Source organism: Macaca fascicularis, chromosome 2 (genome assembly GCF_037993035.2).
Source record: "Macaca fascicularis isolate 582-1 chromosome 2, T2T-MFA8v1.1".
In the NCBI taxonomy this organism is placed as follows: domain Eukaryota; kingdom Metazoa; phylum Chordata; class Mammalia; order Primates; family Cercopithecidae; genus Macaca; species Macaca fascicularis.
Window position 1 is genome coordinate 2960590 of NC_088376.1, and position 137705 is coordinate 3098294.

The following is a 137705-nucleotide window of genomic DNA, read 5'->3' on the forward strand; positions in this document are numbered from 1 at the left end:
GCACCGTGTGTGTGCACGCACACGCCCGCGCATGTGTAAGCACCATGTGAGGCAAGCAGGGACCCCAAATCCACTGCTAGGGGAGAAGATGACACAGTGCCCTGCCATGGCACCACTGCTCCTGCCAAGCCTGCCCCATTGACACTGGCCCCAGCCAAGGCAAAACCAAGCAGACCCAAACCAGTAACAACCTATCCTGTCAGCCAGAGAGCACCTCCACACAAGTCTATCCTGAGTCCTAAAAGAGGATGTTAAAATCTCAAGTAAAAATCTCCAGGGCCAGAAGTGGTGGCTCACACCTGTAATCCCAGCACTTTGGGAGGCCAAGGCAGGCAGATCACTTGAAGTCAGGAGTTCGACACCAGCCTACCCAACATGGTGAAACCCCGTTTCTACTAAATATATAAAAATTAGCCAGGTGTGGTGGTGGGTGCCTATAACCACAGCTACTCGGGAGGCTGAGGCAGGAGAATTGCTTGAACTAGGGAGGCGGAGGCTGCAGTGAGCCGAGATGGTGCCATTGCACTCCAGCCTGGGAGACTAAGCAAGAGTCTGAAAATAATAATAATAATAATAATAAACAAATAAAAAATCTCCATAAACATTCCCAACCCCTCCATACAGCCAGCTCTGAGTCACTGGCTGCTGGCTGGCCAGTCACACAGCACCATGGACATGCAGAGGTACCAGTGGGCACTTGGTATGTGTGGCTCAGATGAGGACACAGAGTTAGTCAGAAGATTCTTGGGCAAATGTATCCAAAACAGTCCTGGAATGCAAAATGTGAAGTGTTTCCACAGCAGTGGCAGGAACACATGACTGGCACTATTTATAAGCGATAAAAGGGTTATTTCATGCATCCTCTTTAAGCTGCAAATGCTTCATGTACAAAAGAAAAAAATCTGTCCTTTTTATTCATGAGACTGGCTTAAGGATCAAATGAGATAGTTTTTTAAAGTGATAATTTGGCTTGAAGATATGAAGGAGTTTTGATTCCATTCTATAATAAATCTGTTTTTAATATAAAGATCTTTTCTCAAAATCGCTGTATGAAATGATCTCCAGAGAGACAAATTCACCGTGTTTGCCCTGAGATTGAGAGGCCCCTGCCTGCCACTCCACACCCTGCTTGTGGAGGCCCAAGTCACTCACTATGCAAACAAGTCAGGTTGGGTTATTCCCTTTGGTTAATGTTAAAACCAGTCATGGGTCTTCCTGGAATGGTGGATAATCCACACGTGGATAATCAAGAGTTGACTATATGGGTTCCTCCCTCCCCTCCCCTTCCACCAGGGATCCCCGACAGAGGCCACAGAGAGACCCTTCAGCGGATGTAGATCATGTCAGAGATGGCTCCAGGCAAGTGGGTAATGATCTGCATTCGCAGCCACCAGTAGTAGTCCATGGGGTGGTAGCGGGTGTAGGGGGTGGTGGCGGTCAGGGCGTGTGTGACAGCATCGATGACAGGGGACGTGTCTGTGGAGCCACTGCTGCAGTAGGTCTCCATCTTGGCGATCTTTTCATCAAAGTACTTCTTGCCGTAGTCCTTGCGCACGACCTCAGGCAGCTCGTCCCACATCTTCTTGGCGATGGCCTGAATGCTCTCGGGGCTGTAGAGGCTGGTGGCAGCGATGAAGTTGCCGGGCTCCACCACACTGACCTTCACGCCCAGGGAGTGCATCTCATAGCGCAGGCAGTCTGAGAAAGCCTCTACCCCAAACTTGGTGATGCAGTAGGGCGAGCGGGCCGGGTTGGCCATGCGGCCCAGCATGCTGCTGATATTGACCACGCGGCCTACAGAGGGTGACAGAGATACCTGCTAAGGCGGCACTGCCCTATGACATGGAGGGCAGAAGTCAGGCGTGTCTCCAGAGGCTTGGCTGGAACCACTTCTGACCCACCCAGGAGCCTTCTCATTCAGGAGGCAAGCCCAGCTCAGACCCACGCATCAGCATCGGCACCTCTGATCTTCCCTGGGAACCTGGCTGTGCCAGGCCGGACAGGGGAGGACAAGTGAGTGAGAAGCAGGAGGGCACAGTGTGATGGGCAACACATAACTGTGTACCAGGAGGGCACAGTGTGATGGGCAACACACAACTGACTCAAAAACCAGATCAAGCCCGATGCGGTGATAATTTGGGTTGAAAACACAAGGGGAGAAGTGAGAAGCGAGACAGCTGTCTGTGTGGATCTGAGCTTTCACTATAGGCAAGGTCTGGTGCTGGTTAGGGAGAAACACAGCCTAAAAGCTTCCCCTTCCCCTTATGGAGCTTCAAATCCAGCTCCAGTAGTATGATGTGCCAAGTGTCTATCCACTGATCGCAACACTGGCGATGGGGGTTGGAGCGCAGAGGAGGAAGTACCTGGGGCTGCAGCTGGGAGGGAGCCCTCAGATGGCCCTGAAAGAGGACAGGGCCTGTGCTGTTAGAATCAACTCCCAACTCCATTCCACCCAGGTAGGGTGGAGCCTGGCTGGAGCCCAGGACAGCCTGGAAAACAGAGCAGCAGGCGGGGGCAGGGGCAGGGTTTCTGAACCTGACTTCAGGGCTAGGACATGAGGAGAGAGTCCTGGGCATTGGGAGAGTGTGGTGACCCCCCTACTCCTCTTCCTCCAAAGGCCCTCAGCCACAGGCCCAACCTGGGGACATCAGGGGCCTCCTGCAGCTCCTCTTGGCCCTGGGAACAGAGGGGTTGGAAGTGGATTGCATTTGGCCCAGCCGGGGAAGCCCAGGCGGATCTGGGACCAGTTTTCCCTATAGGTGTGTACCCGGGAAGGAACTCAGGCCATCCAGGTGTGTACCCGGGAAGGAACTCAGTCCATCTAGGTGTGTACCCGGGAAGGAACTCAGCCCATCTAGGTGTGTACCCGGGAAGGAACTCAGCCCATCTAGGTGTGTACCCGGGAAGGAACTCAGCCCATCTAGGTGTGTACCCGGGAAGGAACTCAGCCCATCCAGGTGTGTACCCGGGAAGGAACTCAGCCCATCCAGGTGTGTACCGGGAAGGAACTCAGCCCATCCAGGTGTGTACCGGGAAGGAACTCAGCCCATCTAGGTGTGTACCCGGGAAGGAACTCGGCCCATCCTGGGTGGAGGCACCTTTCAGAAAACTCTTTGAAGTCACTGAAGGGTTGGGGTTTTCATCTAAAATCCTACAGCTGCCCTCTGTGTTCATGCCGACTGTTGCTAGGACTTCACCGTAGATATATGGATCTTACCCTTTTTGCCACAGTTGTTTGCTATGTCAGGGAAAAAATCCAAGTCAATGACTTCTGAAGAGGTTTGCTCACATTTGGCCACCCACATGGTTTGGGTGTTTTCTTGGTTTTCCAAATTTCTAATCTTGATTATTACTATTGTTTCCTAATAGCACAATGATCTCATTTTTTAAACTACAGTATAAATAACCATAGAATGAATATGCCAAATTTTACTTAACCACACCCGATTGATACAAAGATGTATATACACAGCTTTGTGCAAAGGGTGATTCTCTCTATAGATTAGGTTCCCAGAGTGGGTGGCTGCTAAAATCTTGAAGCTTTTGCTGCATAGACCACTGACCTCTTACCTGCTCTACTTCCTGAAAGCCGCACACCTCTCTCCCCCTCCCTGGCCACAGCCCCTCTGCCCACCTTCACCCAGGCCCAGCACAGCCCCTGGGGCCACCCTTGCTGTGTTGTGGACATTGGAGCTGCTGGGACAGGTATGTCCATTCTAAGCAAAGATGAACATGTGGGGCCGATTCAGGGGCAGGAGGGAGCTCCCTTTCCCACTCACCTTTGGCCCTTCGGATAAGGGGGAGAAAGGACTTCGTCGTCCGCACTGTGCCCCAAAGGTTCACTTCTGCCACCTCCTTGTAGGTCTCCATGCTGGTGAACTCCACCTCCCCGAACGTGGAGATGCCGGCGTTGTTAACGAGGCCCCACATCCCTGGACAGGAGAGGGACAGGTGCGCGGTGACCACAGGGGCTTGGCCCCAGGCATTGCCCATCAGCCTGCAGGCCAGCCTCCTTTCCACTCCTTTCCTGTGACTTCCCCGCCTCTTGCCCAGTGCTCTCCAGACACTTTCTAGAGTCACTCAGGAATGACGGGAGGTAAAGAGGCCTAACGTGCTAACTGCCACCCTCCCTTACGTCTAGAATGTCCAGTGCTCAAGTCACATCTGCCTGGCTCGATTCTCTGGGCCCACCATGACCCAGCCTGCCGTGTCCCCTAGCCTTGAATCTCACCTCACCTCAAATTCCCACTGCCACTCCACTCCACCCCATCCTATCCCCACAGCCTGAGTTTCACACCCCGTTCCTGTTTACTCATCTCTGCCTCTGAGCTTTCGCTCACATCTTCTCTTCTCTTGCCAGAAGCCAGGGAAATCACAGGGGAGGCGGGCACGCGGAGGCAGCTGTGTTTTGCAGGGACCTCTCTGAGTTCAGTTTTTTGGGGGGCAAAGGCTGGATGGGTCAGAGCCTCAGGACAGAGCTGGGCCCTGCCTCTTTGTTGTGGAAACCCTCAGGGCTCATTCTCCCGTGGCCAAAGCCCCGTGCTCCTTCCCAAGGCACAGCCTCAGAGCAGAGCTCCTGTCCTGGGACCATCCCTGCTTGTGGGAACTCGGTGCTGCTTCATTTTCCAAGTTAATCATGGAAATGAGTTTGTGTAAATGACAGAGTAATTGGTCTCTAGCTGCTTTCCTTCCGTGTTACCCAAATTAAAGCTTCATTCACTGCCCTCTGGTGCCTTCTCCTTCAATTACGGAGAATTAAGGGCATTTATTAGAGAAAGGAAATTGCTGGTTAACACAGTGTCCATGAAGAGCTCACACTCCCACTCTCCACCAAACCCTGTGGGTGTCTCCCTGCTCTAGGTCTCACCTGTGACCTCACTCAGATGCTAATGACAGGATCAGCGTCATCCACAACGACCCCAGAGCTCCCACTGTCTCCCTGCAGACGTGCCCTGAGTCTTCACCCTCTTCTCTTCCCAGGAGGAGCAGCCGGCCGCTCCCCACCTCTCATGGCTGATACTTCCACATTGTCTTCGAGACCATAGACACCGATCCTTCCCTCTCTTTTACGCAACTTCAGCTTTTCCATTGCCCATGACTCCAGCCCTTCAGTTCGATACACACAAATGTGTGTTAGATTAATGTCTACAAATGCCACATTTCCATATCCCGAAGATCCTTCTGTAACTGTGCTACCTGATCTCCCTCCCTCCACGCCAGGCTTCCAAGAACACACTCTATCCTGTAATACAAAGATTAGCCGGGCGTGGTGGCGGGCGCCTGTAATCCCAGCTACTCTGGAGGCTGAGGCAGGAGAATCGCTTGAACCCAGGAGACAGAGGTTGCAATGAGCCGGGATCATGCCACGGCACTCCAGCCTGGGTGACAGAGCAAGACTCCATCACACACACACACATACACACACACACACACACAATCCTCTCCATCTCCCTTCCATACCACACTGGGTCCCAGCCCTGAGCTGTCCTCACTCTGCACTCTCCACAGTCTCCAGGGTGGTACGCCAAGACCTCACCCCCAGTCTTCACTCTCCTCAGGCTCGCTACAATATCAGTACTGCCAGGACTCCTCGAGGCTCACTTCCCCCTCGGCATTAGTGATCCCCAGGCATCTCCTGCATCCACCCTGACACCTTTCTTTCACCTGCCCCCAGACACAAGTGGCCCCCCATTTCCTGGCCTAATCCTGTTCCTCTCAAAGTTGTTTCAACTCTTAGGTGTCTTCATCTTCTTCATGTTTGTGAATTTTCCGGCTGTTTTGTGTTTGATTCATAAGGGACAATATCCCATGACTTAAAATGCAGACAGCCCTTTTTCTACCCAAAAATAAAACAATGACATTTGACACTACTATCCAAAAAACTTTAATGAAACATGACCCGTGAAGACACACAGCCCCTGGATTACAGCTTTGATGAGTGTTGAGAGGTGGTGGACCTAGGTGCCACCTGGAGTCCTCAGCCAGTGTTCTGAATAAACTCACGGAGGCATTCCCGCTGGTTGGGCAACAGCAATTTTCCTGCAACAACCCCAAGATGGCCTCCACACCAGTGGCCTCCCAGTTCTCCTCGGGAGTCACAGCTCTCTCCTCGTCCCATCTCCTGTCTCATTTCCACCTGAATGTCCCACAGGTCCCTGACTCACCCTAACCACCACCCTCGCATCAAGTTTCCAAGCTGCCCAAGCCTGCTCCTCCTCTTCGTTAATGATTTTACTTTCGTCTGAGTCCTCCAGCTCCTCCACCCCTCCCCCATCGAATGAGTCATCAGGTACTGCTAATATTACAGATCAAGATCAACATGACAGCTGGCAGGCCCCTAATTAAGCCCTTTACATTCATTAACTTCCCTGATCCTCACAACCAGCCTGTAAAATAGATCCTAAATTGTCTCATATCCGGTTGAGGCAAGTGAAGCTCAGAGCGGTTAAGCACTTTGGTCAGTGTCACCCAGCTGACAGGTGGGGAGGGTGGGATTTGGACCCAGATCTGTCTGAGGACAAAGCCCCCACGCCCCAGGCTGTCGCTGGCTTCCTCTGCTGGGTCGGTTATTCCTTCCTGTTTCCACTGGCATTCGCTTGGGTCCTCTCTCCTGCGCTGCTGGAGAAGCCTCCTCCTGGGTCTCCTTGTCTCACTCACTCCTCCACCTCCGTCTTCACCCCACCCCTCAGGCCGACCCCACCATCAGTCACTTTCTGCTCTATGGTCTCCATCTCCCCCTCAGGCCGACCCCACCATCAGTCACTTTCTGCTCTATGGTCTCCATCCCCTCCTCAGGCTGACCCCCTCATCAGTCACTTCCTGCTCTATGGTCTCCATCCCCCCTCAGGCCAACCCCACCATCAGTCACTTCCTGCTCTATGGTCTCCATTCCCCTCTCAGGCTGACCTCCCCCATCAGTCACTTCCTGCTCTATGGTCTCCATCCCCCCTCAGGCCGACCCCCTCATCAGTCACTTCCTGCTCTATGGTCTCCATCCCCGCTCAGGCAGACCCCCCCATCCCCCCCTCAGCCTGACACCCCCCCATCAGTCACTTCCTGCTCTATGATCTCCATACCCCCTCAGGCCGACCCCCTCATCAGTCACTTCCTGCTCTATGGTCTCCATCCCCCCTTAGGCAGACCCTCCCATCCTCCCTCAGGCTGACCCCCCCCATCAGTCACTTCCTGCTCTATGGTCTCCATCCCCCCTCAGGCTGACCCCCCCCCAGCCTGACACCCCCCCATCAGTCACTTCCTGCTCTATGATCTCTATCCCCCCTCAGCCTGACACCCCCCTATCAGTCACTTCCTGCTCTATGGTCTCCATCCCCCCTCAGGCCGACCCCCCATCAGTCACTTCCTGCTCTATGGTCTCCATCCCCCCTCAGGCTGACCCCCCATCAGTCACTTCCTGCTCAATGGTCTCTATCCCGAAGCATGGTAGGCCAGGCCTTTCCCAGGCTTCTCCCTTACTCCCCTGCGTGTGTTTTGCTGCCCCGTCAGCCTGACAGCAACTTGTGTTGAAATTCTTCCCATGTTCTTATAGTGGTCTGATCCAGGCATGAGTGCTGGACAGCTCTCAGATCACTCTCCCACTTCACAGATGAGCAAGCTGAGGCCCACACAGGGGGCAGGTGCAAGCCCAAGGTCACCTTTCTAATAAGAAGTGAAGCCCAGGTCGGGCATGGTGGCTCACGCCTGTAATCCCAGCACTTTGGGAGGCCAAGGCAGGTGGATCACCTGAGGTCAGGAGTTTGAGACCAGCCTGGCCAACCTCGTGAAACCCCTTCTCTACTTAAAAAAAAAAAAAAAAAGTAGCTGGGTGTGGTGACAGGCGCCTGTAATCCCAGCTCCTTGAGAGGCTGAGGCAGGAGAATCGCTTGAACCTGGGATGCAGAAGTTGCAGTGAGCCGAGCTCACGCCATTGCACTCCAGCCTGGGCGGCAGAGCAAGATTCTGTCTCAAAAACATAAACTAATTAATTAACTAAACAAATGTTGACTGACTGGTAAGTGATGTGCCAAGATCAGGCCGTGCCCACAGCCAGCTCTCGGGCCCACTGGCTCGGTGTCCCCTGGGGTGGGGACAGGGAGGGCTGGTCCCAGACTCCAGATGTCCCGTCCCTCAGCGTCCTGCGGGCGTGGGGACCGGTGGCAGATGGCTCTGCGGCTCTCACCAGACAATCTTCTTCATCTCGCCCCCCACCGTGCCTGGCTCCCTGGGCTTTAGCAGCAACTGTTCCACAGAGCCAGGCTGCAGGGCATCAAACTCGCCATTCAAATGTGCCCCCTCGGCGGGGCAAGGGGGAGAGGGCCCTTCTGACAGGTCCTGCGTGGGGTGTGGGTCGGTGGCGGCCACAGTGGGTGGGAACGCTCCGGGAGGGCGCCACCTGGAGTTCACAGCCGGCATTGCCTGAGGGGGGATTGCAGAGGCGAGGCCAGGAGCCAGAGTTCAGAGGGGAAGCAGGGAGAGGGAGGAGAGGGAGAGGGAGGAGAGGGAGACGGGGAAGAAAGAGAGAGCGGGAGATGGGGGACACACCACTGCATATCTGACAGATGTGCTGTTTTTTCAGACCTAAACGTCTTCAAATCATTTTCCCAAAAAAATGCAATATTGGTTAAGGAAGTTCATGGTGAGTGGTTTACTCACCCTCCGGAATGCACCGCGTGGAAAAAGCAGCAGGGGAAGGTCTGTGCATCAGGCTGGGGCTGGGGTTTGAGCTCAGATCCCCGGGCAGGGGGTGAACGCCTCCCCTCTGTGTGGGCCGGGCCCGCCCTGCCTTGCAGGTTAGGCTACCTGGCCAGTCCAGTACACAGAGTGGAAGTGGTTCTGCCCCAGAGGCAGGGGGCAGGGGTAGGGGACAAGGACCGCCAGCCTGAGCAGCCCCGCCTGGTGCATTCTCTGCTCGGGTCTCCGGTGATGATGCCTTTCCCTGGGCATTTTAAATCACCACAAAACCCACACTATAATCAATGGCTTTATGACGCTGATGCAGCTGTTTTCCTGCCCAGTAGTTTATGAAGGCAATACAGCAGCTGCCCAGGGAAGGTGGGAGGGAGAATTTACCGCCAGGGAGGGGCGAAGCAGGCTGCAGGTTCTGAGCTGGTAATCATCCCAGCGGGACCCATCCTGCCTTTTCTTAACGGGACAGGAGCGCTGGCTCTGCCTGTTAATTCTTAAACAGATGTTCCGTGAGAACAGAGAACAGAGGGGCCTGTGAATGGCCTGTTGGGAGGATGGGAGGGACGGTGGGCTGATGAGGCGGCACATCACTGACAGGCAGAGCAGCAGCGTCACCGATAGCCACATGCGTAGCCTCTGAGGCAGCTGCTCTGAGAGACAGCACATCTGTCTGGCTGATACAGGCTCAGCAGAGCTCCCAGCATGGGATCTGGTCACTCCTGCCCTTTCCTCCTCCTTCCTCAGCTCCTGAGAGCTGCCCCACCCCATTCTGAGGGAAAGCAGAGGCCTGAATGAGGCATCCCTTTTCTGCCTGGGCTGTCAGGGAGCTCAAAGGTAAACGTCATAGATTCGCTTCTCCAGATGCTGCTAGGCGGCCGGCTCCAGGGAGCTCCATCCCCCATTGCTGTATTCTAGGTGAATGGCACTCCCGAGGTTGGAGGCAGAGCTCCTCCCACGAAGGCCCTCCACTGGCTGAACTGGAAGGATATTTAGTCCTTATGCCACTGAAACTTTCTGTAGCTTTTGACCCTGTTGGCTACTGGTACTGCCCCCTCCCCCAAACTTTCTGTTGTTTAGCTTCTGGAGCACTGTATCCAACCTCTCTGACAGCTGTCTCTCCCCATCCTCTAATCCCCAAACACTCACATTCCCAGGGGTCCCTCTGTGCATCTGCCCGACTCCCAGTGTCACCTCCTGCCGTGGGCACCGGCTCTTCCAGCCCGGACATTCCCTGAGGGTGGGCGCTTCGGTATCTCCCCATCTCCCAACCTGCTCCTGCAGTGCGGGGCACCAGGTGTCCAGGACAGGGACTTCACGTCTCACCTCATCCCCACATCCAAGTCACCAAGTCCGGCCAGCTTCGCCTTCTCAATACTCCTCACACCTGACCCTTCCTGTTTCCCATCACCTAGCACCCTAGCTCCGGACCCTCGAACCCACGCTTAACTCCCCCTTTCAATCCAGCTGCACATTGCCACTGCCGTCCTCAGAGGGAGCCTCACAAGTCTCACAACGACCAGGCCACTCCCTCAGGACGACCCCTTCAGTGGCTCCCCAGTGCTGTCGCGAGACCGGCCAAGCCCCCTCGCCTGGGATCCAAGACCTCCCTCCCCACCCTCCTTTGCCGCCACCCCCTCCAGGTGACCTGACCCGTGGCTCATGTTGAGGTGCTGGGCTAATACCACTGCCTGACAAACAGCCCCCACCACCCTCCCTGCGCTGCTCCCAGCTGTGGTTCCTGCTGTCCCCTCCTCTTGGAACGACCATCTCTGCTCTCTGCCACAATCTGCCTTAGCCGGCCTGTTTCCACTGCACCCCCACGGCTGGACAGACCCCTCTTTCCTGTGCTGCTCTGCCTCTCTCAATGCATGGCTCCCTGATTTTGAACTCAGTCCCTCGGCTGAACTATGAGGTCCTGGGGACATACCGTGCCTTGACCAGCTTTGTGTCCCCGGCACCCAACCCAGCTCCTGGGCCAGAGAGGGCATCACTGGGCGTTGGCTGAACTGACCTGAATCACTGCGTAGCCACCTAGCACTCCATGAACTCTGAAATCACCTCCTGCCTGTATTTTTCCATTGCCCTATTGCACGGGTGTGTTTAGTGTCATCCCCTTCCTCCTATCGTGCAGGAGGAAGATTCTAAACAATAAGGAAAGGAGTGCGGTGGCAGGGTGCCAGCCAATGGAAGGTGGTGTTTAGCAAGCGCCCCTTGGAATGGCCGCATACACAACCCCTGCCGCCCGAAGGGGCGCCCGACCTTTCTCAGGGTCCTTCAGGCTCGATCGGACGATCTCCACCACTTTCTCCACCTCTTCACTGCTGCAGACGTTGAGCTGGACAGTTCTCAATCGGTCACTGTTTAGGCTGTCCAGCTCCTTGACCCCATCATGGCCTTTGTCCTGGGGAGGAGAGAAGAGCTGTTTCTACCTCCTTCCTTCCCACCCTGAGGCAGACCCTGGGGACCCCTGCCAAGGCAGGAGCTGGCCTCAAGTCCCGGCCAACGCCTCAGGCATGTTGGCAACTGCCCACGGGATTCTCTGGAGGCCTGGCCAGGCCTGGCCCACCAGCGTGCCGTCCTTTTTAATCTGAGCACTGATGACCTATCAAGCACCGAGCTATATGCCACAGACACACCATGAACAGGATGGAGAGCCGGCCCCCAAGGCCTCACGACAGGATTCTTTCTCCAAGCAGGGGTTGCAAACTTATGTGGGGCAGGTGGGGGCCCTGGCGAGTACAGGACATGTCAGGAATTACCCATGTGGGGATGCAAGCCCAGGGTTGCCAGATGCTTACATTTTTAAGCTAGTAATTGGGAAATCTCTTAATTCTTTTAAGTGTCGGCAACTTACGCACATTAAAAACAAAAACAAAAACAAAACAAAACACTGTGTGGGCCAAAGCACGTCCACAGGCCACATAGGACCAGCAGGCTGCCAGTTTGTCACCTCTGTTCTAAGCCAAGGGCCCATCAACTCCAAACTGGTAAGAGGCCAGAGCCAGCCTCTAATCCCAGCTCAGTCACTGAGCAGGCTCTGTGCACTCAGGGGTGTCCCCTAACCGGTGTCCATTTTTTCTGGCTGTAAAACAGGAACATCACCACCTGTCCTGACCTGCTCAGACTAATAGAGTAAGGAAATGGATTTGTAAGAAGCCTGTCAGAGTCTAAAGCACCACACAAATTCAGGTACTGCTAAACACGAGAAAGGCGTCACTCGCTCGGCAAACATTTCTTGGGCCTCTATCGTGCTCCGGCACCGTGCTAGGAACTGGAGGTCAAGATCGATAATTCAGCCCGTTCCCAGAGTCATGTTCTAGGGAAGGAGACAGGTGAAGAGTACATAAGCAACACGGTGACTGTGTGCTGTATGGAAACTTGCGGGAGGTGGGAGGGACACAGGAGGGATGGGCAGGGGAGAACTTCCAAAGGCAGTGACAGCTGAGGACATTCGCAAGAGGGGACCGATGGGGATGGGGCACTGGGGGAAGAGATGAGAGGATACCACCATAAGCCATCGGTAGCAGGCAGTGCAGACACATAAGGAAGTGGTGGACACAGGGCTGGAGAGGTGAGGTGGGCAGGGGTCTGCCTGTGGGCATTGCCGAGCTGCCAGGGGGCTTTCATCTAAGCAGACGGCATTTCCTGAGTGTCCACTGTCCTGAGCACGGTGCTAAGTACGAGGCAGGTTGTATTGTCATATTTCATCCTATTCGATGAAACACGGTTTCTTTCACGACAGGCATGAGCTACACTTGATGTGAAAATTAAACAGAGTTGGTCATCAGTGACTTAATTGGCAGTGATTTTCCTGAGTGGTGCATGGCATTAGTGATGCCTCTTGTAAGAGGACTGGACTAGCTGCCAAGAATAAAGGGGTAGAGAAATGCCCACTCTCCAGCCAAGGGCTTGCCCATGGCACACATAGCCGCTACCGAAGCAAACATCCCAGGCGCAGGCAAGGATGGAAAGCCCAGGACGGTCAGCGCATGTCAGGGCTGAGCCTTCTGAATGCTTTCAACCAGAAGAACCCTAACCCCAGGACAGGAGAAATCGCATCATGCAATTTCAGAGGGCAGAGGAGGAAATGGTGAAGGGACTGCCCAGTGGGGCCGGAGGTGCTGGACATAGTCACCCCGGAGAGAAGACTTGAGTGGAACATGACTGAGGGAGCCAACTTGTTCCATGCAGCCACGGAGAACAGAGCCAGGACCAAGAAGTCAAGTTCAGCTCAAAATGAGGTGTGATCTTCAGTCTGGAGATGGCATGGGCTGCCTGGGGGTGTTTAGGCAATGAGTGTGGGTGGGGGGTTGTTTGGGGGTAGGAGGGATGTTTGGGGGTTAGGGGCATGCTTGAGGATGGGGTGTGGGAAATGTGGTACAGAGACAATCCAGGCATTGGACAGGAGGTTGCGCTGATCTCCCCTAACACCCCTTCCTTTCCTCGACTGTCATCTGCACAGCCTGGTTTTCCATTGAAAGGAGCCTCCCCAGTGGCCCTTCGGAAAAGCAATGTGACGTGACCCACGGAGTCTCTGCAGGGGCCTGGCACCAGGGAGGCCTTCGGACAGGGCAGCCAGGCTGGAGGCTCGGTGGGTCTAAAGTTTGGCTCTGAAAGCCCCTAGATGTGCCGAGCTTCCCAAACAAGACACAGGCATGAGACGCACAGGACAGATGGGCCTGGAGCTCATGCTGTCATTCCCACAGAGGACCCCACCAAGAAAGAACTAATGCCATCTTCAAGTCTAGGGTGCCACGATGTGGTGCCTGCAGACCCCTCTCTTCCACAGGCGGCACACAGGTGCCAGGAAAACACGTGTCTTGCTTTAATACAGTCTTCCATCTGGTGGCTCTTCAAATGCCCCTTGGAGTGGAGCTCACGTGGACTGAACCTCGGGAAGGGGGATTCTAGCTGAAATGCACAAGAGGCGTCTAAATGTCCTTCCTCTTGGGACTTGGTTAACCCTGTTGCTATCATTCAGCTCTTCTCAGACCCCTATACAAGACCTCTCCAGTGATCCAGACAGCATCACAAGGTCCCTGCAGTCCTCAGGGGAACCCCCCCGACTCCAAGTCAGGTTGCCCATGTAAACTCTTAATTTGGCAGTTTGACAGTGAAGAGTCTTCTTTCAGAGGAAACTAGGGGATTACTCTCACTGCCCATGGCTTCAGGCTTTAGCGTTCACGCTCCGCAGGAGAGCAACGCCACCCTCCTGTCTTCACCTGACAGGCCCCCAGGAACCCTCATTTGCCTTTGGGCAGCCTCCACACCCCGCTCCTGACAACCACGCCAACAGGGAGAGAAACTACCAGTGTGTCCCCAGTTATTCAGGGAAACCTTCCCAACCACCCTCAGCCTGCTGGCTGCAGACTCTGTTGGCCCGTCGCCTTCAGGGTCTACGTGTCCTCAGACCAAGACTGCCCCTTGGGCCATACCACCTCCCTGGCCCCAGAGTTTCTGTGCTCCCTCTGCAGGTCTCTGTGCTCCCTCTGCAGGTCTCTGGAGTCTCTGTCCACCTCTGTCCGGCTGCTCAGGGACAAGCTTTTGTTTCCACTGTGTTGGTGCCTGTGTTGGTGCCTGTGCAACTGGCTTATTGATAAACCCACTTCTTTAATCTTACTGTCCCTTTCAACCTCACCTGTAAGCTATTTTTTTCCAGCCCTGGATGAAATTTCAGGCAAGTCTTACAGCTTTTCCACTCATTCTCAGACAGTGGACAGACAGCCTCTTTGTTTTGGCATGAAGAATCCTGTTCAGTCTCTTAAGCCAATAATTCCAGCCCAGCCCAGTTTGAAAACCTAAACTCCCAAACTTGTATGCAAGGTAAAGCTTTCCCCTGCCCAGCCCTGAGGGCTGCGGGAAGTAGGTGCTGGTGGAGGTTGTCTTTCTCACCGTTTTCTAGCTCCTCCTCCCCTCCTATTATTTCTGATCCTTCCAAGGTTGGATCCGGGGCAGCAAATTAGGGGCAAGACTGTAGTCATCTGAGGCTGGCTGTTGTCTGTTGTTGCTGCCCCAAGACGGCAGGTGCACAAAAGCCAGCTATTCCTTCTTGGGGTGCTTCTGCAGAGTCCACAAATATTCTGCCCTGGAGACCTCCAACCGCCGCTCCAGAGGCAGGGCAGCGTGCCTCCCCGAGCCAGGCATCTGCTCCCTCAGCCCCTGGCCTCAGTGATATACCCGCTTCTGGCTGGGGCCACGTGGATCCTCCTAGCCAGCTCACTGGATGGTTGCCCTTAAGGTGACTCCAAGCAGCTCTCTCTATTGTCCACACAGGGCCAGGCAACTGTTACCTGCCCGGGTAGAAGGACAGCCCTCTCCCCACCAGCTCTCTGTGCTCTGCTCCCAGACCAGCCACTCCTACCTCAATCTCGGGCCTTTAGACTTCTTCTGGTAGACATTAGCATCACATTCTGTGGCCTCCAGACTCCAGGGCACACGTGGTAAGCCAAGAAGCTCTCCGGGGAGTTCCAGAACTTGGAGAAGTCCAGAAGCTCTCCAAGGTATTCATGTGAAGCCCACCTCGTTTTACTCGCCATCAGAGGGAAAATATCAGCACACTAGTCCAGAAGCTCTCCAAGGCATTCATATGAAGCCCACCTCATTTTACTTGCCATCAGAGGGAAAATATCAGCACACTAACAACTCTTTCCAGTCACTCAACCTCTTCTACCTCCATTTCTTATAATACTGAGGCAGCCAATGAGCTGATTCTGGCAAAAAGTTTTAGTCTCTAGCATACATGTTAAGGTGGTTTAGCACCTCAGGGAAGAACATGAGGATGCTCAACCCATGTTATATGTCAGCATCTTATCACACGTGTTAGAAACACTTCAGAGGGGAGCAAGCCTGGGCACCGTAATGTTCACAGGATGGGCAGGAGGAGGAGCTAGCAAGCAGACGGGAAGAACCCTGAGAGCATGGAGTCAAGAAACAAAGTGTTACGGGCAAGGGTGGTTTATTTGGTCAAAAGCTGCTGCTGGGTGGAGCACGATGTGGTCTGGGAAGTGGCCAATGGATTTGGGAAAATGGGGGCTGTTGGTATCCTTGACAAAAGCTGGGTCAGAGGCACTCAGGGACCTTCCTGGTCTGGTCCTGCCTTCTTTTCCCAGCTCACCAGGGCACTGGGCTTTGGCCACCTCAAACTACTAGCAGTGCCTCATATGCCACCTGCCCCCGTTTCACAGGGAGCTCCCGTTCATCCTTCCAGATGGTGGTGAGACGCCACCTCTCATTAAGCCTTCCCTGTGCTGATACAAGATCTGCTCCCGCGCCCCTCACTTCACGCTACTCCCCGCTCATTCTGCTTCAGCCACAGGCGTTTTGTGCTGTTTCTCAGGCACACCCTGCACACTCCCTCCTGGGGCTTTGCACTGGGCTGTCCCTCTTCCCCTGGATTTCTGTGACACTCACTCCCACACCTCCTTTGGATGAGGGGGCTCCAATTTTTACCTTCTTGGTGTGATCTTTCCTCCCTCTTGAAAATCTGACACCCCATCTACCACATTCATGCTGCATCTTCTTTTCCTGCTTTATTTTTCTCTACTGCTTTTACCAGCCCTCGGAAAAGCAATTTACTTATCTTATTCCTTGTCTATCATCTCCCCCTTGGAATCTAAGCTCCACAAGGGCAGGAACTTTTCACTGAGTTGTTACATGCTGTATCTCCAACAGGGAACACTGGCAGCTTATCGTAGGTGCTCAGTAAACATCTGCTGAATAAATAAGTACATAAACAGCGTGATGGGGCAAAGCCTGATCCAGGTGTGTTGCACCCCCTCTGGGGGTGCTTTTCTGCAACAAGGAGCAGAGATGTGGGGAGGTAATGTGCACAGGATGTGGTGGTGTAGGTCTGTGTGTATGAGTGAGTGTGTGTGTGTGTGTGTGCGCGCGCGTATGTGCTGAAATGACCCAGGAGAGAGCGTGGAGCCAGTGACGTAGGAGGTGGCAGACATCTGCTGGAGCTAAGTCCTTGAGTTGGCCCAAGGCAATGAGATATGAGACAGAAGAGGAACACTAATTCTGAACAAGAGCAGACCGAGTGTTTACGTACAGATGTGGCCAGAATCCGTTGTGGGGCTAACACTACAGAATCAGGCTAGAAACAAATTCCCCCTTTCAACTCCCATGGTGCCTTATCCAAAGTCTTTGGTGGTGCTAACTGCTTTCTGACTTGCCTGACTGGTCTGAGATAGCAGATGGAATAGGTCAAGAGGTAGATACCAACAGACATAACCTGCCAATGAACTTGTCTGGTACTTTCTTCAAAATACCAGTCAACCTATTCTAGAATCACTGTTGCAGGAGTGGAAGGACCTAAAACCGCCAGTCCAATCCTATTGGTGTAAGTAAGAGGAAACCGAGGCCCAGGGAGGAGACATGTTTGCCCCCTTCCGGGGTTAGTGGTCAATCTGGGACTAGAACCCAAGGCCCTTTTGAAGAGTCTTCTGCAGCACTGAGCAGCCTCTGCCCTGTGCTGTGGAATGTGAATGTAGCTCCCTGTGTCACTGGCCAAGCCAGCACAATGGCACAGAAGCCTAACATCGGACAAGGGACTTTAAAACATTTTTATGGCATCATGGTTCTTGCTGGGACCTGCTGAGGCAGGTCCACATTCTGCAGAAGAACCCAGCCACCAGGGATGCCACACCCATTCCCCAGAACCCTCCCCAGACGGGTTCTCTCAAGCACTGTCAGGAGTGCGACAGCCTTTCAAGGGAGCAGTTTGGGGATCTGAACAAAACCTAAAACCTGCACGCCTTTGCAACTTGCACTTTCACATCTACACAGTGTTCCCAAGAACCGCCAGTGGAAGGAGGCAAAGACATACGTGCAACGTGACTCACCAAGGCTTTGTTAATACAGGTTGAGCATCTCTAATCCAATAATCCCAAATCTGAAATGTTCCAAAATCTGAAACTTTTTGAGTGCTGACATGATGCTCCAGGGAAATACTCATTGGAGCACTTTGGATTTTGGATTTTCAGATCACAGATGCTGAGCGAGTATAATGCAAATATTCCGAAATCTGGAAAAATCCAAAATCCAAAACACATCTGGTCCCAAGCATTTCAGATAAGAGATACTCAACCTGTAATAGCGAAAGTCACAAATAATGTATACACCTGCGTTTAAGCTGCCTTGGAACAAGAGACTGAGAAGACTTCACTTTGTTCCATAATATACTTCTGTATTATTTGAAGTTATTATGAATATGTTTTACCGCTTTCACAATTCAAAAGAAGTAAAGATGAAAAGAACAAAAAACCTTCTCTGATCCAGATGGAAGGATGTTCAGAGCGTGTCAATATAAATGATTTCTTGTACTTGTTTATATTATTGAAATTTTACATTGAATAGGTATCAAATATTACAAAGATATCAAACATAGTATGGAAAATTCCTCCCCTGGGTTCCTACGGCCTTGAAATAAAGACAAACGTCTCACCCACTGAACAGAGAAAGCAAGTTGTCCTGAATGCCCACACTTCCCTCCATCCTTCTTCTGCAGCAGTAGAATGCCTGACGTTTTAGGCCAGGTACATATTGTCTCAGAATACTCACTACATCTTCCAGCCTTCCTTGCAGCCAGGTAAGGCCATGGGACTAAGTTCTGGCCCAGAGAATGAGAGCACAGCTGATATCTGGGAAGCTTCTGGGTCATGTCCTTAAAGAACAGGGGTACGCGCTCGGAAGAGAAACACAATAAAAACAACACTGAGGTACATTTCCCACCTCTAAGAGCGACAAAAACCAACAGCTTGATGCATACTCTGTTGGTGAAATTGTGTGGAAATAGGCACTCAAACACTCCGGGAGGGAATGTAAAATTACATGACCCCTATGATGGAAAATTTGGGAACATCTTTAAAATGACAATATATTTTATTTACCCTCTGATAAGAGCAATCTCACTCCCAGGAATTTACTCTAAAGGTCGCCCCCCAATGGCTGGACGCAATGGCTCACGCCTGTAATCCCAACACTCTGGGGGGCCGAGGCGGGCGGATTGCCTGAAGTCAGGAGTTCGAGACCAGCCTGACCAACATGGTGAAGCCCCCTCTCTACTAAAAATACAAGAATTAGCCAGGGGTGGTGGTGGACACCTGTAATCCCAGCTACTTGGGAGGCTGAGACAGGAGAATAGTTTGAACCCGGGAGGTGGAGGTTGCAGTGAGCCCACACTGGGCCATTGCACTCTAGCCTGGGCAACGAGAGTGAAACTCCATCTCAAAAAAAAGTAAAAAAAGGGATAACCCCCCAATAATAATGAAACTACAAGGTTATTCATTGTGGCATTATTTGTAATTGCAAAATATTGAAAGCACCTAAATGCTTATCTACAGGAGATTTTGGTGAAGTAAATTATGACCCACCCACTCAGTAGGGTGCTTCAAAGCCGTTATCAAAGTGAGAAAGATCTCTGTGGGGCCATACGGACTCTGTGAGGTCATACGGACTCTGTGAGGTCATACAAACTCTGCGAAGTCATACGGACTCTGCGGGGCCATACGGACTCTGTGAGGTCATACGGACTCTGCGGGGCCATACGGACTCTGTGAGGTCATACGGACTCTGCGGGACCATACGGACTCTGCGGGGTCACGCGGACTCTGCGGGGTCACGCGGACTCTGTGGGGTTATGTGGACTCTGCGGGTCCATACGGACTGTTTGAGGCCATACAGACTCTGTGAGGACATACAAACTGATTTCCAAGATACATTGTTAATGTTTTAAAAAACCAAAGAGTGTATGCAATATGCAAACACTTGTGTAACATGAGGGAAAATGAAAGAATGGAGTGGAACAGATAGGAGGTGAAGGAATCACGCTACTTTGATTTTACCTGTTTGTATAATTTTTGACTTTACAGGCTTGTTAATGGTTTACATATTCAGAAATTAAATTATATCAACAAGAATCAACAACAAGGAAAATAGATCACAAATAAATGGCATTATATTTCAAATAAATAATATAGTGATAAAGAAAAAACAAAAATTAATACAAGTAACTTTTAAAAATAGTGCTTTGGGCCAGGAGTGGTGGCTCATGCCTGTAATCCCAGCACTTCAGGCGGCCAAGGTGAGTGGATCTCCTGAGGACAGGAGTTTGAGACCAGCCTGGCCAACATGGTGAAACCCTGTCTCTATTAAAAATACAAAAATTAGCTGGGCGTGATGGTGGGCACTTGTAATCCCAGCTACTCGGGAGGCTGAGACGAGAGAATTGCTTGAGCCCGGGAGGCAGAGGTTGCAGTGAGCCGAGATAGTACCACTACACTCCAGCTCCTGCTGGGCGACAGAGCAAGACTCCGTCTTAGAAAAAGTAATAATAATGCTTTGTATACCTTCAGTCATACCTTTAAAGTCAAAAACCACTTTAACTAAATCCTAAATAAGCTCTACTGTGGCAACTACGGAGGTGCCCCACTGAGACCTCCCTTCAGGGAAGTCCGCTGCAGGACCAGTTGACAGCTACACCATCGCAACCCCTGCAACTTCACAGCCATGGCGTGAACGCCGCGACCACACGTGCCTGGCCTGCCCTCAGCCAATGGCCGCACACGGAGGGATCGCAGGACCATTCCTGGCCAACACTGGTCTCCTCTAACAAACAACCTTTCCTTGGGGCTTCCCCAGGGTCCCAGCCAAGACTCTCAGACGACAAACACGGCAGTCTGAAGCTCTGCCTCCCTAATCTTCCTTCCTTGCGATTTCTTTTTTTTTTTTTTTTTTTTTTTTTTGAGACGGAGTCTCCCTCTGTCCCCCAGGCTGGAGTGCGCTGGCCGGATCTCAGCTCACTGCAAGCTCTGCCTCCCGGGTTCCCGCCATTCTCCTGCCTCAGCCTCCCGAGTAGCTGGGACTACAGGCGCCGCCACCTCGCCCGGCTAGTTTTTTGTATTTTTTAGTAGAGACGGGGTTTCACCGTGTTAGCCAGGATGGTCTCGATCTCCTGACCTCGTGATCCACCCGTCTCGGCCTCCCAAAGTGCTGGGATTACAGGCTTGAGCCACCGCGCCCGGCTTTTTTTTTTTTTTTTTTTTGAGACGGAGTCTCGCTCTGTCGCCCAGGCTGGGGTGCAGTGGCCGGATCTCAGCTCACTGCAAGCTCTGCCTCCCGAGTTCCCGCCATTCTCCTGCCTCAGCCTCCCGAGTAGCTGGGACTACAGGTGCCGCCACCGCGCCCGGCCTCCTTGCGATTTCTTACCACACTCTGTATTGCAATCAAAAGCTTTCCCCGCCTTTTTCTGCCCCTTCCCCCTTGAAACATTCTAGGCATTTCCCTAATCAATCTCTTGCACATCTACCCCTATTCTGGCATTGACTTCTCGGAGGATCCAAGCCGACACATCTACTTAGTAAGTTTTGCCGTCTGTAATGGTATGAATGTAGCAATTCTGAAACTATGTTGTGTGTATTGTAGGACTAATCAATTGAGTAAATATATTGAGATGGGAATTAGGGTCTAACTGCAGGAGAAGGAGGAAACAAATTTGGAATGAGATAAGCAAGGAAGAATGCTTTGTGTTGAATTGGAGTAGATCAACATAACCTCATGATTTTATGAATAAATAAATAAAATCACAAGGTTACACTGACTTTATATGTATGCCATAGATAGAGTGTGTGCATGTGTGTGCTTTTGTGTGATGATATGATATATACATCTTGTAGCTCTGTCCACTGACGGGGGCAGGATGAACAATGCCCCGAGCCCCACTGGGGATGAGCTCACCTGATGCCCAGATCTTGGCTTCTAAATTTCATTAAAAGGAGCTAGGTAGAAAACACACATTTACAGAGAGACCCGTATGTGAAAGTTCATAGCATCATTATTCACAATCACCCAAAATCCAAACATTTTTATCCAGACATCCATTAACTAGTGAATGGATGTTTTAAAAATATAGTATAGCTGGGCACGGTGGCTCACGCCTGTGATCCCAGCACTTTGGGAGGCCAAGGCAGGCGGATCACGAGGTCAGGAGATTGAGACCATCCTGGCTAACACGGTGAAACCCCGTCTCTACTAAAAATACAAAAAATTAGCCGGGCGTATGTTGGTGGGCGCCTGTAGTCCCAGCTACTTGGGAGGCTGAGGCAGGAAAATGGTGTGAACCTGGGAGGCAGAGCTTGCAGTGAGCCAAGATCACTCCACTCCACTCCAGCCTGGGCAACAGAGTGAGACTGTGTCTCAAAAAAGAAAAAAAAAAAAAAAAAAAAAATATATATATATATATATATATAGTATAGGTGGCTGGGTGCGGTGGCTCACGCCTGAAACCCCAGCACTTTGGGAGGCCGAGGCAAGTGGATCACCTGATGTCGGGAGTTTCAGACTAGCCGGCCAAGATGGTGAAACCCCATCTCTAATAAAAATACAAAAATTAGGTGAGCCTGGTGGCTCATGCCTGTAGTCCCAGCTACTCGGGAGGCTGAGGCAGGGGAATCACTTGAACCTAGGAGGCAGAGGTAGAAGTGAGCCGAGATTGCACCCACTGCACTCCAGCCTGGGTGACAAAGTGAAACTCTGTCTCAAAAAAAAAAAAAAATTAAATTAAAAAAAAATATATATATATATAGTATAGGCACACAATAGAATACCATTCAGCAATACAAAGGAATGAACTACTCATGCATTCTGCAACATGGATGACTCTCAAAAACATTACACTAAGTGTTCAAGAAGCCTGGCACAAAAGGCCACGGATTGTATGATTCCATGTAGATGAAAAGTCCAGGAAACGCAAACCTACAGAAATAGAAATCAGTGGCCGCTCGGGGCTAGAGGTGTTCGTGGAGACTAACTCCCAGTGGTGGAGAGAGAGAATTCCGAGTGACGGAGTATTCTGAAAGTGGACGGTGGTGGTGGGCGCACAACTCTCTAACTGGAGACCTGCCCACTGTTTGCTTTTGCAGTCTCAGGTCCCAGTGCTTCCCTTCATGCCCCTTAAATTCTCCTCAACGTGTCCCAAAGGAGCCTCATGCTTTCAAGCCTCTGCTCAGGATAGTCCTCCTGTCCAGCAGGTAACTCCTCCCAGTCCCCACCTATGGCAGCGTTACTTACTTGCCATGGCCCAGAACAAATGTCACTTCCTCTGGCCTGCCATCGTCTATCCCTGCCTTCTATATAGTCTCACCGAACATTCTCGCACACCCCTGAGAATCTTCTTCACTCTAATTCTTCGGCTGTGTCTACGCTTGGCTGTCTCCTCACCACTTGACAGGGAGCAACTTCAGGGCAGGGACAAGATCTCATTCTTCTACGCACCTAGCAAAGTGTCAAGTACATCATAGCATTTGACAAATGATGGATGGATGAGAGGATGGATGGATGGGTGCATGGATGATGGATGGACAAAGCTATGAAGAACAAGTGGGACTGAAGCCAGTGGAAAATGGACAGGCTGGTTTAAGCAAAGGTGAGCCGGTTGTTAGGAAAGGAATTTTTAAAAGACTATAAAACAATGACTTTGTGTAAAAGACCATGGTGAAGAAGATAACTGTCTCTTACCTTCATCAAGCAGCCAGCAAACACAAGGAAGCCTTTTGAATGTAGATGCTTGGCCAACGAGAACCCAAATCCAGAGTCACAGCCTGTGACCAGGACAGCTTTGCTGCCAACCTGTTTTACAAGGTCAGATTCCATGTTAGGAACCAGGAGTACAGGGGCAAAGTGACCAGGCCTCGCCACCCTCTGTGCAGTGAGAGCTAGTGCTTCCTGAGTGGCCCCAGCCTGGCCCTCCCTACCTTGTTCTTGCTGTCTGGAGAAGCACCAAGGTATAGTGGAAAGGCCAGGTTCTAACCCAGACTCTGCCACCAACCAGCAACGTTGCTTGGGAAAATTACTTCTGCCTTTAGAATCTCATCTACAACCCCCCATGCTATATGTGAGAAACAGTGGTCTTTGTTTAAATGCTCAGTGTAGTTAGTGATAGAGCTGGAACTGAAACCAGGGTTAAGAGATTCCAGAGTCTAAACTCTTCTTTCTTTCTTTCTTTTTTTTTTTTTTTTGACATGGAGTTTCGCTGCTGTTGCCCAGGCTGGAGTACAGTGGCGCGATCTCGGCTCACCGCAAAACCTCCACCTCCCGGGTTCAGGTGATTCTCCTGCCTCAGCCTCCCGGGTAGCTGGGATTATAGGTATGCACCACCACGCCCAGCTAATTTTGTGTTTTTAGTAGAGATGGGGTTTCTCCATGTTGGTCAGGCTGGTCTCGAACTCCCTATCTCAGATGATCCACGCACCTCAACTTCCCAAAGTGCTGGGATTACAGGCGTGAGCCACTGCGCCAGACCTCCAGAGTCTAAACTCTTAACCCCTAACTTGCTGGGTGGGGCTGGGAGTTCTGGCTCCACACTAGGCCTCCACCGATACCTTCCTGGCTGGGAGGGGCTGGAGTGCCTCATTACTGCTTCCTTCCCACATGGAAGGATGGGGGTATGTGAGCTCATTACTGATGAGGGGCTTTGGGGGAGGTTTACGTGAGAAAGTGGCTCCGAGTGTCCTGGAAACACTAAAGCCCCACTGTGAGGGTAGCTCAGGGCCCAGGGGCCCAGAGGCAAGGGTTCTGACCATCCAACTGGCTCCCAGGTAGCTGGGCTTCCACTCACCGGCTCCACTGCACCGGCATAAGTCCGACGGCCAGTCGGGATAAAGGAAGTAGAACCAAGCAATAGTGGGCGTCTGCAAGAGAAAAGGAAGCCGTGAGTACAAGGACAGACCTTGTTCCTGGGCAGAAGCAGCTAGACAGACCCTCAGCCACACTGGCTGTGTCTGCAGCCCCGGCTCCTGGAGACAGCTTGCTGTACAACTGAGTGAGAGGCCCTCTTCCACCAAGGCTGCTGGCTGACAGGAAGTGAGCCAGCATTTGCTATGGCTATGTTTGCCACTGTCCACGAAGAGCCTTCCTGAGAATAAAGTCAATTTCGAAGCTATTTTTGTTGGGCAGGCTCTGCCAAACCCTGGCCATCCAGTGTCCACTCCAACGAAGGTCCATTTTCTGCTTTCTAAGGTGACATAGATAGGTAATGTTTCAAGCTAATTCAAGTGTGAACTATCCTTGCAGTAGTATAGCTTTGCTAAAGCCTTCTGCAATTTCGATGCCTTAATCCCCAGTAGGCTAAGCTTCCTGATAGTTATTTCAATCATACTTTTTATTTCAAAATAATTGTAGATTCGCATGCAATTAAGAAATAATACAGAGAGATGCCAGATCTTACCTAATTTCCTCTAAGGGTAGCATCTTGCAAAACTGTATTACCGTATCACAACCAGGATATTGACACGGATACAATAAAAATACAGAAATTTCCATCACCATGAGAATCCTTCATGGTACCCTTTTATAGCCACACCTACTTTCTTCCCACCCCACACCATCTTTAACCACCACAAATCTGTTCCCCATCTCTATAATTTTAGCATTTCAAGAATGTTATGTAAATGGAATCATACAGTATGTATCCTTCAGGGGCTGACTTTTTTCATTCAACATAATCCTCTGGAGATTCACCCAGATTGTTATGTATCAATAATTTGCTCCTTTTTCATTGCTAGGTAGTGCTCCATGACACACGGGTATCACAATTTGCTTAACTATTTACCCACTGAAGGACGGCTGAGTTGTTTCCCATTTGGGCATATTATGAATAAAGCTGATTGAACGTTCCTACACAGGTTTTTGTGCAAACGTTAAGTTTTCATTTCTTTCGGATAGATGATCGGGGTGCAATTGCTGGGTCATATGGTAGTTGTAGGTTTAGTTTTTTAAGAAACTGACAAACTGTTTATGAAAGTGGCTGTAGCATTCTACACTCCCAGTAGCAATGTCTGAGCGACCCAGTTTCCCCATATCCTTGTCAGCATTTGGTGGTGTCACTATTTCTAGTTTAGCCATGCTGAAAATGGTATCATGATATTTCGCTGTGGTTTCAATCAGCATTTCCCTAGAGGCTAATAGTGTTGAACATCTTTTCATGTTTATGTGTCACCTGTCTTAGTCTGTCTGGGCTGCTATAACAAAATACCATAGACTGGGTGGCTTATAAACAACAGAATTGTGTTCCTTACAGTTCTGGAAGCTGGGGAGTTGAAGAGCTAAGTGCCAGCAGACTGTATTTGGTGAAGGCCCACTTTCTTCATAGACAGATGTTTTCTCACTGTAACCTCACACATGGCAAAGGTCTCTTTTATAAAGACACTAATTCCATTCATGAGGGCTCCACCTTCATGACCTAATCACGTCCCAGAGCCCCTACCTCCTAGTACCAATACCTTGGGGGTTAGGACTTCAACACAGGAATTTGAGGAGAACACAAATATTCAGATCATAGCACCATATGTTTGGTAAAATGCCTCTTCATGTCTTTCACCCATATTCTATTGAATTGTTTGTTCTACCCCGTTGAACGTTGAGAATTCTTCAGATGTCCTACCTGCTAGTCCTTTGTTACATATGTGGCAGGCAAAATTTTTCTCCTAGTCTGTAACGTGCCTTTTTATCCTCTGTAACAGGGTGGACTGCAGGGGAAAGTGTCTCACCTGGACTCAGAATCAGGAGACCAGGGGTTGTAACCCAGACTCTGCTACCAACCAACTACTTCTGCCTCCAGGATGTGTGTCCTCATCTACAATCACCCATGCACCACGTGGGACAACAGAGGAGTTTTAAATGCCCAACGTAGTCAGTGATAAAGCTAACTAGTAAAACCAGGGCTGAGAGAGTCCAGAGTCTAAACTCTTAACCCCTAAATAAAATCTCATTTTTCCTTTTATGGGGCATGCTTTTGGTGTCAAGTCTCAGAGTTCCTTGCCCCCAGAACACAAAGATTTTCTTCTATGTTCTTTTCTAAAAGTTTTATAGTTTTGGCTGGGTGCGGTGGCTCACGCCTGTAATCCCAGCGCTTTGGGAGGCTGACGTGGGCAGATTGCTTGAGCTCAGGAGTTCGAGAACAGCCTGGGCAACATGGCGAAGCCCCATCTCTACAAAAAATACGAAAATTAGTCAGGCCTGGTGGCTCACGCCTGTAAGTCCCAGCTACTTGGAAGGCTGAGGCCGGAGGATCAACTAAGCCCAGGAGGCGGAGGTTGCAATGACCTGAGATCGCGCCACTGCACTCCAGGCCTACGGGACAGAGGGAGACCCTGTCTCAAAAAAAAAAAAAGGGTTATAGTTTTATGTTTTACATCTTAAGTCTATGATCCATTAATTTTTGTATAAGATGTCAGACCTAGGTCTAAGTTTTGTGTCCATTTGCTCCAGCGCCATTTTTTGAAAACGTTATCTTTCCGCCATTGAATTGCTTTTGCACTTTTGTCAAAAACTGGTTGGGCATATTTGGGTGGGCCTATTTCTGGATTTTCTATTCTGATTCATTGATATATGTGCTGCTACTTTATTTTTCTTCTTCAAAATTCTTTTAGCTATTCTATTTCCTTTGCCTTTCCATATAAATTTTAGAGTAATCTTGTCTTTATCTATAAAAAATATGACTGGGATTTTTATAGAAAGTGTGCTAAACCTGTGTGTCAATTTGGGGAAAGTTGTTGAGTCTTCCAATTCCTGAGTACAGTATGGGGTTTCCATTTACATAGATCTTTGATTTCTTTCATCAGTGTTGTGTAGTTCTCAGCATTTAAATCCGATACAAGCAGCCAGGAATGGTAGGTCATGCCTGTAATCCCAGAACTTTGGGAGGCCAAGGCGGGTGGATCACCTGAGGTCAGGAGTTCGAGACCAGCCTGGCCAACATGGTGAAACCCTGACTCTACTAAAAATACAAAAAACCAGCCGGACGTGGTGGTGGTGGGGGTGCCTGTAATCCCAGTTCCTCAGGAGGCTGAGGCAGGAGAATCGCTTGAACCCAGAAGGCGGTCAAAGTGAGCCGAAATCACACCATTGCACTACAGCCTGGGCAACAAGAGCGAAACTCTGTCTCAAAAAAAGCCAACCAAACAAAAACAAAACAAAAAACAAATCCTACACATGCTTTATTATGTGTAACATGTTTGTTACACCTATTTCTCTCTTTTTTTGAGCAACTAGGAATGGTATTGTTTTGTTTTATTTTATTTTATTTTATTTTTTGAGACAGGGTCTCACTCTGTTGCCTAGGCTGGAGTGCAGTAGCGTGATCTCAGCTCACTGCAACCTCGGCCTGCCACACTCAAGCAATCTTCCCACCTCAGCCTCCCCAGTAGCTGGGACTGCAGGCATGCACCACCACACTCAGCTAATTTTTGTATTTTTTGCAGAGACAGGGTCTCACCATGTTGCCCAGGTTGATCTTGAACTCCTGGACTCAAGTGATCCTCCCACCTCATCCTCCCAAAGCGCTGGGATTACAGGCAGGAACTTCCACATCTGGCCGAAATGGTATTGTTTTAAAATTTGATATCCATGTGTTCATTGCTAGTATACAGAAATGCAATTGATTTTTGTGTGTTATCTTGTATCTTGTAACCCTGCTAAACTTACTTATTAGTTCTGAGAGAGTTTTTTGTGGATGCCTCGGGATCTTCTATGTACACAATCATGTAATCTGCAAATAGTGAGTCTTATTCCTTCTTTTCCAATCTATATGACTTTTATTTCCATTTCTTACCTTATTGCACTGGCTAGAAATTACAGCATTATGTTGGATAAGTGGTGAGACTAATATCCTTGGTTTGTTCCCCATCTTAGGGGCAAAGCATTCAGTCTCACCCTTAAGTATGTTAGCTGAAGGCTTATGGTGTATACCCTGTATCAAGTTCAGGAAATTCCCCCTCTATGTCTATTTTTCCTGAGATTTTTGAAATCATAAATGTGTGCTAAATTTTGCATTTTCTGCATTGATAGAGAGCATCATGTAAGTTTTCTTCTTTTAGTTCATTAATTTGGTGGATGAGATTCATTTTCAAATAACGAACCATCCTTATATCCCTGGAATAAACCCACATGTTCTGTCTTACTAGGCTGGTCATTTGGCTAGAGAGAGCAAATTTTTGGGGGAGCTTTTTGCATCTGAGTTTACCGGCATTTCTGGGTTGCCAGCTTCTTCAACTCCAAATCTGGGACATAAGAAACAAAAAGAAAACCTAGAGAACTCATCACTGTGTTGTTTCTTGGGTCCTGAGGTCCTTAGCTGGTCTGCCTTCTTCTCTCTGCCTTTTAAGAGGCCTTTTATATATTACATATTTACTAAATTATTTATAGTTTATGTAATATCCAGGGTTTTTAGTTGTACTTAACAGAAAGAATAGAGAAAAGTACATCTACTCCATCTTCCCAGAAGCAGAGGTCCTGTTAGTTTTTAAACGAATATTAACCCAGTAATGACAAGTGGAGGAGGGAGTGGTGAATGAGCAGGTGGTAATGGGGGAAAAGAGATGGGAGATAGACTTACCGTTTCTGTATACCATTTTACGGCATTCACATTTTGTTTTTTGTTTTGTTTTGCTTTGTTTTTGAGACAGAGTTTCACTCTTGTTGCCTAGGCTGGAGTGCAGTGGCACGATCTTAGCTCACTGCAACCTCCGCCTCCCGGGTTCAAGCAATTCTCCTGCCTCAGCCTCTTGAGTAGCTGGGACTACAGGCTTGAGCCACCACGCCCGGCCAATTTTTGTATTTTCAGTAGAGACAGGGTTTCATCATATTGGCCAGGCTGGTCTCGAACTCCTGACCTCAAGTGATTCGTCTGCCTCGGTCTCCCAAAGTGCGGGATTACAGGCATGAGCTCCCCGCACCCGGCCTGCCATTCAAATTTTGTACCATGTGAATATATTACCTATTCAACATATTAAGCTTTTAAAAAAATTATTAAAATATGTTCTTAAAGAACGTTAAATTCACTAGACTGAAATGAGGGTTCTCTAGGAAAACCCACCAAGGTAACCCCCTGTCCTTTTGCTCTGCCACACAGGAGTCTCTTTGGAGTTTAAGTCTGCGTGTGGATGGCCTTGAGTGAGCAGGATAGTGTGGTCGGTACACCTGACGCTCGTGAATGACTCCATCCAAAGAGCATCGCTCTGTTTTCCCACGACCCCCAGTGTGGCTCTGCAGAAAGAATGAGAAGCTGTCATTGAAACCGCCATTGCGAAAAACTGAGACAGTGAACGAGAGTGGACCTAACCAGCTCCATCTTACTTCTAACCTCCAAGCTGTCCTTGTTCATTCCAAGCTAGCTGTGGGCTGAGCTAGCTTTGGGAGGAACTTAGTTTATAGTTTATAGTTTTATTTTTTTGAGATGGAGTTTCACTCTTGTCACCCAGGATAGAGTGCAGTAGTACGATCTTGGCTCGCTGCAACCTCCATCTCCTGGGTTCAAGCGATTCTCCTGCTTCAGCTTCCCAAGTAGTTGGGATTACAGGCACTTGCCACCACGCCCGGCTAATTTTTGTATTTTCAGTAAAGACGGGGTTTTGCCATGTTGGCCAGGCTGGTCTCGAATTCCTGACCTCAGGTGATCTGCCCACCTCAGCCTCCCAAAGTGTTGAGATTACAGGCGTGAGCCACTGTGCCCAGCCTATAGTTTACAGTTTAAAACAAAGATGGCAGCCCTTTCCCAAAACAAACCTCCTTCTTGCCTGGGGATTAGACTGTTTTTGTAGGACTAACAAATTAGGCACAAGATTAGAAATTATAAACTATAATTTACAGTCATGCAGTTGGAAGCTACAAGATTCTGACCCTCCCTAAACTGCTCCTAAGGTCAGTGCTTGAGATATTTTGCAGACCCTGCCCTTGATGGGTCAGCTGGCACCACCCAGATGGATAAACTGGCTCATCTGATCTTGTGGCCCCGACCCAGGAACTGACTCAGCGCAAGAGGACAGCTTCAATTTCCCATGATTGCATCTCTGGCCCAACCAATCAACTCTCTCTCACCGGCCTTCTCCCACCCACCAAATTATCCTTAAAAACTCTCGATTCCTGAATACTTGGAGAGACTGATTTGAGTAAAAACTCTGGTCTCTTGCACAGCCGCCTCTGCGTGAATTACTCTTCATCTATTGCAATTCCTCTGTCTTAATAAACCAGTTCTGTCTAGGCAGCGAGCAAGGTGAACCCATTAGGCAGTTACATCCCTAGTGGAACTAGATGATTTATTCCTGTCTCCTTAAAGGCCACCCCCTTAGAACTTTTTTTTTCTTTCTTTTTTTTTTTTTTTTAGACAGCGTCTCATTCTTTCACCCAGACTGGAGGGCTGTGGTGCAACCTCAGTTCACTGCAACCTCTGCCTCCCGGGTTCAATCGATTCTCGTGCCTCTGGCTCCAAGTAGCTGGGATTATAGGCATGCGCCACCATGCCCTGCTAATTTTTGTGTTTTTAGTAGAGACAGGGTTTCACCATGTTGGCCAGGCTGGTCTTGAACTCTTGGCCTCAAGTGATCCACCTGCCTTGGCCTCCCAAAGTGCTGGGATTACAGGTATAAGCCACCGTGCCCAACCTACCTGACATTTTTTAAAGTAATAAAAAGCAAAAAGGTTGTGGCCGGGAGCAGTGGCTCACGGCCTGTTAAAAAGCAAACTCCCAGGCCCCTCCTGTTGACATTCTGATTCAGTAGGAAGGGGCGCCCCAGAAATCTGTGTGTGTCATTCACCTCAGGGGATTCCAGTACAAAAGGTCCTGGGGGAAGAACTGGTTCATCTAGGTTCAGAGCAGTTGTTCTCTGGGCCCCTGTTTATCAGAATCACTTGGAAATGTGATCATGGTTGTGTGGTTATATTAATAAAACGAGTTCTTATCATTTAGAGATAAATACTAAAATATTTGCAAATGAAATACCGCGTCCAGGAATTGCTTCGAAAAAAATCTAGTATGGGGAGGGGGAGGAAAACGGAGACGCAGCTGAAACAAGATTGGTCATGTGCTGATAATTATGGAAACCCAGGTGATAGGTACACCAGCGATTAATATAACGCTTTCTACTTTTGCATTTGTTTGAGATTCTCCATAGAATGATTTTTTTTTTTTTAATCACAGGGAAGTTCTTTAAAGTATTCCTTTGCCCGGCGTCACTCCTGACCCAGGGATGAGGCACAGATACTTTTCCCTCACTGTTCTCTAGGTGAGTCTAACCCACAACCAAAGTTCAATACCTCTGCCCTACAGAAAAAGAAAAAAAAAAAGGCCTATCCCCAGGGGGTTCCCCTTTGAGCCTCTTGACTGCCAAAGCCCCAATATCCCTGTGAACAGCTGGAGGCCACAGCCCAGCTGAGCTGTGACAGACACTGCTCTTTGCCTGCCAGCATCCATTCTTCTCATCTGCCTCACTAACCAATTTCTGGATTCTGTCCGGGACAGCATGTGCCCAACTCTTTCCAGACCACCACCCACCTGGTGGTCACGTGACCTGCCTCTGGCCAATAGCGTGCAAGCAGAGGTCGACTGTGATTGCTGAGTTTTGCTTTCCCAATGCAGGTGCGTTGCTTCTTCCTGCCTGGACTGAGGCTGGAGGTGGAGGACTATCACAGTATCCTGAGATCCTGAGCTGCCTTCAGAATAACACAGCAGAAAAAAACAAGGAGCCTGGGCTCCCCAAAGCCACAGTGGCCCTGGACTTCTAGGGGTTCCTGCTACTCTCAGTGTGAAGCAATCCCAGCAGATACACTGGTCTCCCAGGGCTAAGAATGCCCATGAGGCGTTAGACCCAAAACCAGCACATAAAATACTGTGTATTTCCCTGGAGGGTCTCCTCTGCCCAGGAGGATCCTGCAGTGACAGCAAGCTGCTGGCCAACCAAGCCACTAACACCAACAGTTACGCCGGTCTCGGTCTCCCGGGAGGCACAAGTTAAGCTCAAGATGGTCAACACACTTTCTTTCTTTCTCTTTTTTTTGGGGGACAGAGTTTTGCCCTTGTTGCCCAGGCTGGAGCATGATGGTGCGATCTCGGCTCACTGCAACCTCTTCCTCCCGGGTTCAAGCGATTCTCCTGCCTCAGCCTCCCAAGTAGCTGGGATTACAGGCATGTACAACCACACCTGGCTAATTCTGTATTTTTATTAGAGATGGGGTTTCTCTATGTTTGACAGGTTGGTCTCGAATTCCCGACCTCAGGTGATTCACCTGCCTCAGCCTCCCAAAGTGCTGGGATTACAGGCGTGAGCCACCGTACCCTGCTGGTCAACACACTTTCTGAAGGGAGAACCCAAAGGGGTGGCTGTGAGATTCAAAAGACGAGAGCTTCCTGATTTTTGCCCTAACCCAGGAACAGAATTAGAGAGGGAGGAAGAGGTGCAGTCTGGCACCTCCCCAAGGCCCTGTGGAAGAGCCTGCTGTCCTCAGAGCCCTGGCCGTCCCGGCTGCATTTGAGAGTGCTCCCTATGCTGGCCAGGGCTTTCATTCTGGCTTCTCTATCTTACCAGTATGTGTGCCTATACCTTTTATTGTCCCCATCAGGAATCAGCAACAATAACCAGTAACCCAGTTTTCTGCTGAGAGGAGCCATGAGTCCATTTGAATCTAACAAGACGGGGCTTAGGAGGAACACAGGTCAGTGGCACAGGTGCAGCTCGGGAGAAATATGGCCTCGCAGCAGCATCTGTGAAAAAAATTCAGCCTGTTTGACCATGAATCACACATGTGATGTGGCGGCCAAAAGAAGCTATGTGAGCCTGGGTTGGACAGGAAAGAAACTAGGATAGGGGAGGCAAGAGCCCTTCTCTACTCTGCCTGGGTCAGGCCACCCTGGGAGCATCATGCGCTGCACCTGGCCTGGGAGCTGAGCACTGGTGACCAAAGTCCAGGAGGCGGGTCCCAGATGTGAGGGTAAGGCACCTGCTCCAGGGATGCCAGAGTCTTCTGGCAAAGCTGGAAATCTGAGAAATCTGAAATCGAAGGGCCATGGGGAGCCAGTAAGCACAGCAGGTTGTCAGGTGTTGGGGTTGGGGGCCTTATCCAGCCACTCCTGGGAAGGTTTTCATCTGGACGGAGCCATGTGTACTGGGTGACGCCTGCTCTGGGCATGTCAACAGTGGTGGTGTTTTGTTCAGGCACCACATCTTAAGAAGCAGCACAGGCAAAGTGCAGATCATTCAGGAGGCAGTCCTGGATGATAGTGGGCAAACCATGAGAGATAAACAAGGAAAAACCACGTGGGGGGAAAAAGAGTAGGTGAGTGGGTGGGTACTGAGAGGGCACAGTGCCCTGGGGAGAAGGGAATAACTCGCTCAGTGTGAATGCTGGGGCAGACCCGAGAACAGGGAGTGGCATTAACAGAAGAAAAGATTTCTGCTCAATAAGGACTGCATGAAAGAGATGTCCAAACATAGGAGGCCTGCTGTGAGAGGTACTAACCTCTCCATCACTGGACATATTCAAACAGAGGCTATAAGGTCACTTGTTAAGGATGCTATCAGCAAGATTTACTCACAGGTGGAGACGAGTATGAGGCCCTTTCCAACTGAGATTCAAGCAAAATGATCAGGCCAAAGGTTTTCCCCATCACTAAGACGTCCTGTGGGATCCTAGGCATGGTAATTACCCACCATGACAGCCTCCTTTTGCACCTGGGTCCCCCTCCACGCTGCCCACGCCTTCACCCTGTGACATTGACTCTACTCTGACTCAGCTCTGCGGCTGTCCACCCACCGCCCAGGCCAACCTAACCTAACCCCTCAACCTAACCAAGTTACTTCTCAGTCCATCCACAAGATTCCGAATTCCCTTTGACAACCTTTCTTTCCCCTCAAGTGAGCCAGGAGCTTGACTAATGCCTCACTTTCCTTAAATTTGAGAACAAAACCTTTGTAAAAGTATTTTAACTTCCTGTGGGATTATTTTCTCCTCTGTAAAAAAAACTCCAGAAATCTCTAAAAGCCATCATGGAGACAGATCTTGCCATTTTTATTAATCACTCACTGAAAAAACAATTGCAGCAAGTCACCTTCTTTCAAAAGCCCTTCAACAAAGCCAAGCTCCGTCCCTGCTCTGATGGCAGGGGCCTCCTGCCACCTGTGCCAGTGGGGTATTCTAAACTCTTCTCACGCGGGGTCCTCAGGTAGGTGGAGCCCCAACTCCAAGCCACGCCTCTGTATCTCTCAGAAATAAATTCAAGCAAATGCTGCTAAAAGCCTGGCTGGGTGCAGTGAATCCCAGCACTTTGGGAGGCCGAGGCAGGAGGATCACTTGAAGTCAGGAGTTCGAGACCAGCCTGGCCAATATGGCAAAACCCCGTCTCTACTAAAAATGCAAAAAATTATCTGGGCATGATGGCATATGCCTGTAGTCCCAGCTACTCGGGAGGCTGAGGCGGGAGAATTGCTTGAACCCGGAAGGGAGAGGTTGCTCTGAGCCAAGAGGTTGCCACATTTCCTGGGCAACAGAGGCTCAGTCTAAATGCATGTTCTTCTAAACATATTATTGGCCTAGAAAATATCAGTGTTCTAGCTCCTGGGACTTTGAATTTAACCTAACCTTCAATTTCACTCCCCTCAAATATAACAGAAAGAAAAAGGCATTTCTTGTTTTTTCCTTGCTCAGACTGCAAAAGAGTCAACTGTGGCAGCAGAGCCCACTGAATCCCCTGGGAAAAGGCAATTCCAGAAGCTCTCAAAGAAGAACAGCTGCTTGTCTAATTTGTACTTACATAAAGCTGCCTCAAAATCACACAAATGATTCAGTGAAGTCTTGGGACATTTCAGTTAACTGATTTCATGCATAAATTTTTAAAAGAACAGTTATCCAGGTGGCTAAAGTGATGAGCCACATAAAATAATGTACCTCCTGGCACGATGGGCTGAGAAAAGTACCACTTCACTGCCGCGGGCTTCTTGCCACACGAACCCAAACTGAGAGACACTGTACAACATAACCAGCCAGAGTGTCAAGGTCGTGAGTGAAAAAGACTGAGGACCTGTCCCCGGTAGGAAGAAACTAAAAACACATAACACTTCCGTGCCATGTGAGACGCGGGATTCGATCCTGGACCAGAAAAAGGTCCGTCAGCCTCTGCTTGGCGACACTGGAATGAGGTCTGCAGACTAGTTAATAGTATTCTATCAGTGGTAATTTCCTGATTTTGATCATTGCAGTATGGTTTTGTAAGATGTTAACATTTAGGAAAGTTAGCTGAAGGGGATCCAGAAACCCTTTCCAACAATTTTTGCAATTTTTTGTGTAAGTCTAAAGTTATTTCAAAATAAAAAGGGTTTTAAGAAGTGGTTATGGCCGGGCACGGTGGCTCATGCCTGGAATCCTAGCACTTTGGGAGGCCGAGGCGGGTGGATCACCTGAGGTCAGGAGTTCAAGACCAGCCTGGCCAACCTGGTGAAACCCCATCTCTACTAAAAATATAAAAATTAGCTGGGCGTGGTGGCGGGCACCTGTAATCCCAGCTACTCAGGAGAATGAGTTGGGAGAATCACTCGAACCCAGGAGGCGGAGGTTGCAGTGAGCCAAGATAACGCATTACACTCCAGCCTGGCGACACAGTGAGACTCCGTCAAAAAAAAAAAAAAAAAAAAAAAGCGGTTATGAAAGATATTCCTCTTTGCCCTGTGTGTCCTGGGAATATGTCTTCCCAGGACACCTCTGAGTTTCCTCTGCTGGGAGACATAGGTATTGAGGGACATCTTTGAGAATCAGGCCTCATTACTGCCTACGCCGTCCATGTGTGAAAAGCTCTGCTTGCCCAGAAAGTCACCCTCAAAGCCACCACCACTTCTAGTTGCTTACCTTGCTCCATTTTCTCTATCACAGGCACTTAGGGTTTTTCCTGGGAGCCGTGACAGGGGTCTGGAGAGGCGGGTGGCCAGCATGGTAGCGACAGGTGGTAGAATGGCCCAGTTCCTCCCAGTGGTTCTGAAACACAAACGCACCCTCAGCATTACTTTGTTGCCTTCAGGGCTTTAATCAGGAGTAGTCATGTTTCTTTCAGGTTGTGAAAGTCAAACTGGGCTGCATCTGTTCCACCCAGCTCCAGTCCTGGTACCAGGCAGTCCGCTCTGGGTCCTCTCTCAAGCTGCAGCCCCATGATAGAAAGAGTCAGGAGCCAGGGTGCCTGGAAGCCTGGGTTCTGGCTCTAGCTGTGCCACCGAACGCACTGGGCAACCCTGGGCAAGTCATCACCCATTCATAACGTGAGCAGGGTGGCCCCATCAGTGATCCTCAAACTCCCAACCGCTGGGAGACTCGAGGACCCAACCCCTCAGGGATTCTGACTCGGTAAATCCTATTCCTCTAACCTGCTGAAACACCCACCTGTGGTGCCCACCTGCCCCTGCAGGCAGCTTGGCCCCATGCCACATAGCATCTGACTCAGCTGTCCACCTCTTTCCCCCATCCCAACAAACAAGGGGGCTCTGGCTCTGAGGCTGAATTAATCAGTAATTCATTATAGCATGGAGTTTGGAGCTGCCAAATAAGAGACTCTTGTAATTGACAGACACACACACACACATACACACCCTCCGCGTCCCTCCCCATTTGAGGTTAAAGCAACCTTATTGCAACAAGAATCTCTTAGTAACACCTTAAGGCTACTGGGCGCCAGGACTCTTCAGCATTATTGACTGCTGATCAGCACGGACATGCGTTGCCCTCCGATTCTGTTAACAGTGATTCCTCCAGGCCTAAGGGAAGGCAGGCGGGCTGCTGAATGGGTTCTAGCCTCTCCTCTGCCTACCTGGCTGTAGTCTGTCACACAGTTCCCGGGAACAAGGTACTGCCTGGGAGGCTCCTCCCCTGCCTGTTGGCTGCTACCCCAAACCTGACTGACAGCCAGCCCCCTGGGGCCAGAGGTCAGCAGTGTTGACTAAGCAACCACTGCCATGCGCCCTGTTGGAGGGAGGTTTAATTTGTTTAATCCTCAGGAAAGGAAAGCAGGCAGGAATCTCTCTGGTGTTATCTTTCCAAAACTACAGTAAACTCTCGCTTGTACTCCTGCCCCTATTTGCCACACCCCATTCTCAGCACAGCAGCCCAGAAACCTATTTAACTCTAGTCAAGCTATGCGACTTATGTGTTTAAAGAACTTTCCGTGCCCACTGGGGCTGGCCTCTCCCTCCCTGGAGGCCCCTAGCTCACCAGGCCACCCTCCTCTTTGCTCACTGTGCCGTAGCCAGCACTGACTCCGAGAGCTCCTCGCCTATGCTAGAGTGTTCCTGCCTCAGAGTCCTGGGTCCTCCTCTGCCCTCATCCTGGAAGCTGAGTCCTCTGACTCCCTCACTAAAGTGGCTCCCATTCAACACACAGGTTGCTCTCTGTAAAATCACTCTCATAGCAGCTACCTTAATCCAAAATTACCTTGTTTACTTACTTTATCTTCCTCTACCAGATCATAAGTTCAGTGACACCAGGAACCCTGTCCACCTGGTTCACCACCAAATCCTCAGTGCCTAGAACGAGCTTGACGCAGAGGAGGCACTCTGAGGCCCTGGAGAGTGGATGGGAGCTGAGTGAGTTCCCACAGGGCAGTCTGGGGGTGGAAAGTTGGCCTGTGGCCACAAAAGAAGTTTCCATGGAAAGTTCCTTGCAGAGAACAGCAGAATGGAGCCCAGACTGGCTTTTTATAGTTTTATGGAAGGCACAGGCCCGTGCTGGCTCAGACTTTTTAATGAGGAAACCCCTCCTGCCATCAAAGTACTGGCTGAGCACACACATCTCTACCTCCTCCCTCCAAGACCCAGGACCAGAGTCTGAGGTCACCATCACTGGGAGACTTCCCATCCAGTCATCTATAATCAAAGTCCTTTCCACCCCTTAGCTCAATGCCTGTGGCAGAAAATGCTTTAATATGATCTCCAAATAGACAGCTGCTTTCCATTTTGTTTTCCTTGAAGTCAGCAATATCTAAAAGTACTAAAGTCAAAATAGTTAAAAGTGCATAAAAGCTGAGTCCCTTGGACAACGCACTGTTCTCGATGTGGTCTGCTGCATGCGTGTTTCTGAAACATGCAGCTATTTCCACTGCAGGGCTCCCAGGACTGCAGGGTTGCTGTCTGCCATCTTCATGTTTTGTGCCAGGCCTTATTCTCTATAAATAATAAGTTCTCAAACTTCACACACCATTCTCTTGCCTTTTAGTTTGGGAACAGAAATGGCTGTGGGAGGCGGATGCTCAGTCTCCTCAGCCTTGAAAGTCAGGTAATTAGTTGCCCCAAGGTGACTGAGCACAGGGGGCTTGACTCCCAGGGACCAAACTCATAAGATACTGTCACAGAATCAAAATGCTCACATAGCAACCTGGAATCTTGGAGACATTTTTCTATTGCTAGAAGCACTTGGGCCTTCTCTCAAGGGCCCTCTCCACTGTCAAGGTATAACTCATGGAAACACTCCTACTCCAGAAAAGAAGAAAACAGTGTGTGCGTCCTTGCCTCACTGCTGGGCTTGCTGTGTTCCATTCTGACATGACTATCTTGCAGAGGTCATGGCTGGGGCTTTCCTGTGAGGCAGCAGCAGGGGCTCCCCTCAAAGGGGCAGGCACTCCCAGTGCTAACATTCTCAACAGAGGCAGGGCATCCGCAGCAAACAGGGTCACAGGAGGCAGGAAAGAGAACTCAGGTGTTTCTGGACATGAGGCCTACATGGGCCCTTGGCACTCCCAAGTGGGAGGGGAAGGTCCTGCCCCTGAGGAGGGCAAGCTGGGTTGAGGCAGGGTTTAGGCTCCAATGCAGAGAACCCACACTGAAGAGCTTCAGACCAGCCAGTTTCTGTGTCAGGTTCCCAAATCCTACAACTGGCAGCCTACCTAAACGCATTCTACTTGGCTGATTTGTTTGGCCAGCCTGATGTTTTAAAAAACAGTGTAACTAGGCAGCTAAGCTATGCTCGAACTCAATACAAACAGTTTGTACTTACTACGTTAAAACTATCCATGTCATCTTTGTTAATTGCCTGGATACTATGGGCATTTGAGTTTTGAGATTCCTGACCATATATATATATACACACACACATATGCACTATAATCAAAGAACTGTATTTTTATATATATATGTATTTATATGATATATAAATATATATGTTTGGCCATTCCTCTTCCGAATGGTTCGTAGAGTCTTGCTTGAAAGTTCCAGCCCAGCTCAGCTATACATGGGAGCTTCCTTGAGGTCATGCCAAAGGGAAACCTGACAAGTTTTCAAGCCCTCATTCAAAAAGACACCTAAGACTCCTCAGAGAAGCACCATTCTGAAACAAAAGTCAGAAATAATTACACAGGAACTCAAGTGATATAGTAGACAATGTTCTCACCACCACTGTATCATACACGCAGACGTGACACTCACATAGTTTGTTTCACAGGGGCCTTCAATAAAAGCCAAGGGTCTAACATTAGGCACACCCACTGCAGACACCTTGACTGTCCTGAGAGACATTCCAGGCACCAGGTTAGGCTTGGGTGATGACCAGTTCTCCTCCGATAACACACCACAAATACAGTCTCTGCAGTGACGACCTTTCCAGGGTCTGTCCTGCTCACCTGATGCCCCTCCTCTCAGACCTGCCCCTCCCCCATAGGATTTGGCCTCTGCAGCTGCAGAGACTGCGCTTTGGTCATGGAGGACTGAGCCAGGAAGAGACATCAGACCTAAGGTGAACACATTGTTCTGTCCCCTGGCACCGTGAGAGAATGCGAACCATGCTCTGCGGCGCAGGGCCATGCCATGGGGTTGCTGGAGGATGGCAGCTATACTCCACTGGGCCCTGAAGCCACAAAGAGAGGGAGAAAGCCAATCTGCAGGGGGTAGGGGGGTAAGAGGCTCATGCAGAAGGCAGCAGGGGCGGAGGTGGAGGGAGGGAGAAAAGCAACAGCAGCAGCCGCCGCTGCCCTCCTGCCCCCCAGCTCTGGAAGCCGGGCTGTGCCTTTACAGTTTCTGTGTAATGTAAGTCAGCTGATAGTTTCCGCTACTTGCCGCCAAATCAATAGCAGCTAAAACACACTGAAGGCAGAACATCATTATCTGTAACTTTTTATTTTTGTGGGTACATTGTAGTTGCATATATCTATGGGGTACATGAGCTATTTTGATACAGGCATACAATCGCCTCAGGGAAAACGGGGTATCCACCCCCTCAAGCATTTATCCTTTGCGTTACAAACAATCCAATTATACTCTTTTAGTTATTTTTATATGTATAATTAAATTAGTATTGACTGTAGTCACTCTGTTATGCTCACAAATACTAGTTCTTATTCATGCTTTTTAACTTTTTTGTACCCATTGACCATCTCATCTTCTCACAGACCCTCACTACCCGTCCCAGCCTCTGGTAACCATCATTCTACTATATCGCCATGAGTTTAACTGTTTTAATTTTTAGCTCCTACAAATAAGTGAGAACATGCAAAGCTTGTCTTTCTGTGCCTGGCTTATTTCACTTAACATAATGACCTCCAGTTCCATCCATATTGTTGCAAATGACAGGATCTCATTCTTTTTTGCTGGCTGAATAGTACTCCATTGTGTAGAGGCACCACATTTTCTTTATCCATTTATCTGTTGATGGACAGTTAGGCTGCTTCCAAATCTTAGCTATTGTCAAAAGTGCTGGAACCAACATGGGAGTGCAGATACCTCTTCCATATACTGATTTCCTTCCTTTTGGGTATATACCTAGCAGTGGTACTGCTGGATCCTATAGTAGCTCTATTTTTCGTTTTTGGAGGAACCTCCAAACTATTCTCTGTTGTGGTTGTACTAATTTACATTCCCACCAACAGCGTATGAGGTGTATTAATTTTCAGTTTGGACCTCTATTCTGAGAATGCCTCATTTATAACGACCTTATAATGACAACAGGAACATGTGCTTCCCCCATTCCACTCCTCTTCTGTCCTTCCCCAAGACATAGTGTTACCCGAGCTGTCAAAACTGCCATAATTACAACTGCCAGGTCAAGCGGGCACTCTATCGCTAGGAGAACAGGGCTTGCCTACCAAGTTAAAGGCTGGCCACCAAATGACGGAGTCTCGGACTCTGTTCTTGGTCTGTTCTCAGCACCATGACGAGCACTGATAGCTTTAAATAAGATTCGCATGCCGCCAACTCCCAAAGGTTGACCTCCAACCCAACCTTCTCCCTTGAATTCAGACAACTGTGCATCCAACATCACCTGAACGTTTACTAGGCATCTCAAACGTAACCTGTCCAAAACTGAGCCTGTGCTATTATCCTGCAGACCTGTTCCTCTAAATCTTCCTCATTCTTGACTCCTCTTTCCTGCACACTCCACAGCCCGGTGCTCAGCAAATCCTATCAATGCCACCTTCACAATATATCTAGGATCCTCCACTACCAGCCTAGTCTAAGCCTTCATCCCTTCTTGCCTGGATTATTGCAATAGGCTCTCAACTAGACGCCTGCCTCCACTGTAGTTCCTCCAGATTCCGCTCAACACAGCCTGCAGGATCGTGCAGAAACATAAATCCGATCATGTCACGCCTCACCAAACTCCTGCCAGAGCAAAAGCCAAAATCTAGAGTTCGCCTACAAGGCCCTCCATGTTCTGGGTCTCCATTGTCTCTCTGGCCTCATTCCTACCTTGTTCACTGTACTTTGGTCACAGTGGCTTCCTTGCTGTCTTTGGAATATGGCAAGCCAGCTCCTGCTTTAGGGCCTTTGTCCTTACTGTTCCCTTTACCCAGAACCCTCTTGCCCCAATATCCACAGTCCTTTACTAAAATGTTTACTAAGACATTCTCTGGCCACCCCGTCTATCTCACCCCAACCCTGACTATCTATCCGCCTTCTCTGCTTCCATTTTTTCCTCCTCCTTGGCACTTTATTACATTATAGCATTCTATATGTTATACATATTTATCTTGTTTGCTGTCATTCAGTCTCATTAGAATATAAGCTCTTTGAGAACAGGAATTTTGGTCTGTTTTGTTCACCATTGTACAACATGTACAACAGTGCCCTGCACACAACAGACACAACAGACAATATTTATTTATTGAGATGGAATCTTGTTCTGTCACCCAGGCTGGAGTGCAGGGGCACAATCTTGGCTCACTACAACCTCCACTTCTCGGGTTCAAGTGATCCTCCTGCCTCATCCTCCTGAGTAGCTGGGGTTACAAGCATGCACCACCATGCCTGGCTAATTTTTGTATTTTTAGTAGAGATGGGGTTTCACCATGTTGGCCAGGCTGGTCTCAAACTCCTAACCTCAAATGATCTGCCCACCTCAGCCTCCCAAAGTGCTGACATTACAGGTGTAAGCCACTATGCCTGGGCAGTACATAATTAAATGAATTAAGAGAGTTTTGGCCGGGTGTGGTGGCTCACGCCTGTAATCCCAGCGCTTTGGGAGGCCGGGGCGGGTGGATCACTAGGTCAAGAGATCAAGACCATCCTGGCCAACATAGTAAAACCCTGTCTCTATTAAAAATACAAAAATTAGCTGGGCGTGGTGGCGTGCACCTGTAGTCCCAGCTACTCAGGAGGCTGAGGCAAGAGAATTGCTTGAACCTGGGAGGCGGAGGTTGCAGTGAGCCGAGATCACGCCACTGCACTACAGCCTGGCAACAGAGCGAGACTCTGTCTCAAAAAAAAAAAAAAAGTTTTAAGAAGAGGAGTGCCATTATCAGACTTACATTTTTAAAAAGATAACTCTCATTGGGTTAATAAGTTGAAAATGGACTAGAGCAGAAGCAGGGAGACCAGTTAGGATCTGTGGCAGTAATCCAGGGCCACCATGTATAGTCATGCAGGTTGTGTATTGCACAACTCCAGTGAGATGTGAAAACGTGTTCCTTAGAAATGTACAAAAAGGCTGCCAGCCCCGGTGAAAACCATGGAAGTGATTAGAATTGGTAAGTCTGGTTTTATATTGAAGGTAGAGTCCACTACCATTTACCAACAGATTGAGGGCAGGATATGAAAGAAGGAAGAATCAAAGCCATTTCCAAGATATTTGGTGTAGGTGTAAAAAATGACAGTAGTGCAAGTGATTAAGGAGGCTTTCTATTCACAAGTGCTTACTGCATTTCAAACCCGAGTACACAAGCTGAGCCCCCGAGTCCTCACCTGGCTCCTCCAAACCATATCTCCAACTATACTTTTCTCCTGTACTCATTAAACCACTTGCTACACCATCCCTCAACAAGCCCTGTACTTTCCAATTTCCGGGCCTTGCTCATCTGACCAAGTCCCAGCTGGTTCAAATAACTCTCCCAAGCTGCCTTTCTTAATCCCCTAATTCAAAAATCTTTCGCCCAATCTCCTCCCTTCTGTGCCTTGTAACAGCACCTACCTAGCCAGGGTCGTATTCGAAGGATTTCTGTTTATAAACATTCACAAGCCCCCATCCTACCACCGATCCCCACGGGGACTGTGAGCGCCCTACAGACAGGACCCTCATGTTGAATCACTCTCTTCTTGCTCATCCGAATATCTACTGTGTGGTCCCTAACAGGAAGCAGAGGCTCTGTAAATGTGTATTGGGTGAATACGAAAGCTTCACAAATTTCAAGGGTCAGCTTCCTTGCCGGCCAGGGATATATACGCCCTGTGCAGAGCCCGGCTCCAAAGCCTCTTGTAGAAAGAAGGACATTCACCAGGACATTTGCAGCGTCACAAAGGATCCTGGCAGCGCGAGGCCTGCAGGCGGCCCTCCATAAAGAAATATGTGCTTCTGCAACTCCTCAAAGTAGGAACTGCAGGGTGACTCTGCATCAGCTGACTACAGGCAGATTTCCAGGCTGGCTGGCTGGGGAAAAAAAACGCGGAGTTCGTCGCTGCGCGCAGCACCAAACCCTTCCCCAGAAGGGCGCAGCCTGGAGGCGGCCGCGCGCAGGACGCACGCCCAAGGCGCCGGGGCCGCTCGGGACCGATTCGAGCGCTCACACCCACAGGGTATCTATTCGGCGCGCTCCAGCACGGAAGCAGAGCGCGAGAACGCCGGAGACCGCGGCGCAGCCAATCCCAGAGCCGCGCTCCCCAACGGCCGGCCGGAGGGCGGAGAGCGAGGGGGCTCGGCCAGGGCCGCGCTTCCCATTGGTTGAGGCGGCACCGCCCAGACAAAGCCCCCTAGTCTCCGTGCGAGTGGGCAGCCTGGGCTCCCGCCCTGGCCAGTCCCGTGCCCACCACCACTCTGGCATCCCCAGCCTGCCCCCGCGGCTCCTCCTCCTTCCCGGCCCCGTGGCCTGCCTGCTGTCCAGCAATCTTCCCAAGGGCGCTGTGGCGCGGAGGGAGCACTCCCCGAACCCCGGGAACAGAGCCTCGCGGAGGACGCAGGACGAGGAGGCGGAGGGACGTGCACAGGACCAGGAGATTCGGTCCGGAAGGGGACAGGGCCTAGAGCCCGGGCTAGAAGGCAGGACACCTGGCTTCGGTCTGGGCTCGGCCTTGGACTACGACGTGACCTTGAGGGGACGGTTCCTTCCCTTCGTGAGGCCTGGGTCCTCTTCAGTAAGATGCGCCGGCAGGAAACGCTGAGTCGTTTCACCTGGGAGCTGCAGGGCCGCGTGTTTGACCCAGGGCCTCCTTCTGCCTGGCACATTATTCCGAATAATAAATGCCAGATCATACTGCTGGAGCCGCCGACCGAGAAGCCGAGAGGGAGGCGAGTGAGGACACCCTGAGGTCTGGGCGAGATCGGTCCGTCCTACTCTTACCCCGCTGCGGCCGCAGGGCTCGCCCCTTCCCCACCCGTATCCCAGCTTCCGGGCTAAAGGAACACGTGAGGCCGAACCAAACCGAGGGCGCCAGGGCATCCCGCCCGAGCTGCGGAGACGCGGACCCCTCCTCTTACCCAAAACCAAATGGGCAGGGGGCTCCGCTGCAGAGGGCTCGCCGAGGCGCTCGCCTTCACCCGGCGTCGCGCAGGTGCCCGCGCTCCTGCCGGGAGAGCCGAGTGGGGGCGCTGCCGCAGGCTCTCTCTGGAAGCCCCTCCACCAGCACTGCTGTGGCCTGCGGCCTCCGCCACCCGGACGCGCCTACACACTAAGCGCGCGCTGGGGCTACGCTGGGCGGGGCCCACGGCGGCGTGGCTGGGGGGGGGCCGCCGAGCCTCCTCCTCCGCCCTGGGCGCCGGGCGTGGCCCTCCTCACGCCCAAGGTGCCAGGCGCCCGGTGCGGCCGTCTCGCCCCTAAGCCGGGCGCCAGATCCCCCGCCGCCTTCTCGCTCCCCGACAGCCGAGCCGGGGCAGGGGTCAGGGGGGTGGAGCCAGGTGCGGAAAGGGTTTCAGCCTCGGGGGCTGAGGCCGGGAGGTGAAGACGCTGCTCCCCGAAGTGAGGAAAACGCCAGTGAGGAAGAGGCCTTTCCAGGTCCTGTGCGTGTTGCTGTCTTTAGAGCTCACTAGGGTTGGTTGGTTTTTAAATTTCTTTTGATCAGATGAAATTTATTTAAAGGCTGGGGGCGGTGGCTCACGCCTGTAATCCTAGCACTTTGGGAGGCCGAGGCAGGTGGATCACTTGAGGTCAGGAGTTCGAGACCAGCCTGGCCAACATGGTGGAACCCCCGTCTCTACTAAAATACAAAAATTAGTTGGGCATGGAGGCGCACACCTGTAATCCCAGCTACCCGGGAGGCTTAGGCAGGATAATCGCTTGAACCCAGGAGGCGGAGGGTCCAGTGAGCCGAGATGGCGTCATTGCACTCTAGCCTCGGCGACAGAGCGAGACTCCGTCTCACCAAAAAAAAAAATCGCTCTGCTCCTCAGGATCTTTAAAAATAATTAAAATAATTTAAGAATAGCAGTTTCCCAGAGTTTTAATAATAGAACAGCGGAGGGCGATCGGCCACAGATACGGGTTTCCTCCCAACCCCGCCCCGCCGCGCTATCGCCCTGCGCCAGCACTCAGCTTCCAGGATAAGAAACAGGCTGAGGAGAGAAGATAGCAGGACACATCAGTGGCGGCGCTATGTGAAAGGAAAATAAATCTTGGGGCCCCAAAATCACTAAGCTAAAGGGAAAAGTCAAACTGGGAACTGCTTAGGGCCAACCTGCTTCCCATTCTATTCAAAGTCACCCTCTGCTCACTGAGATAAATGCATATCTGATTGCCCCCTTGGGAAAAGTTAATCAGAAACTCAAAAGATTGCTACCGTTTGTCTCTTATCTACCTATGACCTGGAGGCCCCCTCCCCACTTCGAGTTGTCCCACCTTTCCAGACTGAACCAATGTTCATCTTACATATGTTGACTGATGTCTCATGTCTTCCTAAAATGTATAAAACCAAGCTGTGCCCTGACCACCTTGGGCACATGTCAGGACTGGAGGCTATCTCACTTGCGTGAGTTCTTAACTTTGGGACAATAAACTTCCTAAATTGACCTGGCTCAGATTTTGGGGATTGACAACTATGTTTAGGTGAAGTACAGAGAAGGAATGAATAGAATAAAGAGAATGAATGAAACTCACAAATACAGGAAGATGAAAACAGGAGGAGGGAAGTACTGGCCTGATGAAGATTTAAAGAAAACTGTAGACCGGGTGCATTGGCTCATGCCTATAATCCCAGCACTGTGGGAGGCTGAGCCGGGTGGATCACTTGAGGCCAGGAGTTCGAGACCAGCCTGGCCAATGTGGTGAAACCCTACAAGTCGTGGTGGCACATGCCTGTAATCCCAGCTACATGGGAGGCTGAGGCAGAAGAATAGCTTGAGCCTGGGAGGCAGAGGTTGCAGTGAGCTGAGATGGTGCCACTGCACTCCAGCTTGGGCAACGGTGGGAGACTGTCTCAAAAAACAAACAAAACTGTTGACTCTGTACGTCCATTCTGTGAGCTTCTGGAGGGCTAAGGCTCTCTTCTTCATCCCCAGCTCCTGGCACATACAGCCTTGACGACTGGGAGAATCATGAAAGAAGGATGCACTTGGTTTTCTGTGCCCATTTCACAGATAGACTCAAGCTTGGATTTGCTGCAGTGACGGTGTTTCAGAACATTAGGCATACAGTACCACAGGGTTAAAAATAAATCACTATACTGAAATTACAGCTTGAGGATTATGCTTTGCTAGAAAAGCAGTTAAATGAAGAATTCATCTTTCCCCCAAGGAAAAAAAAACATAGATCCTGACTCTGAGAATTAAACTGAATTGTAGTCCTATTTGCATAAGACAGAAAAGGACATTTGACCTTTCTAAGGTTGTATTACACACCTCCAGTGTCTGGCCTTGCATCTTCCCAGCCCAACTTTGCTGTGAACAGGTGTAACCTGAGAGCACCTTGCCTCAGCTGCACCTGGTATTCCCCTGCGTCTCTGGGACTGCAACCTGGGACCCTTGCAGGAATCCACTGCCCACTCTGACACATGAGTAAACCTGGAAGTACAAAGGAACACCTCAAGGGACAAACTTTGACCAAAGGGCAGGCAGGAACTGCTGGAAAAATACTCTGCTCTTCCAGTCTTGCAGTGGGCAATTCTGGGATATGTTCTATGCAGCTCCTAAAATGATAGCCTCTGTTTGCCCATAGTAGTGACCAATTGATCAACTCACGAATACACCCTTGGATGCCGTTCTCTTTCCCTCCTTCCCTATTTAACTCTTCCCAGCCCTCCCCTCCAATTCCTTGGGATTTGATTATGTAGCTTTAAATGACTCCAAACACTTTCACTTTGTTGTGAGAGTGACATTGTTTTACTGTAATTACAACATGGAGTGAACTCTCCCTGCTCAAGGGAATGATATGTCACTCCTTATCAGACCCCACATGTGAGCTACTGACACCAACCACTGGACTCCAAAACACATAGAAAGCCAAGATTTTGACAGACACTTGGAGAGCTTAGGATGTGGCCAGACCACTCTCTGGAGGCCCTGAAGCTATTTTTGAAGCCTCGTCTCACAACACTGGCACCGCTCTCTAGCATCAAGGGACCTCATGTATCTTCATGAATCTCCATTGTATTAGTCAAGCTGTCCCTCCCGAGAACCTCTCCCAGAAAGTTGTGCCTCAAACTCTGATTGGACTTTGCATCCACAAAAGCCTGCTTTCCATCTGAAGTGGGCAGTTGAACTTGTTTTTTTTTTTTTGAGATGGAGTCTCACTCTTGTCGTCCAGGCTGGAGTGCAATGGTGTGATCTCAGCTCACTGCAACCTCCACCTCCCGGGTTCAAGCGATTCTCCTGCCCCAGCCTCCCAAGTAGCTGGGACAGGTGCCCACCACCACGCCCAGCTAATTTTTGTATTTTTAGTAGAGATGGGGTTTCACCACATTGGCCAGGCTGATCTCGAACTCCTGACCTCAGATGATCCACCCGCCTCGGCCTCCCAAAGTTCTGGGATTACAGGCATGAGCCACCATGCTCAGCCTCAATTGAGCTTTAATAACTGGATTCTAAATGAAACTGGAGCTCACTCGTTATGTGATTAATATACCTTGTCTGTTGAGTGTATCCCTTGTGAGATTTGTTCTCATTATTCTCCCCCGTTTTAAGAATTCTGAAAAAGAAAGACCTCTTTGGCAATAAACTGTGTGATTCATGAAATCATACTTTGATCTTCTCTTATTTTAACCATACAAAACGGATTCATTCTCCAAATAAACTACCTGTACAGCAGTCCTTGCTCAGGCTCTGCTATTTGGGGGAACCCAGATTAAGCCAATGGTTAACCCAAAAGAGACATCTCAGCTTATCTTTCCCAACCCCGCTAAGGAATAATTTATTTGTTTGGTTTGCACTTTTTCTCCTTTATTTCCCAAAGGCCCTGCCCCTTAGGGCATCAGTAGTAAACTCTGACACAGATAGTAGCAAGAGACTCTCAGGAGAAACGGCCAGCTGAGGAGTTGGGACTAGGTTAAGGGGTCAGACAAAGCCATTCTCAGCCCCACCTTCAACCTTTCCCCTCCTTCTGCCATTCTGGTTGTTGACTTTGGAACTGGAGAAACATTCAGCTGTGAGGTTGAACACACACAGTCTGTGGAAATCAGGTCACTCCCAACACGGCAGGCACCAAGATTCTGTCTCCCTCACCCTACTATAAAACCAGCTCCTCTCTGTTCAGGTACAAGGTGTCAGACCAGAGTCTTCAGCACTTAGCATACTCCCTGCAACCCAGGGGGGTACTGTTGCAAACTAGCAAGCTAGTTTTGGGAGGGAAACGGTCCTTAGCCCCTGCTTTCAAGGAGGTGTGAAAAGTAAAGTAGAGGTTCCTCTTCAAGGACTTTTCTCCCCGTCTAATTAGGAATAAATAGTAACTTCTCTTAGGAGCAAAATTTATTCAAAGACCTGTGCTGACATTCTTAAATATCTTCTTGCTGTAATGAAGAAATCATATGTTCTTAGCTCCCACAATTTAGCCTAAATATTTGCCCTGGCGTGCTTATACTGGTCCAAGCAAGCATTAGGTGATAGCCTCTTCCTCTTCCTTATTTGAAGGTGTTTTTACCTTTCTCAGCGTTTCATTACTTCCTCCTTCCTTCGTTCTCCTCTGCCTCTGCCTCTTTTGAAAAGTTCTAAGTTATCAGCCAATTGGGACAAATACAGAATGTGAGGTCCCGTTCCAGCCAGGACACAGCAGTAGGGCGGATGTGTTAGGTTATAAATGACCCTGTCTCCTTCGTTCGGTGTGCGCTCGTGGCAAAACTGCTGGCGAGTGCACCCTTTCTGCAGAAAGTATAAAAATGGCCTTGCTTGCGGTGGCTCACGCTGTAGTCCCAGCACTTTGGGAGGCCATGGCGGGCAGATCACGAGGTCAGGAGATCGAGACCATCCTGGCTAACACGGTGAAACCCCGTCTCTACTAAAAATACAAAAAAATTAGCCGGGCGCGGTGGCGGGTGCCTGTAGTCCCAGCTACTTGGGAGGCTGAGGCAGGAGAATAGTGTCAACTCGGGAGGCAGAGCTTGCAAAGCAGAGATCAGGCCACTGCACTCCAGCCTGGGAGACAGAGCAAGACTCCATCTCAAAAAAAAAAAGGCCTTGCTGAGGAAATTAAATTTATGTTCAAGTGCTATTTCTTTATGGTACCAAGGAACAAGCATTTCAAACTGAAGTGTGAAAGGAAGATATCTTGGGGCCCCCACATCACTAAGCTAAAGGAGAAAGTCAAGTTGGGACCGACTTAGGGCAACCCAGCCTCCCATCCTATTCAGTCATCCCCCTGCTCACTGAGATAAATGCATATCTGATTGCCTCCTTTGGAGAGGCTAATCAGAAACTCAAAAGAATATAACCATTTGTCTCTCATCTACTTGCGACCTGGAACCCACCTCCCTGTCCCACTTTTGCTTCAAGTTGTCCCACCTTTCTAGGCCAAGTCAACGTTCATTTTACATATGTTGATTGATGTCACATGTCTCCCTAAAATGCATGAAACCAAGCTGTGCTCTGACCACCTTGGCACATGTCATCAGGACCTGCTGAGGCTGTATCACGGGTGTGCATCTTCAACCTTGGCAAAATAAACCTTCTAAATTCACTGAGACCTGTCTCAGATTTGAGGGGTTCACATTTTGGTAACCATGGAGGGATTCTGAGTGGAGATGCCCCTGACCTTTGACAGATCTATTGGTGCATGGTAGCAACATGTGCTAACCTTACGGCTCAAACCAATAGGACAGTTTGCTGAGGTCTGGGAGCACCCACTCCAGAGAATCCTTGATTTCCCCAAATTTGGTCAAGATCTAGAGTTTATTTTTCTGTACAACTTCCCCCCACCTTTTTTTTTTTTTTTTTTTTTTTTTTGGAGTTTTATTTGCTTCCAACAAGGAAGGCAAGATTTCCTCTTTCCAGGATGATAGAAGGCCAACAACTCCTTTAGGGAACTTGAGCTCACTCCCAGCAGGGAAGATGAATTCGACTTTTTTCCTGCTTCTAGGATGGCAAAAAACAGTCTTCAGCCTGAGACCCATCCCTACGCAAGTAGCTAAACTGGGGTTTTGTCTTGGTTCAAGTGTACCAACCAACTGGTCTGAATTTCTCCTCACCGTGAGAGTGCTCAGTGATCATATTTTTGGGGTTTTGTTGTTGTGGTTTGTTCTGACCAACTCTAACAGACTTGGTCCAATCTGAGTGAGAATTCCAAATTATGGGTAACAAAACCTCTCTAATCTGGCTGAAATTTCTCGCAGCTAAAGAAAACAAAAAACAAAACAACAACAACATAAAAACATGCACCTGATTTCTGTGTTTGCTTCCTGACTTTAAAAAAAAAAATCTTTCATTTACTTTTCTTCCCCCCATACCTCCTTCCGCCTTTGCCATCTGCAGTACCAAAAAAATCTAGAGAAGGTTTCTAATGACTTGAACCCCTTTAAAGAATTCAGAACAAAGGGGCCACTCACCCCTTTGGGAGTGTTCTGTTTTCTTTGTGAAGTTTCAAGAGTCATGGGCAGATTCTTCTTAGGTTTTAAGCTCTGTTTTCCTGTATTGCATGACCTGACCTCTTTGGCTCTGGGGGAACCAGAGATGACTTTGCACTGTGAGAGGATTTGACCTTGGAGCATATCACGGCAGACAAGAACTACAAAGTTATGGGTGGCTGAGCACAGTTTACAGGAAGTGGTCTTGGCTGGTTTCTTTTCTTTTCTCTCCTAGGAAATTGTTGTTTAAGGATCCTAATTGTAGTTCGGAGATACATTCTAAATGGTCTTCTCTATTGCTTTTTCTCCCAAAATTAATATCAGTTCGGTTTGTCTGTGTGCATTTGTGTGAGGAACTGAACTGTTGTTTTCCTAGGCAAATGAGAAACTAAGTTTTCTCAGCTCCAAAGAGAAAGGACATTTGCTCTTCCCAGCGAAAGGCACCCCTGGGTGACCAGGGTCCTCATGGGAGTGTCTGGGGAGTTGACCCCCTGCAACATGTAGTGGCCCTGCAGGGAAATCCCCAACAAAAATTAATTTTAAAAATAGGTCATCCAGGAAACACATATAAGGGCTGATCACCTGGCATTCTGAGCCCTCTCAGAGGTCATAGACCTCTGAAGAGAGAAACTGAGATGCATAAGAGGCTGGAAACAACTCAGTGATGACACACTGTGGAGTCCTGCCCACAAGCAGCTCACATCGATCCACCACACAAAAACCCTAGGCCACAGCTCACTTCTTCTTTTTAAGAAAAAAAAAGAAGTGGGAAACGCATAATCCGAGAATGAGGAGAAAACAAGGAGAATGACCCCCTGTAAAGTACCTTATTGGTTTTATGGCACCTCTATTTGCCAGAGTAAAATGGAAGTAATATAGTCTTTGTGCAAATGTACATTAAGGAAAAAGAGCCCTAAGGTCAACCTGCGAATTCTAGAGTTCCTAGTCCCATTTTCTCTATTTTTCTTTCTGCCTGCTTTAAATCTGCTGTTATTTTTCTACTGAGATAAAACCACTGTTTGGATCTAACAGTTTTTTGGGTTTTTCTTGCAAGCTGGCAAATTTGTGTTTATCTCATGGCTAAAGTACTGGAGTAAAAGTTATAGAATCTGTGTGTGTGGGTGTATGTACATGTACGTGTGTATATATTTGAAGGCCTTTATAATAGATGTCTCTAATTTTATGTTCAATTGTTAATTAAATTCATTTTAATTTCCCTCTAGCTCACCAGACTTTCACTTTGTACTTTATGATGTAAATTTTGCTGTCTGACTTTTACCTGAGTTGTTTCCTTTAATATGCAATTTTAAGGCTATTTAGCTGACACCTACCTAGGGTAAGGTAGAAAAAAAAAAGCAGGGGGAAAAAAGGAGGTCTTTATGAACCTATAAGATATATTTCAGGTGGGCAGAGTGGCTCACGCCTGTAATCCCAGCACTTTGGGAGGCTGAAGCAGGCAGATCGCCTGAGGTCAGGAGTTGGAGACCAGTCTGGCCAACATGGTGAAACCCTGTCTCTACTAAAAATACAGAAACTAGCCAGGTGTGGTGGCACATGCCTGTAATCCCAGCTACTGAGGAGGCTGAGGCAAGAGAATCACTTGAACCTGCGAGATGCAGGTTGCAGTGAGCTAAGATTGCTCCACTGCACTCCAGCCTGGGTGACAGAGTGAGATTCTGTCTCAAAAAAAAGTGCTTCTATTGGCATGCCTAATAGGTGTATATATTTATGTGTTGTGTACACAATATTGCACTACTAAAAACATATAAAAGAGCTCTAATTAATTGGCCGAAAAATAAAATAAAAGCACTTAAACCAAATGTATATTTAAAAAAAGACTAGTCAAATGCTTTTTCTTTTTCTTTTTTTTTTTTTTTTTTTGAGACGGAGTCTTGATTTGTCACTCAGGCTGGAGTGCAGTGGCACCATCTCTGCTCACTGCAAGCTCCGCCTCCTGGGTTCACACGATTCTCCTGCCTCAGCCTCCCTAGTAGCTGGGACTACAGGTGCCCACCACCATGCATGGATACTTTTTTTGTATGGTTAGTAGAGACAGGGTTTCACTGTGTTAGCCAGGATGGTCTTGATCTCCTGACCTCGTGATCTGCCCACCTTGGCCTCCAAAAGTGCTGGGATTACAGGCGTGAGCCACCGTGCCCAGCCATCAGATGTTTTTTCAAGTTCATGTGACTTAAGTAAAATCTTTAATAAATAAGCTGGCTTTAAAATTATTGGTAAAATAATATTAGAAATGTCTTAAGAATTTGCCAGCATACATTTTTGTTTGCATTTACTAATCAAGCAATTTCATACCTGTCCCTGCCGAATACTATAAGGTGTCAAAATTTGGCATAGGTGTTACAAAACTATAAACCTAGCCCAAAACAGAATGATCTTTGCTTGTGTAATCTTTAATAAATAAGACATTGATACTGGTTTAATAAAAATAGCTACATCTTAAGTTTAGTAAGATTACTATAACTTGGCCAGGCATGGTGGCTCATGCCTGTAATCCCAGCACTTTGGGAGGCTGAGATGGGCGGGTCACGAGGTCAGGAGATCGAGACCATCCTGGCTAACATGGTGAAACTCCGTCTCTACTAAAAATACAAAAAAATTAGCTGGAGGTGTTGGCGGGCACCTGTAGTCCCAGCTACTCAGGAGGCTGAGGCAGGAGAATGGCATGAACCGGGGAGGCAGAGCTTGCAGTGAGCCGAGATGGTGCCACTGCACTCCAGCCTGGGTGACATAGCAAGACTCCATCTCAAAAAAAAAAAAAAAAATTACCAACCATAACTTCTAATCTTGTGGCTTTAGGCAGTCCAGTCCACAGGGAGTAAGGTTTTTTATAGTCTTTGTTTCAAAACTAAAGTATAGACTAAGTTCTTCCCAAAGTTAGTTTAGTCTATGCCCAGGAATGAACAAAGAGAATTTGGAGGTTTAAAGCAAGATGGAGTCAGTTAGGTCAAATCTTTTTCACTGTCTCTGTTATAATTTTGCAATGATGATTCCATAACTTTAAATGATGACTATCACAGTTTTCATAAATAATCTAAAACAATTAAAATAAAATAATTAGGTGAATGTAATAGGATAAATACTTGTAGACAAACTCATCATAATTCAGAATCTAAAGTTATATTAAATTAAGTAACAGATATTTCATTATATGGGTATTTTTCAATAAAAATATATTTGTAGGAAAACATTCTTTTTAAAAAAATGTGTGTCGTTTTTAAAAACATGTACAGTTTTTGTCTAATTCAAAGCTTATTTAAAGGTCATGTATAAAACAAGATAAAAGGAACCAGGAAATAAAAGAGATATAGAGAAAGTTATGGCTGGGAGCAGTGGCTCACACTTGTAATCCCAGCACTTTGGGAGGCTGAGGCAGGCAGATCACTTGAGGTCATGAATTTGAGACCAGCCAGGTCAACATGGTAAAATCCTATCTCTACTAAAAATGCAAAAATTAGCCAGGCATGCTGGTGGGCACCTGTAATCACAGCTACTTGGAAAGCTGAGGCAGGAGAATTGCTTGAACCCAGGAGGTGGAGATTGCAGTGAGCTGAGATCTTGCCATTGCACTCTAGCCTGGGCAACAGCAAGACTTCGTCTCAAAAAAAAAGACAGTTATAAAAATAAAGAGGTTTTTTTTGGTAAGAAAGCTTAAAGAGAAATAATTTCATATAAGAAAAAATCTTGGCCGGGCGCGGTGGCTCAAGCCTGTAATCCCAGCACTTTGGGAGGCCGAGGCGGGTGGATCACGAGGTCAGGAGATCGAGACTATCCTGGCTAACATGGTGAAACCCCGTCTCTACTAAAAATACAAAAAACTAGCCGGGCGCGGTGGCGGGCGCCTGTAGTCTCAGCTACTTGGGAGGCTGAGGCGGGAGAATGGCGTGAACCCGGGAGGCGGAGCTTGCAGTGAGCCGAGATCACGCCACTGCACTCCAGCCTGGGAGACACAGCGAGACTCCGTCTCAAAAAAAAAAAAAAAAAAGGCCGGGTGCGGTGGCTCAAGCCTGTAATCCCAGCACTTTGGGAGGCCGAGACGGGCGGATCACTAGGTCAGGAGATCGAGACCATCCTGGCAAACACGGTGAAACCCCGTCTCTACTAAAAAATACAAAAAACTAGCCGGGCGAGGCGGCGGGCGCCTGTAGTCCCAGCTACTCGGGAGGCTGAGGCAGGAGAATGGCGTAAACCCGGGGGACGGAGCTTGCAGTGAGCTGAGATCCGGCCACTGCACTCCAGCCCGGGCGACAGAGCCAGACTCCGTCTCAAAAAAAAAAAAAAAAAAAAAAAAAAAAAAAAAATCTTATATGCTAAATTTAGTCCTAGAGTAAAATGACTGGTTGTTTAAGAAAGAGAGATGGATGTTCAGGACAAACCAGAAAGTCCAAGCATGTCATGAACAGTCTGTGTAAGTCACAATAAGAGGATTTATTTTTAAAAAATCTTCTATGTGATCAAGTTGTCATATTATTATTAAGTTTTGGTTTGCTTAGGGAAAAAACTGAGATTAAAATTTTTTTAAGTTAAGGTTATTACACCCATATATATCTCTGTATGAGCTTTTAAAGTACTTGTGACATTTAGTTACTGGGCTTTAACTCTTGAGTGTAAAACAGATACCAAGTCCTGCTAAATTTTGAACACTGACAGCAATTCAAGTTCCATCTTTAGTCTTGGTAGAAGATGCCAATCAAAATAAACTGCATTTCTGAAACACAGGGCCAAAAATTCAAGTTATTCAACTTCTCTAGGCCCAGGGAGTATCTCAGGAAAGGTGGGCATGTGAGACTGTAAGGGCCAATGATGAGAGATAAAATAAGTTCAGTTTCTCTATAAATTAATCATTAATGTCAAAGGCACACTGATGCAACACCAGCATATGAGCTCATATCAAATTTAAAAGGTTTTTATGAAGCATTAACCAACTCCTAAGTAAAGGTTATAAATGTTATGAAAGGCTTATGGAAGTTATAGCTTATGGTCAAGATTAAAATTTTATGGATGGTTTATAAAATTTTAGAAAACAAATTTAATTGGCTTCCTGCTGTGTTTTGTGTGTGTGTGTGTGTGTGTGTGTGTGTGTGTGTTTAGACAGAGTTTCGCTCTTGTTGCCCAGGCTAGGGTGCAATGGCATGATCTCCGCTCACCGCAACCTCCGCCTTCCAGGTTCAAGTGATTCTCTTGCCTCAGCCTCCCGAGTAGCTGGGATTACAGGCATGTGCCACCATGCCTGGCTAATTTCGTATTTTTAGTAGAGATGGGGTTTCTCCATATTGGTCAGCCTGGTCTCAAACTCCCAACCTCAGGTGACCAACCTGCCTCAGCCTCCCAAAGTGCTGGGATTACAGCTATGAGCCACCACCCCCAGCCAGCTTCCTGCTGTTTTTACTAGGGCTTATTGTTTTGAAAATTAACCCTCTTCACTCAAAGAGAAGGTTTTTGCCTTTTTAAAAAATCCTTGAGTTATCACTTTGGTCAAATGATTGACTTATTTCACAATAACTTGTGATGTCAAGTGTTTTAAACCTTTGATATTTGTAACCTTTACAAAATCAAATTATAAATTATGTCTTTTTCTGATCAAATGAATCCTTTAAGATATTAGGTTTCCTAAAGTCCAAAATGACATAATTTGGCTTATTTGATATAAAAATTATACAGGAAACTTTGTCAAATATGAAATGGAGTTTGGCTTTCTTTGGGCTGTATTTTTATAAATATGTTATTGGTACGTGTTTCAAAATCAGGGGAAACTCCTATAATTTTCATATGACTTCGTGTACGTTATCAGTAATAATTATAATTGTTATGTTAAATTATTGTTGCCACAGAGATAGTAAGTTTCTTTGTCAGTTGTGTCTTTGACTGTGGCTGCCCTAAATCCTTTTGTCATCCACAAACAATTGTCTTGTTTTGGTCCTCCTTAGAAAGTGGTTTTATAATCAACTATAGAACTCTAACAGGTGTTCCTAGATGCAGATTTCTAATAACTTTGGAGATTGGAACATTACAATAGAGAAAAAACTTTCAGGACTCTCATGGAGAACTGAAATGTTCATGAATATCAGGAGAAAAGTTAACTGCATGAGCTGAGCTAATAAAGGACTAAAGTAATCTTTTTAACTTTTTGCTTAAAATGTTGCTGATCCTTTGTTTTGTTTCTCAGAAACAAGAAGACATCTTTTAAGCTATTTACAGCTTTTAACAATTGAGTAAATTATACTCCTATGAACAAAATTTAGAGCATATTTGTTTCTCTCTACATGCTTTCTCCAAAATTTGGGAACTATGTGTGAGTATTCTTAACTTATGCCAATACAGTTATTTGTATAAGTGCAATAAGAATCTGTTTTCATTTGTAACAGGATACAATTGGAGAAACTGGCTATTTTACTAAGGTTTTGACTGGAATGGTGTGCTTTCCTTTAAGGATTCAAACTTGACTTATGTAGCCAATAAAAGCCCATTGGATAAACTGCTCTGATACCTTTGTCTACACAGCCACTGTACAGGGTTCCTGACGTCTGGTAAGTAAAGAGTGTCACTTTCTGACAGGCCCAGGAACCCCAAGTTTATCTTGGAACCTCAAGAGGAAAGGATCACTCAACTTACAGGTACTTGACGGCACAAATCCATAGCTGGGCTTGGCTTTAAAAAAATGTCTTATCTGAGATTCCTTCTATGGAACAAAGTTCCATCAAAGCCAATTTAAAAGCCTATGTTAAAAAATAATTATTCTTGCTGCACTGTATACAAATAATTAGGCCAAGTGTAATAAAGCAAACCAGCCCTACCATGATTTTTCTTTTGTATAAAAATGGGAAACTGGAGAGAGAAACATTATGATTCAAAACTATAGTACAGCAGTTGTTAGATTCCAGTCTTCCTAACGTTTCTTGATTTTTATTATTTTTTACAGTTTGAACTGAATTCTAATTTCTCTTGGCTCCAAGTCTTCAAAGTAGTTTTTGTCACTTTGTTTTAATTTTTTTTCTTCTTTTTTTCCCCATTTTTCCTAATTTGGAGTCACTGAAAACTGAGCTGTACTTTCATAAAGCCCCAAAAATTGAAGCTAGACAACTTCAGAAGAAAATAACAGCAACCTTATTTACATACATTAGCGACTTTCATACCTGCCTACTGATGTATAAAACTTCAGAGTAATGTGGCTTATAACAATTTTCCAGGATTGTTTTTTCATTTGTTGTTGTTTTTCTACCTTCCTCCCCCTATTTTCTCTTCATACGACAAGAGACTTCACCACCTTCTACATATGAGCTTTCCTAATAACTTGGGACCTATCTATCTAGGAATAAACCATCCTAGCCATGAGACACCGGATGAAACCTGGGACGAGAGACTCATTTTCTCCTAAAATGCTTTCTCCAAGAGATTTTTAAAAAGAAAAGGAGGGAAATGTGAAAGGAACATAAATCTTGGTGCCCCCAAAATCACTAAGCTAAGGGAAGAGTCAAGCTGGGAACTGCTTAGGGCCAACCTGCCTCCCCGTTCTATTCAAAGTCATCCCTCTGCTCACTGAGAAAAATGCATATCAAATTGCCTCCTTTGGAAAGGCTAATCAGAAACTCAAAAAAGTGCAATTGTTTGTCTCTCATCTACCTGTGACCTGGAAGCCCCATCCCTGTCCTGCTTTTAACTCCAGTTGTCCCACCTTTCTAGGCCAAACCAGTGTTCATTTTACATATGTTGATTGATGTCTCATGTCTCCCTAAAATGTATAAAATCAAGCTGTGCTCTGACCACCTTGGGCACATGTCATCAGGACCTCCTGAGGCTGTGTTACAGGTGCACATCCTAAACCTTTGCAAAATAAACTTTCTAAATTAACTGAGAGACCTGTCTGAGATTTTGGGGGTTCACGGAGGGAAATGAGGCATGTATATAAGCTAAATGAATCATTAGAAGTCCTGTAAGTCTTCTAAAAGAGGGACAAATAAGTGTCATCCGAGTTCTAATAAGAGTTCAGGACAGGCTTTGCAGAAGAGGTAGTATCCTGAAAGATTCTCAGTCAGAATGATATACCCTAAAAGAGGCCCTTGACCTGAGAGACCATGGTGTTCTCTCCTGTCTGTTCGCCTCCTAGCTCACTCTCCTCCAATACCAGCTGAATTTAATCATTCCTAGCCCTTCCCTTGCTGGATCTGGCCCTGCCCAGGGTCTGAATGCCCCTGGTCTTCTCTGCCCTCAGTATTAAGTTCTCAGTGTTGTGTTAATTCCTGCCCTTGGGCCGCCACCTCCAAGTCCTCACAGGTTAAATCCTGCCGTTAGGCCGCCACCTCCAAGTCCTCACAGAGCCAGTGTGCAACCTGCTTTGCTGAGTTCTGCTGGGGGGTAGAGAATAAAAACACTATCTACTGCCCCAAACCCCACAATCCTCTGTTTGTTTTGATGCAATTGAATTTTATTAAAGTTTTGTGGGGGTTTTTTTTGTTTTGTTTTGTTTTGTTTTTGGCTAGAAATCACACCCTTAATTTGCAGAATTTTAGAGGTATTGAGTAGCTTTTTCTACAATTGACAGCAAAGGAAAGAAGCCCAGTATATTATTCTGTGCTGCTTCTAAAACAAAGCTGTGGTGCTCAGAATCTAGTGTGTTGAAAAGAGCCTTTGACAACTGATCTTAACGTGACTGTAATACTGAATTCTGTGGATTAATGAGAACTGGAGGAGCTGCCTTTTCCTTGCAGTGAGTAAAACAAGTGCTTGACCTCAAGGGGAAAAGATGGGGAGTATTAGGCATCCCCACCCACTTTCTATCTCTTAACTCTTACATGTTCATTAAGATGAGTGTTTGTTTAAGCACAAGCTTTTTGTGCATAGGAATGGGTTGTCTGTAAATTTAAGCAATGTTCTTTTGAGGAATTGGGATCTTGGAAAAGGGAACAATATGAGGATATTTGATTTAAAAAAAAAAAAACACCTGTGCCCATCCTACCCTAAGCTACAGCAACCCATACAATTTATTCATTCATTCAGTTTGCACTGATTGAGTCCTTATGATGTCCCAGTGATAGTGCTATATTCTTAGAGTGGAATCATAAATCATAAAGCAGGCTCCCTGTTTGCAATAATACTACAATTTAGCAATAAATGGTTGATTTCTATGTACCAGCCACTGTGCCAAGTGCCCTCTATGCATCATTTCACTTACTTTTGCAACAATTCTAAAAGTAGCCTAAGATTATTCCCATTTGCAACTGAAAACATTGACAGTTAGCAGGTTCAAATAACTTGCCCACAACAATACAACCAGGAATTGGCAAAGACAGATCCCATCCAAGTCTGTCCTACTCCAAATGCTTTGCTTTAAGCACACCACCAATTGTCCTGAGGTTCTTTCTTTGAAGAAAGGGATTTTTAAAATCCCAGTTTCTGTGGCTATTTGGAGTACAGATTTTTTTTTTCTTTTTCTAGAGTTACAGGAACTCAGCATGGAGTACAGAATTTTTTATAATCAGCTGGGCATCATTCATGTGGATAATCCAACAGAAATGAATTGCTTTGTTACACAGAAATTTCATTCAATGAGTACAATACAGATGGCAATTTCTGATGTCTTCAATGAGGAAAAGTTATAGGTTCTAGTTGATTATATTGATATGTTTTGGCTATGTCCCTACACAAATCTCATCTTGAATTGTAGCTCCCATAATTCACATGTGTGGTGGGAGGGACCTGGTGGGAGAAAATTGAATCATGGGGGTAATTTCCCCCATACTTTTCTCATGGTATTGAATAAGTCTCACAAGATCTGATGGTTTTACAAGGGGAAACTCCTTTTGCTTGGCTTTCATCCTCTCTCTTGTCTGCCACCATGTAAGATGTGCCTTTTGCATTCCACCATGATTGTGAGGCCTCCCCAGTCATGTGGAACTGTGAGTCCATTAAGCCTCGTTTTCTTTATAAATTACTCAGTCTTGGGTATGTCTTTATTAGCAGCAAGAAAACGGACTAATATAGTAAATTGGTACCAGTAGAGTGGGGCACTGTTGTCAGGGTACCTGAAAATGTGGAAGCGACTTTGGAACTGGGTAACAGGCAGAAGTTGGAATAGTTTAGAGGGCTCAGAAGACACAGGAAAATGTGAGAAAGTTTGGAACTTCCTAGAGACTTGTTAAATGGCTTTGACTAAAATTCTGATAATGATATGGACAATGAAATCCAGGTTGAGGTGTTCTCAGATAGAGATGAGGAATGTGGGAACTGGAATAAAGCTGGCTCTTACTATATTTTAGCAAAGAGACTGGCAGCATTTTGCCCCTGCCCTAGAGATTTGTGGAACTTTGAACTTCACAGAGATGGTTTAGGATATCTGGTGGAAGAAATTTCTAAGCAGCAAAGCATTCAAGATGTGACTTGGGTGCTGTTAAAAGCATTCAGTTTTAAAAGGGAAATGGAACATAAAAGTTTGGATAATTTGCAGCCTGATGCAATAGAAAAGAAAAATGCATTTTCTGAGGAGAAATTCAAGCTGGCTGCAGAAATTTGCATAAGTAACAAGGAGCCAAATCAACAAGATGATAGGGAAAATGTCTCCCAGGCATGTCAAATACCTTTGTGGCAGCCCCCTCCCATCATAGGCCTGTAGGCCTAGATGGAAAAAATGGTTTTGTGGGCTGGGCCCAGGGGCCCCCTGCTGTGTGACTTGGCACCCTACGTCCCAGCTGCTCTAGCCATGGCTAAAAGGGGCCATGGTATAGCTCAGGGTGTTGCTTCAGAGGGTTCAAACCCTAAGCCTTGGCAGCTTCCATGTGGTGTTAGCCCACGGGTGCACAGAAGTGAAGAATTGAGGATTGGGAACCTCCACCTAGATTGCAGAGGATGTATGGAAATACCTGGATGTCCAGGCAGAAGTTTATTGCAGGGGTGGGGCCCTCACAGAGAACCTCTGCTAGGGCAGTGAAGAAGGGAAATGTGGGGTTGAAGCCCCCACACAGAGTCCCCACTAGGGTACTGCCTAGTGCAGCTGTGAGAAGAGGGCCACTGTCCTCCCGCCCCCAGAATGGTAGGTCCACTGACAGCTTGCACCATGTGCCTGGAAAAAATTGCAGACACTCAATGCCAGCCCATGAAAGCAGCCAGGATGGAGGGTGTACCCTGCAATGCCACAGGGGTGGAGCTGCCCAAGACCATGGGAACCCACCTCTTGCATCAGCATGACCTGGATGTGAGACATGGGGTGAAAGGAACTTTAAGATTTGGCTGCCCTGCGAGATTCTGGATTTTCATGGAACCTTTAGCCCCTTCGTTTTGGCCCATTTCTGCCATTTGGAATGGGTATATTTATCCAATGCCTGTACCTCCATTGTATCTAGGAATTAACTAACTTGCTTTTTGTTTTATAGGCTCATAGGCAGAAGAAACTTGCCTTGTCTCAGGTAAGACTTTGGGCTATGGACTTTTGAGTTAATGCCAAAATGAGTTAAGACTTTGGGGAACTGTTGGAAAGGCATGATTGGTTTTGAAATGTGAGGACGTGAGATTTGGAAGGGGCCATTAGTGGAATAATATGGTTTGACTGTGTCCCCACCCAAATCTCATCTTGAATTGTAGCTCCCATAATTCCCATGTGATGTGGGAGGGACCCAGTGTGAGATAATTGAATTGTGGAGGTGGTTCCCCCCATAGTTTTCACATGCTAGTGAATAAGTTTCATGAGATCTAATGGTTTTATAAGGGGAAACCCCTTTCACTTGGCTTTCATTCTCTCTCTTGCCTCCCCATGTACAATGTGCCTTTTGCCTTCCACCATAATTGTGAGGCCTCTCCAACTATGTGCAACTGTGAGTCCATTAAACCTCTTTTTCTTTATAAATTACTCATTCTTGGGTATGTCTTCATCAGCAATAAGAAAATAGACTAATACACATATAAACTTTGAATGATGGCCAAGCATAGCAGCTCATGCCTGTAATCTCAACACTTTGAGAGGACAAGATGGGAGGATCACTTGAGCCCAGGAGTTCAAGACCAGCCTGGGCAAAACAGCGAGACCTTGTTTCTGCAAAAAATTTAAAAATTAGCCAGGCAACATTGTGGCAGGCCAGGTCTCCATAATGGCTGAACAGGTAGGCCTCCATAACAACTGTTTCTGCACTGACTGAGTGCTGAAGTTAAGTGTTAAAAGCTGATAGAGTCAGTGCCCTATTCAAAGGCTTGAATGTAAAAATAGCCCACCAAGAGTTTTGCCTAGGCCTTTCCTGGGCCTTGAAGCATGACAAAATAATGAAGGAATTCTTAACAGGACTCATTTAAGATTAAACAAGTTTTATTGTGGATCTTAAGGACCTCCCCAGACCTTCTTAGGCAAGCTTTACTGGGGACTAAAGGAACTCCCCAAAACTCTGTGATTTAGCAGGACACAAGATAAGGGTAATCGCCCCAGCACCTAGACCCATTTAGATGAAGTGAATTTACTAAGGCTCCAGAGGAAGGCCTTCAGGACTCAGATCTTAGTTAGATTAGAAGAAGTTAATCACTTACTTCTTTAGATGAATGCACACGTACACATAGACATATAGCTTAGAAGGTATATAAGCTCTGGAAAACTTTGTAATTTTGAATTGTTCTGGCGATATTTTCCAGACCTTCTCCCTGGACCCAGTTACAACAATAAACTCCCTTCTTTCCCAGTTCATCTGCATCTCATTACTGGGCTGCAAGAATAAGCAGCCCGACCCAAAGTTTGGTCTGGGAACAAGGTGAGGTGTGCCTGCCTATAGTCCCAGCTACTCAGGAGACTGAGGCAGGAGGATCCCTTGAGCCCAGGCATTTGAGGCTGCAGTGAGGTATGACTGTACCACTACACGCCAGCCTGGACAAGACCCCATTTCTAAATAAACAAATAAACCGTTTTGAAAGACAAAAGTATGTAATGAGATTCTCAACCCCTAAAACTGATTTGATTTTCTAAACTTCAAATTCTGTTTTTTTTCAAAGAATATCTAATGTATTACAATAAGCTGCTTTAAAAAACAAGATACAAAACCACATGCTTATTTTGCCTAATTCTCTTTCCAGTTCTTTTCCCAATGAATACATATTATTTTTTATTTCTCCCTATTGCTACCAGGGACAGAGCCTACTATTTCAAAAAGAAAATCTAATTGCAAAGCTGCTGCCTCTCTGTTTTGGGTTAACAGCACCTCTTTCCAAAGGCCTATTCACTCCTCTCCAACCTCCTCCCTTTCTACCACCCTTACCCATGGCTCGAATTTTCTTCTGCCGACAGCTCTCAGTGACAGCCCTCACATTCAAGTTCAGCTGTCTCTCACCTTAGCCGGTGGGTGCTACAGGGTTCCCTCAGCACTATCAGCACGCAGGATCCTCTCCAGGTAAGTGACCAGCCAGATCCTCTTAATTCTCAGTTGACAGGGTGTATAGACACCCCTGGAAACCTTTTCCAGGCTTTCTGTATATTCTTTCAATGCTTGCCTTTAGCTGAGAATGGAAATTCTCACATATGTGTGATAAGTAAAGGTGGGGGGGCGGGGCTGGGATGCTTTTGTGTTTGTCTTTGCACAGGCAAAGTTCAACAGCTTTGTAACTGCTTGTTTTAAGCTTAAAATGTCTGTGAGTTTGGCCCTCTGACAAGCAAAGGGTCAAGGACAGATGCTTCTGCTTAGGAATATATTAAAAATAAATGATGCCAAAGGGCAGCTCCCGCTGACTCCATCTTTAGCTCTCCCTGCCAGGTATGTGTGGGCATAAATTAGCACAGGAACTGGCCTGAACAGGATGAGAAATCTTCAGAGACTGCCCTGAGCATAACCCAGAGTCAGGACCTGAGAAAGATTTCAAAATAGCCAAGTGGCTTTAGATAGGGCCATTTGCAAGAAGAGGCTGGGACTCAGGGAGGAGTTACAGTTTGAATCTGAAGGCAGATTCAAGGAGATAGGGCCAAAGCCATACGCCTTGAATATCACAATGGTGGTAAGGAAGAGTATGTCTGAAATACAGGAGATCCTTTAGGACATCTCTTAGTATTCCCATGCCCTGTGATTAAAGTCAATGGAAAATTACAACAACCCAATCCAGGCAGGACTACTAATGACCCAGACCCTTTAGGAATGAAGGTTCCGGTCACCTCACCAGGCAACAATCCATGACCAGCTCAGGTGCTTGCTGAGGGCAAAGGGAATATGGAGTGAGTAGTGAAATAAGATAGTTATCAATACCAGCTACAACTACATGACCAGTTATAAAAACAAGAACTGTAATTGTCATGAGCGTGTATGCCTTATTTTGTTATGAATATGTTAGTGTGTGTATAGCACCTTTGTTTTCTTCCCTTTTGTATTCCTTTATCATGTTACATAAGATGCCTTACTTGATCTCATAGAATTTAATATTGCTAACCTTACATCATAGTGTTTAAGTTACAGGATCTCAAGAAGAGTAAATATCACCTGTGAACCCCCAAAATGAGATAAGTCTCAGTCAATTTAGGAAGTTTATTTTACCAAAGTTAAGGACACACGCTTGTGACACAGCCTCGGGAAATCCTGAGGACATGTGCCCAAGGTGGTCAGAGCACAGCTTGGTTTTATACATTCTAGGGAGACAAGAGACATCAATCAATGTATGTAAGATGAACATTGGTTCTGTCCGGAAAGGTGCAATAACTTGAAGCAGGGAGGGGGCTTCCAGGTCATAGGTAGATAAAGAGACAAATGGTTGCATTCTTTTGAGTTTCTGATTAGCTTCTCCAAATGGGGCAATCAGAATATGCATTTATCTCAGTGAGCAGAGGGGTGACTTTGAATAGAATGGAAAGCAGGTTTGCCTTAAGCAGTTCCCAGTTTGACTTTTCCCTTTAGCTTAGTGATTTTGGGGCCCCAAGATTGATTTTCCCTTCACACACCTAAGGACTTTGTACCCTCTTCTGGGAAGAGGATTAGCGCAGTAGGATGCAGTTGTAGGAAGCATAGTTGTGTCATGTTAGACAGAACTGCAATCTTGTTATTGTCTTTTTTTGAAGGTTAAGTATGATTTAAGGAGATATGTGTGGGTCCCAAATTGATAAGGAGCGGACTGGTGATGGTTAATTTTATGTGTCAGCTTGGCAGGAGTGGAAATTGTAAATATTTTTCTGTAAAGGTTTTATTATGCAGACAAGGGGCTCAGTTCTTGGCAGCTGCTTTCCTCATGGCGGCCCAGTACCCAGATATTTGGTCAAACTGATGGTGATGAGATGCAGTCAAATGCATAGTCAGGTTGGGGTGGGTCCCTGAGGTTTCTCCCCACCTTCATGCCAAAAACAGAGCTGAAAGACTGGACTGCTGGTCCCAGATGAAACCCATGACTCAGACTTAGAACTTCTATTCCTGTTTTCCCACCCTTTCCTGATTGATTCTTCTGAATAATGTCTTTTAACCAATTGAGTGTTGCCTTTTCCAATACTACCTATTGGCCTGCCCCACCCCTATTCTGAGCCCATAAAAAGCCCCAGACCCAGCCACTTGGGGAGATGAGAACCACCCGACTGTGGGGCTGGGGAACCGCCCCCCACCTCCCCTCTCTGCTGATAACTGTTCTGCCATTCAATAAAATACTTCTCCACCCCCTCACCCTTCAATGGCCAGCACATCCTCATTCTTCTTGGTTGTGGTACAAGAGCTCGGGAACCATCGAATGTAGGTACGAGCTATAACACAGGCAAGCTGGGGCATGCCAACCAGGCTGAGTAAGGCCCGGGCAGGGCATCACCAGCTGGGGGTTCCCAGCTTGCAAAGTGATCAAGAAGAAAAATCCTACATGAAAACATTATTCTGTATGTTTTTGTGAAGGTGTTTTTTGAGTGAGATTTGACTGATGGAATTTGAGTAAAGCAGTTACCTCTATAATGTTTAATCAGCTAAAGGCCTTAATGGAAAACGACTGACTTCCCCAGGAAAGCAAGAAATTCTGCAAGCAGACTGCCTTCAGATTCAAACTGTAACTCCTCCCTGAGTCTCCAGCCTCTTAGCCTACCCTACAGATTTTGGACTTACCATGCTGTTACAGGAAAGGGGTCCCAATCCAGGCCCCAGGAGCAGGTTCTTGGATATCATGCAAGAAAGAATTCAAGGCAAGTCCATAGAGTAAAATGAAAGCAAGTTCATTAGGGAAGAAAATGATTTTTTAAAATGGCTACTCCATAAGCAGAACAGCCCTGAGGGCTGCTGGTTTTGCCCCCACCCCCCTTTTTTTTTTTTTTTTGGTGATTTCTTGATGATATGCTAAACAAAGGGTGGACTATTCATGCCTCCCTTTTTTAGACCATATAGGGTAACTTCCTGACGTTGCCATGACATTTGTAAACTGTCATGGTGCTTGTGGGCGTGTAGCAGTGAGGATCACCAGAGGTCACTCTCATGGCCATCTTGGTTTTGGTGGGATCTAGCCGGCTTCTTTACTGCAACCCGTTTTTCTTTACTGCAACCTGTTTTATCAGCAAGGTCTTTATGACGTGTATCTTGTGACCTCCTATCTCATCCTGTGACTTAGAATGCCTAACTATCTGGGAATGCAGCCCAGTAGGTCTCAGCCTTATTTTACCAAGCCCCTATTCAAGATGGCGTTGCTCTGGTTCAAATGCCTCTGACAAGGCCTCTACAGTCACATGAGCCAGTTCCTTAAACTCTCTCTTTCTTTCTGTCTTTCTCTACATAAACACACACACACACACACACACACACCTCACTGTATATAGATTGGTTCTCTTTCTCTGGGGAACCCTGACTGATATACTCACTCAGCGTGGTCTGCTTCCTGGACAGGACTCTGATACAGTATTGAAATAGATTCCTCTGCTGTGGAATTGGTCTCTCCAGGACCTGCAGCATAGGTCAGAGGTAGGGGCCTGGTCTCAGGCCAAAGCAGGACATGTGAGACTTGCTTTTCACCCCCTCCAACCCCTGAGGTCTCTGCAGTCCCTGCTGTCCAGGTGCTCACAGCCCAAGGAAGGGAACAGGCACTCTGCAGCTTCTTCCCTTCCAGGACAGCTTCGGCTGGTGAGGCAAGTTAGGCATAGCCATGGAGCTCTGGGACGGGGAGGGAACTCTCCCTCCAGCTTGGGGAGGGTGACGTAAATTAGGCGAAGCCATGGAGCTCTTGACCGGGAGGGAGATGCTCCTTCAGGCTGGGGCAGGAAGGAGGGTGAGCAGCAGGAGATAAGGATGGCCAGGGAAGCTCAGTCCACGTTCACTGGCCTCTGTTCAGAGAGCACTGGAGGTGCATTAACTTTACATAAAAGCATCTCAAAGACCAAAAAGCCTTCAAGACCTAAAGAAGTGAGTCTCAAATGGTGGTGTTCCAGGTTCCTGAAAGAGATATTTTGAACAATGGGGCCTTCCCAAGCATCCCCCAGACCAAAACGTATTATTAATTGGCAAAAAGAGAAAAAGAAAATCTCAATGAAATAAAAAGGAGCATGACTACTTTCAGTGCCATCCTTCCTTCTCTCACCATTGTCTACCAGCTCTGTCATTACCCATTTTCCTCAGAGATGTTTGCTGCAGCCTCTCCCATCCTTTCCCCTCCCTTCTCCCCTTTCAGTCACCCAGACGCCCTCCTGTTCACCACTTACATGCAGCACCCTGGTCCATCCCTCTGCACCCAGCATTACAAGGAGGTCAGGGAGGAGCTAGCAAGGACCAGGTCGCCGGGGGGTTGCTGTCAGGACTACCCTCTCCAGCAGCTCCAGGTGGTAGCCTTGGGACCTGCCCAAAGGCAAACACTTGGAGAAGGCCCTGTCTCAGGAGGGTGATGCAGGCTGTGAACAGGGCATCAGCTGTGGCCTGAGCCAGTGGCCAAACTGGAAGGAGGAGCATGTAGAAATGAAGAAACTGAAGAGAAGAGGCTGGGGAATGGCTGTGGGGGACCCTGGGGGGCTTATCTCCTCCAGGCAATGTGTCTTCAGGGGCATCCCTCAGACTCACAGCAGATTCACTGAGTGATGGGTGTGCTCTTAAGGCAGTGTGACCACCTAGCAACACGTCTTTTTTAGGAAGCCCTGGCCAGCCAGGGTATCTCTAGGTTGTCCTGGCTTAGCATTGCCTCCTAGCTGGAGACTTCTTGAGGCAGACTAAAGGTTGCTGGAACCTCTCTTGCTTCTTCGCCCCTCCGACTTCCCCAGGTTCTGCTGCCAGCCTCCAGTGCAGGAGAAATTTAGCTTCCATGTCTCAACATCCTGCTTCCTCTATCCAATCACTAGGTCAGGTCTGGGGAGGTGAAGGATGTAGGACACAAGTTGGGGTCAATTAGGGAAAGCCAAGGAGAGCATGGGGCATGAGGAATGCACAATAGGGATACTGGGGAGAGCTGGAAACAAAAGACCACCAGATTGAGCAGCCTAGTCTCCCAATGCTGACTGAGCTAGAAGGTGAGGCCCAACTGGCAGTGGGAAAAGAAGTGAGCTATGATGGGCCCTCATGTTTGCTGACTTTCAGGCATGCCAGGCTATCCTTAGAGGTCATCCCTTGAATGGCTGCTTATCATCCTCGTGATGTGAGGCTGTGGCTGCCACAGGAGGGGAGCGTGGAAGCCATGCTTGCAGAAAGAGTGTGTTCTGACAAGCAGAGGCTGGCTCAGGAGATAAGCTCCCACCCCCACACAAAAATAATAGAGCTCCATCCAGAGTTGAGGGGACTGCAGCTGGAAGGCAGAGTTCAGAGTCATATCCCAAAGGCTGCCAAAGAGAGGCATCCCATCAAGACTCTGCAATGGCGAGGACAAAAGGCAGGAAAAAGAAATGAAGTATAAATAAAAGAAGTCAAACCACCATTATTGCAGGTACTAACTACTATTGTTACCCCAGAATATTTAGGAAAGTAAGCACTAAAATTATTAGAATAATAATGGAATTCAGTAAGTTGGTTGAATGCAAAACAAATGCAGGGAAAAATTAAAAGCTTTCCCTTTCAGAATATACAGTAGAAGAAATCATAAAAGTCACAACAGCAATAAAACCTAAAGACAACAAGAAAATGTAGAGTCATAAAGAATGTATGTCATTACTGACAGACATGAAAGATGAATTGAAAAATAAGGAGATGGGCCGGGCACGGTGGCTCACGCCTGTAATCCCAGCACTTTGGGAGATCACCCGAGGTCGGGAGTTCCAGACCAGCCATGACTAACATGAAGAGATTCTGTCTCTACTAAAAATATAAAAATTAGCCGGGCGTGGTGGCACATGCCCATAATCCCAGCTACTCGTGAGGCTGAGGCAGGAGAGTCTCTTGAATCCGGGAGGCAGAGGTTGTGGTGAGTCGAGATCATGCAACTGCACTCAGCCTGGGCGACAAAGTGAGACTCCGTGCCAAAAAAAAAAGAAAGAAAGAAAAAGGAAAAAGGAGATAAACCATGTTTTCAGATAGGAAAGCAACACTATAAAAGATGGATTTCCCCCCATATTTATCTAGAATTCAGTGCAGCTTGGGGGTGGGAGTGGCAGAGGGAAACATGATCAATTGATTTTGATGGATAAATATGCAAAGTTAAGCAGGAAAACATTTTTAAATGCATCATAAGATAAAAACATACTACAAAACTAAGCTAATTAGACAAGTATGTAAAAGCATTTTTTAAATAAAACATTTTTTAGTTAAAAAGACAATGACATGGTGCTGGTACATGTATAGAAAAAGCAGATTAATGAAACAAATAGGCAGTTCAGAAACAGATCCACAAATTAATGAAAATTTAATACACAAGTAGAGTGGCATTACCAATGAAAAAGATTGTTGAATGGTGTAGAAACAATTGTACATTTATATACCATACACCTAATAAGTTCTACATGAATTAAAGATCAAAAAATAAAAACTAAGACTATAAAAATACTATGAGAAAATATGAGACTATTTCTATAATCTTGAGGCTGGAAAGGATTTGCTAACTCTAACACAATATCCAGGAGGCATAAAGAAAAGCAAAAGATTCGATCACTCAGAAACCTAAACTTCTGTGCAAGAGCGCTGCCCTCCAAATCATTGCCAGGGAGAAAACACTTGCAACATATAGAAAATATAAGAGCCAAAAATTCACAAAATATAAAGTGTTTCTACATATGAATAAGAAAAAGAGAAACAATCTAATTGAAAAAATACACAAAGGATAGATAAATCACAAAAAAGAAAAGCATCACTGATAAACCTAAGGAGACACGCTGAATTACGATGAACCGTAATTTTTAAAATGCAAAATAAAAAACAAATTTTTTTGTAAATCAAATTGGTGAAGATTAGAAATACTGGAGAGAAAACATTCTGGAGAGAAAACGAGGTGCTGGCAGGAGTGAAAATCGCCGAGTTTGGTTCTGTAGAGGTTTTGTTATGCAGAGCAAGGGGAGCTCAATCCTTGGCAGCTGCTTTCCTCACTGTGGCCAGGACGTCACTCAGCTCCTCCTACCTCCTCTTGGTGCGGATGTGTGGCCCCACCCTTTTCTTGATGAACGTGAGGGCCCATTTGTCTTTGGAGACCTTGAGCAAGTCCGTGGCATGGCGCTCATTCAGGGCAAAGCCACACAGCTCTCGGATCATGTCCTGCTGAACTTGGTGAGCGTGCCTGAGCTTGCTCACGTCGCTGATCCACCTGTGCCCTCACTGAGGCCCTCAGCCATGGGGTAGTACAGAGCCATGGCTGCTGCTCTCCGATGGCTGATGCGTTGGAAGAGCGAAAACTGCAATATTTTTTGAAAATAATTTAGCGGCATGATACCCATTGACTCAGCAATTCCATTCTAGGACTCTAGCCTACAAAAATAGTAACATACTTCACAAAGATGAGCATACATAGGTATTCGGTGCAACAGAAAAAAAATGGAAAATAACTTAATAATGGAATGTTTCATCTGCCCACCAGGCTGCTCTTCTGGCATGGCCCTTCCTTGCGTCCTGGCCTTCTCCATCCCCCAACCCTCTGTACATGATTCTTTTGGAACAACTCTACCTTCCTGGCCACAGCTGATTAATTCTGGTGTTCCCTTGATCCATGGCGGGCCAATCAGAGCCAATGAGAAAGAGAGCCAATCTAAAGATGTAAAATATTAAGCTCACGAGGGAGCCTGAGCTCAGGATAGGAGGCCTCTTAGAAGCCACATTTCCCTCCCTCCCCCATTCACTGAGGCACCAAAAAAAATATCCACCAAGATTCTCCAAGGTAATCAGAGGAGCAAAAAATTTGACATTTGGGGAATATGGTGGCCCCAACTCTTACCTCCAGAGTTCCCCTCCCCTTAGGTATGCCCTGCATTGCTACTACCACCCCAAGCTGATCTCAGGAGGGACTGCTCCCCACTTCCTTTCCACCCAGGCACAGGTGCAGACCTCATTTGAATGGGGTCTGGGAGGGCAGAGTTGTTCGGAAACCAGGCTAAGACATTTGCCCGGTCTTGGCCAAAGGCTCAGAGCTAACTGAAGGGAATCTCACACATGCGGTAACACAGCCTGTGATTCTGGAGGTGAAAGCCATGGAGTGACCCGAGGGATGCCACAAGAGGAGTCTAATGCGGAGAAGTTCCTGGGGACAACCACTCCTATCTACGCCCATCTTTACCTAAGCTTTTGAGATTTCTCTAGCATTTCTGCTCCCTACGGCTGGGTGAGACAAAAAGCGAGTGTTCACCACTTTTTCCTTGTCCTGAGGGCAGAAAGCCAAAGGCAAGCCCTGAAGAACGGTAGCGCCCACTCTTCCCAGCTGTTCGTTACTATCTGTCAGTTATCTGAGGGAAAGGATCTTCAAGGGCAGCACATCACAGGGACAAAGTTGTGAAAAAATCCTACTCTGGAGTCTAAGAATAAATGAACGGCCAGGCACGGTGGCTCACGCCTGTCATCCCAGCACTTTGGAAGGCCGAGGTGGGTGGATCACCTGAGGTCAGGAGTTCGAGACCAGCCTGGCCAACATGGTGAAACTCCGTCTCTACTGAAAATACAAAAATTAGCCGGGTGTGGCGGCACACACCTATCTATAATCCCAGCTACTCAGGAGGCTAAGGCAGGAGAATCGCTTGAACTCGGGAGGCGGAGGTTGCAGTGAGCCGAGATCATACCACTGCACTCTGGCCTGGGAGACAGAGTGAGACTCCATCTCAAAAAACAAAAAAAAATTATCAATTCAGTAGATCTACAGGCTTCTCAAGTCAAAAAGTGGCATCCAGTTTCGGCCACTATCTAGCTGTGTGGCCTTAAACCTCTCCCCTGGACCTCCAGCTCTGTGTTCACAGAATGACAAGCCAGGCTTTGGTAAGACTGAAGATTGCTCAGAGTTCTCAGAGTTCTCATTCCCTTTTTTTTTTTTTTTTTTTTTTTTTTTGGAGATGCAGTCTCAATCTGTCACCCAGGCTGGAGTGCAGCGACGCAATCTCTGCTCACTGCAACCTCCACCTGCCGGATTCAAGTGATTCTCTTGCCTCGGCCTACCAAGTAGCTGGGATTACAGGCGTGTGCTACCACACCTGGCTGTTTTTGTGTTTTTAGTAGAGACGGGTTTCACCATGTTGGCCAGGCTGGTTTCAAACTCCTGACCTCAAGTGATCCGCCTACCTCAGCCTCCCAAAATGCTGTGATTACAGGTGTGAGCCACCACACCTGGCCATGATTCCCATCATTTTTTGCCAGCCTGATGCCTGTTCAAGTTCCCAAGAGCTGCGTATCTTGGGCACCTGAGCTGGAGACAAGACAGAAAGCCCACAAGGAGCCAAGCATCCATTCCCAACAGGAACCAGTGCTCGGGAGAAACTGCAGTGAACCAAACTGGTGACAGGGTGGAGCTCTCCATTTAACTGATAATTAAGCTGCACATTGAGTTAATTGTCTAATTAAATATTATTATCGAACAATTTATCACTGAACATTTTAGGTAAATAAGACTCCCTCAAATATCAATAGCTTCTGCTGGTGAGGAGTGACTTGCCATATTTGCCGTCGTAATTGCTTTGCCACTCTGCTAGGAGAAATTAATCTGACTGTGACAACTTAGTGTGGCCAGGAACAGTAACACATTTCATCTAATGGACTTAAATTAATTAGAAGCAGGCTTTGCAAGTTGCCTCTAAAATCTATGGCTGAACAAATACGGGTGCCACACAGTGGTGGATACTTATTCTTTTAATAAAATTACTGTATTAAAATGCACCATTTTGCTTCTGAATGCTCAATGGAATTTAGTAGCAACCCCAATCCTTACAGGGTGTTTATAACCCTGCTTTCTTGACCGCTACTCTCTCTCTCAAGTCCTTTGGATACTCCAAGCTGTATTTTTGTTTCCTTTTCTGTTTGTTTGTTTTCTGAGACAGAGTCTCGCTCTGTCACCCAGGCTGGAGTGCAGTGGTGCAACCTCAGCTCACTGCAACCTCCACCTCCTGGGTTCAAGCAATTCTCTGCCTCAGCCTCCCGAGTAGTTGGGATTACAGGTGCCCGCCACCACGCCTGGCTAATTTTTTGTATTTTTAGTAGAGATGGGGTTTCACCATGCTGGCCAGGCTGGTCTTGAACTCCTGACCTTGTGATCCACCTGCCTTGGCCTCCCAAAGTGCTGGGATTACAGGCATGAGCCACTGCGCCAGGCCCAAGCTAGGTTTTAAAGGTCTTTGAGACCCAGGCCAAAGGACTACTCTGGAAAGGCAGTGACTCTCTCCAAGATCCACGTCTATGGTGGCAGGGCCAGCTGGCAGGAGAGTCAGGGCTTGGCAGCTTCTTCTGCAAGATGCATCTGTGCTTCCTGCCACTACCGAGCCACCTGGCCCCTGAACGATGTAGCCTGTACCGTTTACTAATGAGCTTGGAATACTCCTGCGCTACTCGTGGCATTCGTCCAGAGTCATGCATCCTGACCTGTCTCCAAGTCCATGCTAATCGGTCCTAAACTTCCCAGCTCATGTCTTATTTTACTGTCTTTGGACTAATCTAACCTACTCTTGTATGTGTGTTGTTTTATTATTTTTGGGGGGGCGGGGGATGGAGTCTCACTCTGTCACCTAGACTGGAGTATAGTGGTGTGATCTCAGCTCACTATAACCTCCTCTTCCCAGGTTCAAGTGATTCTCCTGCCTCAGCCTCCCTAGTAGCTGGGATTACGGGCATGCGCCACCATGCCTGGCTAATTTTTGTATTTTTAGTGGAGACAGGGTTTCACCATGTTGGCCAGGCTGATCTCAAACTCCTGACCTCAAGTGATCCACCTGCCTCAGCCTCCCAAAGTGCTGGAATTACAGGCGTGAGCCACCACGACCAGCCTAATCTTTCTCTTTAAACCTAATGCTTTTCACCCTTTGTCACATTTTTGCATTCATTCTACCCAGTTCCTTCCAGGTGTTCCCAGGCCTTGCAAGTGTTCTGAGCCATACTGGGGAGAGGAAGAGGGGTTTCTTGTCATGGGAGAGATCTCTGAAGCAGAGGGACATCAGGGGCCCTGCTCGGAAAGGGAGCGTCCGTTCACAGTGAGGTGCCTTAGAGACGATGCAGCAGCAACAGGCCCTCAAGTCTGCCCCCGCTTCTGGGCATCTGCCCCTTACAGAATATCCACATTCCACTGGCCCCAGCACCTCCAGACCAAACACCAACCTTGAAATGTTGTCAGCAGGACTTAGGTATCAGGTCCTTGGTAAACACAGAACCACCTGCCTTTTCCATTCCTCCTGCCTCTGTCCTCCTGCTAAAGTCATGCTGTCCCTTTGGGGGGTCTACAAATACCAATTCTTTTATTTCACTCCCTTACGCCAAAAGGAGAGCTTCATTCATTCCACACAAATTTATTGAGCACTTACTATTTGCCAAATATTAGTCTAAGCACTGGGGATAGCTGTAAAAAAAACACACGAATCTGTGCATTTGTGGAGCTTAAATTCTAATGAGGGAGACAGAAAATCAACAAGATAAATAAATGAAGATTAACACTGCAAATGGTAATAATAAATTCTAAGGATAAAAACAAAGCAGGAAAGGACGATAGGAAGTTACTAGAGATGAAGGGCTGGGGGTGCAGTTTTAAACAGTCTCAGTCCAAAGGCAATATTTGAACAAAGACTTGAAGGAGATGGAGTAGTGAGCCACACAGATATCTGGGGGACAGGAATAGATCCAAGATTTGTGGGACCCAATGTTGATACAACTTCGAGAGCCGCGTTAAGAAATAGAATATGAAATTATCAATACAAAAGTAGGTACAAGGCCTTGAGAGGGCCCATGTTGGTAAAGGGTGGGAAGTTTATGCTCCATTAGTTTATTGGTAATTCTGCTTCTGCTGGAAGAATAGTGTCCCATGCAGAGAGAACAGCGAGTTCTAAGGGCTGGAGCTTGTGTAAGGAGCATGCACCATGAGTGAGAACACCACCAGGAAGCCAGGGTAGCTGGAGCACACAAATGAGAGGCTGTGGAGGAGGAGGCATGATCAGAGAGGTAGTGGAGGCCAGATTACATAGGATGTCTTTCAGGCTGGAATGCAGTGGCACCATCTTGGCTCATTGCAGCCTTGACCTCCCAGATCAAGTCATCCTCCCACCTCAACCTCCTGAGTAACGGGGACTACAGGCAGGCACCACTACACCCGGCTAACATTTTATTTTTTGTAGAGATGGGGTCTCACTATGTACCTAGGCTGGTCTCAGACTCCTGGGCTCAAGCGATCCCCCTACCTGGGCCTCCCAGAGTGCTGGGATGACAGGTGTGAGCCATTGCTCCCAGCCACTGGCAGTTTTTGAGCAGAGGAGTAATATGAGCTGACTTTGATTTTAAAAGAATCCCTCTAGCTGCTAGTTGGAGAATATGCTGAAGCAGGTCAAGGATGGAAGCAGGAGACCAGTTAGGAGCTAACTGGAATAACTTAGGAGAGAGCAGACGGTGGCTCAAGCCAGGGTGGAGGCAGCAGGGCAGTGAGAAGTAGCTCATTCTGAACACGCTCAGAAGATAAAGTCCACAGGATTTGCTACTGGATCCTTTCTGGGTAAAGGAGAAAGAGAGATATCAAGGATGACTCTGAAGATTTTGTCCTAAGTAACTGGAAGGATGTATTTCCATTAACTGAGAAGAGGAAAAATTGTTTTTGTTTTTTGAAACGGAGTCACACTCAGTTGCCTAGGCTGGAGTGCAGTGGCGCGATCTCGGCTCATGGCAAACTCTGCCTCCCGGGTTCAAGAGATTCTCTTGCCTCAGCCTCCTGAGTAGCTACGATTACAGGCTCCCGCCACCATATCCAGCTATTTTTTTTTTTGTATTTTTTAGTAGAGATGGGTTTTCACCATGTTGGCCAGGCTGATCTTGAACTTGTGACTTCAGGTGATCCACCCTCCTCAGCCTCCCAAAGTGCTGGGATTACAGGCGTAAGCCTCCGTGCCCAGAAGAGGACAATTTGGAATCTGAGAGCCGATTTTAAGTGGAAAATTAGAATTTAGTTTTGAACATGTTAAGTTTGAGATGTTTATACATCCAAAGGGAGGGATGGAGTCTGGAATTCAGTCTGGAAGAGGTCTGGGCAAGAAATGATAAATTCTTGGACCTGGATTGGATCACCAAGGGAGTGACTGTAGGAGAGAAAAGAAGTGGCTCTAGAGTGGATCCCTGAAGCCCTCTGATATTTAGAAGTCTGAGAGACGAGAGAGAACTGACAAAAGAGACAAAAAAGGAACAGGCCGAGAGGTAAGAGAAGAACCAAGAAAGAACGCCCTGAAGCCAGGTGAGCGACGTATGTCAAAGAAGCAGAAGTGACCGGGTGCTTCAGGTGCTGCTGATATGACAAAACATGAGGACTGAAAATTGGCCTCTGAATTTAACAGCATGCAGAAATCACCGATGAGCTTGACAAGAGCGGGAAGGCGTATCAATTAGGACCCAGATTTCCGGAGCGTGACATACAAACTCCAATGAAACCTTCAGCCTGGTCTGTCTGGCTGTGCTCCCTTCAGCACCGGTAAGCAGTCCACGCTTTTTTTTTTTTTTTGAGACTGAGTTTGCTCTTTTTGCCCAGGCTGGAGTGCAATGGCACGATCTCGGCTCACTGCAACCGCGTCCCGGGTTCAAGCGATTCTTCTGCCTCCGCCTCCTGAGTAGCTGGGATTACAGGCATGCGCCACCATGCCTGGCTCATTTTGTATTTTTAGTAGAGATGGGGTTTCAACATGTTGGTCAGGCTGGTCTCGAACTCTTGACCTCAGGTGATCCACCCACCTTGGCCTCCCAAAGTGCGACGATTACAGTGAACCACCGCACCTGGCCCTAGTTCACATCTTTTGGTCTGGTCTCTGGAACCTTCCACCTCCGTAACTTGTGGGCTGTTCCTCCAGGTTCTTTTCAGCCCTGCAAGCAGAACTCAGGCAACTCGGCAAGGATTTTACCTACTGGAAGCCACTAACCTGGAGAGTTAGGATTCTGCCTTTTCCCCACACAGGCAATAGAGACAGAAAAAACAAAACAGAGAGAGAGAGAAGGAGAGAAAAATAAGTAAAGTTGAAACAAAATGAGTTGCTCATTTTTACTTTTTACTGTCAGTAAGTAAACACTGCCTTTACCTTATGAGTTAGCTATTACAGGACTGTATCCGTGGCTGCAGACAGAGTGTGGTGGGGAAGACAGCTGAAACGGCATTATGTTGATCTGTTTACAAAAGAACTTTTTTTTTATGAGTAGGAATAGGTAATCATTAAACTACATGTGTCCAGTTTACCAGAAAGGAAATGGAAAGGATTTATAGCATCTATCTTTAACTTACCAGTCTATCTTCAAGTGATATTATAGTGTACACTAGAGTATAAGAACCCAACATGGCGAAACTCCGTCCTTACTAAAATACAAAAAATTAGCTGGGTGTGGTGGTGCACGCCTGTAGTCCCAGCTACTCGGGAGGCTGAGGCAGGGGAATCTCTTGAACCTGGGAGGCGGAGATTGCAGTGAGCCGAGATCGCGCCACTGCACTCCAGCCTGGGTGACACAGCGAGACTCCATCTCAAAAAAAAAAACCAACCATACAATAATCTAATTCCTCCCCTCTTGACCTTTCTGCTGCCATTTTTACATTTATTTGTGCTACAAAGCCTACGCAACATTAGATAATAAGGAAAAGAACTTCTCTACTTACCCATGTAAGTTGCCCTTCATTCCTTTGTATATACTCGTATTTTCATCTGGTATCACTTTCCTTCTGCCTGAAGGACTTCCTTTAACCTTTCTTGTTGTGTGGGCACTTGGGATAAATTCTTTCAGCTTTTGTATGTCTCAAAAAAAAGGCTTCATTTCACCTCCTTCATTTATAAAGGATATTTAAGCTGGTTATGGAATTCTAGTTAACAGGATTTTTTTTTCTTGCTATACTTCAAGGATTTTGCTTAAGGATTTTCTTTTCTTCTGCCTTTTCTTGTCTTTTCTTTTCGACATACAGGGTTTCATGTATTGCCGAGGCTGGCCACAACTCCTGGGCTCAAGTGATCTTCCCGCCTCAGCCCCCCGAGTCACTGGGACCACAGGGGTGTGCCAATGCACCAGGCTTTCCACTGTTTTCTTGCTCACGTGTTTTTCCAATGGGAAATCTGGTGTCATCTTAATCTTTGTTCATCTATACATTTGTCCTAAATGTTCCCTTGGTTCTTTTTAAGGTTTTCTATTGATCATTGATTTTGAGCAATTTGATTATGATGTCCCTTGGTGTCATTTTCTTCACGTTTCTTATGCTTGGGGTTCATTGAGTTGCTTGTATCTGTGGGTCTGTAGTTTTAATCAAATTTGGATTTTTTTGCTATTATTTCTTCAAATATATTTTTCTGTTCTGTCTTCCTTTTACTCTCCCTGAAACTGATTTTTGACTGGTCCATATGTAATGATATGTCTAAAATATGCTGGAAAAAAGCATGTGTTTTTCTTTTAAAAATGATCTCTCAGTGAGTTAGTTTAGTTTTTTTTTTTTTTTTAAGGCAGTTGCATTGGCTAAAATTAGGTTTTTAAAAAAAACATATAAGTAGCATGTAAATAACTGCTATTTTTAAAAAAGAAGAGGCTGAGGCAAGAGGATTGCTTGAGGCCAGGAAGTTTGAGAGATCAGCCTGGGTAACACAATGAGACGCTGTCTCTACAAAAAAATTGAAAGGTAGCTGGCCAGGCACAGTGGCTCATGCCTGCAATCCCAGCACTTTGGGAGGCCAAGGCAGGAGGGTCGCTTAAGCCCAGGAGTTCAAGACTACCCTGGGCAACATAGCAAGATCTCATCTCTACAAATACAAAAATTAGCCGGGCATGGTGGTGTGGGCCTGTGGTTCTAGTTATATGGAAGGCTGAGGTGGGAGGATCACTTGAGCCTAGCAGACTGCAGTGAGCTACGAGCACACCACTACACTCCAGCCTGGGGGACAGAGCAATACCTGTCTTTAAAATAAATAAATAAAAATTTAAAAAGGAGAAGAAGAAAGAAAGAAGAGAAAAGAAGAAAGAAAGAAGAGAAAAGAAGAAAAATGATGAATAAATTTGAAAGCAGAAAATATTTAAACATTTATATGGGAAAAAATAAATTTTAACGTCTGTCATAGTTATAAATATTTTTACATGTTATAAATATATACTATATATTTATGTATGTAAATATTTATATTTTATATACTTGTATATTTTAGATATATCCTAAAGGAAATCAAGAGATAAATGACAAAAAGAGGGGAGGAGAATATTTGCAACACAAACAACGAAGAGCTAATTAACTTAATACATGAAGAACGCTTAATACACAAAGATAAAAAAATGTTGGGCCGGGCGTGGTGGCTCACGACTGTAATCCCAGCACTTTGGGAGGCCGAGGCAGGTGGGTCACGAGGTCAGGAGTTCAAGATCAGCCTGGTAAACATGGTGAAACCCTGTCTCTTCTAAAAATACAAAAACATTAGCTGGGCGTGGTGGCGGGCACCTGTAATCCCAGCTACTTGGGAGGCTGAGGCAGGAGAATCGTGTCAACCTGGGAGGTGGAGGTTGCAATGAGCCAAGATTGCGCCACTGCACTCCAGCCTGGGCGACAGTGCAAGACTCTGTCTCAAAAAAAACTAACTAAATAAAAATAAATGTTAAAAAGAAAGAAATGAGCAAAGGATATAAACAGGTAGTGCATGGGAAAAAATGCAAATGGCTAAGAAACATACATAAAGGTGCTCAACTGTATTAATTTCTTAAAATACACAAAGTTATATGTACCATTTTTCGCCAGCAGGTTGACAGAGACTGGAAATTTAGAAGTGACCCACCCCTAACCTTTGCAGGGTTAAAGCAGCAGTACAAACGCGTACCCATGTGTCATACAATTACATAGAGAAAAACTACAAATCATGCAAACAGGCCAGGTGCAGTGCACGCCTGTAATCCCCACATTTTGGGAGGCCAAGGTGGGAGGATTGCTTGAGCCTAGGGGTTTGAGACCAGCCTGGGTAACAGAGAGATTGTGCCTCTACAAAAAATAAAATAGGCCGGGCCCTGTAGCTCACGCCTGTAATCCCAGTACTTTGGGAGGCCGAGGTGGGTGGATTACCTGAGATCAGGAGTTTGAGACCAGCCTCAACATGGAGAAACCCTGTCTCTACTAAAAATACAAAATTAACTGGGTGTGGTGGTACATGCCTGTAATCCCAGCTACTCGGGAGACTGAGGCAGGAGAATTGCTTGAATCTGGGAGGCGGAGGTTGTGGTGAGCCGAGATCGTGCCATTGCACTCCAGTCTGGGCAACAAGAGCAAAACTCTGTCTCAAAAAATAAATAAATAAAATAAAATAGCTGGGCGTGGTGGTGGGTGCCTGTAGTTCTAGCTACTCGAGAGGTTGAGGCGGGAGGGTCTCTTTCCAGGAGTGACAGGCTTGTGTGAAAGATCTTTAATATATATTTTTGAGAAAAGTTAATTAAGGATCTGATGTATATGACGACCAACTGTGTGTACATCTACATACCTATATCTATCTATAGCTCTGTGTGTGTGTATATATATATATATTTATGCTTACATTTGCCAAGAAACTTTCTAGAAGGAATTACAAGAGTTACTACCTCTGGTTACTAAGAGAAGGGATAGATGGGGCAGTTCTTACCTCACACTTCTGTCTGTTCAAATTTGTCAGAGCATTTGGTACTTCATAATAAAAACAATAACCAAAAAATACACTGAGTAAAATTTCTCAGACACATCTGGTAACAGCTTCTAGCCTCCATCAACACCAGCAACTAGAAGCATCTCACATTGCAGGCATTGCACCAGGCACGGGGCTACCCAACCACAAGTCAGAGAGCTGCCTTTCCAGGCCAGTGGAATTTTGTTCAGCCAGTTGCTGCCAGTTAGTTCTCCCTCTTTGTTTCCAAGATAGCAGGAACCCTACAGGAAGCCAGTAGAAAATATGCCACACCCCCAAATGTGTTTTCTTCACGGATTTCCCTAGAAGGCTGCCAGCCTGGGCAGTGGGTGAGAAGCCGCTCTGCTGGTTTACACATAGCAGGCCCAGCGCCCCACAGGCTCAAGGAGGAGCTCTGCCCTCACCCGGCCGAATCTCACCCATGCAGGTGGCGGATCAGAGGACTTTCTGCGACTGGGAAAACAACTCAAAGGTCAGCCCTTCCCAGCAATGAGTAAACACCAACATCCCCAGTTCTGAGAGGGGCCCGCAGAGGTGGCCTCTTCCCTAGTGAGAAGTCCCCCGTGGCTAGTGATGGATTATTGGTCCGGGGGCTTCTGGACTTCAAAGACCAGAGGTTTGGTTGGATTCATCTCTGTATCCCGGTTCTTGGGGCAGTGCCTGGCACATGGGTGGTGTTTGTTGAGTTGCCATCAGGGCCTGTCTCTTCCCCTGCCACTTTCCACACCTCCGCAAAGAGCTAACTGCTCTTGGGCTGCTTCCCTCGGGTTTGACCCTCACCTCTCCGAAGGGGGTATCCTTTTGCCGGATCTGCACTGTGCATCCAGGAAAACGCACCCGATGAGAAGCTCCTGATGACTGGTTCACACTAATATTGAAAGCTTATCCCAGAAAATGTAGAAATAAAGGTGACTAATAAAATACAACAAAAATTCTATTCCCCTCCCCTTCCTGCTCTAACAGAACTGTTAGGCTCCCCTGCAGCCATCTCAGGTGGGGAATGTTTTTTGTTTGTTTGTTTTTGAGACAGAGTCTCACTCTGTCACCCAGGCTGGAGCGCAGTGGTGTGATCTTGGCTCACTGCAACCTCCCCTTCCTGGGTTCAAGCGATTCTCCTGCCTCAGCCTCCCGAGAAGCTGGGATTACAGGCGTGCGCCACCAGGCCCGGCTAATTTTTGCATTTTTAGTAGAGACGGAGTTTCACCATATTGGCCGGGCTGGTCTCAGACTCCCGACATTGTGATCCATCCGCCTTGGCCTCCCGAAGTGCTGGGATTACAGTCATGAGCCACCACGCCTGGCCCTGAATGTTTTATCTCCTGGAGTGAATGTCCTCTTTGCTGATGACTGCCTCTTCCAGGCCATTCTGCCACTAGTTTCATTGATTGACTAACCTCCATAGACCCTCAGTCTAGCAAGGAGACCACAATGATGCTTTGGGTGTCCAGGTATCCGTTTCAACTCAGACACTACATCGAGTAGCCCTCCAGACATCTGGGGATTCCTTTCTCTTCCGTGTATGGTCACCCAAATACATGGCCTTGGGTCCGCCTAGGGAAAGATTGGGGGAATCATTACAGTCTTTTCTCGCCAGTGCTGCCGAGTTCTTCCTTAGAGACCCAGCCGCGTCTTCAGTCCCTGTGTTCCAGGTCGGAAAACTGGCTTAGGTCCAAACAACTGAGCAAGGGACTGTCAGTTTGTTTGAGGGCTCTGGGCCTCCTACGTCTCCACTCGTGCCTCTTGCTGGCTGGAGACGTTAAGCGGCACCTGCGTAGGTTATCCATTTATTCTGCCCCGGGAGTTGCTGTGCTCTGCAGACCACAGCTACCTGTGGGCGGGGCCCGGTTGGCTGCAAGACTGACTCTGCAGGTCATTGTGGTAATTGTGACCTCCTGGCATCTGGAAGCCGAAGGCCACCGCCTGGCCTCTATGACTGGGGGCGGAGGGGCTTCATTGCCATGGGTAGCAGTGAGCCCAGCTCTGTGACCAGCTCTCCTGTTTAGTGATGTTGGTGCCTCTCCCCTGAGCATTCCTGATGTTCGTGGCGAATCACGTGTTCTCTGGGCCCGCCCATCATACCTACCCACCCCGCACCCCCGGTGGCTCTTCCGGTCTCAGATGATACAGTGTGCCCACTCTCTTCAGGCTTTTATGTTTTCACTGCCATCTTCCAGGGCAACTTGGCCATTTCCATTGCAGCCATTGACACTGGCTGCCACTTTCTCCAGGCTTCTAAAAGCCACCCTTGAGTTCGCCTCATCACCTGGGGTCCTTGCCAGGAGGTTAAACTCGCATCCTGAGAAAGCGCCCCAAGGGAACTCTTGCTAGGCCCAGGCTCCTTGATTAAGCCCCCAGGGAGGAAGCAGCCAGCGGCGTGTGTTGAGGAAGCCACGGCTGCTCACTAACCTCCCACCTTGCATGTACTCTGCCTCCTTTCACTTCCTTTGTCCTTTACTCTTACTTTCCTGGAACTCCCCCCGCTGCCCAGAAACACACAAGCTTTGCCTCAGGCTCTGTTTTCTAAGGAAATTGGGCCAAGGCAGGGGTGTTCATGATTCCACATGTTGTAAGGAGAGGGGAGGCTCTTTCTGGCCCTGGAACTGGGGGTGTGCTCATAGTAAGTCCATCTAGCTAGGGATGAAAACAGAAAACCCAACGTCTATGGAAAAATACAAGGATGTGGAAGCGTAACATAAAGACTAAATCAATATAAGTTCAAAATATAATCCCTCCCTGAAATGACACAGCATTTTTTCACTGGAAGCAGCTGGGGGCTGGTGCTGGGTTGCCGCATCCCCAGGCAGCAGAGGGCAAGGAAGGAGAAGGGCAAGAGCTCGTACCACGGGGGTCCTTGGCTCACAACCTGTGCTCCATTTCTGTGTCTCTCGTGGTCCATAATACTGCAGATCCTGCCATGAGTAGGGGCGAGGGGAAGAGGAACTGGGCTCAGAACTGTTAGAAAGACTTGGTTTGGAAGAGTGGGGAATGCTTATTAGGCAGAAGTTGGTGACCACCACACCAGCTGCCTCAAGATTTCAAAATCACAGGCCAGGCACGGTGGCTCACGCCTGTAATCCCAGCACTTTGAGAGGCCAAGGTGGGTGGATGACCTGAGGTCAGGAGTTTGAGACCAGCCTGGCCAACATGGTGAAACCCCGTCTCCACTAAAAATACAAAAATTAGCCAGGAGTGGTGGCGGGCACCTGTATTCCCAGCTACTTGGGAGACTGAGGCAAGAGTATCACTTGAACCTGGGAGGGGGAGGTTGCAGTGAGCTGAGATCCCGTCATTGTACTCCAGCCTGGCAACACAGCGAGACTCCATCTCAAAAAAAAAAAAAAAAAAAAAAAGCTAATACTTGGGTCCCACTCGCAGAGATTCTGATTTAATGGGTCCAGGGTTTGGCCTGGTTGTCAGAAATCTTACACCTCCCCAGGTGATGGTAAAGTGCAGCTCAAGCACCGTTTTGGAGGGAGACCACTTCTGTCCCTGAGCTCCCTTGTCTCCGTCTGTCACTCTCTCTCCTGTTCTCTCTCGCTGTGGGCCGCAGCAGCTCGCTCCAGGCCTCGACCCGTTTGGGGAGTGAAGTGAGCTCTTCCTGCTGTGCCCTCCTGTTTACCGGCGCGGGAACTCGGGCTTCCACTTCCTCCCCGTGATGTGAGTAGAATGAATTCCAACTCTCCTGGCAGCAAGTTGCGTACAAAACAAAGCTTGAGGGAGAGCACTTTGAGTAGTCCCGAAAGCTCCCTCAGGGAAGACAGATAGGAGCAGAAGAGGGCAGTGTGAGGGGCACACGGCCACAATTCCATTCACGTTCTTTCGATTGTATCTAGCCAAAGAAAAGCCCTCACGGGGGAGGATCAACGGTTCGTTTCCCCATTGACAAGTCTGTGTCCACAACACTGGTCTGTTGCAGTGGTAGCGTGAGCAAGTAAAACCGGTAAAAGTTTTTCAAAATTCTTTGAAAAGTGAATCAATATTCTATCGGGCTCAGACAAACTATTTCTGCTGAGACCCATCTGGAAATGTGAAAAGCTCTTCGTAGAAGGAAATCGCAGTTGATCTGAGTAATTTCTACAGAATTCTACATTCTGGACTTCCTGGAGACCTAATTGTCCTTAAAAAAAGAAAAGGGATTTTTAAAGTGTATCCGAATGGAAAATCAGTCACAGACATCAGAGGCAGAAGAGATAGCTGCTTTCTCTTTAAAACAAAAGTAAATTGGGCCACCAGATTGCAATGGTAAAGTGCTTTTGAACCTGCCACATATGAAATGCTTGGTAAAGGCAGTTTTTGTTATCCAGAAGTGGTATTGGCTAGGAAAACCATTAAACAAAAGTCACGCTACTTCACTTTTTAAGGAAGTCTGGGTGCAAACGGCCACAGGTAAAAAAGCAGTGGTATCAGGAGTTTAGAAAGGACAGCCTGGCAGGGGCAGGGGCTGGCGTGAGGGGATGGGCAGCGACAGGGAGAAGCGCCAGGAGTTTGCTTCTCTTCTCTCTTTGAAGCCAGGCAGGACCCTAAGAACAGCCCGGAACAGGGGTTCTCAAACCTCCGTGTGCATCAGAATCACTCCCAGTTTCGGATTCAGTGGGTCTGGGGTGGGACCTGAGAATTTGCACACGTAAAAAGTTTCTGGATGGTGCTGACGCTGCTGGTCTAGGAACACTTTCAGACCCACTGGCCAGGAGAAAGAGAAGCAGAAAAGAAGGTCGTGCGATAATGCTGGAAAATCCACTGCAGGAAAGAGGCCCACAGGCTGTGTGAAACCAGACTGGGAACAGCCTCTTCTTTACTTTTCTTTCTTTCCTTTTCTTTCATTCATCTTTCTTTCTTTTCTTTTCTTTTTTTTTTTTTTTTTTGCATTTTCTTAACTTGCAAATATATATATACCTTATTCTTTTCAACCAAGCAAATACCACAAGAAGATTTTATTTTGCTAAAATATGTTAATAACGTTTATTTTATTTTATTTTATTTTGAGAAGGAGTTTTGGTCTTGTTACCCGGGCTGGAGTGAAATGGTGCGATCTCAGCTCACTGCAACTTCTGCCTCCCAGGTTCAAGGGATTCTCCTGCCTCAGCCTCCCAAGTAGCTGGGATTACAGGCATGCAGCACCACGCCCAGCTGATTTTTTGTATTTTTAGTAGAGATGGCGTTTCGCCATGTTGGCCAGGCTGGTCTCAAACTCCTCACCTCAGGTGATCCGCCTGCCTTGGCCTCCCAATGTGTTGGGATTACAGACGTGAGCCACCATGCCTGGCGTTAATAACTTTGTAAAATGACAATGACTGAAAACCATTTCTAGCCTCTGCGTCGGGGCCACCATGCCCACTGTGGTTCAAAACTCAGGCCTCTGAATTGTTTTTCTGTATCCTCTTCCCATGCCACACTGGCGGCCTGAGAGAGTTTCAGTGTCTTGGCGAACAGCGATTTGAAGCGGTATCAGCGTTTGGAACGAAACCGGAGTCTTAAGGCCAGTCGGTTTTACCACTGATTAACCATGTCGCTCCTCCCTCTCTGAACCTTGGCTTTCTCATCACTGAAAGAAGAGGTTTGGACAAGATGGTAAGCACGCAAATGATAATGTTTTGATGTTTATAGTTTATTTGGCACTTGAGCACATACGATATCAGTTAATCCCTGTGAAATAATTTTTATTCCCTCCCCGCTTTTCACAGAGAAAGAGAATTGGAAAAGCACAGTCATTTTTGAGCACCAAGATAAAGAAGATGGCCACATTAAAACTTCTGCAAAAACCCCACAGAGGACCTAGTCCCTTATGTTACTTAATGTTCCTCATATAACAATTTACGTGAAAAAAATCCTCCTAAAAGTGCCTGATAAATATGTCCCTCCAGAAGATGTAATATGCGTCATTTCATAAAAGGCAGAATAAACTTTCTGACACCTCATGTTTTTCTTTTGTTTAACTGCCAAGAAGCTTGGAGCTAATTACGCCAAGATTATAATAACCACTTAAATCTCAAATTTCTGGCATTATCTCTCATATCCTCTAAATCCTAATGCCTAAGTTGTCTTATGGAGACCATCTGTGAATAGGGGGATTGTGTAATTTATCATTGAAATGGGAGTCTTTTCAGAGAGAGCACACTATTAATAGATATGCCAGGTGACAGATACAAGCCAGGACTGTCCCAGGCAAACCGAGATAGGTGGGCACCCTACCTGTAATTGGAAACAGGTTTGCCAAAAATTATATACAAATAGCGGTCCTTTAGACCTTGTTGGTGCAGCATTTCGGGGTCTCATTAAACTCAGCAGAATCACACAGAGTAGAGACAGATGATAAGCCACAGGAAACAATAACAACAAAAGTTCTGAATGTATTTGTGGGTCTGGGAAGGGAACGGGTGAGCCCTCCTCCCGTCATGCAGCCCTATCCCACTTTATTTCCCAAAGCTTGTGCCTCCTCAGTACTATGGACATCGTGTCCCGTGGCCAGTCACAGCTCGGAGTCTTGCTCTCTCTCCCAGGCCAGAGCGCAGTAGCATGATCTCGGCTCACTGCAACCTCCACCTCCCAGGTTCAAGCAATTCTCGTGCCTCAGCCTCCTGAGCAGCTGGGACTACAGGTGGGAGCTACCACACCCAGCTAATTTTTGTATATTTAGTAGAGATGGGATTTCACCATGTTGGCCAGGCTGGTCTTGAACGCGTGACCTCATGATCCACCCTCCTTGGCCTCCCAAAGTGCTGGGATTACAGGCGTGAGCCACCGCGCCTGGCCAGCTCTCCAATTCTTTATAGGAGGGACTTAGGCTGGGAAAATCTGTTTAGAAGGGAAGGGCAGGGGGACTTTCACCCAGAATTGTAAGGCACTTTACTGAAGACTGGAACAAATGTGATTGTCCATCTCAAAAAAATGGGGTGGTGTTGATGAAGATGATGAGACCCTGAAAAGTCACAGTCACCACGCAGTCGGCTCTCTCACAGAGCATGCCATCCAGCGTTTGCCTGCTCAGATCCTGCTGAGCTTTTCCCCACGCAGAGGACAGTACCGACCTCCCCACCTTTTCCCCTGGCACAGCCAGTTTAGCTGCTCGCACCCTCACTCCTCTGCAGACAGGCCCAGCAGGGCTGAGGCAGGAAGAAGCCGCTGTGCCGCTCCTAAGAACCAACACTAGAGGTCGCCCTTCTCCAGCATCAGACAAGATTCCACCGAAGAGCGCGCTCCCTCCAGCTTCCGCTAAAAACGCCCTGTGCCGGGCGGGCCCCCCGGCCCTCATCACAGGTGACAGCTCCGGGCGGACCTCGCAACAGGTGGGAAGGCGCTGCTCTAGGCAGAGGAGGAGGCTGAGCCCACCCAGCCCCAGCGGAAGCCCAAGGTTGCTGAGGGGAAGCTGAGCTGGGCTGGAGGCAGGGACGGGCCCATCCTCAGAGGCGTTTCTCCTGCCCAGCCGTCCCCGGTGGAGAGAACGTGTGCTCCAGGGGAAGCCAAGCGCCTTGGGATCCGAGGAGCTGCTGGCGGCTGGGCTGGGAAATACCGAATCGTTTCCACGAGCGATGGACTTCTGGGAGCGACAGAAGCCTGTGCAGCCTGCAGAGTGCGTGACTAATGTGTGTGTAAATTGTGAGGGGTTATGCATGCAGAGGCACGCACATTCATCTGTAATTGGCCTCTCATTCTCTGCAAATAGAGACCCTGTCTAAGGAAGGCTGGGTGGCCCGTAAGAGCCATCGTAGCGGGGGCTGCCTGGCTTGTCTGTGGTTCTCGCTCCCTTGTGTTCCTGGGCAAGCTTTTCTCACCAAGCCCTGGCTGTCTGTGTAAAAAGGGAGGGAGCTTCCAGTAGCAATTCTACACTCTTTTTTTTTTTTTTTGAGAGGGAGTCTTGCTCTATGACCCAGGCTGGAGTGCAGTGGCGCGATCTCGGCTCACTGCAAGCTCCGCCTCCCAGGTTCAAGTGATTCTCCTGCCTCAGCCTCCCAAGTAGCTGGGATTACAGGCATGCGCCACCACAGTGGCTAATTTTTGTATTTTTAGTAGAGACGGGGTTTCACCATGTTGCCCAGGATGGTCATGAACTCCTGACCTCAGGTGATCTGCCTGCCTCAGCCTTTCAAAGGGTTGGGATTACAGGTGTGAGCCACCACGCCCAGTTGATAAATCCTTTTTATTATTATTATTATTTTTTTTTTTTTGGTGAGACAGTCTCACTCTGTCGCCCAGGCTGGAGTGCAGTGGTGCAATCTCAGCTCACTGCAAGCTCTGCCTCCCGGGTTCACATCATTCTCTTGCCTCAGCCTCCCGAGTAGCTGGGACTACAGGGGCCCACCACCATGCCCGGCTAATTTTTTGTATTTTTTTAGTAGAAACAGGGTTTCACCGTGTTAGCCAGGGTGGTCTCAATCTCCTGACCTCAGGTGATCCACCTGCCTCGGCCTCCCAAAGTGCTGGGATTACAGGCGTGAGCCACCATGCCCCGCCCAATTCAACACTCCTTAGTTTTCTAGTCATAACCTATTTTCACCTGGAAACCAGAAAGGCTGGTTCTATGTGCAGATGGCAATGCTGAGGTTTAGAGGTAAAATACCCACCTGAAGTGAATAGAGGCTGGACTACCCAGGATGGCTCACCTGGAGACAGCGCTCCCACACTGCACCTGGCAAACTGTTTTGTGCAGGAGCAATACTTGCCTCCCTCAGCAAAAAATGCAGGGTTGAAAAGAAAACTGTCTGAGCTGAAAAGTTTTGTTGTTGTTGTTCTGAGACAGGGTTTTCCTCTGTTGCCCAGGCTGGAGTACAGTGGTGTGATCTTGGCTCACTGCAGCCTCCGCCTCCCAGGAGTAGCTGGGACCACAGGCGTGTGCCACAGCTGATTTTTGTATTTTTGTAGGATGTGGTTTTGCCATGTTGCCCAGGCTGGTCTCGAACTCCTGAGCTCAAGCAATCTGCCAGCCTTGGCCTCCCAAAGTGCTGGGGTTACAGGTGTGAGCCGCCATGCCCCACCTGAAAAGTTTTAATGAGGCAAGGGAGTCAAAACAAACAAACAAAAACAACCAGGAGAAGTGAGCATTGCCTCTCAGCCCCACGTGCGATCCCTCAGACGCCGAGGCTGGTTGCACCATCACCTGCCATGAGCCCTCCGACCCTGGCCTGTGGAGTGGAGAAAAGATGCCAACTGCTCCCCTCTACAGCACCCTGCACTTTTCTTCCTCCAGGCCCGGTGGCGGGCCTCAGCCAGCTGGTTACACACGAGTACGCGATGTGTCCAAAAATTAGCCAGTCTTGGTGGCATGCACCTGTATTCCCAGCTACTCAGGAGGCTGAGGTGGGAGGACCGCTTGAGCCTGGGAAGTTAAGGCTGCAGTGGGCTGTGACCGCACCACGGTAGTCCAGCCTGGGTGACAGAGTGAGATCATGTCTCAAAACAAACAAACAAAAATGAAATAAAACAACAACATCTATTTGCTATCTCACAGTTTCTGTGGGTCAGGAGTGAATACACAGCTTAGCTGGGTCGCGCAAAACTGCAATCAGGGTGTTGGCTGGAGCTCAGTCTCATCTGAGTCTCTACTGGGGAGGAATTCACTTCCAAGCTCACTCACAGTGGCAGAGTCCATTTCCTTGTGGCTACATAGCTGAGGGCCTCCATGTCTTGCTGGCTGCTGGCTGCAGGCTGCCCTCAGCTCCTAGAGCCTATCTCTTTCCTTGCCAAGTGGGGTTTCCCAACATGGCCCCTGGATTCCTAAAAGCCAGTGAGGGAGACAGAGAGACCCCAGCAAGATGGGCACTGCAATTTTATGTAATGTAATAATGTAATCATGCACATTCTGTCACCTTCGCCATATTCTATTGATTAGAAGCAAGTCACAGGCCCTACCTACACTCAGCAGAAGGGATCACACAAAGGCATGGACTCCAGGAGGCAGGATCATAGGAACCACCTTAAGAAGAAGTCTGTGACAGGAGGTGACAACTGGAGGTGATGCTTCTCCTTTGAACACCCACATCCCTTGGTCTTATGTACACATCAGCCTCTGCATCATATTACAGTTATTTATCCATGTATCTGCCTCCCTCACAAGACTGAGGGCAAGAACTGTTCTGGCTCGTCTGTAGAGTAGGTTCCTAGCATAGAGTTTGGCGTATAGTAAGTCATTCATTTGGGATGAAGGGGTCAAAGGGTGGCTTGAAGGATGGATGTCTCAAAGGATGGCTGGCTGGATGGATGAATAATGAATGGATTTATGGAAGGATAGATGGAAGACAGAAAAGGAGAAAAATGTGGTAGTAAAACAAGGCTGAAGGCAAAAACACCTGGAATGAAGGACTGTGGCCCTCACCTAACAGGGGCCACTGATGTGAAGAGAGAAGGTATCAGCAAGAAGTTATAGCCTGCTCATAGTGCCAGCCCTCGTTCCTGGAACTGCGACTTGGAGCCTTTCCATTAGGGCAGCCAAGAGACCGGGGCAGGACATCTCCTTTTCTCCCTTTCTCAGATCTTCCGTTTTCTCCTCAAGAAATGGGAGTGGAAAAAGTCATGAGGGATTTCTAAATAAGCATTCAATGTATGAAGACACCAATGAGATCCTGCAGGCTTCGTTTCTTGGGCAGATATGGAGGTAATTTCCTAAGAAATAAGCTGAAGGAAGAAAGCATTCCTTTGTAATCTTCTCCAAAGTTCTAGGCAAAGCTTTCTGATAACAAATACTTTCTAAAGGCTTCATGCAATAAACATTGAGCTTTGAGCTAAGCCTGCCTGGGCTCCTGCTGTGGTGCACACTGGTGAATACAGGTTGTTCCAGGTCTTGGCCACTGAGTGCAAGATGGAAGCCGCATCACAGGTACATCCTAGCGCTGGAGGTAGGACCTCAGGTTGTCATTTCTCCAATGGGAAGGCTACACCGGGCTGACTTTACTGATGACTCTTAGCGTGTTTTCCATTCAGTAATGCTGTACAAGAGTGAAAATTCTGACTTGCTTTCTGACCAAGAGCTTTAGATGAGGCGACTTTGGAGTAAGCCTTTACATATGCATACGTTTTTCCTCCTTTTACTAGAATTTCTGTGACTTCTTTTGCTCAGATGATCCATGACAGGCAATTTGCTTTATGTCAGGGGAAGGCCATTAACAGTCAAGGTGAGCGAACTGTGACAAAGTCACGCTGGAGGCTGTTTCGGTCTTTGCTGACTTGGCCATACTGTAAGACCAAGGAAGGCCATTGTTGAAGGTGATAATTGGGCCTTTTGCATGTGTCTGTGTTTGTAAAGACCCTTGTAACAGAAATCTGTGAAATGTTTGGTACTTAGTCCCTATGGGTAAATGAATCACAAAAGCTCTGAGCATCCCGACCCATGAAGGGAATGTCAGGTTCCAGGACCAGTCACTAACTTGCAAATAACAATTGTAGCCTGGATTTCTCTTCCTGTGTTTTCTTCAGAACTTTTCAATCAGCATGTGGGCATCTAGCTAAAGGAGCTTAAAGCGAACCTGGAGAAGTTGATGAATAACACTGGGATCTTATTTGCTGAAATTTCCCTGAGAGCAAAACAGTAAGGACAACTTGGACTTCCAAAACACAATGGTCATCCCTGTCTTGAAAACAATGTCCTCATTTGAGGAGCGAGTTATTTTAATCTGTTCCTCACCCCACTGGCTTGTCTCTGAGCTTTTCGTTTGGGTTCTTCCTCTAAAGTGTAGAATTCCAAGCGTGAGGAACACATCTCCTCTGGATCCCCGACCAATGATTGGGCCTGGAATCATCACGAGAGCCCTGAGAAGACCCACTGTTCCTTGCTTGGGTCTGTGTCCTGAGTACCCATGTCAGCTCCCAACCTTTAACAGTGCTAAGAGCCGACCTCGTGCAGCTGGAAGCTTTCGTGAAAAGCATTCACAGGATTCCCTGCTGGATGCACGGCGTGTGGATTGGCACAATGAAGGGACACAAAAGCAGTGAAGTGATGGTCCTTGCAGTCTAATGACAAATGTGAATTATTCCAGGGCCACCAGGAACCCCTGACTAAGGAACTGGCCCTATCTAGGGAGCAGTTTCAAAACATGTTCTCAGGTAATACCTGGTGCTCACAGCCAGTCGGAGTGGATTCATCCTGGGTTCCAGGGCAACGCCAGAGAAAACACAGAGCCATTGCCTTGCTCACTTCCCCCGGGATGGGCTAGACTAGTAGGTCTTCTGTGTAGGAAAAAGACTACACCACACACGTACAAACCCTCACATGCACACTCCTACACACACCTGAGTTGTTTGTGCTGAGCACCTCCGGCATATTCTCTCAGGGTCCATCCTGTATCCCATGCCTTTATCCTACTCCTATCATTTTTTGTTTTTGGTTTTTTTTTAAGATAGAGTCTTGCCCTGTCACCCAGGCTGGAGTGCAGTGGCGTGAGCTCAGCTCACTGCAACCTCTGCCTCCCGCGTTCAAGCAATTCTCCTCAGCCTCCCGAGTAGCTGAGATTACAGGCGCCCACCACCATGCCCAGCTAATTTTTGTATTATTAGTAGAGAAGGGGTTTCACTATGTTGGCCAGGCTGGTCTCGAACTTCTGACCTCAGGCGATCCACCTGCCTTGGCCTCCCTAAGTGCTGGGATTACAGGCATGAGCACCACGCCCAGGTAAGGATGCCCACTTTCACCACTGTTATTCAACATAGTACTGGAAATCCTACCCAGAGCAATCAGACAAGAGAAGGAAGTAAACGGAGTCCAAGTTAGAAAGGAAGAAGTCAAATTATCTTTGTCTGCAGATTATATGATCTTATATTTGGAAAAAGCTGAAGACTCCACCAAAAAAGTATTAGAACTGGTAAACAAATTCAGCAAAGTTGCAAGATACAAAATCAACATACAAAAATCTCTAGCATTTCTATGTGCCAACAGCAAACAATCTGAAAAAGAAAATTTAAAAAGTCATCCCATTTACAATAGCTACCTAGGATTCTATTTACTCTTTTAATATCTAGGATCTTATTTAATCTTTTATTACTTTGGTTAAGTTTATTAACCATTTATTTAATTAATTATTAGTTAACTAATTATATAGATCTTTCATTTCTTTGGTTAAGTTTATTAACCAAAATGTATATACATTTTATGAACCAAAGTAATTAAAGATCTCTATAATTAAAACTGTAAAACATTAATGAAAAAAGTTGAAGACCCCACACACACATACACACACACAAATGGCAAGATATTCCATGTTCATGAAGGAATCAATATTGTTAAAATGCCCATACTACCCAAAGAAATCTGATGATCCAATGCAATCCCTAACAAACACCAATGACATTCTTCACAGAAATAGAAAAAAAAAAATACCAAAAATTTATGTGGAACCACAAAAGACCAAGAATAGCCAAAACTATCCTAAGCAAAAAGAATGAAACTTGAGGAACCACATTAGCTGACTTCAAACTATACTACAGAGCTATAGTAATCAAAACAGCATGGCATTGGCATAAAAACAGACACATACACCAATGGGACGGAATAGAGAACATAGACATAAATCAATACATCTATAATGAATTCATTTTCTACAAAACTGTCAAACACATACACTGAGGAAAGGACAGTCTCTTTAATAAATGGAACTGGGACAACTGGATATCCATATGCAGAAGAATAAAGCTAGAGCCCTATCTCTGACCATATAAAAAAATCAAAATGGATTAAAGACTTAGATCTCACTTTGGGAGGCTGAGGCAGGTGGATCACTCGAGGTCAGGAGTTCAAGAGCAGCCTGGCCACCATGGTGAAACCCCATCCCTACTAAAAATACTAAAATTAGCTGAGCATGGTGGGGCACCCCATAATCCCATAATCCCAGCTACTTGGGAAGCTGAGGCAGAAGAATTGCTTGAATCTGGGAGGCAGAGGTGGCAGTGAGCTGAGATCATGCCATCACACTCCAGCCTGGGCAACAGAATGAGATTCCGTCTCAAAAAAAAAAAAAAAAAGACTTAAATCTAAGATCTCAAACTATGAAACTACTAAAAGAAGACATGGGGGAATTCTCCAGGACATTGGACTGGGCAATTATTTCTTGAGTAATACCCCACAAGCACAGGCAACCAAAGTAAAAATGGACCAATGGAATCACATCAAGTTTAAAAAGCTTCTTCATGGCAAAAGAAACAACAAAGTGAAGAGACAGCCCACAGAATGGGAGAAAATATTTGCAAACTACCCATCTGACAAGAGATTAATAACCAGAATATACAAGGAGCTTAAATAACTTGACAGAAAAAATTATAATAATCCAATTTTAAAATGGGCAAAAGATTCGAATAGACATTTCTCAAAAGAAGATATAAAATGACAAGCATACATATCAAAAGGTGCACAACATCACTGATCATCAGAGAAATGCAAATCAAAACTGCAAGGAGATACCATCTCACCCTGGTTAAAATGGCTTACATCCAAAAATAGACAATAACAAACACTGGCAAGGATGTGGAGAAAAGGAAATCCTCACACACTGTTGGTGGGAATATAAATGAGCACAACCACTATGCATAATAGTTTCTTCAAAAAAGCTAAACTACCATATGATCCAGCAATCCCACTGCTAGGTATATGCCCAGAAGAAAGGAAATCAGTATGTCAAAGGGATATCTGCACTCCCATGTTTGTTGTAGCTCTGTTCACAACAGCCAGGATTTGGAAGCAATCTAAATGTCCACCAACAGATGAATGGATACAGAAAATATGGTACATATACGCAATGAAGTACTATTCAGCCATTAAAAAGAATGAGTCATTTGCAACAACATGGATGAAACTGGTGGATACTATGTTATGTGAAATAAGCCAGGCACAGAAAGACAAGCTTCACATGTACTCATTTATTTGTGGGATCTAAAACTCAAAACAATTGAGTCCATGGAGATAGAGTAGAATGATGGTTACCAGAGTATGGGAAGGGTAATTGGGGGTGTGGAAAATGAGGGATGGTTAATGGGTACAAAAATATAGGTAGATAGAATGAGTAAGATCTAATATTTGATAGGACAACGGAGTGACTACAGTAAATTTATTATACATTTTAAAATAACCAAAAGAGTATAACTGGGTTGTTTGTAACACAAAGAAAGCATCAATGCTTGAGCTAATAGATACCCCATTTACCCTGACATGATTATAATGCATTGTATGTCTCTATCAAAATATCTTATGTACCTCATTAATATATAAATCTACTAGGTACCCATAAAAATGAAAAATAGGCTGGGCACAGTGGCTCACGCCTGTAATCCCAGCACTTTGAGAGGCTGAGGTCAGCAGATCACCTGAGGTCAGGAGTTCAAGACCAGCCTGGCTAACATGGTGAAACCCCGTCTCTACTAAAAATACAAAAATTAGCCAGGTGTGGTGGCACATGCTTGTAATCCCAGCTACTCAGGAGGCTGAGGCAAGAGAATTGCTTGAACCTGGGAGGTGGAGGTTACAGTGAGCCAAGATTGTGCACCACTGCTCTCTAACCTAGGCGACAGAGCAAGACTCTGTCTCGAAAAAAAATAAAATAAAAATAAATTAAAAATTAAAAGTTGGCCAGGCGCGGTGGCTCAAGCCTGTAATCCCGGCACTTTGGGAGGCTGAGACGGGCGGATCACGAGGTCAGGAGATCGAGACCATCCTGGCTAACATGGTGAAACCCCGTCTCTACTAAAAAATACAAAAAAAACTAGCCAGGCGTGGTGGCGGGCGCCTGTAGTCCCAGCTACTCGGGAGGCTGAGGCAGGAGAATGGTGTAAACCCGGGAGGCGGAGCTTGCAGTGAGCTGAGATCCGGCCACTGTACTCCAGCCTGGGCGACAGAGCAAGACTCCGTCTCAAAAAAAAAGAAAAAAAAATTAAAAGACCAGGCTGTACCCTGAGGTAGTTTAGAAGGCTAAACTCCTATAACTTAGTCTTGGGAGGTCTCAAGGCTTAGCCAGCTCAAATTTTACATTTCTCCAATAGAAGTTCTCTTATGAATTCTGAAGAAATTGCAGCATTTCTTTTGCTTTTAAATCTATCTACGTCTCCATAATTTTAGGAATATCCACTGGAGTTTCTACCAATGTAGTGATTAATTCTGGTAAATTCAATGTAATACAATTTAATTTAATACAATCCAGGGAAGTGAGGTGGATGGGGAAAGGCGAGAAGTTCATCAAAGCATACAAAGTTTCAGTTAGACAGGAAAAATAAGCTTTAGTGATTTATTGCACAGAATAATGACTGTATTAAATGATAATGCATTATATATTTTATTTTGTTTTGTTATTTATTATTTTTTGAGACAGTTTCACAATGTTGTCTAAGCTGGTATCAAACACCTAGGCTGAAGCGATCCTCTGGCCCCATTCTCCCGAGTAGCTGGGACTACAGGCATGTGCCACCATACCACACCATTTGCATATTTTTAAAGTGCTTGAGTATGATGCTTACTATCTGGCTAATGGAATCATTCATACCCCAAACCTCAGCATCATGCAATATACCCATATAGCAAGTCTGCAATATACCCCCTGAATCTAAAATAAAAGTTAAAAATATTTTTAAAAAATAATACAATAAATAAATAAATAAAATTGCTAAAAGAGTGGTGCATGCCTGTAATTCCAGCTACTCAGGAGGCTGAGGCAAGAGGATCACTTGAACCCAGCAGGTTGTGGTGAGCCAAGATCGTGCCATTGCACTCCAGCCTGGGCAACAGAGTGAGACGCCATCTCAAAAAAAAAAAGAAAAAAAGAAAAAAGAAAAGAAAAAGAAAAGCATAGATTTTAAATGTTCTCACAACAACAAAAGATGATAAGTATGTAAGATTCTTAACCACAGTTGATGTACCTTACAGGAAGAGCTTCTCTTTCATGATGTGTAACCGCCCCACGGGTTCTTCCTGCCCACTGCACAAACAAAATCAGTTCATGGAGATCATGGCGTTGCAGTAAAGAAAGAGGTTAATTGACGTGATGCCAGCCACACCATGTGGGAGGCAGAGTTATTACTCAAATCAAACTCATCTAAGGCTTGGAGGTTAGGGATTTTTCAAAGGTAATTTGTTAGGTAGTGGGCTAGGGTATGGGGAGTGCTCATTGGTTGGGTCAGAGATGAAATCATAGGGCATCGAAGCTGTCCTCTTTCTCTGAGTAGCTTCTGGGTGGGGACACAGAAGCCGTTGGCTGGTCCCGGTGGAGCCATCAGTCATCAGACATGCAAAATTCTGAGAAGATATCTCAGAAGGCCAATCCTAGGTTCTACAAAAGTAACGTTACCAGCAGGGGTAACTGAGGAAGTTGTATATCTTGTGGCTTCTGGAATAATGCCTCACAATTGTTTATGTCTACACCTTAGCAGAATTTAGGCTCCTTTCCTCCTCCTAGCCTGGTGGTCTCTCATTAGTATTACAAGGGTGGTTGAGTTTGCTTCGTTTAAACTATAAACTAAATGACTCCCACATGTAGCTTGGCTTAAACCCAGGAATAATTAAAAGCAGCTTGAAGGCTAAGGGCAAGAGGGAGGTTGGCTAGATCAGATCTCTTTCGCTGCCATTATTTTCTCACTGTGATAATTTTTGCAAAGGCGGTTTCAGACGCAATTGGATTTTTGGATACTGTGAACCCTGAATATCTGAGACTGGTCTCAGTTAATTTAGAAAGTTTATTTTGCCAAGGTTGAGGCTGCATGCCTGTGGCATAGCATCAGGAGGTTCTGATGACAGGTGCCCAAGGTGGTCAGGGCACAGCTTGGTTTTATACATTTTAGGGAGACATAAGACATCAATCAACATATGTAAGATGAACATTGTTTCAGTCCAGAAAAGCAGGACAACTCAAGCAGAGAGGGAGCTTCCAGGTCACAGGTAGGTGAGAGTCAAACTGTTGCATTCTTTTGAGTTTCTGATTAGCCTTTCCAAAGGAGGTGATTAGATATGCACTTACCTCAGTGATGACTTTGCATAGAGTGGGAGGCAGTTTTGCCCTAACCCATTCCCAGCTTGACTTTTCCCTTTAGTTTAGTGATTTTGCGGGCCCCAAGATTTCTTTTCCTTTCACATTTCCCCCCTTTTCTTTTAAAAAATCTTTTGGAGAAAGCATTTTAGAAGAAAACGAGTGTCTGGTCTCAGGTTTTGTCTGGTCTCTCACGGCTAGGGTGATTTATTCCTAGGCAGGTGGGTCCTGAGTTATTAGGAAAGCTCATTTTTAGCAGGCTGAGAATCACCATATCCTATGAAGAGAAAATAGGGGGAGGAAGGGAGAAAAACAACAAACAAAATAACGATCCTAGAAAATCGATATAGGCCACATTACTCTGAAGTCCATACATCAGTAGGCAGGTATGAAAGTAGCTTACATATGTAAATAGGTTGCTGTTATTTTCTTCTGAAGTTTATGTTGTCTAGATTCAGTTCACAGGGCTTTAAGAAAGCCCAGCTTAGTTTTCAGTGATTTCAAATTAGGAAAATGGAGGAAAAAAAGGAAAAGAAAAGAAAAGAAAAATTTGAAAACATTGTTTTGGAGACCTGTAGCCAGGAAAAATTAGAATTCCATCCAAACTGTAGAAAATAATAAAAACTGAAAAACATTAGGCAAGACTAAAATCTAACAACAGGTGTATTACAGATCTTGAAATATAATGTTTCTCTCTCTAGTTTCCCATTTTTACTAATGACAAATCATGGTAGGACCAATTTGCCTTACTATACTTGGCCAGATAATTTGTATAAAGTGCAGCAAGAATAATTATTTTTTGCATAGTCTTTTAAAATAGGCTTTGATGGGGCCGGGCACTCATGCCTGAAATCCCAGCACTTTGGGAGGCCGAGGTGGGTAGATCACCTGAGGTCAGGAGTTCGAGACCAGCTGGCCAACATGGTGAAACCCCATCTCTACTAAAAATACAAAAATTAGCTGGGCCTGGTGGCAGACACCTGTAATCCCAGCTACTTGGGAGACTGAGGCAAGAGAATCATTTGAACCTGAGAGATGGAGGTTGCAGTGAGCCATGATTGTGCCACTGCACTCCAGCCTGGGTAACAGAGCAAGACTCCATCTCACAAAAAATAAATACATAAGTAAAAAAAGGGCTTTGATGGAACTTTGTTTCATAGAAGGAATCTCAGAAAAGACTTTTTTAAAGCTGAGCCCAGCCATGGGATTTGTACCATCAAATACCTATGAGTTGGATGAATTATTCTTCTCTTGAGGTCCCAAGATATTAGTAATTGGGGCCCCTGGGCATGTCAGAAAGTAAGTCTTTACTTACCATGGGTCAGGAACTCTGTACAGGGACTGCATAGACAAGGTATGAGGCCAGTTTTCCCAAGTGGCCTTTATTGGTTCCACAAGTCAAGTTTGATTCCTTACAGAAAAGCACACCATTCCAGTCAAAGCCTGGGTAAAATAACCAATTTCTCCAATTGCATCCTGTTACAAATGAAAACAGATTCTTATTGCACTTATGCAAATAACTATATTGCCATAAGAATACTTACAAATAGTTTCCAAATTCTAGAGAAATCAGGTAGAGAGAAACAAATATGCTCCAAATTTTGTTCATAGAAGTATGCTTCATTGTTAAAAGCTGTTAATAGCTCAAAAGAAAAGTTTTCTTTACTCTGAAAAACAAAACAAAAGAACAGCAATGTTTTAAGCAAAAAGTCAAAAACATTGCTTCAGTCTTCTATAAGTTGAGTCCATGCACTTAATTCCTGTTCTGCTTGATGTTCATGAACATTCCAGCTCTTCATGAGTCCTGAAAGTTTCTCCTCTATTCTGATGTCACAATCTCCAAGTTATCAGAAACCTGCATTCAAGAGCACCTGTTAGAGTTTTATAGCTGATTATAAAACTACCTTCTAAAGAGGACAAAAACAAGACAGAATTGTCCATGGATGACAAAAAATTTTAGGGCAGCCATAGTCAAAGACACAATTGACAAGGAAATTTGTTACCTGTGTCGCACAAAATAATTTAACATAGCAATTATAATTATTACTGATAACATACACTAAGTCTTATCAGAATTATAGGAGTTTCCCATAATGTTTGGAACACATACCAATAACATATTTATACAGATACAACTCAAAACTAAATACCATTTCATATTTGACAATGCTTCCTATATAATTTTCATACCTAATAAGCCAGTTATGTCATTTTTGGAGTTTAAGGAACCTAACATCTGACAGGATTAACTAGGTCAGTAAAAGACATAGGTTATAATTTGATTTTGGAAAGTTTGTCAAATATCAAAGGTTTAAAAACTTGATATCATAAAATAGGATCACAGGTTATTGTAAAATAAGTCATTCATTTAACCAGAGTGGTAACTCAAGAACTTCAAAAAAAGGTGAAAACCTTCATTCTTTGAGAGAGGAGACTTAATTTTCCAAACAATAAGCCCTAATAAAAACAGCATGAAGCCAATCAAATTTGACTTCCAAAATTTCATAAACAATCTATAAAATTTTAATCTTGACCATAAGCTATAACTTCCATAGGCCTTTTATGACCTTTATAGCTTTTATCTGGGAGTCAGTTAATGCTCCAAGAAAATGTTAATCTGACACAGGGGCCCATATGCTGGTCTTGCCTTAGTGTGCCTTTGACATTAATGATCAATTTATAGAGAAACTGAGCTTATTTTATCACTCAACATTGGCCCTTACAATCTCATGCACCCACCCTTCTGTGATAGTCCCTGGCCTTTGAGGAGTTGAACAGCTTTAATTTCTGGCCCTGTGTTTCAGGAATGCAGTTTATTTTGATTTGCATCTTTTACTAAGCCTGAAGTTGAGGCTTTAATTACTGCCAGTGTTTAAGATTTAGCAGGACTTGGTGTCCTTTTTAGACCCAGGACTCAAAGCCCTGTACTCAACATCACAAGGACTTTAAAAGCACATACGGAAAGATACATGGATATAGTAACCTTAATTTTTAAAAAATTGTTTTAATCTCAGTTATTTTCTAAGCAAACCAAAACTTCACAATAATGGCATAGGAATTATTTTGACAAAACACAAAATATCTTAAGCCAGTTACCAAAAGGCAAAAGAAGAGACCTTCTGCAGTGCACAGAATATTATGTTGGAAGAAAACATTTCCCTTAGACCTTTAAGAAAACATTGTTAGCATCAGGCCACAACAAACAGAAGTTGAGGGAAAAAAAAAACTTATATGAGCCGAAAATGACTTTAAGGAGAGCATTACTATTTCATGCCTTTTAAAAGGGGTGCAAAACTGAAAACAGCAAGATGCAATAAAAGTTGAACTTTGGGTTTAAAAAAATTAGAATCTCCTATAATTTACTAAATCAATCCCTTAAGAAAATTTTATTGTTCTAATCAATTATTTAGTGTGTAAGTGTATTTTTTACATCAAACCCAATTTCTATAAAGACCATTATAATTTCTCTTCAGTTATAGACAACTCGATCATATAAAAGTTTTGTTTTGTTTTAAATAAATCCTCTTATTGTTACTTACACAGACCATTCATGACATGCTTGGACTTTCAGTTTTTTTCTGAACATCCTTCTTTCTTTTTTTTTTTTTTTTTTTTGAGACGGAGTCTCGCTCTGTCGACCAGGCTGGAGTGCACTGGCCGGATCTCAGCTCACTGCAAGCTCCGCCTCCCGGGTTTACGCCATTCTCCTGCCTCAGCCTCCCGAGTAGCTGGGACTACAGGCGCCCGCCACCTCGCCCGGCTAAGTTTTTGTATTTTTTTTAGTAGAGACGGGGTTTCACCGTGTCAGCCAGGATGGTCTCGATCTCCTGACCTCGTGATCCGCCCGTCTCGGCCTCCCAAAGTGCTGGGATTACAGGCTTGAGCCAGCACGCCCGGCCAACATCCTTCTTTCTTAAACAACCAGTCATTTTATTCTAGGACTAAATTTATCGTACAAGATTCTTTCTCATATAAAATTATTTCTCTTTAAGCTTTGTCTCAAAAAAAAAAATTTTTTTTTAAACAAAGACATTTCTTAGTGTCTAAACTACACTCTTCCTTAAAAACCCAAGAGCAGCCTATGTTGCAATAACTATTTTCATCAGTAAATCAGGTAGCAGTAAAAAGGCAAGCCATTTAAGAGCTGAGATGAACTTGTCTGTTTACACTTTTGCAGTTCCATAAGGAAAAACAGGTTTCTCCCCTGAAGGGAGTCTGGTGCTTTCTCCATTTTCTTTAAGGAACCCCAGGCTATTATAAACTATTTTAGGTCCCTCATGTGGCAGAGTATGCAAGAGAAAGGAGACACAGGAGAGACAGGAGAAGCAAATGAAGAAAACAGAATTCAGTCAACTGAGAAGAAAAACATTTTTGCTCAAAAAAAGAGACAAGGTCCTAGGAGAAAGAAAAAACAACACCACGAAGGCCTTTTATACACATACACACACACACACACACACACAAACGCACACACACAAACACACACACATCTTGGATGTTGGCTTTTAATTAAGCTGACTTTTAACCACTGAGCTCCTTTTAAAACATCTTTTAAAATCTATTACCATATTTAAGCTAGGAAAAAAAATGCTGTTCTTTCAGAAGTACCAAGTACCAAAGCGGAAAGGGTTTGACTTAGGAACCAAAGCTAGGTTGTTGTGATAGAAAACAAAGAAGGTAGAACCCTTAGCTATGGAACTGCCATGTGGGGCAACAGTCATTGCTCTTTCAGCTTGGCCTGGCTAGCAAAAAGGGGCCTCGTTATGTAAATAAAGCCCCTTAAGCAGTCAAAAATCTTTCCTGGTTTTTTTTTTTTTTTTGGTTTTGGTTTTTTTACCTTGTCTGGCTGTTTTTCTCCCCACATCACACCACCCCCCCTTTTTTTCTTTTCTTGAGACAGAGTGTCGTTCTGTCCCCAGGCTGGAGTGCAGTGATGTGATCTCCGCTCACTGCAAGCTCCGCCTCCTGGGTTCATGCCATTCTCCCCACACAGCCTCCTGAGTAGCTGGGACTACAGGCGCCCGCCACCATGCCTGGCTAATTTTTTTTGTATTTTTAGTAGAGATGGGGTTTCACCGTGTTAGCCAGGATGGTGTCGATCTCCCGACCTCATGATCCGCCCGCCTCGGCCTCCCAAAGTGGTGGGATTACAGGCGTGAGACACCACGCCAGCCTTTTCTTTTTCTTTTTTTTTTTCTTGTGGGAATTTAGCCACTTCAGAGGGCTTGTTCCCCATAATTTGAAACTTTCCTTTAGATTTGACCAAGTCAGATAGAGTTGATCAAACCCAATGGGGAAAAGACCAAAACAACGAAAACAGAAACAAACAAAAAACAACAACAACAAAACCAGTTAAGCAAAACAAATGATGGCACAACTTATATGATCACTGAGTGCTCTAATGGTAAGGAGAAATTAAGACCAGTTGGTTGTTAATCTTAACTTTAGCCAAGACAAACCCCAATTCAGTTACTTACCTAGGGATGGGACTCAAGCTGAAGACTGCTCTCCATCCTAGAAGCAGGAGAAATCTAAAATTTGTTTTCCCTGTGGGAAGCGAGTTCAAACTCCACAGAGGAGTTACCTGCCTTCCACCTTCATGGAAGCAGGAAAAACTTACCTTCCTTGTGTTGGAAGCAAGTAAAACTCCAAAAAAACACAAAGTAGTTGTACAACATAATAAACGTTAGATCACGACTGAATTTTGGGAGATCAGGAATTCTCCAGAGAGGGTCGTTCCAGGCCTCAGCAAATTGTCCTGTTGGTTTGAGCCATAAAGATAGCTCAAGCTGGTCCCAAGCACCAGTTGGAGATTTGGCAAAGGTCAGAAGCACCTCCACTCAGAATCCCTCTATGGTTACCAAAATATGAACTCCAAATATATGAGACAGGTCTCAGTTAATTTAGAAAGTTTATTTTGCCAAGGTTGAGGCCACAGGCCACATGCTCGTAACACAGCCTCAGGACGTCCTGACAACATGTACCCAAGGTGGTCAGGGCACAGCTTGGTTTTATACATTTGAGGGAGACATGAGACATCAGTCAATATATGTAAGATGAACATCAGTTCCATTCAGGAAGGTAGGACAACTCAAGCAGGGAGGGGGCTTCCAGGTCACGGGTAGGTGAGAGACAAATGATTGCATACTGTTGAGTTTCTGATGAGCCTTTCCAAAGGAGGCAATCAGATATGCATTTATCTCGGTGAGCAGACGGGTGACTTTGAATAGAATGGGAGGCGGGTTTGCCTTAAGAAGTTCCCAGCTTGACTTTTCCCTTTAGCTTAATGATTTTGGGGTCCCAAGATTTATTTTCCTTTCACAATACAGATAAGGGTCTTTCCTTTTCTCCCACACTCTTTTAAGAAGCACTAAATTCAAGGCCAAACCAAAAGGGTACAATCTCACAAAACTAACATTTCTTTTCCTTAATTATTTTCCCTCCTTATTAGTGGTCTTTTATACACCTCTGCCAATAATTAGGGCTGGAGAAAACTTATAAAATTTAGTTCACCAAAGTCTAGAATGATCTCAATCTTCCATAACCACTACGATAGTTAATTTTATGTGTCAACCTATATCAGAGGTGTTTAAACCAGAACGACTCCACCTAGAATAGGGGCTGGGTAAAACAAGGCTGAGACCTACTAGGCTGTATTCCCAGGAGGTTAGACATTCTAAGTCACAGGATGAGATAGGAGGTCAGCACAGAGACAGGTCACAAAGACCTTGCTGATAAAACAGGTTGTGGTAAGGCCGGGCGCGGTGGCTCAAGCCTGTAATCCCAGCACTTTGGGAGGCCGAGACGGGCGGATCACGAGGTCAGGAGTTCAAGACCATCCTGGCTAACACGGTGAAACCCCGTCTCTACTAAAAAATACAAAAAACTAGCCGGGCGAGGTGGCGGGCGCCTGTAGTCCCGGCTACTCGGGAGGCTGAGGCAGGAGAATGGCGTAAAAACCCGGGAGGCAGAGCTTGCAGTAAGCTGAGATCCGGCCACTGCACTCCAGCCTGGGCGACACAGCGAGACTCCGTCTCAAAAAAAAAAAAAAAAAAAAAAAAAACAGGTTGTGGTAAAGAAGCCAGCTGAAACCAAGATGGCTACAAAAATGACCTCTGGTCATCCTCACTGCTCATTATATGCTAATTACAATCATTAGCATGCTAAAAGACACCCCCACAAGTACCATGACAGTTTACAAATGCCATGGCAATGTCAGGAAGTTACCCTAGATGGTCTAAAAAGGGGAGGGACCCTCAGTTCTGGGAATTGCCCACCTCTTTCCCAGAAAACTTGTGAATAATCCACCGCTTGTTTAGCATATAATCAAGAAATAATCATAAAAATAGCCAACCAGCAGCCCTTGGGGCCACTCTGTCTATGGGGTAGCCATTCTTTATTCCTTTACTTTCTTAGTAAGCTTGCTTTTTACTTTACTCTATGGACTCACCTCGAATTCTTTCTTGCACGAGATCCAAGAGCCCTTTCTTGGGATCTGAATCGGGACCCCTTTCCAGTAACACTTGGGCTAGGAAATGCCCAGATTGCTGGCAGAGTTTATTTCTGGGTGTGTCTGTGAGGGTGTTTCTGGAAAAGATTTGCATTTGAATCATCTGATTGAGTAAAGAAAATCACCCTCACCAATGTAGATAGGCATCACCCAATCCATGGAGGGCCCAAAGGAGCAAAAGGGTGGAGGAAGGACGTCTCTCCTCTTGAGCTGAGACGCCCATCTTCCCCTGCCCTTCAACATCAGAGCGCCTGGTTTTTGGGCCTTCAGACCTGGAATGAATGACAGCACTGGCTTTCCTGGTTCTCCATCATGTCCTTTGGAGTTTTGGTCAGCATCACCACAAGATAAGGACATTCACCTCTGATCTCCTTTCTAGGTTTTTTGTTTGTTTGTTTATTTGTTTTTTGATACTGAGTCTCACTCTGTCACCCAGGCTAGAGTGCAATGGCAGGATCTCAGCTCACTGCAACTTCCGCCTCCTGGGTTCAAGCGATTCTCCTGCCTCAGCCTCCTGAGTAGCTGGCATTACAGGCATGCACCACCATGCCTGGCTAATTTCGTGTTTTTAATAGAGACAGGGTTTCACCATGTTGGCCAGGCTGGTCTCGAACTCCTGACCTCAGGTGATCTGCCCACCTCAGCCTCCCAAAGTGTTGGAATTACAGGCATGAGCCACCATGCTCAGCCTGATCTCCTCCTTTCTATGCACCTGTACTAGTTAGTAACTGGTGGTTCTGCCTGAGGCACAGATGGATCCAAGGGTTCAGTGATAGATCCACGGTTCCTCTCTTTTGCTTTATTTGCAAAAAGGCTCTTACCTGAAATGTGATTCTAAGGTGGTCCTTGGAAGTTCTGGATGGACATGGTCCTTCATGCTAGTGACCTAAGGAAGAAAAGGAGAGTATTCCCTGAAAGATTCAGCAAACATCTGAGGGAAGACTGACCGCTCTGGATGCAGGGTCCTGCCTGAGGGATTGCTCTAAGTGTCCGGGCTGGGTCATGTGCCTGCCCCTGCAGTGGTGGTACAGGATAAAGCCAGCCAGTCTCATCCAACCATATGGACTGGGCAGATTGCTATAAAATAGAGAAAGAAAAGCTTCCCAAAGGAAGGGAATGTGGAGTCAACAAGAGGTAAGGTCACTTTTGTCCCCAAGTGACAACTCTGGTCTTCCTCTGCTTCTCCTCTTTTCTCAGAACTCTTTCTTATTCATTCCCAAGTTCAGCTTGTTCAGTACTGCAAGGGCTGATGGGTGGGGGTCAGGTGTGGGGCAGGATCACTGCCCTCCTCCATTATTTTCACCCAGGCAAAAATGGGTGAAATGAGCCTCAAGGGCCATGTCGGAGACAACGTGAGGGGTAGAGACAGAGGGAGAGTCTGGAATGGGCCCTCACTGCCCTAGAAGCATATGGAGGAGAGAGGACCAGCCTCCTTCTGAGGGAAGAATGATAGGAACACTGTGTGTGCGCCTGGGTTCCAGGTCTGGTTGGTACTTCATGAGAGTCATCTTGTTTTCCCACAAAAATGGTTCAAAATCGTCCAGACCCTTCTTTCTTCCCTCTTCATATTGGTCTCAGACCCCTCGCTAAAGTCCCAAGGCTGGCTCTGATCCCACCATGAGAAGCTTTCAGAAAAGGGTGCTTTTCTCCCGGAGCTCAAGGGCTTCAGCTCTGGGCTGATCAGTACCACCACCCCCCCCCCCCACACACACACACAGAGTAATTAGTTATGGAATTTGGTGGAAGAATCAATCAGACCATTTGGATCATGGAATAAACTATTCTATGGACTCATGGAATGTTCCATGGAATAATGTCCCAGTTATTTTGTGCTAGGGAGACAGACATTTATATTCAACAAATGTCCTCTAGATTGAGTGCTGAACCACCTTGTGTGGATAAGACTGAGAATAACACACGGAGGAAATTCTTCTGGTTTCAAGACAAACTCCACAAAGACAAGATGCACTTGGAGTTTGAGTCTGTCTCTTCTGCTCTGTGGTGGGTTACTCCAGTTCATCTGCAAAATTGTTTGGAATTTGCAAAACCTCCAAATCCTCCCTCAGGGCTTCTGTGCCTCTTGGCTTCCTTACAGCTCCTTTGTGACCATAAGAGAGGTTTAATAACCACACTCTAGGTTGCACAACTATTATTATTACCATCAGAGACACATGGTGCAGAAAAATAGAATCTGTGTTTTGTATTTCCTTTTTCAGATAAACAGTTTCATCTAAGGAAAATAGTAGATGGTATTTAACCAGGAGGGTGGTCTTCCCCTGGTACTGAGGCTAGGGGGCCTGCAGTAGTTTCAAAATAGAAGCATCTTCCCCAGCTGCACTCTGCACGTGGCCTCCTTCCTCACGCCACACTCCGTCTCTCTGGCTCTGCTTCCCCGTGGTGAATGCATATGCAGAAAAGAAATGGGGACCCGGTGAGTCTTGGTGTTTCCAGGAGGCCCACAGGCCCTGGTAAGAGCTGATGGTTTGGAAGATGGAAAGCAGCCAATGGACGTCAAACATTTAAAGATACAAGCAGAGTCATTAGGGGCCCAAGGGTTTGAATGGTTCCCAGGCTAATACGACCCTCCCCTGACTTTCCGTGCTGACTCCATCTTTTCCTCCACCTTGCTGGGCCCTGTCTTCCTCCTGTTCTAGGTATTGCAACACAGTCACAGGATGTGAAAGTAGCGAGAAAGAGATAAAGCTTGGATCCTGGCAAAGCGGATGCATTGCCAAGGCGAGAGCCAAGTTGACGACTAAGCTGGGCCTAGAACCCTCATGTTTTGGCTCACAGACCTGCACTCTTTCCATAAGCCTTGACTTGAAGAGGATTCCTTAACTGAACTGTTATAAGATTCTCACAGATACAGTCTCTTGGTGTAAATAACAATGACCTATCAAGATACCAAAAGTGAAATAAGACAAAATAGGATACATCTTAGTTGGTTATAACATCAAGAGAAGCCTGCAAACTGCCCCGTCCCCCAGAGTCTCAGGGGATCTGGGTAGGATCTCGCAGCGTAGAGGGTGGGTTCAGTCTGTGAGTTCTTCCTTCCCCTGCTGTCCACCCATCATTCAGAGCACGGTTTGTCCCTAATAGTGTTTAGCTCTGGATTTCTATTAAATCACAGATGCTCAGAAACGTAAAGGGCCTTAAAGAGCATGTAGTCGATTCAACTCTCTGCGTGCAAGTGCAAGTGAGATCATATATGTTAGAAGTAGACACAGATCTCAGGCAGCCTCCTGATAGTGAAACCTACAGCTTGTGTCCATGGATCCCAGTGAGACCTGGAGATCTGGCAGTTGTCTGGTTGGTTGATATAGTTAGAAGATGAGCTGCATATACTCTGTTGCCAGGCTGGAGTACAGTGGCGCCATCTCGGCTCACTACAACCTCTGACTCCTGGGTTCAAGAGATTCCCCTGCCTCAGCCTCCCGAGTAGCTGGGACTTCAGGCACACGCCACCACAACTGGCTAAGATTTGTATTTTAGTAGAGACAGAGTTTCACCATGTTGACCAGGATGGTCTCGATCTCCCGACCTCGTGATCTGCCCACCTCAGCCTTCCAAAGTGCTGAGATTACAGGCATGAGCCACCGCACCCGGCCAGAAGTTGAGCTGTATAATTTCAGCTGGAATGTTCACTATGCCATGTGAATTAGTCTACTTGCCAGTCTACATGGCAGGGTTCCGCTGGTAGAAGTGGAAAGCACCCTCTGCTCCTCTGATTTCCAAATCTAAACGCTGTGGCCCTCCCTCTGTTCTGAGGGTGTCCTCGTGTGGTCATTTATCCCCTGGGCCTCTCCCTAATCCCACGCTGTCCCTGGACCAGAGCTGTTTTTCCTCCCAGCCTATCACAAATGCTTTGGGAGGCCTGGGACAGTGGCCTGGGCTGGGCTGACCCCACCACTCCATCTGCATCTGCTCATGGGGACAGGGCTTCTTCCTTTGTACCATTGTTTCAGTGGCTTTGGGTTTTTTGGGGTTTTTTTTTTTTTTTTTTTTTTTTGGTATTTTTGGTTGGGTTTATTTTTTACTTTTCCTTCTCCTCTATTTCAAACCCAGTCCCTTCAGAGCCTCAGTTGAAGCCAGCCCACCCAAGCACATCCCTGCAACAGAACTTGTAATAATTCCCTAAGCAGTCCATGGACGTCTTCCCAAACAACCCTCCTACAGCAGAGGGTTCTGGGAAATCTAGTCACTTCCCCTCACATGGATGCACCTGCCTCTGGGAACTTCCACAGCCCTGGTCCTTGGATAGGAGAATGAAGACACAGGGCTAGGGGGTTGGGGAATGGGTGACGTTGATACCTAAATCTTCAGGCCACTCATCAGCTGGGTCCTTCTGAGTGAGTGAGGGTAACTCTCAAGGAAGTGAAATTCTCAGCCTGGAATGTATGACCTGACCATCTCAGACCAAATTACAGAGAAAAAAGTCAAAGTGTGTGTTCACTCCTTAGGGCTGTGAAAGGCCCAGGAGCCATTCTTCAGATGAGCCTCTTGGCCCTCAAAATCGTAAGCCTTCTATTCATGATTGAACTTTTCCTATTTGAAGCACATTCACTGAGCCAAATCTTTCTGTCACATATTTTGCTTTTAAAAGTTGAGTTTGTTTGATTTCCTAAATTTTTGTTATTTCTAACTGTATCAAAGCAGCCCAGTTCAAAGAAACAGAATGTACCAGGGAAGCAGACATTTGATCATTAAAGGCAAAATGAATCTAAGTTGTGTCTACTTGAGTGCTCATGACACCAAAACCAGAAAAATCCCTGGCCTACATCAAGTCCATAGGCTTTTTGTCCTGGAGGCCAGGGTCCCTCTGTGGTCTCAGGGTACCCAGGGTGATATGCTGCATGGTTGAACTGAGCACCTAAGATGCCAAGAGTCCCTAACCTTTGTCCTTCTCTTGAGTGGAGGTGGCCAAAGGAGGGGGGTTACATAAGAGACCACTTCCTGCCCCTGGATGGGCAGAACAGAGTTGCCCAGGGCCTGTCAGGACAGGATGCAGAATTCCTGACTCTTGGGGAGTTTGTCTGGTTAAAGGCCATGTCCAGCTTCTGGTATAAAGACCACTTGGTAACCCCCTGCTCCCAGAGAGAGCGCGATCATTACTGAGGCTACAGGCAGGAGACTGGAGCAACTGTTCAGAGGGAAAAGGAGCTAGAATAGCAGACTCCACAAGTGCAAGGTATTATTTTGTACCCCACATCTTCTGGGTATCTAGCAAAATGCCTGGTCCTTAGGAAGTACTCAGTAAATGTTAAACTAATAAAAGATTAATTTCTGAGAACAGGTCAAAGGTTTAGGCCTGGGGGCGGGGGACACAGAAAGAAGTATCCAGAGAATCTCAGTCAGTCTCAAAATCATAGCTCGACAGAGAAATTCCCTTCAATCCAAGACCCAGGTCCTAATGCAGCTCCCTCGAAGGCTGTGACGTGTATGGTGAGCTTAGTGGATCTCATACCTCCTCATGTCAAATTAGATGGTGGCCTGAGCTCAGGCATTGCCACTGGGGCAGGAGAGAGGGGACAAAGTAGAAATATTGGAGTCTGGATGGACAGAATGTTGAAACTGACAGTATGTGGGTACTGAAGGAAGTGAATGAGAGATGAGGATAATAGAGGGCGACACTCTTCCCGGGGTTGCTGTAAGGAGTAGTAAATGAACGCACAGTGCTTCAGGCCCCACGGTAGGTTCTTTTTGTGGGGATTGGGGGGAACGGAGTCTCACTCTGTCACCCAGGCTGGAGTGCCATAGCGCGGTCTCAGCTCACTGCAACCTCCGCCTCCCAGGTCCAAGTGATTCTCCTGTCTCAGCCTCCCAGGTAGCTGAGATTACAGGCGTCCACCACCACGCCCGGCTAATTTTTGTATTTTTAGTAGAGACGGGGTTTCACCATGTTGGCAAGGCTGGTCTTGAACTCTCGAACTCAGGTTATCCGCCCACTTCAGCCTCCCAAAGTGCTGGGATTACAGGTGTAAGCCACAGAGCCCAGCCTGTAAGTTCTTAATGGAAGCTGCTTTCCTCCTCCTCCTCTTCCCTTTCCGTTTTCACTAAAGGTCAAACTCTCCCACCTGGAAACATTAGAGTGCCCGCCCAAAGAGACTCTGCCACCAGTGTCTTTCTATGAACCTCACCCTTGAAAACCGTGGACATGCTTCTACCTCTGCTGGTCCCCACCAAGAAGACAGCAATCAAAGTATCTTCTCTCTAGTGCTGTGTCAGAAAAACCCTGACGACCATCCTCCCATGAGCAGAATGTTTTCTTTGTTCATCTGAGATGAAATGAACATCTCTTTGGGGACAAACAGGCAGCCTGACTCACAAGCTGAGCAGACACTACGGGCTGGGCCAGGTGATAGCTGCACAGTGGTAGCTGCGGCTGCAGCTCGTGAGGCTTCAATGCTTGCGGCATCGACTGTGACAATACACAAGGGATGTTTTTAAAGGTGAACAAGTCTGTTTCTTTCTTTTTCTTTCTTTTTTTTTTTTTTGAGATGGAGTCTTGCTCTCTCACCCAGGCTGGAGTGCAATGGCACGATCTCCACTCACTGCAACCTCTGCCTCCTGGGTTCAAGCAATTGTCCTGCCCCAGCCTCCTGAGCAGCAGGGTTTGCAGGCGTGTGCCACCATGCCTTGCTAATTTTTGTGTGTGTGTGTGACAGAGTCTCACTCTGTCGCCAGGCTGGAGTGCACTGGTGCAATCTCGGCTCACTGCAACCTCCACCTTCTGGGTTCAAGAGATTCTCCTGCCTCAGCCTCCCAAGTAGCTGGGATTACAGGTGCACTCCACCACGCCCGGCTAACTTTTGTGTTTTTAGTTGAGACGGTGTTTCACTATATTGGCCAGGCTGGTCTTGAACTCCTGATCTCGTGATCCACCCACCTAAGCCTCCCAAAATGCTGGCATTACAGGCGTAAGCCACCATGCCTGGCCCTAGAATCAGTACTGTTAAGATAATTAATTGAGAAGCCACTAGGCTGAGATGGCTCCAGGGCCTTGAGTTCCTATGTAACCAACCGAAACTCAACTCAGAGGGAATGATTTTAACCTAGGAAAACAAAATTTAAGATTAACCAATTAGGAACCACAAACTAACCTCGAATGAGGGACTTTTCACATTAACCAATCAAATATTTTCTTTGTCTTGCTTCCATGAGCACCTTATGAAAGATTTTCCCTGGCACCCCTTCACTGGAGCCCTGAATGATTTGTGGGCTTATTGTTGGATGCATGACTCACCGTCCGCTCAAGGAGACTCTTTCAAATGTTCATGTGCCGAAGTTTCTCATTTAATGGTAAGTATTTGTAGCCAGAGTGAAGGACCGCTGGGCTGAGGAAGGTGTGGAACAAGTGTGGAAAGGAAAAGCACAAAGATTACTATGAATATCTCACTCGACCAATAATTCTGGAAATGGGCTCTCGGACCCTAGACAAGGTCTATGGGACCCAGGGGTGCATTGCTCTATTCTAGAGTCTGTAGTGGGTCCACTCTATTTCTCAACCCCCTTCCAAATCTGGAAAGCAGTGAAATCTGTGGTTCTTAGTCACCTCCTCTCCCTTGTACCCACCTACTTGCCCCTCCAGGAGATGGAGCCCGTGAAAAACCACTTGCCATTCTTAATGGAGTGCACTGTGATTCTCAAACCCAATAATGCTCTTTACATAGCCCTGATGAGGAGCCACTGGTAAATACTAATTCCAGAAAACTTAAAAGAAGTCTTCCAGGCCACACACAAACTCTAGACACAATACAATACCACTTTTGACAAAGTAGATCATGAGTACATACATACATACATACATACATAAAATAAGGTCATTTTCTTACAGACTTCAGTGAAGACATAGAAATCCTTTTCTTCACTTGTGGGCACGGCTGAGTCTGAGAGGGAGAGGGATGGCTGACACTGGGCTGAGAGGCCGGCCGGTAGTTCCCATTCACAGACAGTGCGTGCGGAAGAGCTTTGTCAGTGCCTAACAAACCAAGAAACATGCCTTTTGGAGCCAGACAGATCCAGGTGCGAATCTCGGTTAGGCCACTCACTGTGCCATGTCGGGCAAACTTGTTGACCTCTGTGAGCCTGTTCTCTCCCTGAGAAGATGGTTGTCATCATGCATACCTACATGGTTTCTACAAGAGAGAAACATAAACTGCCTGGCACAATGAGTGTCCACATCTGATACTGGCTGATCGCTCAGTGATACCTCTGTGAACCAGAACTTATCCTAACGTCACATTTTATGATCAGAAGCCGTGTTGTAGGAGTGGAAATGATGCGAGAGACAGGAGGATGGCCCAGGTCACAGTTCCTCTCCTGCTCCCACCCTTTCCCTCCCTCCCTCTCCTTTCTGTCTTGAGGCAGCACATGGCTTCCAAGACATCTCAGGCTGCAGCCTGCCCCTGCTCTCGGGGTGGTCCCCAACTCTGCTTATGAGTGTGTGGATGCTACGGCCCCCCTACCCAGATGATGGCAGCATGTGAGGCCCAAGGGCCTGGGTCTCTCCCTCCAGGGGCCTGGGCTCCAGCCCACTTGTGAACGGTTCCATTGCCTCCTGTTTATTACCTCTCTGACCCAGCATTGAGAAACTTCCCTTAACTCCTCCACAGCCAGATGGACTTGGTTAAAAGAAGCCCCAATCCCAGAAGGGACACTAATGGAAATGACAGAACGTTGAGTCACGCTGGGACCCCACAGATCTTCTGGCAGCGTTTCTACATTTCTGTGCCGTGTGCCCCTTTGACAGCTTGGAAAAAATATCCATAAATACGTAAAATAAAAGACATGAGATCACAAAGGAATTCAATTACACTAAAAAACCATTCTACCCAACGTCCCATGGACATCCATGGATTTCAGATGATCAACACCTGACAGCCAAACCTCTTGCTGAGAACTTAGGAAACTCTCCAAGGTCACCCAGCTAAGAAGTGAGAGGCCTGGGACGGGAACCCCATCTCCTTATTCCTGCACCTGTGGTTTTGTGTTTTTTACTAATTTAATATTTCAGGAAACTAAGAAAAATGAAACAGAAATCTTGCTGCCTCTGCTGTGAACACTCCTGAATTTTCTCCATGTGGGGAGGTGTGGAGGAAGCCCTGCTGGCCCTCAGTGTATTCAGAAGAACTGACCTTGCTTTATCCAGGATTGCAACACCACACAAAGATTATTTCCCAGTAAACATCTGAAAAAGCTTAAGGCCACAGTAACTTGGCTGAGGATTTGGCCAGGGCCCTGGTGACCGGTTGAGATGTCCAACTCCTAAATGTGATGGGCGGCGCTGTTGGATTGTGGACTGAACAGATGAGTCAATTCCTCTGGGTCAGTTCCTCTGCTTTCAGGTGGTCAGTGTCAGGGAGTCTGGAACACTGGCCTCTGAGCCTGCCACCGACATCTCAGCCCTCAACCCTCGTTAGGAATTAGTGAGCAGTTGGTGTCTCCTTGCTCTGCTGGGAAGACTGGCAGGTATTTAACCTGAGGGCATCAACACCTGGCCCATCTCCTAGCTGAGCCCTTTCACTCCTTTCTCTCCCTGCTGGGGTAAGAGAATGTAATGGTTAAAAGCATGAGTTTGGGGCAGGGTTTAAATTCTCACTCCATCACTTCAGAAAAGTTGCATGGCCATCTCCCCTTCCCCTTTGTTTGTTTTTTGAGCTGGAGTCTCGCTCTGTCACCCAGGCTGGAGTGCAGTGGCACCATCTCGTCTCACTGCAACCTCTGCCTCCTGGGTTCAAGTGATTCTCCTGCCTCAGGCTCCTGAGTAGCTGGGATTACAGGCACCCGCCACCACCCCCTGCTAATTTTTGTATTTTTAGTAGAGACAGAGTTTCACCATGTTGGCCAGGCTGGTCTGGAACTCCTGACCTCAAGTGATCCACCCACCTCAGCCTCCCAAAGTGCTTGGATTACAGGCATGAGCCACTGCGCCTGGCCCTCTCTGTGTTTTCATACCTCTAATGGGAATAGTAGTCATACCTGCCTTTCAGGGTGTAGTGACAATTAGAGCTAAGGTACAGAAAGCACCTACACAGGACCTGAAGTGTTGTTTTCTGTGGTTAGGAGCCATTATTCTAATGAGCTCTGGGTTGCACCTTCCACACTGTTGCAGGAAGTCAGGGACCCTGACTTATGCCTGTCTTTACTTTAATCTCTTAATCCTGTTATCTTTGTAAGGTGAGGATATACATCACCTCAGCACCACTGTGATAACTGTGTTAACTGTACAAATTGATTGTAAAACATGTGTGTTTGAAAAACATGAAATCAGTGCACCTTGAAAAAGAACAGAATAACAGCAATTTTTAGGGAACGAGGGAAGAGAGCCATAAGATCTGACTGCCTGTGGGGCTGGGCAAAAACAGCGGTATTTTTCTTCTTGCAGAGAGCCTATAGACGGACATGCAAGTAAGAGAGATATCGCTAAATTCTTTTCCTAGCAAGGAATATTAATATTAATACCTTGGGAAAGGAATGCATTCCTGGGGGGAGGTCTATAAACGACCACTCTGGGAGTGTCTGTCTTATGCGGTTGAGATAAGGACTGAGATACGCCCTGGTCTCCTGCAGTAGCCTCAGGCTTATTAGGGTGGGGAAAAACTCCATCCTGGTAAATTTGTGGTCAGACTGGTTCTCTGCTCTCAAACCCTGTTTTCTGTTAAGATGTTTATCAAGACAATACATTCACTGCTGAACATAGACCCTTATCAGTAGTTCTGCTTTTGCTCTTTGCCTTGTGATCTTTGTTGGACCCTTATCAGTGGTTCTGCTTTTTCCCTTTGTCCTGTCCCCTCAGAAGCCTGTGATCTTTGTTAGACCCTTATTAGTAGTTCTGCTTTTTGCCTTTTGAAGCATGTGATCTTTGTGCCTACTCCCTGTTTTACACCCCCTCCCCTTTTGAAACCCTTAATAAAAAACTTGCTGGTTTGAGGCTCAAGTGGACATCACGGTCCTACTGATATGTGATGTCAACCCCAGTGACCCAGCTGTAAAAATCCTCTCTTTGTACTCTTTCTCTTTATTTCTCAGCCAGCTGACACTTATGGAAAATAGAAAGAACCTATGTTGAAATATTAGGGGCAGGTTCCCCCAATACCACACTGTGTCTCTTATGAATAAAGCAGGTGCTAACGCAGGTGTTGTTAGCCAAGTGGATGTATTCAGAGAAGCCCCTCCACCATTATCAGAGCAGACCTATTTCTCCCACACATCTCAGCAAAGGGCATGACTTGACCACAGCCACACAAAGAGAAAATCCTGCCTCAGCTTCTTCCTGATCTACATAGCTCTTCATCTGGGTGCCGACTCTCTGCCTTCCTCTTGTTTCTACAGACACAGAACCTTCATTTCTCCCAAAGCCCACCTCTGCCTGCACTCTGGATCCCTTCCCTCTCTCCTGCAGATTTCTCCTCTACTAGATCGTCCCTCTGTGCATGCTCTAAGTATCTCCCTTAACCTCCAGGTCTCTGTTTGACTACTAACTATTTCTCTAATTTCTTTCACATGTAAAGAGCATTGCTGCCTCCTCTTTCCCTTCCCAACCCACTCAAACTGGGCTTCTGCCCTCCTTGCTCCCCCTGCCTCTTTTCTTGGCTCCTTCTCCTCTAATCAGTTTCTAAAGGTTAGAGGGTACCAGGGATCCGTCCTGGGCATCCTTTTCTTCCATTTCTGAATGTTCTCCCTTAGTGATCCCATCCAGGCTCATGACTTTGAAGACCATGTATGTTCTGATGACTTCCCAATCTCTGTCTCCAGCCCTGATTTTCCCCCAAACTTCACTTGAATATCTAATTGCTTTCTTAACATTTTCACTTAGATGTCTGATGGGGCAACTCAAACATAGCTTATCCATGAAGAACTTGAGTTCTTCTCCCAGACTCGCCCTCCAGGCTTCCTATCTGTAGCAGCTGGCAGGCACATTCACCCAATTGTTCAACCTTTACATCTAAGAGCCAGTCTTGACTCCCGGCGTTCCTCATCTTCCACCTGCAGCCCATCAGCAAGTCTTGTCTGCTTTATCTCCAAAGCACATTCCAAACTTGCCCACTTCTCTCCATCTGTATGCTAATCACTCTCGCCCACACCACCATCTAACTGTTTCCCAAATGACCGCAATGGCTCCTCAGCTGATCCATCTATCACCATTTTATTCTCCACTCTTGACAGTGAAGCCCAAATGGCCATGTCATGCTCTTGCCTAAAACCCTCCCATGACTCCCACTGTACTTGAAATAAAATTCAAAGTCCTCAAAGCAAGATATATTCTGGTTTCTGCCTACCCCTCTGCACTCACTTCCTCCTCACCTCTGCTCCAGCCACACTGATCTCTCCGTCCCTTAAAAACTCAAAGTCCGTTCCCACCTTAGGACCCCTGCACTGGTGGTTCTTCCTGGAACGCTCTTCTCTTTGATGTTTGAATGACTGGTTCCTTTTCATCACTCACATCTCAGCTGAAATGTCAGTACTCAAAGAGGCTCTTCCTGACCACGGGACTGAAGTGGGCACCCTTCACTTCCTATCACGTCATCCTATTCTCTTTCCTTACCTCCCAGAGGAGAGTCACACAGATAGACAGGAACAATAGGTATTTTCCTGTATTTTTCCTGTCTCTCTCTCTTCCAGGAGGTAAGTCCCACAAGGGCTGAGACACTGTCTTTCTTCTTCACCACTATATCTGCAGGACTCAGAACAGTGCTCCGCCGTGTGTGTGTGTGTGTGTGTGTGTGTGTGTGGTGTGTGTGTGTTTGTGTGTGTGTCGTATGTGTTGCGTGTGTGTGTTGTGTGTGTGTGTGTGGTGTGTGTGGTGTGGTGTGTGTGTGTGGTGTGTTTGGTGTGTGTGGTGTGTGGTGTGTGTGGGGTGTGTGTGGGGTGTGTGTGGGGTGTGTGTGTGTGTGGTGTGTGTGTGGTGTGTGTGTGTGGTGTGTGTGTGGTGTGTGAGGGTGTGGTGTGTGTGGTGTGTGGTGTGTGTGGTGTGTGTGTGGTGTGTGTGTGTGGTGTGTGTGTGGTGTGTGTGGTGTGTGGTGTGTGTGTGTGGTGTGTGTGTGGTGTGTGGTGTGGTGTGTGAGGGTGTGGTGTGTGTGGTGTGTGGTGTGTGGTGTGTGTGTGGTGTGTGTGTGGTGTGTGTGTGGTGTGTATGTGGTGTGTGGGGTGTGTGTGGTGTGTGTGTGGTGTGTGTGGTGTGTGTGTGGTGTGTGGTGTGGTGTGTGAGGGTATGGTGTGTGTGGTGTGTGTGTGGTGTGTGTGGTGTGTGGTGTGTGTGTGGTGTGTGTGTGGTGTGTGTGGTGTGGTGTGTGGTGTGTGGTGTGTGTGTGTGGTGTGTGTGTGGTGTGTGTGTGTGGTGTGTGTGTGTGTGGTGTGTGTGGTGTGTGGTGTGGTGTGTGTGTGGTGTGTGTGTGTGTGGTGTGTGTGTGGTGTGTGGTGTGGTGTGTGAGGGTGTGGTGTGTGTGGTGTGTGGTGTGGTGTGTGTGTGGTGTGTGTGTGTGTGGTGTGTGTGTGGTGTGTGTGTGTGGTGTGTGTGTGTGTGGTGTGTGTGTGGTGTGTGGTGTGGTGTGTGAGGGTGTGGTGTGTGTGGTGTGTGGTGTGTGTGTGGTGTGTGTGTGGTGTGTGTGGTGTGTATGTGGTGTGTGGTGTGTGTGTGGTGTGTGTGGTGTGTGTGTGGTGTGTGTGGTGTGTGTGTGGTGTGTGGTGTGGTGTGTGAGGGTGTGGTGTGTGTGGTGTGTGTGTGGTGTGTGTGGTGTGTGGTGTGTGTGTGGTGTGTGTGTGGTGTGTGTGGTGTGTGTGGTGTGGTGTGTGGTGTGTGTGTGTGGTGTGTGTGTGGTGTGTGGTGTGTGTGTGGTGTGTGTGGTGTGTGGTGTATGTGGGTGTGGTGTGTGGTGTGTGTGTATGTGTACATACATGCATAGTGTTGCTATATGTTGTTGAATGCATGAATGAATGGATAAATAAATTAGTAACAGAGCTAGGACCAGAACCCAGGCCTCCTGCCCCAGTTCAGCGTTTTTTCCTGCATGCCTTATCAAGCTGCTGTTTTCACCAGTTTGATTGCTGTCTTCCTGTTGACCAGATGCTTGGCACCATTCAACTTTCAACTGGTTCCAGAGCCCAGTGAGAAGGGAAATGGCCACAAGGGGGCAGGAGGGAGAGGAAAGAGGGCCTCTGAATGAATAACGAGGTCTATAAGAAGCCCAGCAAGGACTGAGAATCTAGCATTCTATTATTCATTCCATCATCCACGGAATAATATTTAGTAAACACCTGTGTGTCAGGCATCATGTAAGGTACCAGGGATAGAAAGACAAACCTACTTGGACGGATCTGACCGTCTCCAGAAGGAGATGGAGGCATAAGCACAGTGTAATGAGTGAGGACAGGGTGACACGAGCCACGAAAACACAAAGCAGACGGGAGAACGCTGCGTGGGGTGGGTTAGGAATCCGGAAGATGACCCAGGGAGGGGGACATTTGAACCGAGTCTTAAAGAGTGAAGGTGAATGATCGAAACCTCTCAGTCTGCATTTTCACATGAAAAGTACATTTGTCCGTCCCCTTTATTCTAACTGACAAAAGAAAAATCACTTTAGAAAGGCATACAGGATGACTCTGGTAGTGGAAAGAACCACTTATTAAGAAATACAGAATTCTTCATCCGGAAACGTGTTTTTTTAAGAGATGAGATAGTTCTCTATTTCTTGCCACAAAGAGTCCACTCAAATAACTGCATCTTCCCTGCGGGTCTTGGAGTGAAACCACTGAGGCAATCACCTACATGAAGAAAGATCACCCAATAGAAAACTGCTTTCCGGAAACACCACAGACCACAGACTGTCTCTTTAAGAAATGTGCTGTCAGGTAAAAGCAAGATTTTGCAGCAGGTGAAAGAATGAGGTAGATGTATGTGTATTGATATAGAGAGATAGATTCATTGCTACATTTTTGAAAAGTTTCTTGGCTGGGTGTCTTGGCTCACGCCTGTAATCCCAGCACTTTGGGAGACCGAGGTGGGCGGATCACCTGAGGTCAGGAGTTCGAGACCAGTCTGGCCAACATGGTGAAATCCCCTCTCTCCTAAAAATACAAAAATCAGTTGGGTGCGGTGGCCTGTGCCTGTCATCCCAGCTACTCGGGAGGCAGAGGCAGGAGAATCACTTGAACCAGGAAGGCAGAGGTTGCAGTGAGCCAAGGTTGCACCACCGCACTCCAGCCTGGATGACAGAGTGAGTGAGAGTCGGTCTCAAAAAAAAAAAAAGTTTCAGAACATTGAATATTGTTATTATTACGTAGGGATCTGTATAGAAAGATCTAGAGGAATAATTACAAACAAAAGTGTGGGATGATGAGGTGCTCACATTTCTTGAGTCCTGCATTTTGGTACTATTTTAATTGTTCTGAACAAATGTGTATTTATTTTGGGACTTGTTTAGAACATAGCTCTGATTTGTTTTATGACGCTTAAGAATGTGTTACTGGTATACATTCCAGAAACATGTGAGGACAGGATTTCCCTAACGTATACCACTTCCCAATACTTACAGAAAAAATAAACTGAGACCCAGGAAGATGGTGCGGCTTTTCTCCTAGACTGGGACCTTCAGCTCCATGGTTGCCAACTTCAGTGCTGAAAGCTCAAATACACAGGTATCTCCAACTCCAACATACATATTTGGAAACTTAGGCATACATACATACATATTTGGAAATTGCTTTGTGGAAAACTGTGCAACTCCTTACAGGAGAGAGAATTTTTTGTATTAAGCTGAAAAGCGGCTAATTGTGTATTTCTTCAACGACAGGCAATTCTTGGTGGCAAATGTGACACAGGTGAAGAAGACAGAAACATACAGGCTAGTGCTTTTCCAGAAATACAAGTGAAATCAAAATCGCATGGATATTACCTCTGGTGCCTTTTGTCTATCTTAGAAACTCACTAAGTTCTTTGGACAGCACCCATTTAATTTATAAGTGTTTACTGAGCACTTAGCGTACGCTTAGCCACTGGGGTACAACGCAGTCACAGAGGCAAATTCTTGGCACCCCTCGAGCTCCTACCCTCCTGGGGAAACATACTAAGCAAGATAATGTATAAATAAGGGAGAGAATTTCGGGTAAAGATATAACGAAGCAGGGAAAGGAACGGTGACAAGAGTGCTATTTTTGTAAAGGTCAGGAAGCCTTTTAGGGAAAAGTGCCATTTGAGCAGGGACCTGGAGTGAGGAAGGGAGCTACGCAGAGCTCTCAGGGGAGGGCAGCAAAGGAGGTCAGCAAGAGGCAGGCCCTGGGCAGGAATAAGAATTTCTTATGTTTCTCAAAAGGCGAAGAACATCTTAAAGAGCTCACAGCATTTGGAATGTTAAGGTTCTGTGTTGCTGTTTTCATGTTTATAGACTCAGTGCTGTAAATGTAGCTCTGTTGCTTACATATTTTAGAATGAATTTTATTTAGGAGTCTAAATCTACTACGAAGGCACGGCCTTATCTAAATGTCTCTAAAAATACCTCCTGCCTATCACAAAGAAAGACAGAATTTCACTCACAAGAGTCAAAGTTGTTCATTCCACCAGGAGAGAGAAGGCTGGACCAACAGCACCCCTGGGTTTAAGTCCACACTCCCCACTCCCTGACAGACTGCCTTGAACATGTGGCTGGAGGGGTCACAAAAGGGACAGAGAACAGAGTGACAGAAGATGCCTTCTGCAGTCTCAACTTTTAGCCCCAGTTGTTTGAGAACTGGTATCTCCCCTACACATCTGGCTCTGGTGGAGACAGAAATGACAGCCCCTACTTACAACGAGGAGACTGTGGCTCAGAGAAGTCAGGCGGCTGCCCAGCACCGTGGAGAAAGCCAGCTCTGCCTCCTCGCTCCGCTGCCTGGCTCTGCCTGGCTCCCATTAGAGTCCGTGTTCCACTTCAGGAAACGAGCTTGTTGATTTTTCATTTACACAAAAATGAAAAATAAACACCAGATGTTTAAAAACATGTTGCAACACGTCCTGCTGGAACTTAAAAGTGCATTCTGATCAAAAAAATTAAATTAGAAAATCCACATAGCAAAAAAAAAAAAAATGTTTTGAATGAAAATAGTTTGTCTCTCTCTCACACATACTCTCTCTTGCACACACACACTCACATACACACACGAAAACAATATCTCATTTCTCCTTCAGGGAGCAGCTGTGAAGGAAATTGGGGGAGGAGGGTGGACACAACATCCCATCTTTGTGTTTCGGTACAGACTAAGCTTTTAGGCCAGCTCTCCTGGCTGGAGGGGAGGCGTGGCCTGCATGAGAAGTAAACATCAGAGATCTGAAGAAGCTTATAAAATCGCTTGGGAGAGGCCAGTCACCAAGACAGGCATCTCAAATCGGCTGATTCTGCATCTGGAAACTGCCTTCATCTTGAAAGAAAAGGTATGTACTGTAGTTTTCACCTTTTCATTTATGATAATAATGTCTAAAATAGGAACGGTCTTGGTTCTCCATTGCCCCTTTTCAGCTACATATAATCACCACTGATTGAGAGCTTGTGCCGGTAGCGTTAGACTTGTTCTCATTTTCCCTCAAACAAATGTACAAGGTAGGTATTATCAGAGCCATTCTTCTGGTGACGAAACTGAGGTAGATACACTAGCAACAGGCCTAAGATAAAACCAAACCCAGCGTGAACTCATCCCAGCATCTTTTGCTTACTCCTCCAAACTGGACAATAAGGAATTTCTCCATGCACCAACACCGTGCCAGGTGAATTCTCAGCGAGCTGTCCAACTGTGCATCACAGTAAAATAATCTGGAAACTGGAATTAATGGTGTGAATAGAAAATGCATTTAATGTCATAAAATATTGTGTTTGGGACATACGTTTCTTGTTGTATTTAAGGGCTAAATGAGTCTTTGAGACCTAATGACTTATTGGAAACTATTTTATTTTATGAGGTGAAATTTCAAAATCTAGTCCTTCATGTTCTGCAGGTCTTTGAGGTCAAGTGCTGTGACCCCAGGCACTGAGGGCGCAGGCTTGTGGGAGACCTAGGCTTACATTCTAGCCTATTCCCAGGCACTAAGAGCACAGGCTTGTGGGAGACCTAGGCTTACATTCTGGCTTTGTAGTTTACCAGGAAGTAACCCGGGCAAATTCACCTCGTTCGTACAAAGAGTGTCAGCAGAGGTTGCCTCCAGAGGAGGTGCTGTGGAGACTGAGTGCATAGCACCCTTAAAATCCTGAGACCAGGGCTTCTCCGTGGGGAAGCTTAATGCAAGTGGAGCAGTGATTTCCAGCTAGTGCCAAGCCCAAGGTGGATGCACTATAACCTTAGTAGGATTGCTTTCAAATTACCTCATATTCTGTTAAAAATCATATTTATTTATTTTTTTTTTATTTTTTGAGATGGAGTTTCACTTTGTCACCCAGGCTGGAGTGCAGTGGCACGATCTCGGCTCACTGCAGCCTCTGCCTCCCAGGTTCAAGTCATTCTTGTGCCTCAGCCTCCCAAGTAGCTGGGATTACAGGACTGCGCCACCACGCCCAGCTAATTTTTGTATTTTTTGTTTGTTTGTTTTTGTTTTGTTTTTTTTGAGATGGAGTTTTTGCTCTATTGCCCAAGCTAGAGTGCAATGGTGCGATCTTGGCTTACTGCAACCTCTGTCTCCCACATTCAAGCAATTCTCCTGCATCAGCCTCCCGAGTAGCTGGGATTACAGGTACCCGCCACCACACCTGGCTAATTTTTTGTATTTTTAGTAGAGACGGGGTTTTGCCATGTTGACCAGGCTGGTCTCAAACTCTTGACCTCAGGTGATGCACCCATCTCAGCCTCCCAAAGTGCTAGGATTACAGGCATGAGCCACTGCACCTGGCACAATTTTTGTATTTTTAGTAGAGACAGGGTTTCACCACATTGGGCAGGCTGATCTCAAACTCCTGACCTCAAATGATCTGCCCACCTCGGCTTCCCAAAGTGCTGGGATTACAGGCATTAGCCATCATGCCTGGCCAAAAATAATATTTAAATTATACTTAGTTTGTAAAGTATTTAAACTCCTCATTAGAACAGTATTCCTATTGATATCAGAAGAAGATGCAAAAATATGTCGTATATAATCCATATGTTACCCACAGTCTTAAGTACACATTAAGAACATGCTGAATAAGTAATGGGCAAATTAGAATGGAAGGACATTGAAAACTATGATGGATGCTGTCCACCCTCTCTTACGAGGAGTTTTTGTTGTTGTTGTTGTTGTTGTTGTTGCTTGTTTGTTTGTTTTGAGATGGAGTTTTGCTCTTGTTGCCCAGGCTGGAGTACAATGGTGCGATCTCGGCTCACCACAACCTCCACCTCCCAGGTTCAAGCAATTCTCCTGCCTCAGCCTCCCGAGCAGCTGGGATTACAGAAGCGCACCACCATGCCCGGCTATTTTTTTTTTATTTGTAGTAAAGACAAGGTTTCTCTGTGTTAGTCAGGCTGGTCTCAAACTCCCGACCTCAGGTGATCCATTTGCCTCAGCCTCCCAAAGTGCTGGGATTACAGGCACGAGCCATCACACCCGGCCTCACAAGGAGTTTTAATCACAGGAATAAAACTAATGTAGCCAAGAGGCATCTTTGGAAGAGAGGCAATCAAGGGGGTTTGCTCTGAAATCCTCCTACTGAGGTAAAGAATATGTTTCAGCCCACAAGAGAACATTTTATCAGAGTCAGATGTAGAACTGACTTTTGTTGTAAGTGTCGTGTGGTGGTGAGACTCATCAGGTCACTGTGGCGGGGGGTTACTGAAAGGCCCTGTGGTGGCACAGAAGAAGCAGGTTCAGGGTGCTGCGGACAGGAAAGGCGGAGATGGGCCCGAGTCCCAGCTGTCTGCCCCTTCCAAGCCCCAGCTTCACCATCTGTACACCTTGGAAGTAGGGCTAGAGAGATGACCTCTGAGGTCCTCTCCACTGTGGGGGACCTTGTAGAATGTGCATAATGTGTGGCCAGTCTTTGAGCTTTGATCTCTGGGCCAGGCTTTCAGCTTAGGCCTACGAACTAGAACTAAACATCTCTTTAAAATGGATGCAAATTTGTGTGGGTTTAGGCTGCATTTCTATAAATTCGTCATCCCCTAAAAGGTTAAAAGACAGGTGTTGTTTACACGGTGGTGGAGCTGCTGAGAAAGGGAGCCTCAAAGACCAGGGAAAGCGGCCCTGTTGCAGACTTGCTCAAAGGGCCTCAGTAATTGTCCCCCACCGCAGCGACCCCAGCTGGCAAGCTTCCACTCATTACATAACTGTTCTTCTGAAAACCAGGCAACAAAACCTCCAGGAAAAAAAAGCTATTGATTATTAAAGGGTATTTAGAGGTTTAGAGACTCATAAGAAAGCAGTTATAATTATTCCTGTAATGACACATCCTTTGAAATGCTCAGATCTGAGAACATTTTGCTTGCATTGCATCAGTCATCATCATTACAGGGAGAAACGCAGAGAGCTGGAAATAGCTCATGTGCAAGCTACAGGCAAGGAGTCATAAGGAAAGGAGCAAATTGACAGCAAGTCAGTGAAGGAAACGGGGGAGTTTCAAATACCCAGAACCTGCACACAGTTCTGCAGCCTCTGTCTCCCCGCCCTCCGTCTCCCCGCCCTCTGTCTCCCTGCCCTGCTGCCCCGCTTCAAAGCCAGCTTCTGCTGCCAAAGGACTCTTGGGGTTGAAATGCCTGTTGCACAGTTACACATCAGCCGACAGTCCTTCTCTGATTTAATGAACTTCATCTATGAAAAATACCCTCAACAGGCCAGGTGCAGTGGCTCAGGCCTGTAATCCCAGCACTTTGGGAGGCTGAGACGGATGGATCACCTGAGGTCAGGAGTTGGAGACCAGCCTGGCCAACATGGCAAAACCCCATCTCTACTAAAAATACAAAAATTAGCCAGGAGTTGTGGCAGGCACCTGTAATCTCAGCTACTCGGGAGATTGAGGCAGGAGAATCACTTGAACATGGAGGGAGAGGTTGCAGTGAACCGAGGTCGCGTCAGTACATTCCAGCCTGGGTGACAGAGTGAGACTCCATCTCAAAACAAAACAAAACAAAAACCCTCAACAGAATGTCAAAAAAAAAAGAAAGAAAACAAAAAAAAGAAACAGAAACCTGCGAAACCATCATCTTTCTGCTTTTGATAGTAACAGTAAGGAGCATTGACTGAGCATTTACTTTGTGTCAGACACTCCCCTAAGTACTCTCTCGATATTATCTCATGTAATTCTCACAAAAATTCATGAACTAGGAATGAGTATTATTCCCACTTACTAGACAAGGAAGCTAAGGCATAAATTGGACACAGTTATACTTAGCATGGCCAGAGTCAGGATCTGAACCTGGCTGGGTGACCCTGGGGTCCCCAGCAGGCCGCTCCCTGTTAAGGTTTCCAAGCGCACTCTTGGGCTGGTAGAGCAGCCAGCAAGCTGAGGGCAGGGGAAGGGGTGTCACAGAGCCATCTCCCCGAAGAATCTCGGAGACACTAAGTGTTGGGCAAGGTTTGGTTTGGTTTTGTGTCTTTCATGGTTCGCTTGGAGGCTTTAATTTCCCACTTTACACAGCCCCCTCCATGTCCCCCACTTTACACAGCCCCCTCCATGTCCCCCACTTTATACAGCCCCCTCCATGTCCCCCACTTTACACAGCCCCCTCCATGTCCCCCACTTTACACAGCCCCCTCCATGTCCCCAACTTTACACAGCCCCCTCCATGTCCCCCACTTTACACAGCCCCCTCCATGTCCCCCACTTTACACAGCCCCCTCCGCGTTGTTTCTGTTCATTTGACAAGTATCTACTGAGCCGACACTCTGAGGCCCGTGGGTGATTCTGAGGAGAACCAGACACGGTGCCTACCCTGGGAGATGCATAATCAGGTGGGAGTGGGGTGCAAAATCAATCCAACAAACTGGAATAGCAGGCGGAGAGTGCCCTGGTGGAGGTGCAGAGGCTCCGAGGAAAGCCTCACAGCAATACGGACAGGCAGGTGTCCCCTGCAGGATGCGGGTTCACATGGGCTGGGAAGAGAAGAGGAGAGACCGCCCACAGAGGGGCCCGTGGGCACAGGACTCTTGCTTCATGATTGTGTGGACTTAGGAGGCTCAGAATGACAACCCCAGCTGCTGTGTGTTCCTCTAACTCCAGGTCCCTTCTCCAGCCACCCAGCCCCAAGATGGTGATGCTGCTGCTGCTGCTTTCCGCACTGGCTGGCCTTTTCGGTGCAGCAGAGGGACAAGAATTTCGTCTTGGGAAGTGCACCTCGCCTCCGGTGCAGGAGAATTTTGACCCGAATAAGGTAAAAGGCGAACCTCCCATTTGTTTTGCTGCCTCTGATGTGAACAAGCATTCTACAAGATTCAATTTAATTATGCTGCTTTAATTTCCACTGCACACCTTGGGACACATATTTATCTTATTTGGGGTTTCCCCAAAGCGGACAATCTGCTGAGACAAAGACTGGGGGCAGAGAGGTTCGGGGTGATCCCAGGACGCACAAGAGCAGGTGGGAAAGTGAGTCGGAGTCAGCACAGAAGCAATAAAGGGAGCATCCATGAGCTGTCACCCTGGGCCGTCAGGGTCAGTCACACTGGGCACCCTCTGAGGACAGGTGGAGCATGCTCCTCCGATTGTCCATCAGCTGCTGCCCGCAGGCCATGGGAGCGTCTGTGGCGCTAGCCAAGCCCCCTGGCAGAGGACAGACACAGCGCCTCATCCCCATCACCTCCCCAAAGCCTTGGTGACCAACTCCCTATTCAGGGTGGATGAAGAAAGTTCCATGCACTCTGGAGTCCTAGCTCCCCACAGCAAACACATCTGACTTTGCACAAGATTTGAAGATGACTTGTAGAATCATGCACTGTTTCAGAAGAAAGTTACTTCCCATCATCCCCCTTTATTTTTTTCTTTTTCTGTTTTTTCCTGAGGCAGAGTCTTGCTCTCTCGCCCAGGATGGAGTGCAGTGGCGTGATCTCGGCTCACTGGGACTACAGCCACCCGCCACCACGCCCGGCTAAATTTTTGTGTTTTTAGTAGAGACAGGGTTTCACTAAGTTAGCCAGGATGGTCTCCATCTCCTGACCTCGTGATCCACCCGCCTCAGCCACCCAAAGTGCTGGGATTACAGGTGTGAGCCACCACGCCCAGCCAATTTTTTGTATTTTTAGTACAGACGGAGTTTCATCATGTTGACCAGGATGGTCTCGACCTCCTGACCTTGTGATCCTTCTGTCTTGGCCTCCCAAAGTGCTGGGATTACAGGTGTGAGCCACCGCACCCAGCCCCATCATCCCCCCCCCTTTTTTTTTTTTTTTACAGAGTCTAGAATGTCACAGCAATATTGGCTGAAGGGGACACTGAGAAGAGCGCTTTGCTCAGCATTCACGCCCCCGCCCACACATCCCATCCTAGTCACGGATTCTCATTTCAATTAATCTCTTGCCCAGTTGCCCCTGGGAACAATGAGGCCCATTTTTGTCTGGCTTCCCCAGGACAGGGCTCAACTTCTGCACAACAGTGCAGAAAAGGTTGCAGGTCCCCAGAGAACCACAGGTTTTGCTCTGCTTGTTGTCTCTGCAGTATTTCGGAAGATGGTACGAAATTGAGAAGATCCCAACAACCTTTGAGAAGGGACGCTGCATCCAGGCCAACTACTCACTAAAGGAAAATGGAAAGATCAAAGTGTTAAACCAGGAGTTGAGGTGAGTGGCTGTGGCTATCCGGGGCCAGGCCTGTGGAGTGCGGACCCGGAGTGACCAGGTGTCCGGCAGCCTGGGTCAGGGAGGATGGGATCCTTGCCAGGTCTGGACTGCCTGCTCCTAGCAGGAATTGAGAGGAAAGCATTTGTCAGGCAAGGATGGCAAGGACTAGGATCCACTTATGCGTTTCCATGACCACCTGCTGGGCACAAACTGACAGGGTTCCTGCCCTCACTGCAAAATAGATACTCTGGTAGCAAAGAACATCAAGACCATCTCCTCTGACCTCCAGTCCAGGAGAGAAGCCGCTTGACACCATCTGCTGACAGAAGCATCCAGCTTTGTTCAAACACTTCCGGGAACGGGGAGCTCATCACCTTCCAGGACAGTTCATCCCATCTCTGGGCAGCTTATGTATCAGAAAGCTCCTTTTCTTATTAAGCAAGAATCACATACACAATATATACACATCCTATGTAAGCAGGATATCCTTTAGAAATGTACAATTCTATTACCGAGGGCTTCTAACACAATATTTAATCCAGAAAGTTACACTTTGGAAAGCAAATATAAACTTAAGAAGAGCCCCAGGAAGAACTCCTTCCTATCCCCCTTCCACTCTTGAAAATACGAATGCAGTTTTTCATGAACATGTTGTGAGTTCATGGTCAGAGACTGGTGTCCCGAAAACCGTTCTGAAGCAAAATGCAATTGATGGTGAAAAGGGCAGAATCTGTTGGGAGGAGACTGGTTTGTTGCTAAGTCAATGTGTGCAGATAGGAACAGACCATCTTCTCCCGCTGTCTGAGATCCAGATGAGAGAGGAGGGCACGGTCTCCAGCTTTACATGGTGATAAACAGAGAATGTAGTAGGGAACATCAGAGCACATTTCCCAAAACCCCTGGCCTGTTGCTCATTGTCTGGTTTCTAGGACATCTGTCACCACTAACCATAGCACTAACCCACTGTCTTTTTTTTTTTTTTTTCCTGAGACGAAGTCTCACTCTGTTGCCCAGGCTGGAGTGCAGTGGTGCGATCTCGGCTCACTGCAACCTTCGCCTCCCAGGTTCAAGCAATTCTCCTGCCTCAGCCTCCCGAGTAGCTGGGACTACAGGTGCCTGCCACCACCGCATCTGGCTAATTTCTTGTAGTTTAGTAGAGACGGGGTTTCACCATGTTGACCAGGCTGATCTCCATCTCCTGACCTCGTGATCTGTCCCCCTTGGCCTCCCAAAGTGCTGGGATTACAGGCATGAGCCACCGCACCCGGCCAACCTACTGAGTTTCTAACACATATGACTGCTCTAATTTCAGTTGGCCTCCCTGCTCTGCCTTGAGGATTGATGAACAGACATCATCTCCTCTGTTGGCTCCCTAGGAAGACCACCCTGATGCCTTTCTACCCTCACCAGGCCTGGTGGTGCACACTTGTAATCCCATTTCCCGGCGAGGCTGAGGGAGGAGAAGTGCTTGAACCCAGGAGGCAGAGGTTGCAGTGAACTGAGACCACACCACTGCACTCCAGCCTGGGGAACAGAGCAAGACTCTGTCTCCAAAAAAAAAAAAAAAAAGTGAATCTTCTTTGTGTATTGCGTTGTTTTGTTTGTTTTTCCATTCTCTTTTATTCCCTCTCTTTGGAGCCTGGGAGCAGGAATTGGTCTTTCAGGCCATTGCAGATAGTCAGAGACAGTGCTGAAGTGCAAGGGCCTACCATACTGTCCCGTCCTGGAGCTTGTCAATTGCGGCTTCTTATCACCCCGCTGCCCTCTTCCCCTGCTTGGCCTCAGAGACAGTCACAAAGGAAAGGGCAGGCCGTGGAGCTAGGGTCTAGCCTGCCTTTGAGAGCCTCTCTTACCAGAAATCACGGTGTTGGCTGCCATGGTCCTTAGTGGCACAAATCTTGCCTTTCATTGCTTTTTGGCTTTCAATGAGTTGTTTTTCTTTTCTCTTTTCTTTTTTGTTTTTTGTATTTTTTCTTTTTTTTACTCATTGCAGAGCTGATGGAACTGTGAATCAAATTGAAGGTGAAGCCTCCCCAGTTAACATCACAGAGCCTGCCAAGCTGGAAGTTAAGTTCTTCTGGTGTAAGTCTCCACTTTTCCCAGGACGATTCAGGGACAGGAAATATGCAAACTGAAGGCTAGCGCCCTGGCTTGGAGAATTCCTGAGACACCTGAGTGTCATCTCTAATGAGTCAGCATATAATTATCTGTCAAACACTTACTACATGCCATGCACTGGGGTTGCCATGATGAGCCAGACAGAGCTGGCCTTGGTACTTACGGAGCTCACATCCCAGTGCGGATACGGACACTAGCTAGCGTTTCAATAGGTGAAACACAAATAGGTGCACACAGGACGGGGCTGTAGAAGACCCAATCCAGTCTTGTTTCTCAGAGGAAACTGGGGCCCGAAAAATTAGCAGATCTTAGCAGAACAACCTGCATGGCGCAGAAACTTGGAAGCAAGAGACGACGAGAGTGATGGTAAATTTGAATCCTGCTTCCGCCACCTTCCAGTCACATTGTTGGGGATCCTGTGAGATATCTAATGAAAGGCATTTGCCTCTGGGTTCTGAGCTAACTGAGGAAGGGACACAGGCAATAGAGAAGGCACCAAATATCAGTTTTACTGCTGATGTAGCTACACTAGAGAGTTCAACCCAGAACCATGAGGCTTTCTAACACGAACAGTGCTTGAGAGCCCCTTTCCCACCTGCAGGGCAGACACTGAAGTCATCACTACAAAAATTACTCCCCCCACTTCCCACTTCTCATCCCTGCCACTCCTCCACCCCCCACCAGTCAAGTTCCTAGAGGCGGGCGGAGAGGAAGTTCTTATTTTATAGGCCAAGAAAGGAAGCTGGGAGGAGAAAACAGTTCTTCTCACACATATGAATGTGGACAACTAACTTCACATGTACAAGCCAGAAATAACTGCTCAGTGTCGTGAAAGTAAACTAGATACACACGCTCTGTAAACTGTAAAGGGCTTTATACACAGTTTCTCTCGTTATTTTTATCAAGAAGGAAGCTAAAGTGCAGGCGGGCTGAGTGACGCAGGCCGTCACTGAACTCATTAGAAGAGTTGGGACCTAAACCTAGGTCTCCAAACTCTCCACTTATTCTTCCCACACGGATCAGGGATGGGGATTGGAGTGAAAGCTAACTATTACGTGCCTAACAGTCTTCATAAGGAAGCCTGGGACAGGAACTAAAAGAGGCAGGAGCTATTGGCTGGGAAAGGTGGAGGGAAAGATGTATTCTGGTTGGGAGGATTAGATGTAGGCCTTGTAGGATGTATGGGAGATTACGGGAAAGGATTTCCAAGTGAAGGGAACTGGAGCATAGAAGTGAAGGGAACTGGAACATAGAAGGACTGAATACAGGCATATCACGAAGTCAGAAGTCAGAACTCAGAAGTTCGAGACCAGCCTGGCCAACATGGTGAAACCCCGTCTCTACTAAAGACATAAAAAATTACCTGGGCATGGTGGCGCCTGCCTGTAATCCCAGCTGCTCAGGATGCTGAGGCAGGAGGATCTCTTCAACCCCAGAGGTGGAGGTTGCAGTGAGCTGAGATCGTGCCATTGTACTCCAGCCTGGGTGATAAGAGCGAAACTCCATCTCAAAAAAAAAAAAAAAAGAAGAAGAAGAAGAAGAAGGCCTGAATAAAGCAGCCTAGAGTCTGGGAGGGTACATGGAGAGGGCGATGAGGTTAGGAAGGGCCTTGAATGCCACATTAGATGACTTGAAGTTTCTTCCATAAACAATAGGAGACTGTCAAAGTTTTCAAATGAGGAGAGACAAGTGAAGTTTTTTTTCTGTATTGTATCTGGGTAAATTTACTCTTGAGAGCTGGTGCACGAGAGGAAGGCAGAATGTGCAGGCCTGGGTGTGTGTGGGTGGGCCATGATGCCACTGCTGGCAGAGGTGGGAGACAGATTTTTCCAAAATCACTCTGGGCTTAAGAGTTCTCGGCCGGGCGCGGTGGCTCAAGCCTGTAATCCCAGCACTTTGGGAGGCCGAGACAGGTGGATCACTAGGTCAGGAGATCGAGACCACCCTGGCTAACACAGTGAAACCCCGTCTCTACTAAAAATGCAAAAAACTAGCCGGGCGAGGTGGCGGTGCCTTTAGTCCCAGCTACTCAGGAGGCTGAGGCAGGAGAATGGCGGGAACCCGGGAGGCGGAGCTTGTAGTGAACTGAGATCCGGCCACTGCACTCCAGCCTGGGCGACAGAGCAAGACTCCATCTCAAAAAAAAAAAAAAAAAAAGAGTTCTCAGTCCAGCTGAGAACACACAGAGCAGCTGAAATGTGCAGATGGGTGATGACTATAACACTCTCTCTCTCTCTCTGGGTGAGTGAGGCAGGCAGGCAGGCAGGGCACCAACAGTGCTAGAGAGGTAAGTCGGAAACACTCAGTCTAGGCTCTTGTCCAGACTTCTTTCAAGGGTCTTTCTGTTTCTGGATTGATAAACAAAGTCAGAGGCCAGAGGGCTTGGTGGGTGGTTGTCTGGGCCACCCTTCTTGTGTTGTCCTGAGGTTTCTCTTGCCCTCTCCCTCCAATAATGCTGCCTCTCTCTGGTTCTCAGTTATGCCATCGGCACCGTACTGGGTCCTGGCCACCGACTATGAGAACTATGCCCTCGTGTATTCCTGTGTCAGCGTCATCAATCTTTTTCGTGTGGATTATGCTTGGATCTTGGCAAGAAACCGTCATCTCCCTTCAGAAACAGTGGACTTTCTAAAAAATATCCTGACTTCTAATAACATTGATGTCAAGAAAATGACGGTCACAGATCAGGAGAACTGCCCCGAGTTCTCGTAACCACGCTCCACAGGGAGGCTGTGCCCACTCCACGTTACATTTCCTGCTTTGCTTTCCCCCACCCCACCCACTCCTCATAAACACAAACCAATCAACCATGACAAACCTTCGCAAACACCAGAAGGGAGGGTTGACCACGGAAGACAGTGGTGAGGAGCTCAAGGGAGTTGGCCTGAACACATAGCCATACCCTACCCTGTTACCCTGCTAGCTGCAAAATAAACTTGTTGCTGACCTGCTGTGCTCACGGTGATTGCAAGTTGGATTAATTATTGTGGGTTTTTCATTATAAGCTTATGCTTAGAAATCCTTAAACAGGCTGGTCGTGGTGGCTCATGCCTGTAATTCCAGTACTTTGGGAGGCTGAGGCAGGAGGATCACCTGAGGCCAGGAGGTCAAGACCAGTCTGGGCAACATAGCAAGACCTCATCTCTACAAAAAATTTTTAAAAATTAGCTAGGTATGGTGGTGCACACCTATGCTAGCTACTCAGGAGGTGGTGGCAGGAGGATCACTTGAGCCCAAGAGTTTGAGGGTACAGTTAGCTATGATGGGACCACTGCACTGCAGCCTGGGCAACAGAGCAAGACCCTGCCTCTAAAAAGAAAAAAGAAAAAAGAAAAAAAAAATCCTGAAGCAGTTATGTTGAAAAAACCAAGCACTGAATTGTCCTAGTTTAAAGGTAACAATCCTGTTTCTGGAAGCGGGGAAGCTGATGGTAAAGGCATATTCTGGGTGACCTGAATCCAGATGCCCCCATTCTGGAGTAGATGCTCCT

General features: G+C 47.0%; 3 protein-coding genes and 1 long non-coding RNA gene across 7 annotated transcripts; 3 read left to right on the top strand and 1 right to left on the bottom strand.

Annotated features, from left to right (window-relative positions):
* Positions 1-888: 888 nt before the first annotated feature.
* On the bottom strand, positions 889-65350 carry BDH1 (3-hydroxybutyrate dehydrogenase 1). Of its 3 annotated transcripts, none has more exons than XM_005545329.5 (7): positions 65183-65350; positions 36346-36471; positions 24296-24368; positions 23197-23307; positions 10942-11083; positions 3780-3932; positions 889-1794 (listed from the first exon to the last, which is right to left on the bottom strand). In XM_005545329.5, exons 2-7 carry the CDS (start codon positions 36426-36428, stop codon positions 1325-1327), a joined length of 1032 nt encoding a protein of 343 aa, XP_005545386.2. In that variant the 5' UTR covers positions 36429-36471; positions 65183-65350; the 3' UTR covers positions 889-1324. The 3 variants fall into 3 exon arrangements, with proteins under 3 accessions (XP_005545386.2, XP_005545385.2, XP_065395754.1); XM_005545328.5 differs by lacking the exon at positions 65183-65350 and adding an exon at positions 45373-45565; XM_065539682.2 differs by lacking the exon at positions 65183-65350 and adding an exon at positions 37928-38053.
* LOC107128768 (uncharacterized) lies at positions 44990-49056 on the top strand. The gene is given in 3 exon segments (XM_065539683.2): positions 44990-45208; positions 45211-45922; positions 47386-49056. Coding segments are annotated over 2 exon segments (696 nt in total). The 5' UTR covers positions 44990-45135; the 3' UTR covers positions 45834-45922; positions 47386-49056.
* A 23051-nt stretch (positions 65351-88401) lies between the features above and the next one.
* Positions 88402-88886, top strand: LOC135969584 (uncharacterized). The gene is made up of 2 exons (XR_010584839.1): positions 88402-88539; positions 88653-88886. It is a non-coding gene; the product is annotated as an uncharacterized lncRNA (long non-coding RNA).
* Positions 88887-125740: 36854 nt separating this feature from the next.
* On the top strand, positions 125741-137180 carry APOD (apolipoprotein D). Of its 2 annotated transcripts, none has more exons than XM_045387235.2 (5): positions 125741-125803; positions 130545-130695; positions 131976-132097; positions 134091-134179; positions 136692-137180. In XM_045387235.2, exons 2-5 carry the CDS (start codon positions 130573-130575, stop codon positions 136925-136927), a joined length of 570 nt encoding a protein of 189 aa, XP_045243170.1. In that variant the 5' UTR covers positions 125741-125803; positions 130545-130572; the 3' UTR covers positions 136928-137180. The 2 variants fall into 2 exon arrangements, with proteins under 2 accessions (XP_045243170.1, XP_005545387.2); XM_005545330.3 differs by having other exon boundaries at positions 130558-130695.
* Positions 137181-137705: the final 525 nt, after the last annotated feature.

Coding starts and splice junctions, on each gene's coding strand:
- BDH1 (XM_005545329.5), bottom strand. CDS start 36,428: ATGCTGGCCACCCGCCTCTCCAGACCCCTGTCACGGCTCCCAGGAAAA. Junction 3,933..10,941: donor CCTGAAGGACCCTGAGAAAG/GTCGGGCGCCCC, acceptor TCTCCTGTCCAG/GGATGTGGGGCCTCGTTAAC. Junction 1,795..3,779: donor CCTTATCCGAAGGGCCAAAG/GTGAGTGGGAAA, acceptor CACCCTCTGTAG/GCCGCGTGGTCAATATCAGC.
- APOD (XM_045387235.2), top strand. CDS start 130,573: ATGGTGATGCTGCTGCTGCTGCTTTCCGCACTGGCTGGCCTTTTCGGT. Junction 130,696..131,975: donor AGAATTTTGACCCGAATAAG/GTAAAAGGCGAA, acceptor TTGTCTCTGCAG/TATTTCGGAAGATGGTACGA. Junction 134,180..136,691: donor GGAAGTTAAGTTCTTCTGGT/GTAAGTCTCCAC, acceptor TCTGGTTCTCAG/TTATGCCATCGGCACCGTAC.